The 135,315-nt window shown below is 46.7% G+C and overlaps 4 protein-coding genes across 10 annotated transcripts; 1 reads left to right on the forward strand and 3 right to left on the reverse strand.

Moving 5' to 3' along the window:
• Nucleotides 1-1,314: 1,314 nt before the first annotated feature.
• On the reverse strand, nt 1,315-7,605 carry OCSTAMP (osteoclast stimulatory transmembrane protein). 3 transcript variants are annotated; one of them, XM_075438662.1, is made up of 3 exons: nt 7,342-7,605; nt 5,383-6,427; nt 1,315-4,282 (listed from the first exon to the last, which is right to left on the reverse strand). In XM_075438662.1, the coding sequence occupies exons 1-3, from the start codon at nt 7,464-7,466 to the stop codon at nt 3,980-3,982; spliced, it is 1,473 nt and encodes a 490-aa protein (XP_075294777.1). In that variant the 5' UTR covers nt 7,467-7,605; the 3' UTR covers nt 1,315-3,979. The 3 variants fall into 3 exon arrangements, with proteins under 3 accessions (XP_075294777.1, XP_075294776.1, XP_075294778.1); XM_075438661.1 differs by having other exon boundaries at nt 3,977-4,404; XM_075438663.1 differs by lacking the exon at nt 7,342-7,605 and adding an exon at nt 6,747-6,807 and having other exon boundaries at nt 3,977-4,404.
• Nucleotides 7,606-12,289: 4,684 nt separating this feature from the next.
• Nucleotides 12,290-46,407, reverse strand: SLC13A3 (solute carrier family 13 member 3). Of its 2 annotated transcripts, none has more exons than XM_075438433.1 (13): nt 45,436-46,407; nt 30,051-30,316; nt 29,524-29,687; nt 24,315-24,381; nt 23,408-23,593; nt 22,391-22,516; nt 19,944-20,039; nt 18,043-18,147; nt 16,931-17,028; nt 15,545-15,657; nt 15,015-15,176; nt 14,535-14,672; nt 12,290-13,937 (listed from the first exon to the last, which is right to left on the reverse strand). In XM_075438433.1, exons 2-13 carry the CDS (start codon nt 30,284-30,286, stop codon nt 13,752-13,754), a joined length of 1,677 nt encoding a protein of 558 aa, XP_075294548.1. In that variant the 5' UTR covers nt 30,287-30,316; nt 45,436-46,407; the 3' UTR covers nt 12,290-13,751. The 2 variants fall into 2 exon arrangements, with proteins under 2 accessions (XP_075294548.1, XP_075294547.1); XM_075438432.1 differs by lacking the exon at nt 45,436-46,407 and adding an exon at nt 40,543-40,693.
• A 1,207-nt stretch (nt 46,408-47,614) lies between these two features.
• TP53RK (TP53 regulating kinase) lies at nt 47,615-49,252 on the reverse strand. Its single transcript, XM_075438434.1, has 2 exons — nt 48,744-49,252; nt 47,615-48,230 (listed from the first exon to the last, which is right to left on the reverse strand). The coding sequence occupies exons 1-2, from the start codon at nt 49,240-49,242 to the stop codon at nt 47,752-47,754; spliced, it is 978 nt and encodes a 325-aa protein (XP_075294549.1). The 5' UTR covers nt 49,243-49,252; the 3' UTR covers nt 47,615-47,751.
• Nucleotides 49,253-54,966: 5,714 nt separating this feature from the next.
• SLC2A10 (solute carrier family 2 member 10) lies at nt 54,967-61,268 on the forward strand. 4 transcript variants are annotated; one of them, XM_075438895.1, is made up of 5 exons: nt 54,967-55,034; nt 56,992-58,368; nt 59,403-59,525; nt 60,113-60,248; nt 60,885-61,268. In XM_075438895.1, the coding sequence occupies exons 1-5, from the start codon at nt 55,031-55,033 to the stop codon at nt 60,982-60,984; spliced, it is 1,740 nt and encodes a 579-aa protein (XP_075295010.1). In that variant the 5' UTR covers nt 54,967-55,030; the 3' UTR covers nt 60,985-61,268. The 4 variants fall into 4 exon arrangements, with proteins under 4 accessions (XP_075295010.1, XP_075295011.1, XP_075295008.1 ...); XM_075438893.1 differs by lacking the exon at nt 54,967-55,034 and adding an exon at nt 55,062-55,426; XM_075438894.1 differs by lacking the exon at nt 54,967-55,034 and adding an exon at nt 55,066-55,426 and having other exon boundaries at nt 60,888-61,268.
• Nucleotides 61,269-135,315: the final 74,047 nt, after the last annotated feature.

The raw sequence follows: 135,315 nt of genomic DNA on the forward strand, positions 1-135,315 counted from the left end.
CACTAGAAGCCAGATGTGATGAAACGCTTCTCTGCAGAGAGCAGTTAGCGACAGTAAACAAGGCACTGTGCTGGCGTAGGAGCAGCGCTGCCCGGCAGGGATCTCCCCATGGCGGAGAGGACACGCAGGCCCTGCCCCGTGGGCTCCGGGCACAGCTCCGGGGCTCGCGGGTGGAAGCGACACAGGGCAAACCTCGCTCCCCGCTTCCTTCTGCCTGCCAGATGGAGGGTGCTGCCGAGCGAAAAAGAAGGCAGCGAGAGCCACGGCGAGCAGAAGTGAGGGTGGGAGTACAGAGGAGCTCTGAGGGATGCAAATCCCTTAGCAAATAACGAGGCTTGTAAGTTAGTCCTACTTAATAAAAATATGTGAATAAATTAACTTTGCCTGCTAGTTGAATCTGTTCAGTATTTCTCTGTTGCACCATTAAGCAAACTCTGGCAAGGCATCTTGCTTCTCAAGCACATAATACGACTCTGTAATGGGTAACATTTTCGATTTTGTCATGTCTTTATCTTGCTGAGGAAGACCTCGCAGGAGAGCAAAGCCGTTTCCAGCAGCTCTGCCTCCCACCAGCCCCCCAGCCCCGGGAAAGCATCGCAGCCCAATTCGGCACCGGGGACGACGTGCCTGATGTGCTGTACAAGTTGTTCCTGCCAAAGCAGGGATCGTTGGAGCATCCTCCAGTCCTCAGGGCCTCCCTTCCCGTTTCTGTTCCTGGGGTCCTGCTGACCTCCAGGGAGGTGAAAACGCAAGTTACTGCAGGGATGAACGTCCTTCCAGCCATGTTGGCAGGTCCCCTCTTCTCACCCCGTGCAGGCTGCCCCAGGTCTCACCTCTGCCACACCCTTCAGGTGTATCTGCTTACCTGTGGTTTCCCCATGACTCTCCTTGCCGGTCCCTCAGGCTGGAAACCCCTCAGAGCTCTTCTTCCTCGAGTTTCCCGCTCCAGTGTCACGTTTGCCACAGTTCCCCGGGTTTAGTCTCTCACACAAAAATCTGGCTTCTGGGTTAAGTGGCATAATCGCAAAGAGCCAGCTCTCAACATCCCCTTTCTTCTCAGAACAGATTCATCACTTAACTACATATGATACATATCTATATTTGATGACATCAACTCAAGCAACAGTACTCTTGTGTTGACACCTTTTCATGGGCATTGATTCAGTGATATTGAAGCATATCAGCCTTCAGCATACAGGTATTAACATCAATACCTTAATAGGTATCAAAGTGACTTTTTCCTTCCTACATTTTAAAAAAACCCTTCTGACACTCGTGAGATGACACTTCACAGCAGAGTGTAACACTTCGCAACATTTATTATCCTCTTTTCTAAGCAACAAACCTCAGCATCACCAGGACAAAAGCCAGTTTTTCAGCTACCACCCAACCCTCACCTCCTCACCAGCACTTCACAAGGTGTTCAGCTTCCAAATGCAAGTTCTTCCCTTGCTGATTTCTACACAGCTATTAAAGCAAAAAAACATGTGTGAGGGTCATGAGGCCATGGAGACGGATGGCACATGAGGCACAATCCATTGCCTTCTGCGCAGATGTCCAAATGAGGGCAGGAGAACCCTAGATGCAGGCAAGCAACAGGGGCTCTGCTGCCCGTGGTTCCCTGTCACTGAACCCACTGAAACAGGTACGATGTCCACCAAAGAACTTTATAAAAATCTCATCCTTCGTCTCTTCTGCAAAGTGGAAATGGGAGCACATCTCTGCCTCATGAAGGGTTTATGAAGGCTGCGACTCTGGAGGCAGAGGCAGAGCGGCAGTACCTCACACTGATTATTATCCTTTCAAGCAGATGTAATTACGCTAATGAAGGCTTGTCTGATGTTGAATTTTACAATCTAGAAGTGCAAAGTTCCCAGGATTAGTCTTTAGTGGTTAAAATTCAGTGGCAGCTGAAGGAGACTCTAGCAAAGATGGAAAAAATACTCTGGACTGGGGTCAGTTTTTCCTCCAGGAGATGCTTCACACACTGCTCAGCTGCCTGACTGGGAGCTGGGCAGTGTCTGTCTGAAGGATGCAGTGGGACACTCAGGGTGGTACTTAGTCCTCTTAGTCCACCTCTGCAGTCTCATCTGCTCCAAGCCCCCATTTGAACCTGGAGGGCCCATCTCCAAAGGAAAACCAGTCCCATGCTTGTCTCCAGCACTTCACCATTTCAGCCTCCTCTCCCCACGCCCCCATCTCCTCTGAAGACCTCCCTCGGAAGGCAGCGAGGGGAATGGGATGTTGCTCAGGGGGATGCCCAAACAGTTACTGGCATGAAAAAAAATTTTGACCCCTGGCCTCATATAATTTGGGCTACTTAACAGGCATGTGGAAATCTTTTTGCTTTCCCCAAACAGAACAGTACCGGGCATTTTCTACAGAAACTTCATGACAAAACCCCCTTAGCTGCTGTAGAGGCAGAAAGGTTCTTGAATTAATCATCAGAACAGCAGGGAATTAAGAAACCTGAGGAGAGTAATGTACCAGAGTTTTGTTAGATAGAAGCTTTAGAAAAAAAAAAAATCCAGACTTACTTTGTTTCAAGCACCTCAGAAGCTGAGAGAATTCGGTACATCTGGCTGCAGCTGTCACTTCACTTTGTAATTTAATCTCATTGAGGTGCATTATGTCAAATAATTATCTTAATGAAGACTCTAATGGGAGAAGGGAGGAAAATAATAGAAATTCTTTGAAGAAACAAAGCTGCGAAGTTGCTTTGTTTTTAACCTGGCACTGATGTGGCTCCCCCTCCTTTGGCTCTTGCCCTTACAGAGCTGTCCTGTCTGCCTCTCTTTCAAAAGTAGCATGTTTCAGATGCTGCCCCAGTGATGGATTTTTGCATCTTAGATACAACACCACATTTGCTGAGTTTTAAACAACCCAACATGTATAACCAGCTCTCAGTTCAAGCAAGACCAGCCCTCCAAGTCCTGCTGCTTCCCTGTTACCTGCAGAGCACTGACTCCAATGTCAAGTTTCTGAGCGCACCAGTTTTGAAGTCCTCCAGGATGTTGGCCAAATTTAGAATCATAGAATCATTCAGGTTGGGAAAGACCTTTAAGATCATTGAGTCCAACCGTAAACCTAGGACTGCCAAGTCCACCACTAAACCATGTCCTTAAGTGCCACATCTTTAAAATACCTCCAGGGATCGTAGCTCAACCACTTCCCTGGGCAGGCTGTTCCAGTGCTTGGTAACCCTTTCAATGAAGACATTTTTCCTAATATCCAATCTAAACCTCCCCTGGCGCAACTTGAGGCTGTTTCCTCTCGTCCTGTCACTTGTTACTTGGGAAAAGAGACCAACAACAAAACTGGCCTTTATTGGCTGGTGTCCTCCTCTTCTGAGGCCCTTCAGCTACCTTATTTATATTTTATTTTGAAAAGCCATTGTGAAGTGATTTCATAAAGTCCTCATGTGATGATTTCCACCACCACCCATGCCCAGGATGTGTATCTCATGGTCATATTTGTCTTGAATTTAATTCAGGGGCCTGAAATTACACTTTCTTAGGTGAATAAACTATCTTCTATAGGCTAAGATTTATCCAACCTACCCAGGTTTCTGTGCATGAAACCTGAAAGAAAAACTCCCTGAAAATTAAATTAATCAAGTCAAATGAGTTTCCTTTCTTGCTGCCTGAAGGGATAACTTGAGAAAGAAAGGAAGTGTGTACTTCTTCCAGCATGGATGTGGTGGCAGAGGTAAATGAGCTCTTCCCCCAACTCAGCTCCACAGGTTTCCCAGTTAGCCTTGCCTAATGCTGCGGATACTCTCCAACTCATATGAGCTATCGCCCACCATTCCTGGAACAGCTGATTCCAGAGCTTCTAGAGTGAGAAAAAAAAAAAAAAGGAAGTAAATTTAGCCCATTTTTCGCAAATTAATGCAAAATGTGACATTTCACCTTTTTTTTAAAAAAAAAAAAAAAAGTATTTTTCCCCAGACTCCAAACACTTCTCTGACTCTGGAATATCAAATGTGTGATCCCACTGCAGAAACCTGTGTCCAGCCACTGCCACGGGTCTCGGGCATCCCCTGTTTTTCCAAAAGCACCCTTAGTTTCTCACAGAGTTTTGCTCCTCCTTGTGCTTTCTGGACAGCTTCCTGTAGAGGTAAAGTGCTCGCTCCTCCTCCCAGCTCTCGAAGAAGGTGCCGGCGATCTTTCTGCACAGGCGGTGTGCGTAGGTTTCCAGGAACACAGTGGTGTAGAGGATGCAGAAGAGCAGCCCCATGACGAGCAGCACGGAGGGGTTGGGAGGCTTCGGGGGGCTGATCCTGCAGTGGGCAGAGCTGAAGATCAGATAGTGGTGGTAGCTTTTTTCAAAGTCCTGAACTGGCAATTCTTCGTAAGGAAGCTGTAAAAGGTTCAAAAGATAGGGCAGGATCCCTATTTTAGCCTGAAATAAACAGAGTTAAAGTTAAATGGGGTAAGAACAAACCAAAATCAACAGGTTACTACAAAAACATCAGACTGGGGGTGTGTAATCACCATTACAGCTTGTTTGGGTGCATCAAGAGAAAGGCACTGAAGTACCTACACACTTCAGGTGCAGCGAGAATAACAGCATGATGTGTAGCTGCTGAGTATGCAGCACGGTGATACACGGTCCTGTCATCCTTACCTGCTGTTACAGAGATTGTAACATGTATTTGCTATGTGAGATTTACGATGAAAGACATAATCCAGACAGCAGTATTAGTGGCAGTATATTTGAACATTAGAGTTTTTTTCTAAGCCCTGATTATTTTACTGTAAATTAATCATAAGCAGGTATCTGGGCTAAGGAACCCCTGGGGCTGGGGAGGGAGGGAGGGAGGCTGCATGGTAGAAGAGAAAATCTAAAACACTAAATCAGAACCAGTCCAGATAAGGGGTATTAAAATAGATAGAAACTGGGGAGGTTTGTGAAAAGGATTGCACAGGGTGACAACAAAGCCAGTGAGCAGGACTTGCTCCCTAAAGGACAGCCAGTGTATTCACCTGCTTCCCCCTTCCTTTTGTGCTTGCGCCCACTCTGTGCTGCTGGGATGCCTGTTCCTCCACCCTGCCTAGGGAAGGGACCTGGAGATACGGGGATGTCTGACTGCCACGCGCTAGCAGCGTCTTTGCAGTGTGAGGCACTGTTTGCTCCCCTCCTCGCTCCCAAGGGGCTGTAACTTGGAGCGCGTACGTGCTGCTGTTTGGTGCGTTGGAGGGAGCAACTGAGGCTGTGCCTCTACCTCCTCCCCCCCAAGCTTGTTACGTTGCTGCTGCGGAAGGAAGTAAGGATTGTGTAAATAAGGCTACAAAGTCCGCAGTCCCCAGCGCTGCCTCCCGTGACATGATACGCTGCGGGGTCCCCACGCAGGGAAGGAGAGGGGACCCCAGTACTTACACTGTATTTGATGCTGAGAGTGACAGGCACCACGGAGAACTGAGCCGCCTTTCTCACCGCAGTGTCTGCCACGCTGAATGCGAAGTGGTCCATCGCCACGACCACCAGCATCAGCATCAGGGCCACAGTGAGGAGCATGGCTTGCACGAGGCACAACATCACTTCTTCCCGGGAAAACTTCAAGCCTGTTGGTCGAATGAAGTTTTTGGATGAGCCCACCAGCAGATGAGCTGCTTTTCTGTCCACAGCTAAGCGCTCCAGCTTCTTGGTGATGTAAAAATTGTCAAAGCAGAGGCTGGTGAGATAATTTTTCAAATACCAGGTGGACTCAAAACAGAGATAGAGCATGGAGAAGCCAGCGACCAGCTTGTTGCCTACTCGTACAGAGTCTTTGACCAGTACCTCAGCAGCCAAAAAGTCCCTCCCAATTTTCTCACCAGCAAGGTGCAGTTGTTGGTAAATCAAGGAGCTGTTCTTTAGCAATGAAAACTGAAAATGTCCATTCATAGGCTTATAAATATTAATGGAATGAGCAGTCTCTTGGATTGCATCCCCAAACTCCCAGGAAGCTGTGTCTAGCAGAGCAGTTGAGTTCAGAAGACTCTCAGCGGAATTCTTGCAGATGCACTTAATAACCTGCAGTATGGTTTTAATGTTGCTTATGATGTTGGGTGTTATGTTAACCACTACTATCATGCTGCAGGTCGACAAGAGAAGCTTCCGGCCTTGTTTGGTACCTAATGTTGGCATGATCATACTGAAGACACAACGGGCTGGATGCACCAAGAAAAGGGTCAGGAGAAGGAGCAGACTGAAGGGGATGGCCATTGCAACAGAGAAATGCCAGGAGTACTCCAGGGAAGCAAACATCCAGTTGTAAAAGAGGCCACCTGTCACCGCTGTAATGCAGGAACACTGCAGAAACAAGGTCCACAGCTCTCTGCCATTTGCTGGGACTGGCTTGGAGTAAACCGACCATAGGTCTGCTGTGGTCCTGCACACCTTTGGGAACAGAAAGTCTTCACAGTAGACACGGGCTCTCATCCTGTGAAAACAACAAGTACCAGGATGTTAGCAGGGGAAGTATGGAAAAGCACTACTAAGGGGGCTTGCTTGAGATGCTCGCCCATGGGTCTTTACAATGTCCTTCTCTGAGTGCCTCTGGTCTCGCTTCTCAACTGCTCTGCTAACCTAAGAGGCTGGGACTGAGATCTTCCCTAGAAGCATGCAGGACAGGAAAGTTCAAGGCATTTCTTGAAAGATCAAATAACAACTACAGTGCAACTGCTCCTCCTCTAATGCAAGCACAGGAAAGCATTGTATTATTCTACAAAAATCATAATGAAGTCATTCAGAGGGCTGACCTCATTGACAGTGGCTGAGCGTGTCTTTAGTGGTTATTCAGAGGATGCTGGAAGAAGGAGGAGGCGGCTCCTGTGGAAATCATTAGACCGGCTCTGTAATTAAAAGGTGTTCAATGGATAAGAGGCAGTAGAGTGGGAGGTTCTTCTCTCCCTGCCTCTGCAGAGGAGACCAAACAAAAATCTGCAGGTTTAAGAGTGACAAACACAGAACCGATCAGAGAAAACAGTCCCACGCTGAGACTCCAGTGCCAGAGGAAATCTCCAAGGACAAGAATTTGGCCATTGCAGACAGGATGAAATGTCCCATAAAGCTATTTAAATATCCAGTGAAAACAAACATATGGGAAGGAATATAATTTCTCAGGCCTCACATCTGGAGTGACTCTCCAGAGACCAGAAAACCTGGTGGGGAGAAGCAGCCTCTCCCCAGGATTAAACCCAGTCAGGCCATCCCCATCTCCCCCGCCCAACAGAAGCCTCAGTTATCCTTTGAGGGAGAATTTTGATTAGCGAAGGAGGTTTCTGAATGGAAAAAGGCCATGTAACAGCTATCAAGACAGAGGGAAGGAGAGGGATTAAAGCAGACATTACATACCCAGTGGCAAAGAGGTGACCCAGTCTTGCTCGAAAGCTCTCCATGCTCCAGTGCCTTATTGCTGAGAGAGAATCCTGGATGCAGGTGCTGGGAGACGCAGGATGGGAAACCAAGGCAGCTGGCATCAGAGAGCCAGCACTCAAAAAAAAAAAAAAAAAAAAAGACCTTTTAAGGCAATTCAGATCAGCAATGCTGGCAATTCCTGAAGCGTGTAGGCAAACCTGGTGTGTGAAGCTCAAGGAATAACTGTGCTACAGGGCACAGCCAGGATGCACAGCACTGCTTGGGCATTACACTTCTTCTGATCTTACTGTTGTTGCGGAGGCTTATTTTCATGACACATAGCTGAAAAAAAATGAGTCAATGGCATATGGACTGACAAAGATGGAACAAGCATCACATGGAACGTGGGGTGTCACCACCCGTTGTGGGGAAATCAGCTGTCTCATTCCAGCTGACTTGTCGTCCCACTGCCCACTAGCGAGCAGCAAGGTTGAGATTTCTGCCAGAGAGAAGGGAAGCTTTTCCTCTTTCAGATATTACTCATGGCACAAAGGGCATGGTAGGATCCAGCAAACCATGTTCTGAGAATTGTTCACCTTTTCTGGCAGGCTGCTGTTCCCTGCTGAAACAGTGAGCTCATGTGCCGGATACACAAACTGCTTAACGGCTCGTCTCATAGTCCTAGCAGAGGAAGATTTAGCTTCAAGCTTGAACCTTTCCCAATTCCCTATAGCCAGAAAATCCACTAAAAAGCAGGCCCTGCCACAGGCAGGATTCCCAAAGCGCTGAGAAGCTCCCAGAAGTGCAAGCCAGGACATGTGGTCCCCATGGGACCAGCTCGCCTGAACCCTGGGATCTGCAGGGCCCAGATCTTCAGCCACTAAACTCACTTGCCAGGAGACAAGGACCAGCCTGTGGGGTTTGCTCCTCAGCTGTGCTTCCAACAAAGAGGATTCCCCCTCCTCCGATCAGCTGGCAGACAAGAAACACGTACCACCGCTGCCTACCCTCTCGCACTGAGCTCCCGCTTTACAGGAGCCTTCCCTGGCTCCCACCAAACCCACTCCCTTGCCAGACACTCTCACACTAAGCCACGGCTTGTGGGCAAAGGCGACACAGCTCATCCAGCCGCCGATGAGCCCTCGCCTTATGGCGACCCGCTGTCCTGTGCTGAGCCGAGCCCTCCTGCCGGATGGGAACCGCCGGGCCCCCGGGATGTTCTCATGCTTCCCTGGGCGGGAGAGGGCAAAGGGCTGGAGGTCAGCCCTGTCCTGGCTGCCCCCGGGGATGGAGCACATGGGGGTCTGCTCTTTAGCGAGCGGTGGGAGAGCAGCACCTTCCCCAGGGGACATGGCCAGACCCCACAGCAGTGGCAGTGGTTTGAGGACGAGCAATCATGAGCACAGGCAGGCAGAGCAAACCTCTGCCAGCTTTCTGCCCGCTTCCTCAGCCCTGCCTGAAGGTACCAGACAAGGTCCTTTCCACCCTTGCTGCTTCACGCAACAACTCTGCTTTGTTGCTAGAGTTTTTCTTTTTCTCACATGGCTGGTAGAGCAAAAGTTTCTTCCTGGTGCCTTGGAGCACAGACACCGAACGGGAAACTCTGACTGGCTCCAGCTGGGAAGAGGCACCAGCCAGGCGGGCGTGAAAGAAGTGCCATTTGTTTGGAGCATCCATAGCAATTGCTTGCACAGGCCATGAATTAGGTCTTAAATTCAATTTGCAGACTATAAAAGGCCACCCCAAAAGGCCCATTGCTGTATATGGAAAACGCATCAGGATTTCCTTAATCAGTGTTCTGAGACTAAACTTCTTTCTCGCTGTATTTCTGAGCTAACTGATTTCACCAGCCCCTGGGACCCCATCCAGGCTAAGCAGGTAGCTTTCTGGGCAGAAAAAAATACGTTAGCAATGAAGAACAAAAAAAACTCAAGTCCACAACATAGTGATGATGTTTTCCGAGCCTGCCGCATCATCTGGCAAAGGAGAGCCGGAGGGGCGAGGGCTGGGGAGCAGGACCCGGGCAGGACCGCGCATCTCGGCGAAGCAACTGTGACATCTTGCGGCCACATCCTGCTGAAGTGCCTCAAGGTCTGTCTGCTTTTCAGCTCAGAAACCAAAGTCTGTGAGTGGGAGACTTCTAAGGAAAACTCAGAAAGCGAAGGAGAAACGGGAGGCTGGAGAGCCGGTGATGGGGATGCGTACGCTGCATCCCCCGGGATGGTCTGAGGTGCCTTTTCCCACCTCGTGTCCCTGGGGATCTTGTGGCCCAGCTCCCAGGTGGTATAAAGGGGCTTTGCTTTCTTCACAAGCTCCAGTCTCTATAGAGCTCAAGCTACAAAATTTTTTAACATCCCTGATTTAGACTTTTTAACATTACAGTAGGAGACCAAGAGACCCACACTCCTGCACCTAGCTTGCTGTAATATAACACAGCGACAGAGGGTTTCGTTTGTATCGCAGCCAGAGAGCATAGCCTGGCTGTGCTCCGATTAGGGGTGGTGACTGAGTTGTATCGGCCAGGACACAGATTTTAAATCCCTTTCCCCTTTGTCAACTGTCGTGCTCACAGAGCTGGTCTCAGGGCAGTCGGAGCAGGAGCCTCTTGCCAAGACACCTGCCAGTTCAGCCTGCAGTGAAGGGTAACCCCGCGGCGGCGGTGATGACGGGAGGGGGTGCCACGTAATGGAGCAGCTGCATCACGGGTAGAGCAGGGGGTACGTGAACTCTACAGCTTAAGATAATGACTGGGTAAAGAAGATGAACAGGAGGTGAAAAACAGGGTGATTTAAGGCTGAAGACATTTCTCCATCGCAATATCATCAGCACCTGCTGATCATGTTATTCTACCAATTCAAGAAATTGAGGGTGTGGGGAAGATTAGCCCATTAGTGGTGATTCTTTGCTTATTAAATCACATGCAAATGAACAATTTATGGTGATACAGAGCCAGGTCATGTCTTCGGTTTCTGCTATAAAAATACAGAAAAATCCCAGCAACATCCTTTCAGTGACTGACGAGGGATAAATCTGATATGGGAACCAAGGCTATCTAACCTGCAATAGCTGAATTTCCCCTATCATGCTGGGCTTTCATTTGTTTCTGGAATATTTCCCTTTCTCTCCTGAACTGCCAGCATTGCTGCCGAGTGCAAACCAGCTGAGCGCAGCCCCAGGATCACTCACCGCCTTAAAGCTCTTCTGTGTGAACAGTTTGTAAAGCAACTTGAATGCTTCGGGGATAAAAGACACTAGAAACGCTTTCCTACTGTAAATAAACCAGGATGATTTTCCTCCAAGCGTCTCAGGAGAATATGTGGCTGTTGGTCCAGGATTGGATGGGGAACATCAAAGGAGTAAAGCAGAGATATTCTGGATGTTGAATTCCAATGAGAGTGGCATTTCCTGTTAATTAAAATTCACAAACAGGCTGCTAATGTGAATAGCATTTGTGGTGGTTGTTGGATTTTTACATTCCTGAAGAAATGATGCATAGGCAGGCAAAGTTCCTTTAAAATAACATAGCTGAAGTCACAGAAGGTTAGTACAGCACTTGAAATGCTCTTTCCTGGGAATTTTCCTATCTGTACTCACATCACAGACCGTTGAAGAATAACAGTGTTGACTTACCGTGAAGAGCTTCTTTTGGCAAATTTTAGTACTAGCAGCAGCAAATGGAGTTAGAAATTACTCACAGGCCAGTTCACCCTTAAACCCCAGAAACATCAAATCTTAAAATCTCCATCTGAAAAAACATTTTAAAAAAATCAAGCATGCCAGAGTAGTCCTGCTCTCACAGATACCTGGATATGAAAAAGCAGAATAAGGTAATGCTGTTATCCACATACCTTAAATCAGGTCCCAGGGCTGAGAAGCCCTGGGAAATGCAGAGGCTGCTGATAGAGCTGGCAGAAGTCAGGTCCTTGACTAAAGTGGATGCTTAGGATCCAGGTGCTCCTCACACCTTTCCCAGGTCTGCCCAGGCCCCATTGTGTGACTGTGGGTAAGTCACCGATCTGCTCTCCGCCTCATTTTCCCGTGTCCAGCGTGGAGATAATAAACCTTCCCTGGCTGTGTTTGTGAAATACCTTCCAAACTCTGGACAGAAAGTGCCAAAGAAGTGCCAGGACACTGGGAGCGATTTTTGGGGACTTCTATACAACCTCTGTGGTCTTAGTTCTGCTTTCACGCCCAAGTAACTGGATTCAACTAGGACACACCGGGCAAGAGCTGAGACCTTAAATCCATGACCCCCTACATCTGCAGCAGAGCCGTACTGGATGTTACCCTTTGAGCCTCGAAATTAGATGATCCAAAGGCTCTCACTGCCTGTCCTCCAGGCTGCAGGGATGGAGGCAGACCTGTGCCAGTGACCGATTCCGATCCCCGGCAGCTCTAGCCATGGCAGGGCAGCGGGATAGCACGGCTCCTTCCTGCGGCTCCCTGCCACGCAGGGCACAGCCCGTTCCCTGGCCCCGGGACAGCGACACCATCCCGGTCACGGGACAGCTGGCTAGGAAAGCAAACTGCTGTGAGCGATTTTCCCTCTGCCATTCAGCCCATCTTCACTAAGGTATGATGAGGAGCATCCATGCAGAACGACAGTGCCCAAACCCACCGTGCAGCCGGCACGGAGCTGCCCTGGGGAAGCGGGACATTGATACTGGGTATCCCCAGCAAAGGCAGCTGCCGGTGCTGCACCTCTTTAGCACAGTAGCCCTGAGATGCTGGGCTAGGAGCCTTCCCAGGCTAGTTGCTCCTCTGCTTAACAGGGCTCCATTTTTGGCTCAGACTGGAAAGGAAACCTCACTGCCCTCCTGCTCCTCCTGGGGATCCACTGCCCAAATCAGGGGGGTAAGCTAGGGGAGGGGGAGGCTAAGGCTTTGCTTTTCTTCTCTCCATCTACAGAGCAAAGAGGACAATGTGATGTGCTAACAAATGTGCTTTATTGTACATTTTCCACAATCATTACGGGCTTTCTTGAACTTATGGATTTTCTTGAACATTAAAAATTTTCTTGAACATTAAGGATTTTTTTTTTTTTTTTTTTTTTAACTTGACTGATCAAAGTTCCCCATTCAACTGGTTTTGGCGGTTTTTGGTTCAACCTCCCCAAGTCCCTACCTACCATGTGACCCCCCTAGGGTAATCCCCTGCAGCAGCAGCTGTGGCTGGTGAGCATCTCCCAGCCAGCTCTCTCACCAAGCCCCAGAGTTTATCAGCAGCATAGAAGTAGAGGGTGTGCGCTGGATCCCTACCCTGGGCCAGTCTGCCTTGCCCGCTCCACCAGTTTAGACCATCAGAGAAAACTGTCTCAGCACAGGGATCCAGTTACTCACCTTCCCTAAACCAAGAATCAGATCCTTCATGTTTCACTCCATCTATTTCAATGATTGATCTTTTAAATTAAATATTTTAGGTTTTTACAGAAAAAAAAATCGGATAAAATGGTGATTAAAATCACAGTCAATTTGCAATGCTTTCATTGAAAGTACCCAAGCAACCTGATCTAAAAAGATGTTAAGAATCAAAGCCTGTTTTTCAGAAATGTCAGTAATATTCCAATGCAACTTGCCCACTGACCTGTGACTCAGCGGGTCGCTCATGAGTGAGTCAATCTCACAAACCTAAGACTGGCCACATTCACCAACGGTGAAACACCACCGATGTCCAAAGTTATGTCAGAAATTAATTTGGTCCCAAGCTCCCATCTGTGTACTCAGTGCAAAGAACCAGGCAGCAATTACTGTCCCAGGTTTTCAAAACACTGAATGTTTGGAAACAAACTCTTGCCTTCCTGTTTCCAAAGCATGGAGTAACGCACCGAGTCCTGCCGACACATTTCCTGAATCATCCCTTCACGCACAAACCTGAAGAAATAGTCTTCATCCTCCATGAGAGAATTACTCATGAGATGGTAATGAGACCCTGTCCTTCACATCCCGCTAGAAGCACCTGGCCACGCCGCCTCCCCTGGGTCAGATTCTGATACGCTCACTCACATTGGGTTGCACGTAAATAATCCAGTTGCCTCCACCCTGTTCCCAGGGCTACTCTCCAAAATGAGGTAGGGTATCAGAAGCTAGAGCAGCAAAGCTCGCTAGCTTTCATGAGGGGAGAGGCAGCTACCCTAAGATTCTTGATGCCTACAGGGATGTCCAGTTAACAACCACCTACGACAGATGGACTCTGGGAGAGTCTGATTGGTAACTGTGGAAGGTGGGGAACGATCATCAGAAAAAGTAACAAATGGATGTTGCGACACTGACCAGTATTTTTAAAAATAAAATTAAACCAGAGGGGCCCACACAGTGTGAGCAGCCATGTGGCTTTCTTCCTGCGCATACTCTGACGATTCCAGTGCCCAAGGCCTAAGCGAGAGAGTCCTTCTCCAGGGGTGGCTTTGTTCATATTTTATTTAGTGCACTTAAAGTGACATTCTCTACAGCTGTCAAGAGTGAGGTTGCATTTTCCACATGGATGTTGGCCCATGCAGGGAAGGTCCCCAGCTGGAAGATGCTCTTGGCCCATGTGTTCATAGCCAAGCTAAGAAGCAGAACTCCCATAAGATTCATGAGCAACCCAGTTCTTGCCTACAAAAGAAATACAAAGACAACTGTTGAGTTTAGACTGGACATCTACAGCATGTGAAGCATGAAGCTATTTGAATATAAACATTACAAAAATGGAAATTAATTGCCATTAATATTAGCAACATCTTAAGCAGGCTTTCTTAAGCCACAAAGGCCATTCTGCAGATGCTTACCAAGCTTTGATCCATCAAAAACATTAACATCTGCCTAGCCTCAGGAATGTGAGCAGAAACTGGGACTGAGCCTAATTTCACTCGTACACTTTATTTCTCTGCGCTGGGGAACTTATCCTGCACCCAGAAACCTATAAAAGTTGAGCTGTTGACACTGGCAGGAACAGGAGCAGAGTCTGGGAGATGCTGAGCACATTCAAGACCAGCTTTGTCACCATTTGGAGCCACAGTGGCTCCAAATTTCACAGCGCCAGATTTTATACAGGTTCCTTCTGTGCCTTCAAACACTGCTGAGAACAGCACTAGACTTCTGCCTTTTCACTTTAGTACATTTTGAACTAGTAACACTCCTGAACATTCATTTTTTAAACACTCTGCTTCGGACTGACTTTTTTCAGCATTTTCTGCATCTAAAAGAACTTACCATGTCCTTGACCATCAAGTGTCCAGAAGAAAACGCAATTGAGTTAGGAGGTGTTGAGACTGGCAGCATGAAGGCGTAGGAGCATCCTATAGTTCCTGGTATCATTAAATAGAGGGGATTTACTTTCAGACGAATGGCCTTGAAAAACAGAAAGCAACAGAAATTGCACCTTGGGGATTCAGACTCATAGGTAGATATATCAAAAACCGCAAATATCAAGTGCACTCTGCAGAGCCCTATCCCACACTTCATGATAAACAATCACATATCTCGCCAACAACATCTGAAGGATTATTATCCTTCAGCATCCACATTATGCTGCAGGCACTTGCTTTGTTTCTTCCAAGGATTTCAAAGTGCCTGCAGCCCAGGAGCAGGAGAACCGTACAGTGCCTGTCCCAGCACAGACACAGCACAAACCTGCCCATCCAAGAGCAAGGGAGCAGAGGAGCAGCTGGTCTTGCCATGGGACTACCTTACCAGCTCTGCCAAGACAGGCAGAAAGATGATAATAGTGGCTGTGTTGCTGGCAAACTCCGTGAATAAGGCGATGACAATCGTGACGAGGATGACAGCCACGGGTGGAGGGACGCTCTCCAAGGGATGCAGACGGCCTCCTATCCAGACAGACAAACCAGACTCCTGCAGAAGGAGGAGCAAACAAGCTGGAGAGCAGAGCTCCTACATCCCTGCACGTGAACTGATTCTTTCCTACAACAACCTTCACTGACCCACACAAGCACCTCTGTGCCATGTCCTCAGGGTATTTAACAGCAAGCAGTTTGAAAGGAGATGCAAAATCTCTTAACCTCCTTAGTTAACTGCTGCACATTAGGAGTTGAGGAACATGTTCTTCATGTCTCTAGGAGCTGAGGAACATGTCCTTCAAGTGTTGTGACTCCACAGACACAAACTTCCCAGAGCCAAATGAGAACCCCAGGTGACACCCTCATAAAATCCAACTCTGTTGGGCAGGATGACTGCAACATAGCATCTGCAGCGGGCCTCACCTCGCAGCCCTTCGCCATAGCAAAGCCTCCTCCAAGCAACAAGATGATGTTCCAGGGCACCGTCTCTTGGGCCTTCCTCCAAGTCAGCAAGGGCTGCGTCTCAGTGTTTGGTGCTAGATGAGAGAGAACCGCTGTGTCAAACACCCACCCAACGAGGAGCACATCAGTCATCACCTGACAGAGTGATGTCATGAGCCTGACATCAGTGCTGAAGCTCACTAACCATAAGTTGCTGGTGGTTAAAATATATATATGAGTCTCTTAAGGTAGAAAATTAAAAGATCATTTAACTGAATATCAGATCTTAAAAAAAAAAGGAAAAGAAAAGAAATTCTAGCACTTGAAGATTTCTTTGAGGTTTTCTTGAGGGAACATTTAATATCAGGCTCATTTTCTCTCTGTAACAGATATAAACATTGTCCTCAACAGATGGGAGTCCATGGAAGGAGGAAATTTTCTACCATTTGAATTATGATGTTACTAATTTTCCACTTGCCATTCAACAGCCGGTGAATTTTATAGCAAAGAGCTCATCTCCCCTAAAGGCCATCTCTTAATACATGATGAAGTGAGCTCTGTCATATGGAAGGATGCACTAATGGGACTGTAATTTTCTGTTGAACAAGGACACGCATATTTTATCCAGAGGAGGCCTGATTAAACGTCTTCCTGCATATGGACAACACAACAAATGTGCCTGACTCAGAGCAGCCGGCATTTTGTGCCCACAGACCCCATGCAGTGCTGCACCATCCACAAAGGGCCTTCAGCAGCTGTATCTCCACATTAAGACCATCTCTTTTTCCAAGTGACTTATGAATTAAAATTTATATCTCATTGCTACTCAAGGGGACAGACCCAAGATCTCAAAAGACACCTGTTACCAAAACCTGCTGGAGCATTTGGGCTTTAGGAGTTTAAGTTCTAAATCATTCTGGGAACTGAGGAAGGGCCCCTATTTTTGAGTATGGACAACCCGCCCAGCTCTGCCCTTTCAGAGGTTCATGTTTCCCTCTGAGGGACAGGACCTGTTTGGGAGTCCGCAACCAAACCCCTGTTTCACAATCAGTCTGCTATGGTAAACCAGCACTGATTTCAGTTCACTTCAACCTTCTAGGGCATCATCTCTCACAGCTACATGAGCAACTGAGTCATTCCTGCAATCGGCAGTAGGGCAGTGACTGCTGAACCTCTACTGGCACTTCAGAAAAAAAAACACTCTACATGATCAAATTGCACCTTCAAACCACGCTGCTCCAGACTGCCAGCGCAGCTGCTGTGGGCTGGTGCAGGTCCAAGGTGGGATAGTCTTGGCTTTTGCTCCATGCCTGTGCTGTTAGAGCACAGGCAAGCGCAGAGTCCCTGCCCGGAGGGTCTCCTACTCACCTTTCAAGTCAAACCACCACCTGAAGGAAGGTTTTTGCGAAGGGAAGAAGAACAGTATAATCACAATGGTGATTCCTGTAACCGCATCCGAGATAAACCTGTCCAAAAGCAGCAGAAACACTGATAAGAAGAAAAAGCCCACAGAATTACACAGTTTATGAGAACAGGGATTTACCAAAGAAGATTACAAGTTTCCATCAGGTCTGAACAATGTTCCTTGTTCACATTTCTTTTCTTTTTAATTCCCTGTTGAGCTACATTTCTAAGACGGGCTTTGAATCCCCTAGAAAAACTGCCCTGCAAAGGTAAAAACCAAGATCTAATCCCCACCACACTGAAGCTCTGGCTGTTCTGCTTGTGGAGTCATGGTCAGTCCATGAGGGGTTATGAGGACAACCTTCCCCAGCTCGTTGCAGGGAGGAAGAGAGGCAGAGCCCAGACCATCTTATTTATATGGGCTCTTTGCAAAATGCTCAGGTTCTAAGGTGAAAGGCAGGCTTCATCCAACAGAGAGCTTAAACATGTTTTTGATTGTAAGGAGCTATTAACTGCTGAGGGAAAAGTCCATAACTGTTTTGTTGTATTCAGGAATCATTTATTAAGCTAGGGCTTTATGAAAAAAGAACAACAAACTATCAAGATATCTTCTGTTAAGAAATAACACCCTCTCTGAGCTTTAGCATTCCCCAACAGCTATATCCATTCGTCTTCCTGAGGTATGGATGTCACAGGAGACAGTAACTTGCCAAACAGACAGGATAGCACAAGGGGTGAGCTCCTGCCATCTCTCTTCAGTCTCCAGACCTCAAGTGAAATCAGTCAATTGCATGAAGAACTCAGTATTTCACTGTAAATGTACCTATAAACAGCGTTCCAAACATTCAAACCCTATGGATGGCCTCAGATAGACACATGCCAACTTCTCACCGGGCTTCATGTACCTCCTCTGGGAGACAGAAACAATAAAGCTGGCTCTGCTACTTGAAGCTCAGTTTAATTTATTCCAGAAAACCTGAGTAATAGAGTCATCACTGCAACCAGAAACCTAGGAATCTCCATGTCTTGAAAATGCTATTGAAAAATTTGACAGTGGAATGAAAATAAAATCTTACCCTGGTGCAAACAAGCTTGCCCAACCTGGAATGAATTTGGGATCCCTGGAGAAAAGCATGATTGCAAACACACAGAAGAAGAAGAAAATTGCCTGTTCTGCAAACCTAAAATGAAAAGAATTGTGGTTAAAAAGCTGACGTGCTAAAGGGGTGGATCCAAGCTAGGACAAGTACTGAGCTCAGGCTGCAGCAGCTTGGGTGAGAAGTTAGACTGGTTTTCTAAAAATAACTACAGTGAAACATTGGAATAGATTGTAAATCTATTTGCAAATATTGATATTCGCCAGCAATTATCTCTCACTGAAAGACATTACGGAGAGCAGATGGGCATCAGGAATGCCAGACCAGATGTCACAACAGGTGTATGCAAGGTTGACCCTCTGGCTGTGGCAGAGAGGAAGGGCCAAGCAGCTTCTCATGGTCATTCCTCTCACCGCTGCCCTTGGGGATGTCCCTAAGGCATGGTCAGCTGGGATGGCTTTGCTCCTGTTCAAGCAATGTAAAAGGATGGCTGAGACTCAAAGTGTATGGAGACAGCAGGAACAAACTTGAAGGTCAAAACCTAAGCAGTATCCCTTAGATATACGACAAACAGCAGGGTAAATGGCAATACCATTTGCTAAGTATCAGGCTTGACTCTAGTGAAGTCAAGATTTAACCAAGACAATGCCTCAAAACACTGTTTAAAATCTCTCTGAGCACAGGGAAGGGCATTTAAACCATTGGGCAGAGGCTTCTTGCATTGATTTTAAGTTATGGGGTTACTAATCAAATTGGTAGAGTACAGCTTAATGGACTTCCTCACTTCTAGACCTCAAAGTGGGACTTTGATTCTTTCAGAGACATTTTGCAGGCTGCTCGATAATGTACCGAATGGAACAACTAAACCAATTTCTCTCATTTACAGCACAGGCACAGACAAGTGTCTTTGAAGAACCACTCCACTTTCCACACAACAGCAATAATTACAATGTCGACAGCGTGACACAAACATCGTTGAATCTTCACAGCATTGCCATGAGTATGAAAATCTTATTTTACAGATGGAAAAACACAGACCATTTAAGGTTAAGACCTACACTTTCAAAAATCTTCACTAGCCCTGGTTGCCCAGAATATCAGTGACTGGTTGGCTGTACCTAGGGTCTGATTCTTGGAAACACTCAGTTTTTCCTGCTTCCTCCTTTTTTGGTATTTCTTGTAAGTCTAAAACTCATGCTTCTTTCTGCTGGTTCCTTTCTCCAAAATATGATCCCCATCCTTGCAATCTGCACCAAGCTTTTTCCAGAAGACAAGACCTTTGGGAAACTACAATAAGAAGCTAAAAGAGTCTTGTTCTTTCTTCAACTAATACATTTGGAGGAATTATTCAGAAAAAAATCTTGTATTCCATGACATGGATCAGACTTCTTTTCATACTCTTTCTTTGAGCAGCTATTAGGCTTTCTTAAAGTCTATCTACAATCCATGTCATTCATATCTATCATACGATTCATCAGCCTTCTCAGCAAATGCTTCCTGCTCCGCACAACAGGTACACACAAACCTTTAAAATTCAGCCTGTGTTGGTTAGTACATAACACACACATGATTGTTTTTGTCCCTGGAGCAGAAAAATTACAAACAGTAACTAAAAAAACCAGCATGAATTCACTCTATAATATGAATTTTGCTCTTGAGAAGATTTGAGTACAAGCTGCTATTTGCAATTATTGCTGTTAGTGAAGGTGGAGAGGCTGGAGCACTCAAAAAGCAAACTTCAGCAGGTTAGAAACACTCTGAGTGGAAACATCTATTCCATTTTCTTCTAAAAAACTCTATTCCCCCCAGTTGTCCACTCTTAAGGCAGGACATTCCCAACCCACTTGATTTTTCATATCCGTCCCAACTTTATGACTCACTGTATTGGACCCAGTTTCTGATAGTCCTCCTTTATCACTTCTCTGGCTCGGGCTTCTGCATCCACTCTTATATTTGACTTTTTTGATCTCCAGCCCCTGCCAAGAAACACGGTTATATCTTTACATGCCTCTAACATAACTGACACATAACAAATACTGCATTTACTACTGCAACACAGGCACACAATGCACTCCTCCAGTGCCTGCTCTGCAGATTTCAAAGAGCTGCACATCTCTGCTGGCTCAGTTTGCATTATCTTCAGATCATGAAGACTGATGACGAAGGTTTCTGGTGCAGATATAGCCAATAAGGCCCTATTTTATATATCCTTTCTCTCTGCATTCATACAAAGGAGACCCTGCAGATGTTGGGAAGTTTCCTCTTGTTTATACTCTGAACTGTCTCCTCCAGCATGGGCTGTGATTGCCAAAAGAAAGTCCCAGCATTGCAGGATTCCCTCATCTCTAGCAGATATCTACTTGGGCAGAGCAACTAGAAAGAGAGTTACATGGAAAGTGAATATCTCCCTTCACTTCTCAAGTCATTTGCAATTTCCTGGGTGATCCCAGGATGCTCCTGAGGATCAATAAAAATGTGAGGAATTTCTAACGGGCCAGGAATGTTAATGTGCTCCTGGCTAAGCCTCTTAGCCCGGCCATGCTGACCACACACACTTTGATCCTTTGTAGTATGTGCATACACATAATATATTCATATCCTGCACTTCATCTCCCATCACATCCCATGCTGCTGAACCTGGTTTCTAACCCTGCCTGTGACCTTGATTAAACCTAAAAACCCCAACTTTCTGCATCAGATGCATTCATCCAGCCCTGCGGCACCTGTGCTTTCTTAGTTCACCATCGCAAAGGGATATCGTGGCTGGATCTTCTACGTGGATGAATGGTTGATCATTCAGAAATTCCTGAATCTCAGATATACTTGGGCCTTTAATTTCTCATTTTTTAGGGTAGGTGTTCTCAATGGCAGCATCATCTCAGCTCTGCCAGCCTATACGTAAGCCTTTTAATGTCTTTTGGATTCAAGCAAAGCCAACTTGCAATTGCAGCAAAGTCCAACTGCCTGCACTATGCTGCAGACACCAAGGACTTCCCCACATAGAAAGTCCAGCCATTATCCCTGAGCCGTGACAGCCCAAGCAGCCCAACAGACCCCTGCAGACACTCGGCTGTACTTGTGCGGCTTTGCTACGCCTCTTCCGAGGCACCTCGCCACTGGGGAATACTGGTATCCACACTGGCCCAGCTATCCCAATAAAGCCCAGCTTTGTGCTGACAGAGATGAGCCAAACAAAACAAGAAGCATCACGTTCTCCAAGCACAAGAGCAATTCTGCATTTTGCCAGGGGCTTTGGCCAGCACAGCTACCTCTTCCCTCACCTGATCATCCAGGGCTGTGCCCCAACCCTCACTGTAGGACACAGGAATTCAGGGCATCGCACAGGCCCCGGGCATGCGATGCAGAGCAGTGCAGGTCTCAGTGGTGGTGAGCCGGCAGAGCATCCCACGGCAGCACGTGGAGCCTTCCGCCAAGCCCCACGAGCAATTCAAGGACCAGCGTTTGGCATTTTCTGGACTGAAACTTTCCCATTGATTTTTTCCTGTCTCTGAGACAATGTAAATATTTGGACACCTGTTCTCTTCCCCCTGCCCCCCTCTGTTTGTATTTTAAACTCAAAATAACAATTAAAGACTTTTCTAAATATTAGAAATTCTGTATGGTCCCTGGAGGAAGCAAGACTGTGAGTTTGTTACTGTCACATACGGAGGGGGAAAAAAAGGCTCCAAAAGAACCAGCACGGCAACGCTGCAATCGTTTTAAGCAGTATACACTAAGGGTTGCATGTATCCAGCAAAGATTTACCAGAGAACCATGTTATTCTCAGTTACAGATTAACACATTGTTGTAAAATGAAGCCCTGTTGCTAAGTAATCTGTTCCAAACCCAAGTTTCTACCCCAGGAACAAATCCTGGCTCTTTCACGTTGTAGGAGATTTTTGCTACCAATTCCAAGGGAACGAAGATTTCATGCTGGTCTTCGAAGTTTGATCCAGCTTTCCCTTCTGTCAGGGAAAATCTGTCATTGACCTCCACAGGCCCAGGTCAGGCAGTGAAACAACCTTTAAAAACTGTACATTTAACTGAATGAATATGTAATATGCTTTCTCTGCGGGAATGTATTTCAGTTAGATAAAGCATATGTAGCTATGAGATATCTTTAAAACCCTCCTGCTGCATATCAGCTTCTTAAAAATAGATGACTTGTTATAGCATGAGCATCCTGAAGATGGTTAGGAAACCCTGCACCATCCATGAGATGATCCTGGGTGATATCAGTAGATTTAGGAAGGGAACTGTGATGAATGTGTATTTCACAATGCTGGTATAACTAGACTACATATATGTATAGTGAATGTAAACGTACCTCAGGTTAATTCCTCCATACAGGATGGAGATCCATAGCCATCCCAGGACAAGGAAAATCAGCATTAAAGGAAATGCAAACATAAACCAAGAACCGAAGTTCACCACATCACATTCTGGAAAATAACTAAGCAAATGGGAAGAATCAAGTTAATGCAAGAAGAGAAAAAAAGCCTTCAAATTAAGGATAAACAAACATCTGAAATCAGCAGCAAAATGTCCCACAAACTTGCCAGTGTGCATTTAAAAATTATTCCTCTGTGTGCATTTGGAGTTATCTTGGCACAAGAAGATTTGGGGAGTGTTGTGCTGGGACAACCCCCCCAGCCACCCTGCCACCCACAGCCCACCCAGCCCAGCCTCCATGGGGAGAGCTGAACATCTCTCTCCAGGCGGCTGATGCTTTCAAGCAATGATGCTCCTGAACACCCACCTTTAAACCCTGCCACAATACCTGCTGGGGAGTCTGAACACGAACCTCGTAGGGATGCTGCATACGCCTACGAGAGCCTGAACACATGACTTGTAGAGGCCAGCAAAGAAATGCCTGTGGGCACTTAGGATGGCATAAACCTCTGCTCCTATGCACACAGGAGCCACCTTTTATGACTAAGAAAACAGGCCAGAAGTAGTGGGCTCCTTATTTTCTCTTCTGCCATACAGCAGTAGATATAATTGGTCACAAAACACTACACAGCTTGTTTCATCAAAACAGTTACTGGATTAATTGTAACTGTGTGGTCAAGTCCCATTAAATTCAATGGAATTAAGAGCAGCAGTAAGATGAAGCACACATGCATCGGTTTGGCTGACAGCCTGGCTGGGTATGCTGGAAACTTCTTATTACAGCTAAGGCTGATGCAACCATTCTGCTTTCATCTGCTCACAAAGATTCCCAAAATTTTCTGTGAGGGCATGAATTTTCCAAACTAATTCTCAGCACAGAGGGCAATTTCCCACTGGGACAGAGTCTCTGTTTTCCAGGATTTACAGGGTTCTCCAGGACGGCCTCCCATACCTCTTCAGCTGTCCCAGAAGGATGAGGTTTGGTGCAGTTCCCGTCAGCGTTGCGGTACCTCCAATGCTGGCCGCATAAGGGATTGAGATGAGGAAACCTTTCCATATATTTGTTTTGTATTCCTCCTCCTTCTTTAAGTCTGAGAGAGCATCGCTGGTAACCTCCTTCTCCTCCGTCAGGTCTTTGCTTTAAAATAGTCCAAAAGAGAATCCGGTGAAAGCCCTGGTTTGAATACAGCGCAACCACTTCAGAGCCTTGACAGAAGGAAAATTCCCAGTTTTTAAAATCCAAGCTAACACTGCCCTCAAGGATGCCTAAGCAGCTCAGTGCAACAGAGGGGTCTGCTCAGTTAACTGCCACACAGGACCAGCAGCCTTGCAGAGGGCAGAGCACCCTCAGCTCCTATGGATGGGTGCTGAGGGTGCACATGCCTTGCCCAGCGCCTCAGCAACTTGCAATGCTTAGTACTAAGTCCAGAGGACTGTTAAAAGAAAAAAAAAAAAAATTGATAGCACCGAGGGGAAAGAAACACTCATTCCTGAAAAGATGCTTCCTTCCCATCATTGTTATCAAAGCAGAACCATCACCAGGGTGTAAGTCCTGGTGGGTTTTACATCACTGGCTTCACATGTTTGATGCTCCTGAGAAACCCAAGGCACGGTTCCCCAGCAGGAGACACCTCTGGCTACCATTTCAGAGTGGCTGGAAAATCTCTGCAATGATTCAGACATGCAGCCGGATGCTGGACACACAGAGAAGGGTTTCTATCATCAAACTGCTAGTGACTGGGATGTTCAGTATAATCAAAACATTTTAATGATTGAATTTCAAATTCCTAAAACTTGGTCTAGCTCAGGGGATGATTCTCTCTCTCAACTCTCTAATATGAACTTTATAGTTAACTTACTCCTCAGTACTTGCCAGAAACTGCATCTCAGTTGGTACAGTGTAAAGTTTATTCTGCTGTAAAGATGCTGAAAAAGAAAGATTAGGACTTTAAAACAGTTTAAAGCATCTAGAAAATTCTCCTTGAACCAAACAGAGGGATGGAGGAAACAACTGCCATTTACAGAAGAGGGCCTGTGCAAATGAAGACTGAGCTCACACCACGGGGACAGGAGCGCCCAGCAGGGATGAACGAGCCGGTCTCCTGCGACCGCTCCGGTCCCATCACAGCATCCAGCATCTCCTCCAACACCCAGAGGTGCTTGGTCATTTTACTACTGCCACTGGCTGGATGCTGGGATCCTCTAATATGACCAAGAGTTTCAGGTTGTCCCTTATCAAGTCATGGGTTTGGGGTGGGGTTTTCTGGGGGGTAACCGTAGCTTATTCATAGGAAGAAAAACTGTTGGACCTGATGCATCTGTAAGGCATGTTCCCCAAGGCACAGCAGGAGCACTCCCTGCCACAGAACTCTGTTCCCAAGGGATGACAATTTTACCCCCTGCAGACACCTAGCACAAAGTCACCATAAAGCTGTAATTCACTCTTTAAAGACCAGAATGGGGCACGTTTGGGAATTTGGCTTCGTACCAGGTCCTCTGAAATCCACCCCAACCACGAGGACCATTCTCAAGCCTATCATCCCCTCTACAAATGACATACCTCGCAGGCTGAGAAACCAATCCCCAGCACAAGTTCAGGGCCACCCCACTGGGGAATCTGTTGCATACCCAATTCCCAGGGACCCTCCGGCATATTTCACAAAGGCTCTGCCTCACTGTCCTCCTTCACCACACAGGGAACACAAGCAGGACTCGGGAGCACTTGGGGAAAGGTATATTTTGACTAGAACGACCAGTGTTGTCTTTGGCAGTAAACTGAGAGGTGCACAACACCCTACCACACGCATACATATGGGAGAAATCACAAGATAGAAACACAATATAATTGCTCTTTTTTAATAGATCTCATACTATGGCTTGTGGTAGTTGTAGTTCTGGCTCATGGCTTGACCTGCTGAGGTTGGGAGTAGAGGTGTACCATTAAACCCTATTTTCCCTAGTCCTCCTCAGGACTGGAGCACTTCGGATTTCTATCCACCTTCAGCCCAGGTGGCCGTTCCCCATCACTGCTGGCTCTGCTGCCTTTCCTAGGGCTCTTTGTACTTTTTCAGGTCCAGAAGCCGGTGTCCCTGCACCTCCCTAGGCTCTGCAGACCACAGCATGCAGAACCCATTTGCTGCCACTGCCACCCCATCAGTCCCCAAATTTCCTTGGACCTGTCCTCAGTCTGAACCATGATCTTCTCCTACCCATACACACACACTGGAGACTAAGCGCAGTGCATGGAGAAAGGCCAGTGGTCAAAGTCTCAGGACTCACGCACGTGCTGGACATGGAGCTCATTCCAGCTCAGTGAACCAACGAATTTTGCAAAGTCATGTTTTACACATCGCTAATTTACCGAATTGGAGTTAATTGGTTTGGACACACACATGCTGAGCTTTCATCCCAACGATGCCGTGATGGAGGGATGTAATTAGAAGGACGAACATTAACTCATAGTTGACTCTTAATCCCCCAACACATTTAGCCCAAAGCCTCTTACCACTGCTGTCCCACTCAGGCCTAGTGCTGGCTCTGCAAAGAGACATATTTCATTCCACCTCTTAACATTTTTCAAATTTTTTCCCTGCTAAGCCCAAACTCCCACCCCATCTTGCCAGGACTGCCTGTGAGTTACCTCTCAAAGAAGACCTGCAAAAGGCAACTATGCAAAGGAAAGCCAGAGTTGCTGCAGAGCAAACTTTTCCTATGAAACTTGTGAAAAGGAGTTTAAAATTGTTTAAGGTCCTAAGTCAGAAGAGGCCAAAGTCCACTGAGGTAGGATCTGGCTGCACACGGCTCTCATGGAGCAGTATGAGAAGGATTCAGTCGCCATTTCACCCAAATACATTGTATATCTTAGAGGCAGAAAGGTTTGTCCTAGAAAAGTTTGGCTTTAATGACATTTTTATTGTTTCTAAGAAGTTGAAAAGGCCTGAGAAGCAGTATTTCCACCCACCAAGGGGTGCAGGCAGCATGGCTGGGGTTAGGCCACCAAACCAGGCAGCAGTGTCCAAAAACACACATTTCCCACCTGCCCCTTTAGACACATCCCTTCCAGGTCTGCGATCCAATGAAACACCTCAAGCACTGAGTGCAGTTTATCTTGAATTTGCAGAAGATATCCTCTATGTAGGAAAAAAAAAAAGGATAGAAATATTTCCTCATGGTTTTTACCTGGAGATACTGAAGCAGCTAAGAGAAATGAAATATTGCCAGTAATGGGTTAGTAAGCAGAGAGCAGGAGAGATGGTCAGGCTCACTAGCACAGTGGTTTCCAGGTTGTCATACACCTATCACTGGAGATGTCAGACAGAATTGTAGGGAATTTATAATCCACTTCCAAAAGAAAAATTCTGGAAGCTGAAAAAGGCCTGTTGGTGTTCAGTTTATAACCCTGCTTTGATCACCCAGAGCCAGCTGGGACCTCAGCCACCAAAGCTCATCTAACTACATTCTTACATCAGTAGCCAATGACGTCAAAACGAATAAAACACTACAGCAAACTGCAGCTATCAACGACACAAGCATGGTCATTATATGTAACGTGCTGCCCACATGGTTCCGCATGGACATAAGTGATTGCACCCTTGAGGGTCTCTGATCAGCAAAAAGCGCGACCAACTGAGCAGAGACATCACTGTATTTCTGGCCCTGCGTGTGTAAGCAAAGCCCTTCACAAAGCTGCTCTCATACACTTGTCGAGATTTCTTCAGAAAATCAAATGCTTTTACGTGCTGCATGTTCTTTAATATATTTTTAATTTTTTTTAGCCACCCAAGTATTTTTTAGCCTCCTGGACACTACTACAGTGTTATTGAAGCATATCCAAGCAGATTTGCAAACTGAGCTTATTGAATCATAGAATGGTTTGGGTTGGAAGGGACCTTAAAGCTCATCTGGTTCCAACCCCCCTGCCATGAGCAGGGACACCTTTCACTAAACCAGGGTGCTCAGAGCTCCATCCAACCTGGCCTTGAACACTTCCAGGGAGGGGGCATCCACAGCTTCTCTGGGCAACCTGTTCCAGTGTTTCATCACCCTCACGGTGAAGAATTTCTTCCTAATATCTAATCTAAATCTGCCCTCTTTTAGTTTTCAGCCATTCCCCCTTGTCCTATCACTACACAATTTTGTGGAAAGTCCCTCTCCATCCTTCCTGCAGGCCCCTTCAGGCACTGGCAGGCTGCTCTAAGGTCACCCCCGAGCCTTCTCCAGGCTGAATATCATAAACCATTGTAAAAGTTTGCTTCCACATACAGTGCCCTTCACAAATAAATCTGCCTGTCTTTTTTGGCATACAGATTCTACTTCATTTAGACCAGAAAAACAAAGTAAACTATGATATGAGTATACCTTTTTCTGAAAAACTAGCTGCAACCACCCCATCGGAGATGTGCAACCATCCCTGACTGCAGGTAACACCCGACAGACAGGAACACCCTGCAGAAAGCTCACCTTCACATCTCTGCTCCTAGCTGTAACATCAGATTCATCGCTTTTGACTGACTTCAGGTTTAGGGCTTCCTTCAAGGAACTCAGTTATTCTCAGCCATTCAGAGGGATTACAGAAAAGGATGACATTACCTTGGGACATTAAAGTTCAAATAAGAAGTCTACAAGAAAACCTGTATTTTGATGTTGTACATTTTACAGATAACTCCACCTTTGCTTGTATTTGTTACTTTTATAAGTCTCTACCTCAAAAGAAAAACAGATCATCACACCACACATGATACTTGCAAAGCACCACTTTGTTCATTCTTCTACTTGCATGCCTCTCCCTTTGCCTTTTCTGGCTTCTCTCACCACTGCAAGCGTTGTGAGCCAAGAACGCTAATTTTGTGCTTGCCAATGTCTAGGACAACGAGGGTCTTGATTTTACGTGTTCCCAAATGCTACTGTATTTACAGTCACAACTACACAGTCAAATCATTTCAGAAGGTTAAAAGCACACTGACAAAACACAATGCTTCTATAGAATAAGAAATTACAGCAAGAAGGTCAGTGGGTTTTTTTTTAATAGATGTGAACAGTCAAAAATTCATGAAGCAAATGTGATAAAGCAACCTGGAGTGAAATTAACTTATGACTGTTAGACATTAATGATGAATGATTAATTATATTTTCATTAGATTATGCACATGCTTGAGTCTTCTTATGGGGACTCATTGGGAACCAAAAAGCCATTGCCTTTAAATCACAGGGGCAGAAGAATTACTAATTATCACAAGAAAGAGAAGCTGTGGCTACTGCTCCAACTATCAGCAGTAGCTGCGAAGGGGACTTCATGACTTCCTTTCTCTTTTGCTGTTTCTCGCCACTGTCTGCCAGAAGCCCAAACTCCTGGCAAATGACCTGTGAAGCTGGAGGAAGACCTCTGACTGCACACCCCTGGCCCAGCCTGCCCACGACCTGCTCAGGAACAACACCGAGCAGCAGCATCAAGCTGGGAAACCACAGAGAACTTTATAAATTGGTGTTTAACCTGCCAGCCCTCCTTTTCTCACCTAGCTCAGTCTCCAGCTTCATGGGAGAAGCAACAGCAAAACACAGATGAGAACCCACCTGTCCCCAAGCACATAGCAGCTCTGCACGCTGCCACGGAGGGGCCGCTGCCCCGGCCCTGCTCTCGCTGCCTGGCCGGTCCCTGGCCTGTCCCTGCAGCAACGCCCCATCACATAGCACTCCGGGGCCCTCCCTGGCTCCGGCTACCCTGCAGCGAGGCATCCCTACGCATCCCACCACCACCATGCCCACACAGTTGGGCTTTCACCTCTGCCAGCAGCAGGTTTATGGAACAGGTTGGCTCGGTATCACTTCTTGGTTTTTCCAACTCATAAGCATTGCCTCCTGCATGAGATGAGGGGCAGGATACGAGGGAGTTTTATGCCAATACTTTTCTACCGCGGTAATCGAGTATATATTAAAATGGGACCAGCACTGAGACCAAGTCGCAGCTAAGAAACCTGGTACTTGTGGCAGTGAAGTCAATAAAAATGGGGCATATTTGATGTCAACAGGACAGACCTCAGCTGGCTTATACTACTGTCTTGTCTCAATTACCTTGGTTTTCTTCATTTTCCCTGTTCATATCCTTAGATGTGTCTTTCTCCCCAAAGAGGCTTTTTAAAATTGCATTTGCAATTGGCAGCATCATAGCAGTGGAGGCAGTATTACTTAACCACATGGACAGGAAAGACGTTGTCAACATCATCCCTAAAATTAGTCTGGAAGAGAGAAAAAAGGAAAAGCTGAATATCTTCAGATTGCAAAGCTCTCTGATATATTATAGCTATAGGAAGAAAAGCTCATGTTCAGGGATAACAAAACTAATAGCAAAAAGGACTTCTGTGACTATTCTGTAATGGGATGAAGCGCAAAAAAGGCACTGAACCAAACCATTCTCCTCACACTCTGCTGGCCTCCAAGCAAAGGCAAACAGCTGAATAAACTCAGTAAGCTGGAGAAAAGGGGATGTGGGCAGCTCCCTGGTGTGGGAGACATTTGCATCACAGCCCACCACAGCAGAGCCGGTTCCCAAGCGCCTGCAGCTCACGTCCCCCATGGAGATCCCCTGCTCCCGTAGTCACCTGGCTGGCTGGACTCCCACCAATATGAGGACCCGGAGCGCAATCCTGCGGTGTAAATTCCACTCCTCAATGGCCGAGGCCATGATTAAACCACTGAGGAAGAGGAAATTGGTGTCTAAAAAGTATTGTGGGCAAACTTTGTTAGATGGGAGGATCCCCAGGAAGGGAAAGAGTACGATGGGCAGCAGAGCCGTCACAGCCAAGGGCAGAGCCTCCGTGCACCAATACAGGGCCATCAGCAGGATCACATAGAGACATCTTCCTTCCTGCAAAGGAGGAAAGAGGAAAGGTAAGGCATGTGGCATTACAGAGATGTCTTTTCATCTGGAGCCATGTAGACAAGAAAGTGCACAAATTACTCCTTCAAGGATACCGTATTTCTCCCAGATCATGTCCATCAAGTGCAACACCTTCCTCCCTATATTGTGTAGGCATTCAGGACTTACACTGATCCTCTGACACCACAGCAAAACCCAAATTCTCCTTGACTGTCTGAGCTCCCTATGTGCGGCAGGGCAGCAGTGCCCTAGGGTATCAACCACAGCTCTGGAGAGGAGGAAGTGTCCATCCCCATTGAATTAGGGTGCTAATCCTCAGCGAGCATTGCTGCTAGAGCAATGCCACTAACAGCCTTCAGCGTACCAACAGCTGATGCTGCTACACTTAATGTTTGTGCTTTCTCTCCGACTTCCACAGATCATGCTTTGCATATCTATGGAAAACCAGCTTTGAGACTGATGTATCCAGACCCCACATTTGCAATAGGAGGCACACAGAAAGGTTTCTTTTCTTGGATCAGAGTTCTCCGAGAGATCTGTGAGAAACCACTCGACAGTAACCCATCCCAGCCCCTACGGAAACCAGTAAATCAAGCGCCCTGGTGTCACGCCGCTTCCTGAGGGCAGGGCACTTGCCCATGTCCAGCATCGCCCCGGCCTCAGCCAAGGCTGGCAGAAACCCAGTGCCCCCGCGCCATGAATTCATTCATCCGCCCAGGAGGCGCAAACTAGACCAAAGCCATTTGTCATGACAGCCCTGGCCAAAATAACAAGCGACGGAAAGAAGTCAGGAGAATGGCTCCAAGCTCAGGAGGGGAGAGCCCCGGGGAGGCAGCGGGGAGCCCAGTGTGGAGCTGGGTTTGGGCACAGCCAGGCTGAACAGGGATATTGTCAGAAACTGTGGGGCAGAGTGCCCGCAGCGCTATAAATAACAGCCAGGAGTCATTTGGAAGCCACAGAGCTATTTATTTTACCACTCTTTTCCAGCTTGTTGAACAGGTTGAATTGTTACTCAAAGGCACCTCTATCCCTCCGCATAGACCTTCCTCCCTGGCACCCGGGGCTGGGCTTGCTGGGGATTTTGCGAGAGAGATGACGGCTCTGCTCCCTGGCATGGGGGGTTCGGGAATAGCGTGGGCTGGGAACTCTGTAGAGACATGTTTTGGAGATGACACGCTCTCAGCTCAACGTTTGAGCATGCAGCAAGGCACCAGAGCAGGTACGGCAGAGCCACAACTTGCCCGGCCACCTGCGAAAAATTTCCTCCAGGCCTGAGCTGAGTGTGGTCATCCCCAAGCTCCCAGAGCAGACACCAGCCCAGCAGCACATCCACAAACTGAGGATAAAAAAATAACCACGGTTATTGAGAAAGCCACAGAGCAGAATCTACCCCAACACCCTGCAAGGTGCATAAAGCTGAGTGAATTGAAGCTAATACGGACTTATCATTCAATACATCTGTCGTGAGTGTTTGAAAAGTGGCAGGAATGACAGAATTTCCGATTTGCTTTTAGCACTCAAGCTTTGTGTTTCCCAAGCAGTTCTGCTAGTAAAGCTCCAGTGTTTCGGTGCATGTGGAAACACAAATATTGCAGAACTGAGAGGAATTTGCTTTGATTTTTTTAATACATTAACCACAGTGGAGCCAACACCTCATGTAAAGTTCCCAAGATCTGAATTTAAAGAGCATTTGCAGTCCTAATTTTAGATCCTAGTACAACGAAATACAAGATTCTGTAAAGTAAACCCTTTACGTTCCCAGGGCTCAGCCCTGGCACCTGGCAGCTCCCAGGACCTCCCCATGGCTTCACCCCCTCCAAACCAGAAGGACCAGAGCAACAAACCTGACAGTGCTAAATTCTGCAAAAATAAAGAATCATGTTTTAAAATGCTTGCGCACTAGGTGAGTGATTTCATTCCTGTGGCAACTGATAAATTCTCTCTACTCTGGATCTTTTTATACACCAAATAAATAGCTTTGCTCTCATTAAGCCCTTTTCCATTTGATCTCTAAAGGCCATATAAATACTTTTTTTTCTCCTACTGGCAAAATATTCTTCAGTTTTCCGCAAGGAAAGTTGCACAAAAGTCAACTTCAAAATAAAGACACTTTGCCTCTTACAGGGGTAGAGTAACCGAAAACATTTAACAACACCTTGATAAAAGAGCGTATCAGTGAAGGCTTTAATTGACTTGATGAAACAGATGAAGTACAATTTAGAAAACTGATTATAAGTAAGGGATATTTATTCTCTGGTGTATGGAAAACGTTCTGGAAAACACTGCAATGAAACACAGCACGAATCTAATAACTTGTCTTCATTGCAAGATCAAAAGCCAAAGGGTAAAACTGAAACAGGGCAGAAAGAACTGCTGTATGGAAGGTTTTCCAAAATTTTGAAACCTATATGGGTCAACAGCAAACCACCTGAAAAAGAAAGCTGTAGTATTGTTTGTCTAAATTATTCTATCCCAAAAATTGCACCTATATTAAATAAGTTTTTCACTTAAGATAGGACCATTCTTGAACAAAAAAGGAACAAGACCACTTCAGAACAGCTTAGATTTGGAGCAAGCACACCCCAGAATAAAAAAAAATTTAAAGCCATTAATGGAACTGAACCAAATTCTGTATAAAACTGAAATGTTTTTCATTTCAAGATATATTGCAAATGTTAGTTAATTAATTAATGCTCCCAGTACCCAGCAAGTTTGGTTAGTATGCGAACAATAAATGCTAACAAATGTCAGAAGAACAGTCTTTGAGGGAGATGCCCACGCAGTTGCATGCAGCACCATCACCCCCACATGACCCTTATCCTTCGATCCCTCTGCTGTGTCACTGTTGGACTCCTTTCTACTTCTCTCACCTCCTGGCAGCTTTGTTTTTATTTTTCTTCAAAATTAATCTATCAAAGTTCAGGGGGGAAAAATGGTAGCGCATAAAAACTTTAAAATGGGTCTTGTGATTGGGTTAATTTTATAACCATTTAATGATTTCCAGGGAAGTGCTCGGTGGCTCTGGACTGCAGCTGCTCGCCTTCCTGTTGCTCAAGAGCCTTGGGAATGACCTCTGCCCCTCCAGACACAGACCCTGTCTTTGCTGCACTGAAAGCACCAGGGATTTTCCACAGTGGGGGACCTGCTGAGCTACGGCAGAGGAAGGCAAGCCATAGGGTAGTCTCCCATGGGCAAGAGGGAGCAGGAGGTCTCCTGGTAGGGCAGATGAGGTGTCCCAGGGAACGGAGGTGCTGGCAGGAAACATGGGTCAGATAAGGCAAACCAGTTGCCCAGGCATAACACCAAGGCACAGGCATGGACTAACCACCAGTCCTCAGTGCCAACCTGAAAGGGGACATCAGAGGCTTCAGCTGGACCTTGTTCTCTATCAGCCCAGAGCTGCCTGCCCCGTGCATACAGCTTCCCCACCAGACAGACCCAGCACTCGTACCCAAAGGTGCCAAAGGCACCACCAAGCTTTGGCTTTTGTCCATCAACCTTTGCACCTTACATGATCATCCCAGCCTCGCCACCTCATCACAGGCTCTCCCCATCACCCTTCCGTCCTATGACCAGGCAAACGAGTGGCAGACAGCTGAGAGCGCTCCTCCAGGACCTCAATCCCAATACCAAGAGATATTTTAGCTGGAACTGGAGCTTTCCAAGCTCTTTTATCCTACTACCATCACAAAGGAACATCCTATCTGCAACACTCAGAACTACTCAGTACAAAAAAGTACCAGTGGCTTTTAGTATCTCGCTCACAAACTGTTCTCACATTGACTGTGCTACTGGCCATCCCACTCCCACTGCCTGTTCACCAGGGTGATGGATATGAGAATCGGATTTCTACTAACCCAGCTCCTGCAAACATTATGTAATCTGGACATAACCCAAGCCCTGTTTACCAGCCTTCCTGCCAGCAGAGTTGTTTTGCTCCCACTGGGTATTTGCAGAGTGGATAGAAAAGGGCCAGTAACACAGGGGCACAAGGTGGAAGAGCTTCAGGGAAGATATTTTGCTCTGGAGTTACGCTAGAAAGATATAAAGATTATTAAACACTCTTATTTAAACTTCTTGAAGTATTTTGTAGTTGGTAGAAAAACAGAATCATTTTCTCTAGTTTGGAAAGCTCAGATAAAGTGGGTAAATTGACCAAGATCACATAGGAAACTAACGACAAAAATGAAATGAGCACCTTGGAGACAATCTTCCCTGGCTCAGAGGTCTGAGGCTCACACCTTCTCTTGGAGGCAGCAAGAGATCCTACATCTTCAAACCTTCATGGACCATGAAGCTAAAACAGCACAGTGTGATGATTTGACACCCTGTGTGATGTTTACAGGACTCCCCTTTTGAATCTTCAGTTTGGCATCAGGGTTTGGTTTTATTTTCAAGACAGATCCACCACATTTGATAAGAAAAAGAAACATTTTCAGTGATGATGAACCCACCACAAGTTTAATAAGCTGCTCCTATTATTAACCTCACTGTAAAAATTATGTTGTGATAATCTGAACCTGCCAGCTTCAACCCTCTGTATCTTCTTATATGCTCCTCCTTTACACCTTAGCCTGCACTACCCTTACCCAAACTCCGCTTGTGACGGATGCACCTTCAAGGTAGTGATCAAGTTACTCCTTGCCTTTTTATTCTTTGAAAGAAATAGTTTAAGCTCCCACAGCCTTTCATCACACGGCCTGTTTTCCAGTCCTTTAGTCATTCTGAGACTTTGCCAACTTGCCAAAGCCATTTCTGAGCTGTGGAAGCCAGACTGGAAGGACGCTCAGCAAATAGCAGCCAGACAGATCCTCACTGCTTTTGCTCAACTTTAACACGTCCATACACATAAATGTCACATTAACCCTCTTGGCTGTGGGTAGCCAGTTTAGTAGCAGTGTTCAGCTAATTATATTGCATCTCAAGCCCTTTTTTGGAACCTGCTCTCCAAGAGGGACTCCAGATCATCCTGACCTGTGGCTAACGTTCCTGGTGACCCCCGTCTGCCCTGGGGCTTGCAGAAATGCACCCAGTTCATTGGTTCACAAAACTTCTCAGGCAGCTTTTATAACATTTTTGTACAGAAGTTGCCTAAACCTATAGATTTTAAAGTAGCCAGGGTTGGGTGCAAGGATTTTAATTTCCTTTTAGTTACTGTCACAATAAAAATATTTCATTATCAGACAGCTTCTTATGATACAGGACTGTACTACTAGAGCTTTCCGGAGTACAGAACAAAACTGGCTCATTGAATACAGCTTTTTCTGTGTTGTCCATCTGGCAACAGAATACCATGGGTCAGGTTCCTTTTGTGCCACCCACTTGAAACACCACTCATCACCCTCAACACCGTGCCCACAGGGATTTCTTCCTCAGTTCTTTCACATTCCTTTTCATGTTTTCGACGGTTCTTAGCTACAAATCAATATTGACTCTTGTCAGCTTCTCTCTTCCCCCCAAGTATTGCTGCTTTTACATCCTCCTGCGCCAGCCTTCTCTTCACCAGGCATGTTCTCTCTCCAGACTGAAGCTCACAGTGCATATGGTAGAGTAGTCACCCTACTTCCAGTTATCACCCGTCTTTCCCCACAGAAGTTCTTCCTCTCATCTCTTTGAACTGACCATTGCTTCCAGTTTTGTGAAACTGGCCTTTCTAAATCACCAAGAACATACACAGCAGGGATGGTCTTTGTGCATGAAATGTGTAATCAGGCTACAATCACTTATTTCACCTGCCAGGTTGCTCTCCTCACTGCTACCTCTTTGCCCGCCCATGCCCCTGCCATGCTCTCTAGCCAAGGATCCAGCTCCCCGGACACCCTGCTCCCAGCCCACCACCCCACTTGCCTACATATGCATCACCCCCTTTCCCTGCAATGCCTTTGTTCATGTTCTTTGTTTTCAAGTACAGGCAATGTCATTTTTCTTCTGGAAGTTCTTGAAATCTCCTTGTTCTAATCAGGAGGACTCATTACATCCAAGTTAATTTTAAATTGCTCTATGGCCACTGAGGAAGTCAAGTCTGTTTTCTGAAGGCACCGGGCCCTATTTGCCTGCTCAGAGCTCCTTTGAGCAGATTTGGCTGTCTCAGCTGTTATGAAGCCAAGCGGCCGTAGACATTGAGTTCATTAGGAGCTGTTGGAACAAGCTCTTTGCACAGCTCATTAAAAGTGTCCCCCATGCCCCTTCCAGCAGAACAGTTCCTCCAGCCCCTCCTGCCCTGCCCGGGCTCTTTGCAATCATTCACAGCCTTCTGAGCAGGGGGGTCGCAGGCACTTCCACTCATGGCACAAATATTCAGCCGTTTCAGCAGCACCCGGAGCAGGAGGTGACACGCAGACCCCTGTGCGGAGAACTGGCTCCTGGGAAGCGGCTCCACACAGAACATTTCCTTCTGCTGTTTTGTGTGATGGACACAAGTCGCTGTTCCAGCCACGGTTTGGGGAGCACACCCTGAGGTCTCAGCAAACCCACCCACAAGCAGAAATTTCATTTCTCTGTTTAAGAGAACAGAGATTGCAAACAAAACCACTGATGCAAGTCTCCCTCTCCACAACTGCAACCTACACAGGGCACCAAATAAGAACAAAGGGTATCGATGCAATGTCAGCACCAGTGCCAGCCCTGATGTTGTCCCTCTGAAGGGACACACACAGAGATTGGGAGAAGAACCACCACAGGGTGACAGCTGATGAGAGCTTTAATAGCAACTTGCAGGTATGGATGCTGGAATTCATCAGCAACAAGGAAGGCCAGACTTGATGGATGACTTTTCTCACATGGAAATGTGAGAAAATTCTCCAGGGAGATGTCACCTAGGTGCAGGTTTCACTGGAAAACCCATTGCACCTGGACCACAGGGTGTCACTCAGAAGTACACATTAATCTAAGAAGACACATCCTATTTGTGGTTCTCTGTTCCATCAACTTTAGGTCATGACTCCTTGGTCTCCAGATGCAAGTGAAATGCTGCCCTTGAAGCCAAAGCTCAGGTGGCTCTTTATGGCTCCCGTCCCTTGGGAGATTAAAATTGCTGAGCATCCCAGTGGGGAGAAGGTAAATGCTGAGATGATGCGGGAACAGATTTTAGCATCCCCAGAGCAGGAAAGCACTGCAGAGGTGCCTGTAAGACACCTTCTTACAAGGCAAACCTCATCCTTAGCCTAGCGAGGGCTGAGCCTTACTGCTTCTCATCTCCTACCAGTTCCTGTAACACCCTGCAGGGTAGCACACCAACCATCCCAGCAGGAACACCAGGCTCTCCAGCCCATCCAGCTCTCCCATGCTCCAGATGGGCAAATACTCGGTAGCATCAAGGTCGCTACAATGACTGCAGCACATGCAGCAGCTCCTGCTGTCCCAGCCTGCTCTCCATCGGTGCCCTGCCTGCGACAACCTCCCAGTAACACCGGCAGCAGCCCAGTCAGTTGAATTCCTTCCGAGATGGAGCTTGCTGAATGCTCGAGGCAGCTCTTGTGACCTGGCTGCCCAGGGGAGCGCGAGGCTGGACTCAAGTCCCTTTTTAGGATAAACTATCCAACCCAAGCAGTGCAGCTGAGGGCACACATTTTCCATCACCCACCAGGATAACTTCCAAACTCCACCACCACCATCAGATCCCCTGCCTGCTGAGCCCTCATCTCTTCCCCCCCTTAGTGTTTTACACCACAGTTAAAAGGACAACCTGCTGCCTCCCACTCCTGCAGCCCCCTGCGGCTCGGGCTGCAGAGGGCAGTTCAAGCAAGCTCCACACGTCAGAACTTAATCCCTTGTTGATGGAACAGCAAGTTTCCTTTCCTGCTGAACAAGTGAGAGAATTTTATGTTGAAACCATAGATGAATCACTGACCCCTGAACATGAACAGATATAATTTTGTATGGTAGCTCACAGCTACAGGTTCAGCCCTACGCCAGACCCAGGGAGAACTTGGTGAAGCAACAGTTGGGAATGCTTGAAACCCTGCACTGGTTAACAGCCACAGGAGCATCAGAGTTTTGACAGCAACCAGTGCAGGTACTGGTCAGTCTCACTGCCACCAACTGTAACGCATTTAGCACCCATGGAACACGAAGAACAGATCGCTACGGCGAGCAGGCAGTCAACTCTGCCAGGGCCTCTCCTTCCCCACCCACAGGTGTCCCTTCGCCCTCCCTGCTGCAAACACTTCCACTTTCCCATCACTACTTTTTCTTAAATACAACAGCGTTGATGAGACCAGACTGTGCACGAGGTCCTCCGAGGGTGGCACCCAGGAGCATGCTGCCAGCACACTGCAAGAGTGGAGTGGGTGTGAACAGCACCGTTAGGCAAGCAGAAACTTTTTTTCCCCTTCTGTACATGTGGAGAAAATCCCTTTCCTGAACACCCAAATCTTTACCCAGCCTGTGTCACAGTATGCACTTCTACGAGGACATAGAGCATCTGGATCGAAGGCTTTCCCACAGTGCAGCTCCAGGTTCATCTGTGATTTAGTCCCATAATTAACCACTGCACGCTTCAGGCGCAAGCTTGAGCTGAGCATACAGTGAGTCTCCTCACCCTCTAACCATATCTCGTGATTTTACAAGTACCAAAGTCAAACAAGATACTATTAGAAGTAATTTAAGTCACTTGTTCAGCTACCATAAGTGAATGTACAAATATAATCATCTACTTACAAATCTGCAACAGAATTAAGTACCTGTTGTGCAATGTGCTTTCTGCTCTTCAAGGCAGACATGCAGTATATTCCTATTAAGAACTCACCCAATAATGCAAAATGGAAAAAAAGAAGATTAAATCCAATGAATTTTCTCTTTTAACATATGGGGTCATTAAATAAAGCAATGGTCACTATTTTTATTTTTATTAAGAGATTTATTTTGCTACCTTGAACATGAACATTGCACCTGACGGGCACTATATAGGCAGAGGTAAACGCACTTTCGTGTCCTTACAGTATCTGAATCATTCTGTAATCCTTAAGTACTGAACATCACTTATTTTCTGATGTAAACAAAGTCATTCTCAAATGAGTCTGAGTCAGAATGTAAGAGTGAAATCCTGCCCATACTGAAGTCAATGGCACAAAATTTCTCAGTGACTTCACTCTCCCACGGACTTCCACACGAGGCTCAGCGGCTCCTGGTGCTCAAGAGCTGTGTACATGGGACAGTTGCAAAAATCCGCCAGTCTCCAAAGTTTTCCCACAGATTGCTTAACGTGCAGCCTAACGCACACGGCAAAGCCCAGACCTTACCAGGAGACCAGTCTGTTCCACGTCTACAGTACGCCACAAATAGCTCACTCGCAAAGCCTTTTCAGACAGAGCCCCAAAGGTCCCCCCCGAGAATTGCCCGCAGCGGCACAGGTGGCCCCTGCATTTCGCAGCCCCGCAGCGCGCACCCCGCTGCACAGCCACCTCCAGCTCCGCAGCATCCCTCTCTCCTTGCCTGCACCTCTACCCAGTGCGATTCCCTCAGCAAAGGAGATGGGGCAGCAACCCCAGGCAGTCTGAGCCCTGGGCACTTGCCTTCCACCCCAGCTCTACAAACACCTCGCTGGGTGATCCTGGCCATGGGTGATGCTGGCTATGGACCTGCCTTGCCTCAGCTTCCCCAGCTACCTTTAGAGCGCCACAGACACAAACTGCAATGAGGCAGGCAGGTATCAGTGAGAAGTACTGGTTAGTGCTGCTTAGTTCAAGCTGATTCTGAACCTGAAGGTTCCTTACACCTCCCAATTTCTACGTAAGCAATGTAAATACTTTTCACGCTATCTATTCCTTCTTCTCCCTAAAAAATTCAGATAACTCCAGCATGCCCCCTCCATTCCCACTCATGTGGCCACGGAAGGGCGACGAGCTGTGGCAGACTGCAGGCTTTAGCGGTCCCCTCCCTCGGGGGGAAACCCTGGCAGGTAGCAGGGTGACTCTGGTGAGGGTCAGATACTGCTGGGGCTGAGGCAAGGCGTGAGCCCCAAGGCGGGACAGAGCAGCGGGGCTACGGCCCGGGCGCACGCCCCCAGCCCGGGACGCGGACCCACACACTCGGTCCACGCCCCGAGCCAGCGTCCTCACTTCGTGCTCCCGGCCCACGGCCCCAGCTGGTGCCTCCGCTCAGTGTGCGCTCCTCGGTGCCCCCGCCCCGTGTCCCCAGCCTGCGACCCCGGGTGGCAGCCCCGGCCGGTGGCCGCCACCCACGCCCCCGCTGCGTGCCCCCCCGGGCGCGGGTACCTTGGGGGGCAGGCTGAGCAGCACGGGCACCAGCGCCAGCGGCGCGCACAGCAGCACCACGAACCGCCGCACGCTCCACGCCTTCTTCACCAGCGCCCCCAGCGCCGCCATCCCGCGCCGCCATCCCGCGCCCGCCCCGCGGCCCCGTTTTATCCCGCCGCGCAGGAGCGGGGCGGGGCTGGCCCGAGCCGCCCGCTGGGAGGGGCCCCGCTACATCACTCCGCCCCCTGGGCGGGGCCCCGCTGTATCGCCCCGCCCCTCAGCCCCTCGGACCCCCGTGCTGCGGCCGCCCCCTCTCCCGTCTCCCCGTTTTCCTGCAGCTGCGGCCGCTCGTCTCGGGCCGCCGGAGGGGTTCGGCAGCGGAGACGTTTCGAAACCGGTTCGGAAAGCAAGAGCTGTTCGGGTTTGGCCGCCTGTACGCTGCAGGCCGTAAGACCGCGGCTGGCTGCGCCAGGAACTCCGGTTCAACACCTCCAGCCTCACGGACATGGTGGGGACAAGCGACTGCCAGAGGAAACCCCCCAAACCCAGCAGTTTAAATATCTGGTTTAGCTCTCAAACATTTCCCCTCCACGGGCAGAAACAGTACACAAATGCACATCATTAAAGACTCAAAAGCATGAGAACAACAGGGAGCTGTGATTGCTTTTGACAATCCAGTTTAACCAGTGACCTAGAGGTTTGACCAGTTGTTTGCAATGCCACGTGAAACACTTTTTTTTCGTTGAAAATAAGCGAACACAACCAAACAAAAGCCCAGCGGTGCGGAGCGGGACAGAGCCATGGGAAATACCAGTAAAGCAGGAGGCAAAGCCTTGGCTCGCACAAGCGTGAGCCCCAGCAAGCGAGAAGCATATGACTCTGCCCTGGCTGCCCTCAACACAGTCAGGCCAGACCCACACAGCTGGGTGTGCCCACGCTGCCATCATGAGTCAAAAGAACACACAAAAGCTGCCCAGTTCCAGCTCTGAGGGCAGATTTTCCTGCCAGCTCTGCCCCGCACTAGGGACATCAGAAAGACAACGGTAGAGCACGCAGGGCAGCACAGGATCCCCTCGCCCGGACCAAGGCAAATCCCAGCGAGCGCTGTGGAGGTTGCCGGTCTCCGTCGACTGCAGGGAGACCAAGCGAGAGGCACACATCACAGGAGACGGAGCACACATCACAGGAGACCAAGCTGATGCGCTATCAAGTTGAGCAAGAGATCAAAGTCAAGGGGGCTGGATTTTCTCTGCTTTTTGCATCGCCTGGATTCTTGCAATCAGAGGTTAAATGCAGCTGAGTAGTGAGGGGAAAAAAGGGAAAGCAAAATAACACCCTGACTTAGTACTTCACCAGCATCCTTTGAGTGCCTTAAAACATATTAAAAACCTGGGTGAGTTGACCCCATATATATGTAAGACGTATAAAAACACATTCAGCAGAGAAACCTTTCCCTTTTCACAACTAGACAGCTCTCTGAAGAATTACTACCTCCAGCCAAGTCGCTCCTAGAGCATCAAAGAAGTTAGGGTCAAATGCATTGGATAAAAAAGCAGACCCCACTGAGGAGAGCTCTCTCCAGCTTTTAAAAACCATGAATCACTGGCACAGAGGGAACAAGAAATTAGAGAAGAACGTGGTGATGCAGTCAGCATTAGAGACCAGACTGTATCGCTGTCTGAATGGACTCTGCTCCGGGTCTGGATCCACCTCCTCTGCTCCCCTCCCTCTCCTTAACAGCATATATATAATTTTGCATAAATAGTAACAAATCAGTTGATCGTCACAGCTATCCCAGGCAGGGGCTAAAGCGTGATGGCATCACCACCGCAGCTCTTTTCAAATCACGGAACGGACACAAAAGCTTTTGCCGGGCACTGCTGGGAGCTGCTGGCAAAGCGAGGATCCGGCATCCGCCTGGCGCTGGGCCTCATGGCCACCCACCCCCGCTGGCAAATGCACCTTCTCTTGGGGCCCAAAAGCAAGCACAGAGCTGACTGAAAGCCACGGGGATTTTTATCTTGCTTTTCTCTAACTGCTCAACAAAATGAATAAAAAGTTATCACGATAAAAAAATGGAATAGGAGATGTCTGTGCTACCTTAATGCCACTACGGTAGGCTGTGGTAGCACAAGGTGCTTTACCACTCATGTAGTGGTGCGTGATAGAGAGAACAGGCAGACGGATAGCTGAAGACCTGAAAGCAAAATTCAGGCCATCAAAACAACGCAACTGCTTAGAACAGGTTCAGCTTACCCAGCATACCCATCAGCCAGAGACTGGGTGCACATGTATGAGTGTGTGCCACGTGCTGGACCAAAGGAGCTCTACTAAGCTTTTTCTCTCAAAATCAGCCTTGCAAGTTAAAAAAAGCTTCAAAAGAATAATAAGCTGTCAATGCCACAGTCTGTTCTTTCTCTTCTGAAGATACAGACTACTGCCAGTGCAGAGGGCGAGGGGAGACTCCCCCTCCAAGACACGAGTCACGTCCCTGCCTGGACAGCCCCTTCTCCGATCCCACCCGGCCCCTCTCAGCTCGGCAGGGCGGATGCTGGGCTCAGCCTCCAGCGCTTCCCAGCCGAGCACATCGTGTGGGGGCTACACACTGGTTCACTCGGCCTTCCAGGACTTCAGCTGGGAATTAACATCTAATTAATTTGTTTCCTTGTAAACTCTGTCTCTACTGCCCGTTTCTCGTGCCAGCAGCAGCCGCAGCTGCCCTCACTGTGCCCTCCCTGTGCTCCACGGCCATCTCTGGGCTCAGACCTCGCTCCACTCCTGGGCCATTACTCTCCATTACTTACCGAGTCAGTTTAGTTTTTTGCAAAAGAAAGCGGTGCTGTGTAGTGCCCAAAAGGACTGCTGCAGGACCCAGCTTGTGCTTGGGCCAGGGAGAGGATTTATTTATCTGCAGTGACCATCACAAAGTGAACTCTGGGTTACAAATGAGCTTTTATGCTTTTATTGCACTGACTTGGTTTCCTATCAGCACTGATGGGAGAGGAGGGTTGCAAAAGGTTATCAGTGTTTTGCATCTTGCAAAACTGGAAAATATCAATTTCCTGCAGACATCAAGGCCTAGACTAAAAAAAGTTCCCTTAAAAAAACTACACCATATAGCTTGTATGCACAGTTTTTACATATACACACAGTGACCGCCAGCACAGAGCAGCCACTGTCCAAAAGTCATGGTAACAGCATACCCAGATTATGCAACTGTATTTTCATTCCTGTTTCTTGCCATACTTGTGTTTTCTTTCATGTCTGTTTTTCTTCTTCGTGCTCCTATAGGTCTACAACTCACATCTATCTCCAAAAATCCCCTTCAGTTCTGTACTTACGACATCAGCAGGCAAAACAGAACTTGTCATTGCTGCAAACTGAAGTCAGGCTGGGAACCCCGAGCTCGCAAGCTGGCTCCCCACTCCCACGAGAGAAATCACTGACGATGGTCAGACACCAAAATAAACAAAAAAGGCCACTCCACCACTAACTAGTGATTGCCTGGGAAATCCTAACACCGCACATTCTGCTAATGAAATGCCTCTATTTCCACTTCATTTGTCTTTCCCTCTTTCCTTTTATTGCTCTTTTCACAGCTTATTTGCAGACTCCTCATGGCCATGGTACTTTGGGTGATACCCAGGTGTTGAGCAAGATGGAGCAAGTGTCAGGAAGCCCGTGGAAATGAAGCTGTTCCTGGCAGGCCTGGAGCTGGCCCTCTGAGACAACAATTCATTCTTAACAGCAGGAAGATTCAAGCAGTAGAAAGACCCAAAGCGATCAACTGTTCACCCAGAACACAGTTATAAATGTTTCCTGTTGAAAGAATGTTTTTGCCAAATACGAAGCTTTTTTGGGTGCCAGCGATGGCGGCAGAGAGACCCAAACTGGCTGGGGCAACTGCAGCGACCACCCCTCCTGTCCCCACCGCCTCTGGGGCCCCCAGCAGGCGGGTGGGAGGGCTGGGGGGACGCAGACCAACGCAGCATTCGGGTCCGGTGCGAACAACTCCTCTGGTCAATCCAGGGCAGGACATCACCGCTTCTCCCGGTGTCACACCGAGCTGCGACTGTCCTCAGTATCCAGACCTGGAGGCTGAAGAGCGTGGCACTGGCTGCTGGGCTGCTTCGGTCAGCGGTGGAAATACAGAACAAGACAGAGAGTTGCTCTGAGTTAAAAAGAAGTTTGGGGTTCTAGCCATAAAGTTAATTTACCTCTTTCCAAAGACAATTTTTTTCCATTTCACTTCAAAGAGTAGGGGTATTTTATTGTTTGTTTTTTTTTTCTAAACTCAATTGTGCTAAACTTGGTTGCAAAATATTTTCAGGACTTTGTAAAAAGTCAGACCAAACTTTGAAAGCATATTGGTGGCTTGAAACTGTATTTGCAGGGGATAAACTATTCATGTAAAAACCAAAACAAAACAAGAGTCCTCTTGTCCTTATGAGAATGCATGCACACTGGAGTGTCACTGGACACTAAGGGGACAGATAAAGCCTGAGTATTAATAATGCAATGGGAAATTCTATCAATAATAATAATTCAGTGTTGCTTATGACCATGCCAACGCACTGATAGCTAACACAGCAGCAAGCCAAGCTATCCTCAGTCAAATCAAGCCTGAAAACTCCCACCTGCCTTGCGAACCAGACGGAATCAGTGGTTTTCATCCAAGGAGCTGCTGCCACAGCCACAACCAGTGCCACAGCTGAGGCTGCAGGAAGATGTGGGGTGGGTACTTTGCAGGTCCAGAGTGTCCCCTTTGCTGGACAAGCACCTGCTGTGATTTTTCCACCGTCAAACAGCAATTGCTCAGCATTCACTACAGCAACCCACACGGACACCTAAGGCTAATAAAGAGGAAATATCAACAAGCCGTAACACAGATGTGCAAAAGGTAACACTTACATAACGCGGAGGAGTTTTATCATGCAGTGAAAAAGCAAAACATTTTGCTTTTCATTCTCAGCAATGTTCTGCTTTGTTTTGAAGCTCCATCGCAGAACAGATTTCAGCAGAGGCCAATTCAGGAGTCCCTGCTAGCAGGCCAGTCCCACGCACCAGCATGCTGCGAGAGAGGGCTGGCCTCACCACAGGCTGCTGACCCCAGCTCCGCTGCGGGGCTTCATCTCAGAGCACTGTGCCGGCTATAAAAAACTTGCATTTCATCAGCTTTGTTTCTAGTCCGCTGTCCTGCAGGGAGAGCTGTATTTTAACAAACATAATGATAGTTAGAAACAGACTTCTTCAAAGGGCTTTACAAACATAACTCAATCCTGGCATCACCAGGAGACAGCAGAAGCGGTGTTTGTACAGATGGGGGATGGCGGGCAGGGAGATTAGGCGTGCTGCCTCCCCTCAGTGGGTCTGGGATTCTGGGCTCAGACCAGGACTCGTTAGGGGACTCATTAACTCACATCCACCTGCTCCCACCACACCACCAGGCCCCGCTCCAGCAGCCCACGGGCCACTCAGGGAGCAGCGTTTAAGTGACTATGCGCCGCCTGAGCTGCCACATTCGCTCTCCAACCAGGTAGGAGAGTGTGCAGCAGCATCTCCTTAAAGCCCCGCTGCTCCCTCCATGGACATACGGCCGCTTTTCTTGCCCCCAGCCCGGGCTGCGGCACGCTCCGTGCGGGGCAAGCAAGGCTGGGGCACCCAAGTAGTAAAACCGAAGCACGCAGCCGGGCTATGTGGGGCAGGGAGCGGGGGTCCTCCGGCCCCGCAGCCAAAGCTGTGGCTGGGCGGTGGAACCCGGGGCCCCACATCGGGGCCGGGCACTCGCCCAGGCGGCTCCTCTGGCAAGAGGTGAATGCGCGCCGGGCACGGGCAGCCCGCAGCGCTAGGACACTTGCGCAGCCGCGAACCGGCCGCCTCGCGATCCGTGGGCGGCAGCGCTGCCGCGGCGCCACCACACGGCGCGCGCTCCCCGCCGCAGCGCCGCCGCACGGAGCGAGCCCGCCCGCCCCGCCGCCCCGGGCCCCGCTCCCCGGTGCCCAGCGAGAGGGCTCCCCCTAGCCCCGTCCCCTCCGGGCGCGTCCCCAGGCAGGTCTGCTCGGGCGGCTGCGCTGTACGCGGGGAGGAAGCACCCGCCCGCCAAGCAGAGCCGTGCCCACCACGGCCCCCGCGCCGCAGCCGCTCTCCCCTCATGGCCGCGGGCAGGCTCGGTGCCGTGCGGGAAGGGGGTCCTGCAGGATTTTGCCCCCTCTCCCGCGCAAGCGCTTCCAGCCAGAGCAGCAGAGTCAGCACCGGGGAGCAGGGGATCTGCCCTGGCAGGGGCTGCCTTCCGCGGCAAGATCACGGCTTCTTAGCAGTCGTAATCTGGAGTCAGCGGCAGAGCCGACACTCCCCCAGCACACAGCCGGCAGCCCCTTCGCCTCACAACGCAGGGGACTGATCATCTCCGAACCCATCTGCTCCCTGGTAATCCAGAAAACCAATTAACGCAGAGAAAAAGTTACTAAAAAGTATTACTGTAGGCAGTACTGCCAATCGCCCACCTCAGTGGGCCACCACAACACAAGCAGTCCCTGCCATGAAGCTCAAAAAAAAATGGAAATTTACTGCAGACTTCTTGAAGTGGAAGTTTCTCATCAGAAAATGGTTCTTGATCAACAATTTCTGTATTTGCTTCAGGAAATACTATCAACTGAAAGTCAGAAAAAGCCAAATTTCTACTGGAAGAAAATGAACCTGTCTTAGATCAGCGCCCCATTTCAGCATTACCGTGTCCTGGAATTCAGTCCTCCTACGTATTTCCAGGATGTGTAGAGCCATTTATAACGGATTTAAACACTCTGTTGTAAAGTCTTCTGAGAAAAACAGCACACTTGTTTTTTTAAATTACCTTTCGTAGCTGCTCTGGTATCCCCAGGTCCCTCTCACCTCCCACGAATCCATGGTCCATAGGCTGAGGAAGGTTTCTCGGTATGGTTCAAACCACTGGAAGAAGACGGCGAGGGGAATGACACTGTAAACTACTTTTTAGAAGAAATATTTAACATTTAGGAAAGAAGTGACCTTCAGTTGTTCCTCTCTTGTCTGTGCTCCCATCTCACAATTACCTTGGTTACTTTATGACACAAACTCATTCAAATTTATTTATTTGAAGAAGACACAGTTATCAAAATAGTGATCTGTAAAATAAAACCAACTGGAAGTATAAATAACCATATTTGCAGAACCCAAGTAGTAATATTTCTCCATCCCTAAGCCTGCTGTCTTCTACCCAATCATGGATCTCTTCCTGCCCCTGAGTCGTACTTCATCCAGCCTTTTGATGACAGGTCCAGATTTTTTCGATGTAGCCGCGTAGGTCTTTAGCAGAGCTTTAAACATAGTTTCAGTATCCGGATGAGTACTGAGGAAGGCTTTTTCTAGAACATACAAATCTACTCCTTTGTCTTCTGGAAGACCTGAAATAAAACTGAGTCCAAAGTCTATCAGCACCAGGTCCAGCTTCTCCGTGGGTGGCCGCAGAAGTATATTGGAAGTTGTGAGATCCCCATGTATAATATCTTCATCGTGCATTCTTGCTAACAGCTCACCCATCTTCTCTGCTAAGATAAGGAGGCTACTGGTATCATTTCCACTCCGTTGTACAGAATTAATATGATCTTGAACCGTAACTGAGCCTACAATATCTTCAAGGTATATGGAGTTGGTGACATAATCCACAAAGTAGACCACTGGAGCTGAAATCCCTATTTAAAAGAAGAATAAATGAAATGCTAGCTATTGATTTACAGGATTTCTCAACTTTATTTTAACAACAAAACACAGCCTTAAGCAGAAATGCCAGCTGAGATCACCCCCGGCCGACAGCCCGCACTGAGGAATGCCCCCCATGCACCCCCACTTCCCAACCCACGCTGCATGAGCATCCAGCCTTAAATTTAGATTTGGCAGCTCGAGCTTGGTAACAGGACCAGCCCCTCCTGGGGCGAGACCCCCCCTGCAAAACACACACAGGAGCTTCCCGGCCGAGGACAAGCTGTGGTTCCGGAGGGCACCCTGCGAAAGCAGAGCGGGTCACCCCACGACGAGGAGAAACCGCCCGCATCCTTCAGGAGGGCGTGGGGAGCCCAAGGGCCCGCGGCTTGCTCCGAAGGACGCGCAGAGCCAGGCGGTGCCGGTGAGCACGGAGCACCCGGGGCGCCTCCCCCCCCGGGCAGCCCGGCCTCCCGTCGCCCCGGCCCCGCCGCCCCCGGGCCCACCTGCCCGCCGGCACCGCAGCAGCGACCGCGCCTCCTGCGCCATGCGCCGCCGGCTCAGCCGCTCCTCCAGCGCCGGGTGCCGGTACCGCTTCGGGACACGGAGCTTGGCCACCGCCGCCCGCCCGAGGAAGAGCCCCCGGTAGACGCGGGCCTCGGCGCCTTGCTGCACCAGCTGCAGCCCCGGCAGCGGCGGCGGCGGCGCCTCGGCCTCCGCCTCGGCCATCGCACGGCCCGCGGCTCCCGCCTCGTCCGTCGCAGGGCCCGCAGGACCGGCCTCGCCCCTCGCAGGGCCCGCGGCTCCCGCCTCGTCCGTCGCAGGCCCCGCAGGCCCGGCTTCGTCCGTCGCAGGCCCCGCAGGCCCGGCTTCGTCCGTCGCAGGGCCCGCAGGACCGGCCTCGCCCGTCGCAGGGCCCGCAGGACCGGCCTCGCCCATCGCAGGGCCCGCGGCCCCGGCCATGCCAGAGCGCGCTCCTCCCGCCTCCGCCTGGGCCGCCGCCATCACAGGGCCCCGCCGCCACACGGCGCATGCGCGCCGCCCCATCCGCTTCGGCGATCTTCGGTGGCCCCTGCCGGAAAGCTACGAACGGCCCAAGCCCCGCCTTCCCTGCCCCGCCTGTACCTCTGCCCGGCGCCCCCGCTATAGCGCCGCACCTCCCCGCTCTTGCTGCTGCTGCTTCTGCTCAAGCTTTGTTTGTGCTTCCCCGCAGAAGTCCTGCTGCCCTCTGCCTACCTCTGCCCTCCTGGGGACACTGGGTAGCTGCAGGATGGTAGGACTTGTGCCTGAGCCTTCCCCAGCCGGCACGTTTTCCTGTGTTTTAGCCAGTGCAAGAGTGAGACCCAGGGCCTGCGAGCGAGCTGCTGGATGTGCATATTCCCAAGACAGCAAGTGTGGTCTTGTGGTCCCCCTGAGGTGCTCCAGCACTGCCTCGAAGCCACCTGCCAGGGCATCACCCCTGGGACTCCACCGCCGCAGCATCACCACCGGCGCAGTACCACTGGGGCATCGCCATGGGATCACCACCAGGACACTCCACACCAGGGCATCACCACCAGGACTTCACCACGGGGACTCCTGTCACTGGGGCGTCACCACAAGGATGCTCCACCAGAGCTCCTCCACTGGCTCTTGGCGTTTCATGTGCCCAAAGCCTTCACTGGAACCCGTGCAGATCCGCTGCAGCTGCCCAGTTTGTGGCTGGGGAGGAGAATGGATTTGCCCACAGGCTGCAGGGGATCGTCAGCCTGCAACAGGGCATGCATGGTGTGACCTCAGGTCCCTGCGCTGGGCAGCACCAAAGCTTCCACCCCTGATGCTGACACAGGCTGCTCGCACGGTGACGCAAGTGTCCCCAGTTCCTCGAGCAGCCCAGCCCCACATCTCCACGTTAGTAAGGATGGACAGACCTCATTATCTTGGGAGCAGTGTTTGGGTTTTTATGGAACACCAAAACCCACTACTCTGCTGGGTGATCAGCACATCCTGCAATTTATGTTCCTCAGAAGACACAAGAGACTTCAGCCCAGTCCATGTAAATATGTTTTCAATTGTTGCCTTTGGAGGTCCCACAAGTCCGTTTTGTCCTTGTTTTCTCATCCGCAACATTTGTTTCCTTTATGGAACATTTATATTTTATTAACACATTCCATACAGCTTACTTGTCATTGCATGGTGGGATCATGCCTGGCAAATATTTATCTTGCTTCAGCAACAACTTTTAAACAACTTTCCCAAGTTTTCAACGATACGGGTAATCCATCCCGCAATTCTGCCCACTCGTGGCATTCTCCTTCGGCTGCCCTCGCCGTGGCAGGGCTGCAGGAGCCCGACAGCTTGGCCAGGGGAAGAGATGCATTCCTGGGTTCCATGGCTGGAATTTGTAAATGCCACAAACAATCATATAAACAAAGAGGTTTTCCCCTGTTGTGGGCAGATTTTATCTAAGCAGCCGCACACAGCCCCCACAGACATACATATATAACCTATGAGCAAGTGCACACAGATGCCCTCGGTTCGTTATTCTGGTAACTATGATAGTCTTCTCTCATGCTGGCCAAAAACATCCTCCAGAGCTTTCAAAATACAAAAGAAAATATTTTTGCTTTATTTTTCCCATTATTTTATTTATTTAAATTTTATCTTCCCTGTGATTTCACTTATTCTTTTCCCTTTGAATGCAATAAAGAGTTGATTTAGCCCTTGGATACCATCTAGAGCCATTTACAATATTTATGGTATCGCCCAGTATTTTTATTGGAATATTTAATCACCCCAGAGAATTGCACTGAAGCCACAGACTCTCTCTCTGGTAAATTGTTTAATTATGTAACTTTGTTCTCCTGATGACAAGCATTTATAAACTCTCCTTTTACAAACAAAGTAATTGAGTTAAAAATTGCAGTGCAGCAAACCAAGCTAACAGAAACCAAGGCAGATCCCATGGTTTCCTCCCTGCTGTCCTGCCGATCCCTCGGCATCGGGCAGGCTGCAGCGCTGCGGGCAGCTCTCCCCTCACCCCTCGGCTCATACAAGGATGGAGGCCACCACCCTCAGAGCTGAATAAAAGGCTGAATTTGGGCTACATCAGGGCTCAGGTGGCTCCTCACGCCCAGCTAAGGCACTTGTTGGCCCTGCAGTTATGTCCTCAACCTGCAAAGTGTGGGCACAGGGATAAACCCTCCTCTGTGTGAACTCACAGTGCTGACTCCCATCACAGCTCGGAATTACGGATCTTGGCCGACTCCCCCAGCAAGAGGATGCTACGGGCAGTGTGGGCGGTAGGGTCCAGCCACCCAAGAGAGGGGCGCGGGGATGCAGGGGAGCAGCCTGGGCCACCGCAGGCTGCTACGCTGGAGGCATCCCTAAAACTTGCAGGAAAGGGGATCCATGGGGCCACCACCAGCACTGACCGGCATTGCCAGCGAACCCCCGCAGGGGTGGGATAACATAAAAGAACACGCGTGCAGCCTGGCATCGTAAGGAGAAAGCTCTCTGGGCTGTAAATGAGCACGCATTAAATGCAGGTGCCCAGCGAGCTGGCTGCATCCCAGTCAGCTGTAACACTGGCGCCTGCTCATGGATTGTAATTTTCATCGATAACTGAGCTGAGCTGGGTCAGTTTGGTCCCCTGAATCCCTTCCTAAGGGTCAATTGTAATTACAGAACATGTGCTTGACTACGTGCTGAGTGTTGCCAAGGGCAGTGTCTTCCTTTTTTCCAGGATGGACTTCTCTCTCCTCTTGTATTTTTATTTTAATTTGTGATTTTAAAGACTCTTTTAGCTGCTCCATCCCAGAGGTGGAGAGTAAGATTTCAGCAATCACAGCCGGGTTGTGTTACCAGACACGGGCTGCTGTTTCCAACACTGAGCTCTTCAGGAAGCGCATTCCTGCGGCTCAGCCCTGGAGACGTGTTCTTCATCTGTGGAGCAGGAACGTGCCCTCATGCCAAGAGCAAGATAAGGATCAGATGGGGAAATGGCACTGCCGAGACACACAGTCTCGAGAGGAGGAGGAAAGCATCGCAGGAAGGAGCAAGGCTACAAACATGCTGGCAGACATGAAGCATGAGCCAGTCCTGGTGGATCCAGCCCCTCCAGATCTTCTCAAGCGGAGCTTAGGGACAAAGCTACTGACTTCAGCAGGCCCAGAATACCCATTAGCTACAAATGGTATGATAAGAAAGATGTGCTTTAAAGTACATTTTGTGTACTCCACAAGGGGAGATTTTTCCCCCAAATTATCCCTGCTGTACATCATAGCAGGTTTTCATCTTTTTTGCAGAGGACCATAACCCCCAGCCAGGTGCGGTGCCAGCGTGGCGGCTGCATTTCTGTGCATACTGATGCCATCTCTTTGGCCGCCTTTCGTAAACATATCATAGAGTTCTGCCTACACTCCCCAGGACCTCGCCTCCTTGCTGTCAGTGCTAATAATGCTTATTGCCCTGCCAGAGAACAGGAAGCCTCCAGAAAATGGCAGGGTGGCAGAAAAACGAATACTGAGTGACCATAGAAAAAAATATTTCTTCCTTCTCACATGGAAATGTTTTGAGAAGGAAGGAATTGTTCAGGCGAATTGCAGATCATGTAGCCAAGAGCGGGTTTGCCCAGCGGCTGCAGAGGACGGTAGGTCCCCTCCATCTCCCTGCCTGGCGCGGTGGGGAATCATGCATGGGCGACATCTCCCCCGGTTCATAACACAACACACCCAAAATGTACGGGCTTGAGCTACAGGGAGAAGCTGTGGGGTCCAGAGATCACGGGCAGGATCACACTGCATCCCCAGCACTCCCCTGTGTTCCCAAAACTTGGAATATGAGCCCAGACACAAGGCTGTAGTGCCTGCTGCCCACCGTGAGCTAGCCTCATATGCAGGGTCTTGGGAAAGAGAGAAAATTGCAGTCTTTTCTCCTTCCGAGCGTCATAAGAGCCGGCTGTGATTTCAGAGCTAACTGCACTACGTTAATATGAGCTGTGAATCCATTGAAAAGCTCCTTTCATGAGCACCATTGGTTCCTGTTGGCTGGTGTTTGTGTCTGAAACCCTTCTTCCCTGAGTGTGTGTGATCCCTGTGCGGCCGTCTGTTTGTATCAGATACAAGGTTTTAGAAGATGTAGTTTTAAATACTGCATTTCCATTGAAATTAAAGCATATTAATAAGAAGCATTTATTTAATCTACAAACCAGGTAGATGATTTGAAACACTTTTAATATTCACTATGAATTTGAGAAGAAACAAAACCAAAAGCTTTGATCAACTGCTGCTCATGTTGCAGGCCAGACATCCAACAGACTAAGGCTGAAAAGAAAGGTATTTCCCATCTCAAGCATCCCAAAACTCTGTGTTGGAGTAAAAAAAGAGTTGGCACCACTGGTCTCAAGGGCAGAGACATGACATGTATCCCCCTACTTAGAAGAATGATTCTTTAAATATTTATCTTAAATGTCCCGTTAACATGTGGAGTAGCTGAAAAAGCTCTTTCAAAAAAATACCACGGGTTCCTCACTCTCCACCCAGCCTCTTTCCCCTTGCCTGTGCCTGCACCACAGGCAGGGTGGTCACTGATGCAGACCTTCCTCAACTTCACCCTGTACCGTAGCAAAAAGCTTTACCAGCACGGGCTCCACAGGGTGCTGGGCTGGAGCTTGTGTTGTTGTAACCATGTGATGAGATGAGCTATTACCTGCTGTCCCGTACCAACTCATCTGAGCGTTGCGTGTACTTCACTGCACGCACACGTACTTTGCCACAGTGCAGCCCACCCAGGAACCGCAGTCTGCATGAACAGCACCGAGGGAGAATGTTTGCATTGTGTTAAAGAGTTTTGAAAGCACTTCTCGGCACATCAAGTTTTGTAAAATCCTCGTTTTGCAACACGGACTTTGGGATACATGAATCTACCCTCAGACTCAGAAAAAAATCTTGCATCCCACTGCAAGTCCCAGTGCCTTCCTGCAGCCAGGTAGTCAGCAAGAAAGTTTCTGTTCCACTGAGCAGAAACAGAACGTTAATTGCAAGGAAAGTCGAATACTGAAACGCTTTGCCTAATGGAGTCCTGTGCTAGGGGAAGGAGATAAGCTCGAGAGATTATTCCTTTCTTTCCCACACAAGAGAAAGATAAGAGTGCAAATTCAGTCACGCTGCTCTTTTTTTGGGGGGGGGCTTTGACGGTCGCTCCTTTCCCAGCAGGCTTTCTTTGCCTCTCCAGCTGAGATACCTAGAAACTATCATAAACCGTCAGTCTCCCGTGGGCTTTACAGGGGCGTGCTGGTCCGGAGGGGTGCAGCCCTGCAGGCAGCGAGGGGAGGAGATTTCCCGGTCCCGGCTGAAGTGAGAGACCGGGGACCGGGCTGTCGCTCCGGCAGCCGCAGCCGTGCCCCGCCACATCCTCGCTCCCCGACCACCCTGCAGCGCGCCCCCGGCAAACCGTCCGCAGCCCCCCGGCGCGGGCAGACCCGGGCCGCACGGAGCGGTCCCGCACCCAGCCCCACGTCCCGCTGCGGCGGAGCGGGACCCCGCCGGGCTCGTTCACCGCCCCGGCGGCAGGCTCCATCTCCCCGGCCCTTCGCACCAGTTCCCCGCGGCGGCCCCACGCAGCGCGGCCCGGCGAGGGGCGGCCCGCCCGGGACCCCCCGGCTCCCCGAGGGGCGGGCGGGGCGACTACAAGCCCCAGGCTGCCCGGCCGGGGGCAGGGCCGGAGCGACGTGGCGCTGCGCGGGCCCGCTCCGGCCGCCGGACCCCGCTCCGCCCCGCGCCGCGCCGGGCAGGGGGCTCGGCCCCACCGCGCCATGGGTGAGTGCCGGGGGCCGCGGCGGGCGGCGGGCGGCGAGCCCCTCTCGGGACTGGGCAGGCGGGCTGGGGACGGGCGCGTCCCGCCCGGGAAAAAGTTTTCCAGAAGAAAAGTTTTCAGCTTTTCCTGAAGGCTGGGACTGCAGCTCCCCCCCCGCCCTGTTGGGCCCTGCCGATGGCGGTGCCGGTGGCCGGGCTCAGCCGGGTGAGCAGCCCCGGGTGCGGCCCGGTCCCAGAGCACGGCCCGCTGCCCCCGGTTTGCCACAGCAGGGGGTCGCCCGGCGCCGCTCCCGGGGGAGCCGCCGAACTCCCTGTCCTCGGGTTCCCCAGAACCCTCAGAACAGGCTCTGTGCAGAGCTGCGTTTCAGTCGGAGTCCAGAAACCGTTACTGCTCAGTAAGTTACCAAGAAATACGGCGAAATCCGGTGTGATCAGCTGCGCTGTTTACTGCGGGGCTGTCGTTATCTCATGGAGTTTGTGTCGTGAAACTTGTGGCGTGCCCACTTCCTTTTGTTCTCAGTGAGCAAATATTTTTTCTCATTATCTGCATGACATGTGTACAAGGAGTGATAAAAGCAGTGCAGGTAGTCGCACAGAGCACGGTGGGAGGGACTGCAATGTAGCTGGGATGGCAGAAGTAGCACAAATGAAGCACAGTGGGTTACAGAATAAATACAAATATAAATATAACCATCACCGAGAAATAACCTTTGTTGCTAGCTGTAATTAAAGGCTGAATAGAGGCACTTCCTATTAAACACAGCTTGTGAGAGGAAAAAAGCCCTTAGAAAGGGCGAGGAAACTTTTTCCATGGTCTGGTGGTTGTGTCCACGTTCTTTCCACATACAGTCTACTGAAACTGTGAGAATTTCTAATTAAACAAACCCAATGTGAGAATACAGATAGTATTATGTGCTGGAAACCAGCACAAACCTCTAAGCTAACGCACTTTACCTGTGCCTTCAAAATTGCCACTGGAGGGGGGAGGTCCCTGCATCAGCACTGGCTCTCATGCCACGTGCAGTCCCCCCACCATAACATGACTAATGGTTCACACGTGGTCGCCCTTTCATCGTCTCCCCACGGCAAGAAGCGTGTGCAGCAAGCACCTTGGTTTTGTAGGGTTGTTTGAGGCAGATTTGTTTGGATTTGGTTTGCTTTTGCTGTTGTTTTTTCTAATTTTAGCTAAGCTTACATACTTCCCAAACTTGAGTGCTCAGCTATATTGGAAGGACAAGGTGAAAGAATCGCTTCTTGTACTTGGGGCGGGCAACAGGGAGCTTTTCAGCTTGTGATGACGTTTGTCCTGTGGTCCTGGACCAGCCTGAGAAGATTGTGTCTGGCTTGGGGATCCTGGACGCTGTGTGCTGTAGAAGGAGAGACGAAGAAGTCAGGGCCACCCCCACAAAGCGATGCTGAGAGTGCAGGACTAGCTAGGAGAAATAGCCTTCCGTGAGCAGCATTTTTAACAACAAGGTAGGGAGTAAGAATGCAGAGCCTGCAGTGAGAGCTGATGGTGCCACATGCACTGAAACATGAAAAAGATACTGCAGAACAATTCAGACCCAGAAAGCAGAAGTTGCATTTCCTGCCCAGAACAGGTTTTGTAATCAGAATCAAGGGAGACCGTGGAGGATCCCCCCCATACCACTCCAGGCACTACAAATCACTGTCCTCCACTTAAATGCAAGTCTTAACTTTGTTCACAAAGTTCTGTTTTCACAGTTCTGCACCCCTAGTAAGTGTCCCTGCAGTTAGTGGAAGTGCGTGCAGGCCTGGTAGGTTGTATGAGTATCTGCAAGTGCCTTTACCCATGACCTAGTGCTGAGGAAATTCAGCATCGTGGCTTTGTAGGTGGAAAACTTCGGGTGTCCTGGGAGACTTTTTTCCAGCTTGTGCATGCTGATAGCTTGCCTGCTAGTGCCAGAAAACAACGTAGCATTGCTTGCTCATTTTCCAGGTTGTGCAGTGCTGGTCCTCCTCTTGTCTGCAACCGTCTCTCTCCTGGGTGGGCTGATATTTGGATACGAGCTGGGGATTATCTCTGGTGCATTGCTGCAGTTGCAGATAGACTTTCACCTCAGCTGCTTCAAGCAAGAAATCCTCGTGAGCGCCCTCCTTATCGGAGCTCTCCTCGCCTCTCTGGTTGGGGGCATCCTCATCGACCACCATGGGCGGAGGAGAGCAATCCTGGTCAGCAACTTGGTCCTGTTGGTTGGCAGCCTTATTCTCACATTGGCAAGGTCATTTATTGGGCTGGTCATTGGGCGCGTGATGGTGGGCTTTGCCATCTCTGTCTCATCCATGGCCTGCTGCATCTACGTCTCGGAAATGGTGGCTGCTCATCAGCGAGGGCTGCTGGTGTCTCTCTGTGAAGCAGGCATCACCGTAGGCATCCTGCTGTCCTATGCACTGAATTACATCTTTGCGGACGTGGATGAGGGTTGGAGGTACATGTTTGGGCTGGCCATTGCCCCGACAGCCATGCAGTTCCTCAGCATCCTCTTCCTCCCAGTCAACCCTGTTAAATTAAGCTCATGGAACTCAGACTGCCAGAAGGGCCTCATTCAGTTGCAGAACACTGAAAACAGAGAGATGGCAAAGAGGGAGCCCTATAGGGAGAAACATTACTCATTTCTTGACCTTTTCAGGACCAGAGACAACATGAGAAGGCGGACTCTAGTGGGCCTGGGACTGGTGCTCTTCCAGCAGTTCACTGGGCAGCCCAATGTGCTGGGCTACGCCTCCAAAATCTTCCACTCGGTGGGGTTCCAGAGCAACTCCTCGGCGATCCTGGCCTCTGTTGGGCTCGGGGCAGTAAAGGTGGTGGCCACGCTCATCGCGATGGCGTTTGCAGACAGGGCTGGCAGGAGAGTGCTACTCATGGCTGGCTGCGTGGTGATGGCCATCTCTGTCACCACCATTGGCCTCACCAGCCGCATTGCTCCGCTGGCCATGGCCAGGGACTGCAAGGCAGCCACAGACCCCAACGCATCCCACAGCCTCACCCAGCACCCTCTGACACGTACATCCTCCCAGCCTGCCGTGTCACCCATGCCACCAGCACTGGGTGCTGTCGAAAGTCAGGCAGGCCCTGGTTTTGCTGCCACAAGGAGCCTTACAAAAGTTTTTGCCAGTACTCAAAGCAGAGAAGTTGTTTCCAGTTCTTCCCTCACTCAGAAAAAGGACTTGGTAGGTCAGTCCAAAGAAGAGACAGTGGAAAGCACAGGCCCTCCTTTCAGTGGTGCTTCCTGGACAGAACATATGGCTTTAAATTGGATTACGCTGCTGAGCATGATGGCCTTCGTGAGCGCCTTCTCAATTGGATTTGGACCAAGTAAGTATGGTGTTTATATATCCTTGCACTAACCCCGAGAATAAAACTAGGGCTGATTTTTACAGTCTGCTTGAAATGTTTCTTATGCATCTGCTTTACCAAGCAGCTCAGTGCTGGGAACTGGAAATACATCCCCTTTGCTCAATTAATAATTTTCTAGCATTGCAGCTTGGTCAGCTGTAAGGCTGGTACAGCACTAGAATAACTTTCTCTTCCATGCTATCACTAGGCTTGTAATGTCTTTTTTCCGTGAAGCTCGTTGCAAAATCAGAGCATCCCACAAGCGCTACCTAATCTTCCTAGCGCCCTGGTGAGGATGAAAATAGAGGGTGGGGGGCAGAGGGACTGAGGGACTTCGCTGTGTGATAAGGTCAGTGCAGAGCTGGAAGTGGAACCTTTTTCAAAGTTTCTCAATATCAGCCGGTCTTTTTCTGAAATCATTATTTACTCATCAGATGAGAATAGAGGTTAGTTCTTGCTTCCAGGGGAGCTCTACTGTTTTCTGGCATTTGTTGCTTTAAATGCTTTGATGAGAGAAAACAGCATCTAACTGAAGAATGAAACATAAGTGAGCAAGTCTCATGGGTTTGACAGTGACCCTGTAAATTATTTCAAGCAAAATAACCCTGGAATAGGAGAGACTAAGATATACGTTGCTTTAGATCTGAATTTAGCCCAAATGCAACATCATCTCCCTAATCCTACCCCTTCCTCATTTCTTTACAAAGAGCATGTCCTGACAGCAGGTAGACTAGACCATTTCGATCATCCCTGAATGGAATGACCAACTCCCCTGCTTTGTTCATTGCTCCCTGGACCTGTTCATTGGTATTTCATTCCTCCATGCTGAGCGTGGGAGTTTTCAAGTGTTCTGCTGTGACCTGACACCGAGATCGATGAATGTTTGACACCACCAGCAGCGGGTGCTGGGTGAAGCCAGAGTTTAAGACCCCTGCTGAAACCTTCCTTGCCCATTTCCCGAATAAATTGCTTCATGCCTACAGCTGTGTTTCTGATCTCTCTAATCCGTGCAGTGACGTGGCTGGTCCTCAGTGAGATCTACCCTGCTGGGATAAGAGGAAGAGCCTTTGCCTTCTGTAACAGCTTTAACTGGGCTGCTAATTTACTGATCAGCCTCTCCTTCCTGGACCTTGTGGGTAAGCAGCCATCCCCCATCCCTCCAACTCCCACAGCCTGTTAGGGAAGGTGGCCACCACAAACCATTTGGAGATTAAGTGGCATTTTGAACACTGGTGACTTGACACTGGTATAGGTGACCCTGATGCCTCAGAGCAGAAAAACCAGGCACCAGCAACACTGCTGTGAGCCCCTCCGCCATCCATTTCACAAAATCATCCATCGCTCGCTGGGCTGCACTGCAATACTGCAGTATCAGGAAACCATGGAGTCTGCAGCTTTCACGCCGGTGGCTTTATGACCTGTCTTGCTAGCAGAGCTCTCGGTAGAGGCACTCGGCCGGCACTGCTGGGCCCTGGAGCTCTGCTGCATTTTCCTTCCCTCTGCGCTGCTGCTGGCAAAGCCTGGCATCAACCATCCTTCTCCCTTACTGATTCCCGGTCCAGGTCTTGCAGATAAGGAGGTTCCCTGCCCTTTTGGGGGCTTCTCAAAATAAGATGCCCCTGTCAGGCACCAGTGACCACCTTGCAGCAAGCAACCAGCTTTCTTTGTATCCCATGAGTGACCTACCTCTAACAACCATTCATGCACTTGAATCTCTCTGCAGATGCCATCGGTTTCTCTTGGATGTTTCTTCTGTATGGACTAACGGGATTGATGGCTCTTATATTCATTTACATTTTTGTTCCGGAAACAAAAGGACAGTCCTTAGAGGAGATAGACCAGCAGTTCTCCAGGAAACGGTATGTGTGCTGTTGTACCAGCATGAATGCTGGCTTTGGGCGCTTCCCACCAGCAGTCTCCGAGGTCTACGGCACTGGGCAGCTCAGGGCGGTTGCAGAGGCTGGTCAGTGCTGTGGAGAACATCTCAGGTTTGTGCAGGCCTATGGGACAGGGTGCGAGAGCTGCAGCGTAGTTCATCAGAAGGTCACTGCCCTGAGCCTTGGAAGGCACTAGGGAGGAAAAGGGCTAACAGCCAGGGCTTGGTGAGGGGAGGAGAGAGGACCAGAGTGTAGCAGAGGCAGGTCAGGACAGCGAGGTCTTTAGGATAGTCCTGGACTGATCATTCTGCTCTGCCGCAGAGATGTCTCTTGTTGTAACACATGCCACGGGCTCTCACCCGGTGATTTCCGTGCAAAGCCTGTCATGGGCTAGGAAAGATCAAGAGCTGTTTGTGCAGTTCTTGCTGTGAAGGAGGTGGTGGGATAAGCATCACTGGAGCAGAGGGAGGTTCTGCAGCCGCAGGGCTGCGATGCCGAGGGGAGGGAGCACACACCCCATGGTGTGTGGCTGGGGAGGGGTCACTGCTGTGAACCCCTGCCTGGCTCCTGGCTCCCTGTGAGCAGCAGCTGCTGCAGCTGACCTCTGCCATTGCCCAGCAGGGTGTGGGAAGGAGACGTGTTTAAGCAGAGACATGGAAGAGGAAGGAGCTGCACACACGCCCGGTACCAGAGAGTAGAGCACACCAGCAGCACGTGAAACCAGTGACGTGCCCGCAGCATCACCCTGAGGAGAGGAGCAGGCTGTGCCATCCGGACAGTACTTTTCCATGGCCTTTAACTGGTGACCTCCGCTCAGAGACAGTTCTCACCACAGTGCCTTGGGACATGCCGATAGCTTGCCTTTGGGTCCCTGGAGGATCATAGGTCCCAGGCAGGTAACATGTCCTTCATTTGATGTTTTATTTTTCATGGTTTGTAGCTCCTGTCATTTAAACGATTGCTGTTTTTGTGCACAGAAATTAAAGCACAACTTTTCGACAATGCTTTCCACCCGTACAGTTCATTTGTAAGCAAGGTAGTTTTTATTTTCTAGTTCTTTGAAATACTTGCTGCTTTACAGAGGGGACAGTAGTGCAGGAGGAATGTGTCAAGCACTCAGCAGCATACATTAATATTATCACCCTTTGTAACATCTACGTAGGAGTCTGGAGTCTGACATGGGAGCTAATGCAGATTAAACGCTGCATTTCAGCGAAGGCAGAACAAGTGCTAGCTCCCAGGCTGCCATTTCCCACAGCATCAAGGCCCAGCAGTGTCAAGACCCAAGGCCCATGCTAAATGAGCGTAGAAGTACATCTCACATGTATGTTTGGCTGCTTGCTTTTGTACACAGGCACTGCTTTGCATTCATGACCAGGGTTTGCATGTACAAAAAATGCATGCAATATTCTGGTACCTTCTACAAGTTTCCCACCTCTTAAAATTGTACATTGTTTGATTAATTCACCCCTCCCCCCTGACACATGCAAATTACAAAAAACCCACCCTTCTAACACCATGCTCGCTCGCCAAACCTTGTGAGAGAGGAGCTGGTACGCTGCTGAGCAGCCAGTCCTGGCTCTTTTGAGCCCGTGAAGGAACTAAGTCCTAAAGCTTGGGGTTTTCCACTGAAAATGCAGGTCCTTGGGGACCAGTGACAGCTAAGCTGAGCCATCTGATTGGCACCAACAGGGACAAACACAAAGGATGTGGCCGCGTTACTCAAACCCCTGTCCCAAAGAGAAGCCACAAAGCCACTGGAAAATGATCTGTCCTTAGCTGTAATTCAGCCCGTTGCTGTCAGGTGGCTGCCATGGAAGTGCTTTTCTCTTCCCTCTGAGCAACGGGGGTCACCCATCACCTTCCTCACCCCCCTCGGCCTCCCTACGGCACCTCTGCGACAGCTGGAATGGGGTGTTTCCGAAGTCCCTGGTGTGCTGCAGACGCTGTCACCGCAAGGCGCACAAGGACGCCTGTAAAACAAAACGGACGCGCTCTTCCTGCAAAAAAGCCCGTGAATACCGAGCTGTACCAGGAGCAACTCCGCTTTAACGGGAGGAAAACCCACCAGTGCTGTCCCAGGAGTCAAAGTCAGGCTCCGGGCTACGGCTGCAGACCGTGGCCGTTGGTGACGGGGTCGCACGTTCACCGGGGATCCCTGGCCGAGAGGGCTGGGGGGCGCTGGGGGGTGATTGCGTGCGGCCGGTTGGGGGGGACGCGACCGGGCGGCTTTGCTCGAGAGCGGTGCTTCTTCCCGGGCTGCGCCCACCTGCCGCCCGCCCCAGCAGCGCCGGGGGGCCCAGGCCCCCGTCCCCCCCCGTCCCCGGACCGCGCTGCCGGCTGCACCGCGCCAGGCCCGCCGCGAGGGGGCGCCCCGGCACCGTCCCTTCCCGGCCCCGCGGCCGGCAGCCCCGCCCCCCGCTGCCGGCCCGCCCCGGCGCTGCGCTCCCACCCCGGGGGGATGGACGGACAGACGGACGGACGGACAGACACCCACCGTCCAGCATCTCGGCCCACCTCACCCCTCGGGCACAGCGTCTAAGCCCCAGGGACCCCGCCCCGCAGAGCAGGGATGCTGCTGCCCCCCCCGCCCCACCCCGGGCTGTGCCTCTGGGCTTGATGGAGCCGGGAAAGGAGGGAGATGGGAATTCGGGGACACCCGGGGGGCGGGGGCAAGGGGGGAGGATGGAGACCCTTGGGTCTCGCGGTGGGGGGGCTGGCTGCTAGGGCCACAAGCAGGGCTGGCTGGACTGGGGGGATAAGTTAGCTCTGGGGGCAGCAACAGGGCTGCTGTCATTGCCAGGCCCTGGGGGTGATGGTGCCGAGAGCTGTCAGTTAGCTTGTGGCAAGGGGGGTTAATAAGCCCAGGGTAAGGGGGCTGTCTTTCCTGCTTGCTTCAGAAAAAACGTGATGCAACTTTCCAAACCAAACAGCTTCGGCCCGTGAGGAATCTGCAAGGGGTGCCCAGCTCATCACACCGAACGCACTGCGTTTGGGTGCAGAGACAAGAGTGCGTGGCGATGGCAGAGGAGGTGCTGGGAGAGCCTCGGCGATGCCACATGGCAGAGTCCCACCTTTGCTCCCTTGCAATGCTGGGATTCCAGGAAGGGGTTCCTGCTTGGGAAACAGCTCTGGTCCTGCCAGCTGGTGTCACGGCATCCTACACCTCCATCGCAGCAGAGCTGGGCCAGTGGCGCTGAAAAATGGAAAAGTCATCAAGGAGTGCTTAAACAAGAAGCTGAAGCAAAGTCAGCAGGTGTAGAAATTCAGACTTGTACCCCTTGTGAGGAAGATGTGGCAGTATCCAGGGAAAGAGCTGCAGGGAAAAAAATGGTACAGCTGCAAGAAAGAAGGTGAGTTTAAGCATGTATATTATCAGCAGGCCCACAGGAACCATGCATGTATTAAGCAACCAAGGGCAAAACTTAGAGATGCTTCTGTCCCTATACCAGAACCTTAAAAAAATAAGATAAGGTCAGGTTTTCTGATCACCCTGGATTACAACCCCAGTACCAGTACAGCTTTCTCACAATGGGAGATCCCAGATTCCAATAAGAAAAGCAGAGCCAGGAGTGTGTTGCTGACCCTGATCAGAATAAAGGTAATGATCAGCAAATATGAGATGAGATCGGAAAAACTAGTCGGCTCAGTGATCCATCAGGAAGAAAAAAGTGGGTTTGGGTACAATAATGAGTCTACTGGACAAAGCAGTGCTGGAAGCAGTGAGGAGGGCTGCTGCTCTGTGTTTGGTGGGGAGCAGCACACAGGACCTGCTTCACAAGGTGTTTGTGGGAGAGCTGTTCTCTGCTAGTGACCACAAAACAACCAATTTAATGCTGTAGTGGGAGAGAGCACACCAAATAAATCCAGCGTGTGGCTCTACAATTTCAAGAAAGGAACTATGAAAAAATAAGGTGATTCGTCAACAACAACAAAACAAAGTGGAACAGGCAGAAAGCAAGGAGCCTGCAAGCAGTCTGGAGGTGATTAAAAAAGGCTCTATTAAAGCCTAAGTAAAACATGTGCCACAACTCAAAAAGAACTAAGAGGTCCTGAAAAACACCCTGCCTGACTTACTGCTAAGGTTAAGGAGGTATCACAGGGAGAAGGTCAGCATTTTAAAAGTGGAAAGGTTTCCCACATGAGGAGAAAAGGAAAACCCATAAAACATAGCAAGTAAAGTGCAGACAGAAAATTATAAGAGCTAAAAAAGAGCACAAAGATCTCCTTGCAAAGATCTTTTAAAAAAAGTTTCTTTAAATATATCAGAAGTGAGAAGCTGGCTAGGGAGCCATTGCTTGCTACGAAGGTGCGATAGGGTACCGAGGAGGAGAAGGCATGACAAGGCAGCTCAGGCACAACTCTGTGTTGGCTGTTACCGCTGCAGGTCACACCCAGTTCATTCTTGTAGCCGGTAAGTTAGAGAAAGTAGATCAATGTGACTTTACAAGTGGCTACTTTACCAGAGGACTGGCAGATTACTAGTGTAGCTCCCACCTACAAACTGGGCTCTGGAAGGGGACCCTGGGAGCTAGAGGCAAGTGTCACCTCCATCCCAGCTGGAGTGGTCGGGTCTGTGCCAGCAGTGAGCACATGGGCAGGCAGGCGGGTGGGAAAGAGCCAGCAGACACGGTGCCGAAGAGGAAAAGCCTGCCTTGCCAGAGTGCTGGGACTCCAGGAAAACAGCAGTATGCACATGGATAGATAGAAATCAACAGGCAGAACAGCTGGACATTTTCAAAGAGATTCTGGTAAAATTATTTTTTAAAATTTACATTCCTGTGGGGTTGCAACAATGGTCCTTTTATGGATTGAAACCTAGTTAAAAAAAAATTCCTATCTTGTAGGTAGCAAAATGCAGGGTTGAACAGGCAGTTTTTGACGACAAATGAGATTCAGCAATGGGGTTGCTCAAGAATCTCTCTGCATCTGGTTTTATTCAAACACCTTCATTTGTGATGCTGGGAAGGGAATGGACAGCAAAATCTCCAGGTTTGTGGAAGATGCTAAGTTCTTCCAGGACATAAAATATTTTGCCAAAGACACAGGGCTCCAGAAGAACCTTGCAAAAGTGAGTGAGTGGGCAAAAAGGGCAGCTGAGATGGATGTGCCCGGGAAAGCTGCAGGCTGGTGCCAGAGGCCACTGGAAGCCATCCGGGGTTAGCATGGATTGGAGGAGTCCTCGGTCAGGTGAGCTAGCTCCCTCCGTCATTGTCCAACTGGACAAATGTGTCCCCGCTCTAAATTTGTGGCCCTTTGGTGCAACAACTGGCTGTTTCTCTTTTCTCTCCCCTGAGGCCGAGACCTCATAAGACTAGAGGATACAGAAATGCTTGAGGCAGTGATAAATCTTCTTTAGTGGGCTTTTATTTCCTTTTCTTTCACAATATTTTCTTTAGTTTCCTAGCCAAATTTTTTTCTAAGGAAAGATTTCTGACTTCCTTTGAGCCACAGCTCAACATCTGTCCACATTGGGGGCTGAAGTAATACACTGTTAAGGGGTTTTGATGTCAAGCCCAAAACCCCACCAGGGATTTATGCAGCTCTCCCCTTTCCTCCCTCCTCCTCTTCAAACAGCCTTTCATTTGCTCTCACTAATTGTGCTGTCATGCCTTTCTTCCCCCGGTTGTGCAGACAGCCTTTCATGCAGACAGGTTTCAGTGACAGATGCCTGTGCCATGAGCTTTCCGAGGAGGCGGGTTGTGCTGCAGAGCGTGCGCATCGTCTGAACGCACCGAGCCGCTCTGAAATGATCCAGGCACCCATCCAGCTCGGGGACAGATTAGGCAGTGGCTTCCCTGGCTCCCTCCATCCCCAAGGAGCTGCTGGATAATCGCTGCTGGTTAGCAGAGCCCTCCAGCCCACCCACAGACACCACTCGCTCCGCTAAGTGGGCAGGAAAAGATTAGCTGAGAACCTCTTGGAAAAATGGAAGGGGAGAGTCTTTGGGAGGATTTTAACTGGGGACAAGGACACTGCAAAGCCTGGCATCCCCAGAGAGGTGACTGTGGGTAAGAGGAGCACAGCCAGGACCAGGGGTTTTGCACAGGGTTGAACAGAGCTGTTCTGGGCTGTGTCCCCTTCCTCAGGCACACAGCAAGAGTCCTGTGGTGGGTGTGAAGACCATTGCTTTCGATGACTTGCATGAAAGTGTGAAACAAGGCTTGGCCCTGGGGACAGCGTAAATCAACCTGCTCAAATGGAAGCCCACTCTCAGGCCTTGCCAACAAAAGGAGAACAACAGTTTTCAGCAGCTACCGTATCCGTGGGCAGCTGGGACACAACTGGAACCTAACGCTGGAGAGGCTCAAAGCCTGAATTTCCTCGAAGTTGTGTCTGTGCACAGGGAAGACAGCTGTTGGCAGGAAGACTGGAATAGAGAAAATGGGGCAATGCACATCTCGAGCTCATAGATGATCCTTTTCCTGTTATCTCTTTTCCAGCTCCTTTTTGGTCAGAGGATGGGGAGGGCAGTGAGGGGATAACTCTGATTGTCAGCCAGCTCACAGAGAGCTCCTCAGAGGGGGCTGGGTGCCCGATTTGGGGAACTCTGGTACCCCTATCCCCACAGGGTGCCTGTCCCAGAAGCCCTGCACCCTGCGGCATCCCCACACCCCTCCTGGTGCTCCCTCATGTCCTCATCTCCTCCCTGCTGTGAAGGAAAGGGCTGCAAAAGCCACTGCCCTGGGGTCTGTACTGTGGGGTTGATACTATGCCAGAGCCAGAGAAGGAACTGGACTAGATGTTCATCCCTTTTTTTGTCTGTATGTAATTTTTTTCCTTTTGTTTTAAATGGCTGTCTGCAAAGATTTCCAAGAAAGATAGAGAAGCATTTTGTCTATCCCAGGGTCTGCAGACCAGCACAGGGACAAGCTGGGAGGTGGCAGGGTCAGGGGCACTTAGCACTGAATTGCAGGAGATTTAAAGTGAAGTTACGGAGCACCGTCAAAGAGTGGACTTCTAAAAAGCACTGACAAGCCCACTCCCTCCCCTTACATGTGCTCCTGTAGTGTGCCACAGTCAAAATCTGAATCATGTAAGAAATAAGTACAAACCTTGTCTTGTTATTGCTGGTCCAGACTGACTGCAGAAACCAGCTTGTACACAGGTGATGCAAAGTTTGAGGGGCAGCATGTACCATCACAGAGCCCTCGAGCTCCAGCTGCAGCAACGTGACCTAGGTGACAGACTGAAAACAGAGGAAAGTGTCAGTCCCTGCTGCAAATACTCCCACAACTCAGCAGAGAAACGTGGGATGGGTGTCCATGTCCCTCTTGTGCACGTGAAGGCAGCAAGCTCAGGGACTGGATCCCACTTAGTCTCTGCTCGAGGGGATACAGGGCTGGATGAAAGGAGCCAGGATACATGAAATACGATAACTGGAAAAAATACAAACCAGAAGATAGGCTGTTTAATGCACTACAGATCCAGCAAAACAACCAGAGACAAACATTCTTTGTATAGGAACAAAGATACCGACTCAACCCAGGGACAACCTGGAAGGAGAAGGGTGTGTTGACATGTGCTTTGTTAGCTGCTTTGTCTCCAGGCACTGTGTGGCTCAGACCCAAGCCCAGCGCGCAGCAGGGGCTTTCTCCTTTCACTGCATCTCTCCCTTCCTCTCCGAAGTGCTCCTTCCAGCACAAGCACCTCCAAGCTACCCACGTTTGGTGACTATGGCCTGTGCCCTTGGTCTTCCTGCTCTGCCTGGCCTTCTTGCTACTACTTCTGCCTCTGGTCTCAGCTGCCTCAGCCCTGAGGTCTTCCCTCTGCTTACTGAATTAGTGGAAGAAGAGTTGTTGTCACTTTTAATCAGAGGAGTAAAGCAAAGTCAGAAAGATAAGGTCTCCTCCAAGCACCAGGATACTGATGGTTTACAAAATGAGTTGCTCTGACAGGTCACCCCCCCAAAAAAGCCTGTTGTCCATTTGGAGACAAGATACCTTGGGCTGTGAGTGAGACCTCAGGTGCGGTACTGGGCAATGCAGAAACCACTGCTTTGCTCTCGGACCTTTCAGGATAAATTCAGTCTCTGGATAAGCAAGAATCACATAGTTACCTTTACTGGGGAGTTTTCCACTTGTCTCCAGGTACTTTTGAGCTGCTAAGCTGCACTCTCTCCACTGGGAATTGTTTTCTCCTTGCCATGATGGCAGGAACTGCAAGGAGCTGGCAGTTGTCAGGAGCCATTTCCCCTCAGAAAAGTCCTCGGAGAGGGTCTGGGGGAAGTCATTGTGCTTGGGTACCATGGTCCCACTGTGGCAATCCTGGCACCACACCCACGATGGCGTCTGTGCTCACTGGCAGCTCTTGGGGGTAACAACCATCCTTTTGCTCTCACTCAAACTCACAGCTGAGTCCTGGTGCATGATGTGACCTCCTGCAGCAATACAAATAAAAATGTCAGTACTATGACTATTAATAGTGTTTCTATTCCTGCTGCCATTATAATTGCTTTTGCTACTATTAATAATAATATTTACATATGCAAAACCACAGATGAAAAACAGATGGTTTGGTTGGGACCTCTGAAAAAACTTGTCTCTGCCACATATATTTATGACAAAGACAGAGGGTTAACCACAGAGAGTGCCATATAGAGAACAAATAGATGGGGAAAAAGAATGAAATAATTCCTTCCATATTCTTGACAGATGCCAAAACTTACCCATTCCCTCTCTCTGCTTCTCTCCTTTCTAGCATTTGAGACTCTTTTCCAATACCAGGTCAAGGATGGTTTCCATATTTGTTCAGACTTGTCTAATTTTATTTTCCAGTTCAGCTACTATTTTTTCAGATGAAGCTTTTCCTGATGGATGGAAAATAGAAAAGGAATCACTCATCTGCTCCCTGCAAGCTTTTTCCTGACCACTAGGAAGCTCGGGCACTATTCCAGGCCTGGAGTAAACCTTGTCTTGTGGAGAAAACTTGATCCTTGTTTGCTGAGTTCACACGTCTGGGAATAATTTAAGCTAAGGGGAAAATCAAAAGTGAGAAAGACTACCCCCATCCCTGAGCCCATCTCATTCCCATCACCATGCAGCCCTGCCAGTGAGGACAGCCGTGGCCATGCAAGAAGACGACCACATCTCCACAACTGGCCAATACTGTAAAGCAAGAGAGCAGCAGCACAGGGCAGGGCAAGACTTTCAGCAGTTTCACCCAGGCTTGTTTCACAGAAACAGAAGATAACAGAGTGTCTGCCAGCAACACGGCATCCCCCCTGCTTTCAGTGGTGGCTGCTGTAGGGCTGGGCTCTCTCAGGGACGCAGCCAGAGGCAGGGAGCTGGGGGCTTGGCTTGGGTGGCCAACTTGCTCTTTGCTCCTGGTTTTCCTGCAAGGATGAGAAGCAGAAGGACAAGGCTGATACAAGGATCTCTTTTGCCTGCATTGATAAGTAGCTTTGAACTGGAATTACACAAGAGCTCCACCCACCAGAATGAAGGGCTTCCCTGTGGGCATGTTTTGGCCTCTTGCCCATGTATTTACGGTTGTATGAGCACCAGAGGCTCCCCTGCACCCATGGGTGCCATGCTTGTGGCCAACAGGACTCCTCAGTCCTTTTCTGCTGACAAACACCCCCAGGGACACCCTGATCTCCCCAAGCAGCCCCAGGCCCAGCTGCTCCTTCCGTGAGCAGGAGGAGGAAGAAGAGGAGTAGGAGGAAGGGTCTATATGCTTTGCCACAGCACAGCAACGCTTAAATGGAGAAAGCCACTGGACAGCATGCTAACGAGTACAGCACAGCATCCCCAAGCACTAATGAGTAATAAAATGCCCCAGAAACTGAAGAGCCCCCAAGTGCTACTGAGGACTAAGTAGTCCCCGAATACTCACATCTCTCTCAGGTCAAATTCCACTCTTTAAACCAATCCCCATTACATTTTTCACGTCAGGCTGTAGAAGGCCTCGGAGGGGCTGTTAGTGTCTATTGTAGGGGAATAAAGCAAGTGTCAAAAAGACTTTTAATGCCCAGTTAAAAACGGCCAAAATACAGCCCGCAGTTACCTGATAAGCTGCAAGGTCTCTATTGGGAGAAATATTTTGGTTTTTAAATTGTCTCAGCCCTTGCATACTTTCAAGAGGCTGGGCCTAGCTCTAAACTAAAGCTTTGTCAAACAATATTAAAAGCCTGGCTTTTGTTCCATAAAGACTTTTAACATTCGTAGGTTGGTTATTTTTTTTTCTTATAATGGTTATGACCAGTAATTGCTGAACATATCAGAGCGCTGCAGATCTCTGCAGCTCTGTGTGGTTTACAGCATCAATACCACTCCCAGCGTGGTGGCTGTCCCATCACTGCCATCCCCACTGTGCAGACGTGGGAACCAAAGTGCTCAGGGAGACTAACATCTCCAGAGATGCATAACGGGGCAGTGCTAGGGCCAGAGGACAATGCCCGAGTCCCATGTCCATGGACTCTGCTCATTGCAAGAGAAAATATTCCTGGTCCTCTCAGTGCAAATTACCCTCTTACTCTTTACAGGGAAACTTGAGAGATTGCACCCCTTTACTGGTTCAATTAACCTTTTTTTGTGAACAGACACCTAATGGCTATGGACTATGGTGCCCATCACCATGGCTCTGTTGGGGTGTTTCATGTAGGTATTTGGACATCAAAAAGTTAGATATTTCAACAGCTAGAGCGTTTTTCAAAGCAGATCTGTAATTCACTCAAAGATTCAGTCTCAGAGTGTCAACAGCCAAGAAACCCAGGCTTCAAGCTGCCACAGAGTGCTGCTTATCGTTCCACATTGTTCCTCTGTGCCGTAAGGGCTCTCCGGGGCGGGCCAGCCTGGTGATGCTGTTTTGCTCCGATCTCTGTTCTTTGGGAATTGTGTTTGCATAGTAGCAAGCGAGGCCAACACGCAAAATTAATAGCATTTGAAGTTCAGTGCAAGTCTTGACTGTCAGGAATGCAGCATTAAAAACAAAACTTAAAGCTTCCATATTGCAAAACCTATTAGCTGCTTTACCGTTTTTGCAGTCATGCCAGTTCGCTCATACTGAAGCTTTTACCAAAGCATGACAGCTCATTTGTTTAGCTTGGGCCAGGCTTAAAGTTCTGATGAAGCCTAATCTTGTGACCTGTATTTACTTTGGCTGGGGATGCCTTTTGCACAGACGACTTCCTATCCTTCCTAATCTTTCCCGCAGGAAAGGAGCTGAGAGTTACAAGTCGGGGGAGGAAGGCAAAGCCAACCAGACACTCAGCGAAAGAGAAACAAGCGCTGCATATGTTGGTGAAGTGGGCCAGGTTCAGGGACCTTGTCTGTTAAGGGAAGGAATTAAAGGGGGAGTCAGCACCTCCGCTGTCATCATTTGAGATGCGTCAAATCCATCATTGTTTCTCTGGAATTTTACCCATCTGGAAATATGGCTGTCTGCAACAGTTTCACGGCTTCAGGATGGAAAAGTCTCTGCTTGGCTCAACCTTCTCAAACATCCCACTGAAACAGAAAAGAATTTTAGGTGTATAAAACCCTGGCAACCCCCTGGGATTTGTCACTGACAGGCCGCTCACTGGTCCTGGCTGTCAGACCCCTACAGAGCGAGCTGGCCCTCCGCAGAGCTGCAAAGCCCCGTGGAAGGAGCTGCTCTCTCCTGTGTGACAACAGAGGGAGCATGGACCCTGTGTCAGGCAGCCTAGCTGGATGCCAGCAGTTCGAGAACGTGAACTCCCTCGCTCCTTGCCTCCACTTCTACAGTCTAAAACTAACTCAGGAGAAGCACATCTAGATACTGGACTGGGGCATCATGCTTTTACCACCCCTCCAAAATCTACATCTTCACATTCCCTACAACCACAGGCCACTTTTAACATTGCACTTCCATTTGCTGCAAATTCTCTGAAAGAAGTCAGGGAAGCTGGAATCGGTTCCAGTCTTCACCTTCTGCTTTAACACGCAGGCAAACGCCAAGGTCTGCGGAGAAACCGTACAGGGACCCTTCTGGTGCAATTACAGCTTGAGCTACATGCAGGAAATACCCAGCCTTCCCCTTGGCCTCACCTTCAATTTATTTCACAACCCCTGAACAGTAGCTGTAAGATAGAGGGGGAGGAAAAAAAAAAAAAAAAAAGAGAGAGAGAGGAAGACCCAGCACACACACTGGTTGTTTTCTAAGAGAAAGGCAGGACCCTGCGGTGGCATTCACCCAGCTCCGGAGGCTCAACGCACCTGGGACACGACACCATCTTCCCACTGGAAGCCAGGTGCACAGGGTACCAAACCACTTTCTAAAAATGTCTTTCTTACCATGTTTTGAAGTAACGTGGTAAGCACAAGCCTACCTTTGTAATGCAGCAGCCAGACACTACGCACCGCACTGGCATTAGAAGTGCTGGTGAGCTTCATCAAATCCCTGTGTTACATTCAGAAATGGGGCTCTAAATGCAAAGCCATAACAATGGGGCAGAGGGCTTTTTCAGACGACAAAAGGCCAGTCGGGTTTGGACTCTGACACCTCAGGTTTGACCAATTCCCAGGAGCTGAAATAAAAAAAACTGAGTAGCTAGAAATATTCCCCAGTTTCATTCCCATGGAAGAAAAAGTGCTTAAAAGCATTCTAAGGTTAATGGGAACGTGATGAAAGTACCATTTCTGTAAAGCAGCATTTTGAGTAAATGCCTCCTTTAAATGTATTTTCCAAGCATTATAGCAGAGAAATTTGGGATAGCATTCAAATCTCTTAAACTTCTGGAAAGTGAGTGGTGAGGAAGCAATCTATTGCACTTCTGCAGAGATGCTCCAGTTCATGGCTCGAGGGTTTTGCAGTGGCCAAGCTGGGGCTGCTGGCAGCCAGCACCCACATGAGCAAATCACCTGTGGGAAAAAGAGCACCCTTGTTTGCTCTGATAAAAGCCCTGAAACCTAGGGCGACCACCCAAAAGGTGTATGCGCAGTGCCTGCAGGGATTTGTCCCAGAATAAGGTCTTTCCAAAGCTGACTGACACTTTTTGCCTCTGAGGGGAAAGCTGTCGTCCTAAAGCTTCCCTAATTAAGCAATTGGAGAGCATGGGAGCACACTGCACCCCTTATTCTCATCTGGCCATCAGGACAAGAACTGGGGCATGGAAATCCAGTAAATTTGATGAGTAGAGGGTACACTTTTCTCCTGGTGTAAAGCAGCTTATCCCAGGCTTGCTTTAGAAACCCAGCAGTGCACTGGAGCAGTGCGTGGTGCCCCACAGCAGCTCAGAAGCCATTAATTACTAAATGAGCAACAGCAAGGAGTCTCCCTCACCACCAGTGTGTGGTTACCTGCTCCAAAGGGGGCTGGGATTTGCAGAGGGAGTTGCAGCAGCTGCAAGTGCTCATCAGCTACCCAGACTGCACATGCAGTAGCTGTGACCACATGCAAAAGCTGGTCATGCAACTACACACACATCTTGTTGATAATAAGGTGCCACCAAATTTATTTTTTTTTTTACAAAAGAGGAAAAACTCTCTAGCATCATAAAGAGTTGAGTATTTCATTATTATTGTAATTTTTGTTGTTTATAAATACTTACATTGGACCAAAGTGGTTGCAAAGATTTTGATAAGAATGTCAAACTCACTAGCGATGTTAGGAGAAAGCCTGTAGAGGCCACTGATTTTTAAACTACTTAAAAGCAGCTTAATGTGCGCTGTGTATTGAGTTTAGTTCTATAATAACTGCCTTGCAAGGCTACCTCTCAGCAAAACTGTGATCAGTAACAATAAACCTTCAAAAGGCTGCAGTACAGATATACATTTCAAACCTGATAGCTCCTGTGCAGTGAGGGATCTGTTTTATGCAGAGCACACGCAGAAGTCTCACAGGTGATGTGCTGAATCAGGACCTTAAAGTGGGAGCTATTTTCTACCACTGCGCAGTGCTTTTGTAAGGCATTGAATTTGAAATGACCCTACCGAAAATGAATGACGATCTCACCATTGATGTGCTCTTGTCCCCTCTGCTCCAGCACAGCCCTGCCTGCCTGTGTCCGAGCCCAGAGGTGAGGGCACAGCAGATCCAATCGATTGCACACTCCCGGGCTACGGATGTTAGCGAACAAGCTCCTCCTGACCCCTCGCTTTTCTGCCATGGGAGAGTGTTGGGAGACTCATTTCGCCCTGCTTGCAGGAACAAACAGCAGCAGGTCTGTATCACTGCAAAAAGTGACATTAGTGAGCACGCTTCATGACATAAACTATACTTTGCACTGAGTTAAGCAGTTATGCAAACCACCAAGCTGCCTCAGCAAAGTTCTTGAGATTCATCAGATGACTGAGGAAATAAGACAGAAGTTTTGCATTTCTATTGACTTAGTTTCAGTGCCCCAGAAGGCACTGGGAAGAACGGATGGAAAGAAAGGCTCTGGTGATAGACTGATCGGGCTGAGTTAGTGAGAAGCAAGCAGACCAAAGCAAAGCAAATAAGAACGCTGCCTGCAGGCTGCCGCGGCTGGGAGACTGTGCTTGCCTTCCTGTTTGTGTTTACCAGGACATAGCTCCTGCCATTAACTGCATTGTGCTTGCATGGAGCAGCAGCTCCGGTGATGGATGGCTTCTGTGGAGACCCTTCGTACCTGCCAAGAGGGCTGAGCAATAAACAGCCCGAGGCAGCATCCGCTTCATTTCCTCAAGCCGTAAGCGCACTGTGCCCAGCTTTCAGGTCATGCACAGGAGCCAGCTTGCAGCTGCGAAGTGTATGTCTTCTCCAGACTATCACACACCAGCAAGTCCCTGCAGCTCCCTCCATCTTGGGAGAGAGGAGAGTTACAAAGAGCTGAAAGCGAAAAGGAGAAGGCGATGGGTGCTTTATCAATTACCTGTGGATCACCAGCCGTTTGCCTGTGCAGGGTGCATGTGGAGGAAGACAAGCCTCGTCTTGCAGCTTAGCAGTATTCCAAGCATGTGCTTGCATTTAGTTAGGAAGCTGTGTTGATATTCAGACATTGGATCACCTCTGAGAGACACCAGTCACTTATCCTGGCCCATGATGCCAGCACAGAGCACTGCTGGTGCTGGACAAGTCTCCAGGAGGCAGGCACCACCTTGCAGCTCCACATGCTTTGCAGCTCCGCAAGCCCTGTATCGGAGAAAGGGCAGGAAAAGGATTTAGATTAGCTGTGTTCAAGCATTCATTACCAAATCGTCTTAATCCAGAGAAGGGAAGAGGCAATGTACCCCTGATCCTGGTATTCACAGCCACCTCCTCTCTGAGCATCTGCCGCCAATTTGCCTGCTCTGACAAGCAGGCTCTCTTCAGCCTGTAGCCAGCATGGTTGGCTCTGTGCAGAAGCCCATGATTTTTAATTTAGCATTGACCTTGGCCTGCATAACGTCCAGCAGAGAGTATCAAGGTGTGTGACCTCAGCCCGTCCTAATTCCTCAGCCACCCCAGCCCCAGGACCCCTGCTGACGGTGGTGGGAGCGCCCTGTGCCGAGCAGCTCTAGCCTCAGCCCTGAGCGCTCCAACTTGCCAGCGTGTTTGCAGAACAGAACGTGTCATACTTCTAAAGAGTGACAAATTACCAGGAAGGGCTCCCCCCGCACCCCAGCTCCGCTGTGCACAGCCAAATTCCCCCATGCCACATTAACAGCTAATAAAACAATAGAGCTTTTAGTGGTGGACTTCAAAGGGATCTTGGGCAGATGAATGAATTTAACATTTCTTCACTTACTGTCAGCACTGAGGGAGAGAAGGGCAGGCTGAGGTCGAAGGCTTCAGCAGGCAGCGGCAAACAAATAGAGCCTGGTATTTGGGCTACTGCAGAAAAATGAGTGGTAAATCAGCTAAGCAGTTGGCAAGTAGCAGGTTTTTCTTCTCCTTTATCACTGCTCATCCACTTCAGCTGCCCTATTTTGTTTTACTGTTGTTGTTTTCTTGTGCTACATGACCACTACAAAAAACTACCATCAAAATTAAAAAGCCACCCATAGTTACACCTGAACCACAGGCCAAGTCACCAACAGCTCATTATAATGTGTAGAATCTTTACGCAGCCTTGCCCAAACTCAGGCAAATGTAATTATTTGCAGACATAGCAACACAATTATATTTGGTAAGTGTGTCTTGAGGTCCCACAGCTGATTTACAACTATGTGTCCATCTACCAAATGATTTCTGCAAACCATTAGCTCATTGTCCTGTGCAGTCACAATCAGCATCTGTATAAATTAAGCTTTGAATCACGCAACTAAGAGTAGATTGAGATTACTTAAAAGGTATCTCACTTTTAGGAGCTGGAGAAGGAAGTACAAGACAGCAGGAAAAGTGGGGAGAATACTATTTGTCTCAGATAACATAGAGCAAATCATACCTCCTTGGCCATGTAGATAATGGCACTCCAGCAGCTTACTCTCACATGGAGAGAGGGAAATGCAGAGCTGACCAACATAAATTGCACCTCAGAGATGCTTGCTGTTGGAGAACACAGTCAGAGCTTCACAGCTCCCACCAGCGAGGCTGTGCCAGCCAAATCTTCACCAGGGATGGAGGCTATGGGGCAGTTTGGAATGGATTAGAGAAGGAAGAGATCTTAAACAGATGAAGCATTATTTTGTAAAACTGCCACAGGTAATATGGTTTAGTTGCTTTCTTATATTTCTCCTCCATTTTCTGACTAGGTCTTGTTAAGTCACAGCCTTTACTCCCACACAGTATTCGAGGAAAAAAAAAAAAAAATCTGATTGTTCTGTGTGGGGGTGTTTTTATCCTTATGTAGTACATGATACCCAAAACAACAGGAATAAATTATCCTAGTTTTTAAAGTTGGCATGTTTTAGTCTCTTGAATACCATCATCTATACACTACATCATTTCCAAGTCCAGCCCAAATGGCTTGTTCTGGAAAACAACTTTAAAGGTTGCAATCATTTATGTCGCATTCACATCTGCTGCCAAATGTTCAAAGCATTCTCCATTTGGCTGTCCTACAAAACACTTCTGCAGAGGACACTTCCCAAGCATTCACCACCGCCGTGCAGTGACAGCATTTACATGCAGTCAGCTCATGGGGAGCTGTGGCGTTGCTCAAAAGCAGCGAGCTCGCAAGCGCGGAGGGAGACTGCCTCCTGATAACTGAGCTGACAACTTCTAGGTTCTCTAAAACCAGACCCTTCCAAGAATTCCCTTTGTTCAGTAGTTGCTCCATTCAGTCTCTCTCCTTGTTTGCTTGTAATTTATTCCTTCTAAATGTCTTGCCCTAGGCTAGCAGAAAATTAAAACAAGGAGCCAGATTTTCTTTTTTTTTTTCTCCTCACTTCTGCTCTTTCATCAAGAACAGCGAAAATTTGGCACAGTTGAATATTTTGTTCAGCTCTTTGCTTCAGTCTTTGAAGTCCCCTAAAGCCTTGGTAGGAGTCTAGGCTTCCACTCACATCTGCTTTCCATGAAGCCATTTACCGCGCTTTATTTGTGCCATATTAGATTTTTCAGGACAGGGACAGAACTAACGAAGCATTTACATTCCTGGAAAAGTGGCATATATACAACTACCACATTACTCTGATAGAAACAAACTACAACTGACATATTTCAAGTTCTCCAGCAAGCAGCCATGTTACGCTATGGGCAGCCAAGGGTCCAGAGCTGTTTGGATTTTTTTCCTTTTTAACACCCACTTAAAATTAAACACCCTCAGTGAACTTTTAGTTTACATATTTATCAAGTGATGCTCTAGCACCTGTAGGAAAAATGAAGAAAAATGCCTTATAAAAGGGAGAGCTTGGATGAAAGCTTAAAGAAAATAAATCATGGCTGAACAGAAGCTGCATCAGAGACAATATCGATGACACAGAGCACTGTCAACAAGATAATGGCATCATGATGCTAACTAACTACTAAGGCATTTCTTTAACAAGCAGAATACTAATCCCGTGACAACGCTCCTTTCCAAGGACTTTGTTGTTATCAGAGCAGGGAAAGGGTGTTGACTGAATCTCTTTATCAGATGGATCCTGACAAAGCGCAGGGACTATTGATTATCCTGCTGTTTTCTATTTTCTAGTTCTCCCTTTCATAACAACAAAACACCCAAAGAAATATTTATTCACTTCTCATATTGAGAGTGTTATTGAGATTGTTCTAAGTTAGAGGCGACAAAGTAGCAAAGGAGAAAAAATGCCTTGGAGGAGTCAACATCAAGAGCCCAGCACGCTCATTCTTCGCACACAGTCTCCAGTGGCCCTCTGAGCTTAAAGAGGGGGAGTTCGTTAAAAAGCCAACTGGAACTTGGGAAGTTGATCAGAGGATTGCCTATCCAAGCTCAGCAGAGCTCCAATCACTGAAGCTCACGGAAAAAAACATTCTTTGGAATCCAGCCCTTTGCCATCCAGACAAAAGACCAAATCACAACCAAATGACAAAGTGTGAAATACGTGCTTACATTCATTCAGGCTTGGGAGGAAAAGGACATCTACTGGTTGACCTTGATGACATAGACTGTGCATCAGATCGCAGGCAAAAGTCTTCATAATATTGCTTCACATTACTTAAGGCAGAAATGGCCCCATCAATGTCTTATACGCTGTTTTGAGTACCCAGATACCAGACTTAGATGTCTGAACCCATGTATAGCTATGAACAGCTGCAAGGAAGGTGACAGCACAGCCTCCTACCTCAGTTTCTCTCGCTGTTTAAAAGTGAGAGAATGTGTCTGCAGTGGATGCTATTTACTACATCCTGTCACTGAGAGGTAGGATCATGGCTAGATACAGGGGGATTGTCCTGGGCTTGATGGCAAGCGTGGAGAGAGCACATATGCCCCACGTGTAAAGCTCCATTCAGTTTCCCCCACCCCAAGATGAACACTGCTGGTTCATCATCTGGTTTCCCAGGGCCCCCCCGTCCTTTCTGATACAGCTTTCTTTTTAACAGTCTCTTTCTTCATTTCTTTCATGGAAAATGTTTTCAAAACTGGAGGGTATTGAAATAACCCGCAAGGCAACAGTTGTGGTCCCCGAAAGATGACCATCCCCATATCTCTTAGGTTACAAGAGGTATCACGTACCAATACACCACCTTCACTACTGCCATGGATTTTACTATCAAATTGCACATCCCTTACAAAAATGCTGAGGCATGAATCAGGTGTTTAAAAGCAGAGGGAATCCTGAAGCACTCCCTAACTTGGGCAGGGGATCGGGTGCCCCAACGACATTCGGGTCTCCCCTGTCCACAGGGACGCAGCTCTTGCTGGGAGGCACTTGCAGTCATATAACAGGGGCTGTGGTGGATGTCAGAAGGTAGGGGGCCTGAGAAAGGGATGCTTTTTCCTGCTGCTCAAGTGATTTGAATTATTTCACGATGGCAAAACTAGGAGAGGAAAAAACCACAGCACTATGTTAAAAAAAGAAAAACATGATTTTAAAAAAGTGCTGTGCCAGGTAAAACTCCTCTGTTTTGTTATTATGAGAGTTCCCAGTATTGATAATTTCTCCTAGTTGCTGGTTTGTAAGTTACTTCTGAGTAGAAAATTCAATTACATGGGCCAAGTCAACAATAATGTTTTTCCTGGCAATGGTTCATTTTGCCAGTGGAAACATTTTTCCCCCTTCTTTTCTGGATTCAGCTCTGCAAAGCTGCTAAATTCTTCCAGATCTCTGGTCTGATGTGATCATAAATATCCTGATTGTATTCCACTGATTGACAGACTGGGAATGGATTAAGTGGGGATTACAGCCTGGAATGATCAAAATGTGCTTTCATGGTCAATAACTCTGCAATAAGTCATAGTTCCAATGTACATTAACTATATAATCTGATTAACATGGCTGTTTATGTATTAATATTATTCTTAAAACTTTTTAATAAAAGAGGTTTTAAGGAGAATTATATGTTGTTTAAAATATAAGAACCTGTTCCTTGAATGTACAGTAGTTTGGGGTTTGCACTGTCATTAAGATGAGTAATAAAACTATCTCTTTCAATTAAAATATGATTTGAGCAGTATAACAGGCCTCATTCTGCCCTTATTCATAGGTGGGTAAACTCAGGTTTTCTCTGTTTTATTTAAAGTTACTTTGAGTTTATGTCTTAGTAATTCAGGGCAGAGTTTAGTTCATTAACATTAAAAAACTACTTCTTTAATAAACTGAGACTATTAAATCCATATAGGCACATAACTAAAAGCATCTGAGTTTTCCAAGTTCCTCAGTACTCACAGGTCTCAAGGCTGTCATTATTTACCGAGTAGGAGCAGCAGGAATTAGCCTTCTGGGTGCAAACCTTAGAGGTTTTACTGCACAGGTTCACATACACACAATACATACCTAATGATATCAAACCAAATTAAACAATTCATCAAGGCAAAACTCCAAAAAAACGCAACGTGTTCAGCAGCTGCACTTGTGAATATGAACAGAGCTTTCTCTTTGATTGAAAGGTCAAGGAATTATAGTGGAGGTGTTATGCAGTTATCCATAAAAGCTGAAGTCTGAAACAAGTAAATATTTTGCAGGACTGTGGATTCTCTGCTGTCTCCAATCCACTCGGCCTTGAAGTCAGCATCTCCGAGCTGTGACTCATACTGCTCTGCAGTGATACCTCTACTCCAAGATCATTTTTCAGATTTCAGAAGATTTTGCGTTTTTACTTGCTTTTGTGCCTGCTGGAACTGCAGCTGAGAGTCCCTGAGCCTGCAGCTCTCCCTGGGCCACGCTCCTGCAGTGGATGAGGGCATCGCAAACCATGCTGGGCACAGCTGCAGGCTGCAGCTTCTGCTGCAAGGGTTCAGGCAGGCACTCGAGCTCCATCGGGTATCTCGGAACTCTGCACTTGGTGGCCCTGATGATAGGGTTCCAAGAAAGATCAATATGGTGTGAAAGTACTATTGAGCAACACCAGCCTTTCTGCCATGCTCTCTCTCACACCCATGTTGCTGTCCCCCCTCCACCACATGGCCATCCTCTCACCTATATCCTTACAACTTTTTGATGACCTAGGACCTTTTAAAACAAAAAGGAGCTGAAAAGTTTCAGCATGTCCAGCTGTCAGCCTCTGATGTCCCTGCTGCCCTCTTGATTAGAAAATCTGCCTGAGGGACTACTTGTTCTGGTGCACGGACATCGCTAAACAAGGATCAGGACAGACACTGCCTGACTCAGACTTTGGACCTGAACTGGAGATCAGAGGAGGGTTCAGTCCTCTGCTCCCCCAACACCTGGGGTCCTGGTACACAGTTCCAGATCACAGTTCCACTGGCCTGTCACCAGAGATGGGGTGGTGATGGCTTGCCTTGAGACTGACCTTGTGCAGGAGTCAATCCATCAACCCCAGGATCATACTGCCGATCCTTCAAGCCACACAGAAAGCTCTACCCAAAGTCCCTTAAATGAAGTAGGAATGTTTCAATTTAAAGGAATTAGAAGCATCTTTAAAATGTGACGGTTCCCATCATACAAAGTCCCTGCACAGTACACTGCCCGAGAAGCTTGACTATTCCCCAGCTGACCGGGGGCTTAGAAAATATGTCGAGCACTCAAATCATTTTAGATCCTACTGCACTATACATACCGAGAATCTGAGCAGGGTTCACATTCGAGGGCTTATAAAAACTTGAATGCGCTCCAATAACTTAGATCACTCAGTGAGGTTTATAGTGATTTAAAGCCATTGGAACTCTTACGTTTGGTGCACAAGGGCTCCAGCTTGGAAGAGAATCAAGGCGTGTTCCAGCATGGCAGCTCCAGGCATATTGAATCAATTTCAGCATGTAAAAATAATTAACAATTATAAAAATACATTAATAATGCTGTAATTATAAGGCCAGACCAAAGCTTCAGCCTGAAGAAAATGGAAACAAAAAAAAAATGGCTGCAGAAATTCAGCAAGGTTTGTGAACAGCTTGAACTGGGAGTAATGAGGGATTTCAGTGACAGGAAAATAAATGGAGGCAAATCAAAGGTAAAGAGCAAAGGAAGATCACATTTGTCAGTAGTTAGAAACGTTTTACTGGCCTGAGCTGCAGGACTTGCTAAATTCTGCCCTGGAGCTGTGCCAGCACAGCATTGCTAGGCCTAGGGATCAGGAACAGCCCAAGGTCCAAGATCTTGCAAGCCATCAGGACTAGGATCAAATGCTATATGTCATGGAGCTGGCTCATAAATCTCTGCTTTCTATAGCATATAGTAGGAAGGCCAAATTTAGCACCTGTTTGGAAAGGATGCAACATCGTCTGAAGGATGATTTTCTATGGCTTCCCAGAACCAGCTCAGTCCCCGCAGGGTGATTTCAAACCCCAGGGGACAACAGGGCTTTGGCTATTTCTACACAAGCTTTCCAGCACCTGGTACACCAGCTTCCAGCCTGGCCCAGCACCAGGAAATGTCCAAGGCTGCAGGAATAAATACCAACAGGGACAACACTAAACACCACATGGTTTTGTCACATCAAACGACTCATTTGTTTGCTCAGCAGTCCAGGATGGTTCTCGTTTCATCAAGACTGATTCACCCATCTCAAGTTGTTCTGTACTGCGCCATTATGCAGGTGCCCCCTTGAGCCTTTCAATAATAGCATCCCAGCCTGCAAAAAAGTTCGTAAAATAAACTGATAGCACAAGGTCTGTCCATAGGCTGTGGGGAAAGAAAATGCCAAATATAATTTCCAGTGCACATGGTGGAGAGAAAAGAGTTGGGCATAGACTGGTGATGCCCCTTTTTGTAGGGAAGACAGTTTGAGTTTGATTCGCCTAGCAGAAGGAGGAGAGGTGTTTTCTCATTGTTCATGTTAGGGTGAGTTTCTGAGCACAGAAGATAGGGACTCTGCTTCCAGAGCTACCAACAGAAAAATAAAGCCTAATATTATGCCATTATATTCACAATTCTGCTGTGGTTTTGAAATGAACCTTTTGCTTTGGCATGAATTCCCTTCTCATTTTCTGTGAAATACAACAGAGCTCAGGACAACTGCAACCAAGAGAGATTTCCATGAAAAAAACCCTGTAAACCCTTTACTATCTTTAATCATGAAAATAATTCAGTTGCTGCAAACCTGATATTCATGGCTGGGGCCCAAGGACCTTGCAATTCACAAAAGCACTGAAGGGATCCATAAAAAGTGGCTGGCCATGAGGAATTTACACTTGTTTTTTAAAGTGAGTAAAAATGTGGCTATGGCAATTTAGAAGAGTTTATGTATTCAGGCCTTAGAGAGGTTTAAATCACTCAGTTAAGAGAGATGCGTTGGTGCATTAGTGAGCCTTCAGGCAACGCAAAGAGCCAGAAGAAATTACATGACAGAAGCATTTCTGGGCAGAGGAAAGTGTTTTGAAGCTTGCTCTGTCCACAAAAGTGGTCCTCAACTCAGCTGTGTGCTGGACACCAGCTCATCACACCCCACATTCAAAGCATCCTCCCAGCTGCCTTCACACCCCTTCCACCGCACACACCGCCAGTTGGGGGCCCTCATGACCCACACTCAGATCCCCCAGCTCCCCATGAGCAGCCTCTTGCATCACTCACCCTCTCCCAGCACCAGGGAGGTCCCTTGCCCGGCACCAGGGAGGTCCCCTGGGATGACCAGGAGCCTTCGGCCTATGGAAACGTCCAGGATGGGGAGGCCCAGGAAGAAAAATACTTTCAAAGGGCTCAAGATAAGAGGGGGTCTTTGAGAGGTAATGACGATCCCCAGCCTCACAGCATGCAAGACTAATTGCAAAGCCCATCTCCCTGACCCGGGTTTCCTACTCTAAGCCCTTCTCTGTTTCTCATATTCACTCACTAATTCTGTTCAAGCATTTTAATCCCACCTACTACTGGGACAGAAAAGTAAGAACTTACTATTTGGAAATAAAGCTAATAAAAATACAAGAACACAGTAAGGCAACCAGTGTGATCTCTGGTTTTAGAGAGTCTCAGGGCCCCCAGCCCGGACTTCCCACGTTACCCTCAGGTACCCGGGGGAGATGCTGCCCCTCTCTTCAGTGTGGGGCCAACACCACGACTGTTCAAGCTGCCTTCCAGTGTCACACCGACAATGCTCCCTGCTGACAAAGATTTGCTGGCAGACTGCAAGAATTTGGGGCGCTGCATTTCTGGGGCTTGCAAGGGCTGTCACGCCATAGCAGTGCCCCTTGATGCTGCAGCACAGGGGCCAGCTACACCGTACCTGAAGATGAGATGAACCGAGAAAAAAATGTCTGATGCCAAGACGCTGAACCAGGGACAACACAACATTGACAGAAGTAGCTGGCTCAAGTGGCACGTGCTTTGCGGCTCAAAGTGCCATAACTCTACCTCTGCCTCTCCTAACACTGCAATCCTAGGAAAAGCCCAGTTGGCTTTGCTGGCTGGTCACGCTCCCAGTCTTGGGAGCAAGTACAGGGAAAAGCACTTTTCTTGCACTAGCGTTGGGTGTGCGTTTTATTTTCCTTGCCTTGGTGCCCTCAGGGTGGTTGTTGGCTGCAGTAGATGGTGGGTTTTATTTTTCTAGCATGTTGTACACCTCGTGGGAGAAGTTGTTACAGTTGTAGTTGTATTTTTCCAGCTTTTCCAAGCTTACCAGCTCCCCAGAGTGCTGTTTGCCTGAGTGGTTTGGTACAGTTTTATTTTTACAATAACTATTACACTTTTTAATTTTATTTTTGTATGTTAATTAAATACTTTTTTAATCACAATGCAGATGCAGTTGCAGGGGCCAAGAAAAATACATAAACAAGAAGGGAATCCAAACATATATCTGCCCAGCATGGTACAGAAAAACTTTCCAAACCCAAATTCAATCTAGCCCAGTCCTGGATCTCTGCATTAAAATTTTAACACAACTCAGCCACCAGTACTACTCTTCTGTTCACTGCAAATCTTTTCCTTGGATTATCAAGTAGCAAGGTTAAATGCCCAGAGAGCAGCCAGTGTGCATATGCAAGAGAAATGCTGAGCTGGGGCACCAATGCTGCCCACCCCAGGTTCACAGCAGTCCTTGCATTAGAGAAAAATATCCTGAAGTTTTCCTAAACAGAGTTTGTCAGACCACGATGCAGACATGCAAATGCAGCTTGTTCCTCACCCCTGGAGCTGGACACCGGTCAGGTTAGCCTGTTCAGTCTACTGCCCTATAGAGTTTCTCCTACCCCAGTATTTGCAAAATCCACAGAGAATCTGATTGTCCACCTATGCACATGCGACAGAACAGAAGAAAACAGACTACAGATACCTGGAGAGACCTGTCCTTGTCTAGCGTGGTCAAAGCCACCTCTTTAAAGTGCTAGTGCTGTAAAATTCTTGCCATGCCTGAGAAATAAAATGTGAGCTTTAATTTAAAATGAGGGATATTAGAAGGGAGAGCTGCAGGTGATGAGGTGATGGCATTTCTGTGGCTCAGGGCCAGGAGGGTAGGAAAAGAAAACAAGCTAGATGCGTTATATCCTACATACCTTGGCAGCTCAACAAAGTGACACTCATGTAGGGCTCATGAACGAGGCAATTAATGACAGCAAAGTGGCATTAGCTGCAGCATAAGGAGCACCATATGAAATTAGAGCTGAAGTTCATTCAAAGCACAGGAGAGACAAGGCCAATAAAAAAATCCAGCAGCAGTGTGTATGTGAAAAGTCAACATACTAGGCATGCAATGGAAGTGGAGAAGATATTTCTTCTGAGGACTTATGCACGATCCTTGCACACCTGTCGCCTTTAATTTTTAAATGTTTGACTAAGGGCTGATTTCTTTAATACCTCCATGTACCTGAATCATGGTAGTTAAAGACTGGGAGCAATGCAGGGTGGAACAGTGAAGTATGAGGACCCCTTGTCCTCAAAAACAGGTCTTCTGCAATACTCTCAGAATTACATGATGAACTCCATTGCTGAGGTTTTATCCAGATGCACACAAAAACTAAAGAATATTGTTTCAGATATATCCCTGCCTTCCTATTGCACGCACACTGAATGAATGACCATGCCACCTCAACGATAAGTGAATTCTACTGGACAAGTACTGGGTGATTGTTCCCCCGCTTTGGCTTTGCTGGCATGAGCTGTGGCTCTGCTAGTCCCTGGGCTGTGCAGCTACAGGCCATCCTCAGCAAGAGGCTTGCAAAGGATATTTTATTGCTCGCTGTGTCTGTTGTGTGCCCAAGCATCTATTTCTGCAGTCACTTGGAGAACTTTTGGGACTGGGCCGTGTTAGAAGGATGTTTTCCTATTAAGTATTATTACCACCGAAACTACTTCTGTTGCTTATCTTGAACAGTTAATTCTAACAAACGAATCCAGTCTCTCAATTTAAAGCTGGGCAGAAAAATCAAAGCAGTTCAACTCCATAAAACATGTTTTGATTAAAATAGATTACTTCTTGGTATTATAAAGAATATTCAAAGAACATTTGAAAGACAAGATTTGTTTGGAAATGTCTATTTGTAGTGTTTTCCCACAATAAATTTTTTTCAATGTTTCAATGTGCTTATTTTCATGTTGTGGGGAAAAATACAGCTGTGCCTGCCCCTTCAGCAGAAACTCTGAAGTCTGCCTAGCACATGATGAACTTACCAAATTTGTTGTAAAAACTTTTTTCAGCAATTTATAGCAATTTGATTAGAGCATTTCTGAACAGGCAGCAGCTCTTCTGCTCTTGTAATTTGTCCAAAAAGACAACAACAAGGCTCAGCTGCTCGGCTGCCAAGCAGAAAGGTCAAATTACTGACTTCCATTTTGGAGTATCAGTTACAGCCACCTCAGCATTCCCCATCGCCTGCTGCAGTTGTCCATCTACTAAATATAGCTGCTCTTAGTTGCAGGATACTCTCTCCTTGTATACAATGGCAATATGGTTCATCACTCCCCCAAAAAAGCATATCACAAGATACTGGCAGTTTTTGTCATTAAAAGTTACAGCCTGTGTGCCATCTTATTTATTGAGTGTTGACAGAGTCTTTGATGCTGCTGGTACATCCAAGAAAAGACAGCACTGTTTGAATTGTTTAAACTTAAACAGCAAAGTGTGGCCATGTAAGTTGGCCCAAATGAAGCTGGATGAGCGGCTTGACAAAATCAAGTCATTTTGAACAGAAAAATTGGGTTCCTAGATACATGCTACACTGAAGATCGGTTTACATTTATTTCAATCGTAGGAGCACGAGCTGACCTGAAAAGCATAGTTCAGATAGACGAGGCAAAGAAATGCACGGCTGGGAAATAAGACCTAGACAAGTCCCCATGGAAGAAAACCAGCTCCCCCATGAGCCTCCCTTTCTCTCCAGTGCAGTGGATAGTGGGGACAAAGCCAGCCCTAGAGCTGCATTCTGGTTTGTTCTATTTTTAGACATAAATATATTATTCATAAGAAACTCCCAGGGTGTCTATTGGTTTGGGAAGTCACAACACAACAGCAGGATACTGATCCATCTTCCTTCAGGGAAAAGCCAGTAGTGTTTGCCAACATCCCACAGCCTGGGGCATCCAGGGTCTGAGGGACATGTTTCTTCCTGGTGGCCTCCCTTTCTCCCCTACTACAGTAACATAAATACACAAAGCTTCTGTCCTTAGAGGATCCCTATCTTTGATTAATGACTAGAAGGATGCCTTAGTACCAACAGTTATCTACAGAGCTCACCCTGCAAGAGTAAACACTAGGCGATTTCACTACCCATCTATCCGAGACTAAGGTTGGACTTGGGGGACAAAGACAAAAGTCTTTCAAAATATGCAAGGGATAAGTGAGAAAGTTTGGCTTGCACAAGGCATTTCTGACATTCCCACACATCTCAAATGTCCACAGCTTAAATACAAACAAAATGAGTGAAGATTAAAAGAACTTTGACCCTATATTCTTCTTGCCTTTCATTTCAAAAACAAGAAGCCAGAAGCCCCTTGTACACATGCTCATCCAGCACCCTGGCTCAGGCCCTCTTTCCATCTCTTCCAGGGGGATGAAACTCCCCCCCATGGAGCCCAGCCAGGCTGCCCAGGGCACGGTGTGCTTGTTCTCATATCTGCAGTCTCAGCAGAGCAGCAAATAAGTGCTGTCAGGAATGTTGAACAAACACCATGCTTGACTTTCACTGGGCTTTTATGAGCCCGGACAAAAGCCTGGATCCCAATCTTTGAAACTTTGGGGCAGTTGAAATCTGGATCCAGAACTGAAGCTTGTGGTTGGACTTCCATCTCTAGGGTTTCAGTTAGGAGTTCAGTTCATAAACACTTCTGCCACAGCTTTTTTCTTCTTTACTCCACCATGAATCAGGAGTTACTGCTATGAAATGAAGTTAGACCTGACCACAAGTGGAAATAGAACAGAGTTTACTTGCATAACCAGCCATACCTTTTTGCTTTTTCATTTCTGGGTGTAATATAAAGTTAGGGACAGTGGCTTATATATATGCACATGGTGCACACGATCCTGGGACAAAGCATGGCAGAGTAGTAGTAGGAGGAAGTGAAATTAAGAAGGACAAAGACTCAGCAGAAGCACACAAACGGAAAGTGCTCAAAAGTGGATGTGAAAATTCATCTGCCTTCTCTGCCAAATGATCGTCACCAGCACCAGTGCAGCAAGCACACAGTGCAGACTCCACTGCCTATTACAAGCCCTCTGCGCATCCACCTCGAAATGTTCTCACTCATGAGCTCCTTACTGAAAACTCAACTCCTGAGCTTTGCTTGTCACTCAGAGCAGGCAGGAGTCACATGTTTGAGATTTCAGCAGGCAAAGTGCTTCTGTGCAGTCAATGAAATAACAACCATTTTAAGGTAAATTAAGAAAAGCTGCCTATGGGCTTGTAATAGAAGATCTCCAAACCTGCACAACCCAGCTCCAAGCATATTGCTTTAAGAACTACTGTAAAGCTTTTCTGCTGCTCAGACACCATGGAGGGGAGCATCTGAACTGGAGGATGCTCCCCAATATGCCACTAAACCACTGTGAAATGGTGAACTCGGAGTACCAACACCCTGTCTCCTGGGCCATGAGGAGCCCAGAGAGCCCAATGGTGTTTTGCCAATGGTTCCACGAGGTGATGCTATGACCCTTCTTTCTCCCCCTGACTTTTTGCTGCTGCTGGTCGTATTCCTGCATTACAAATTCCTCAACCATTGAGGACTCCCTGGCAGAATGTCAAACAAGGACTTCATTACTTGCTTACCATTTTCATGGCATGATTATCTTTTTAAGGTTAAAAATGTCAGGTAGATACTTCCTACAGTTAATGAAAGCAGCTTGTGACTTTCCTCTAGGAACTAATACATTCAGTGCATGCTTCAGTATGACTGTTAATTACCACAAGTGCAGAGTATTATTTTCTGTTCACAGAAGGAAAAAAGGAATGGAGCTGATGGGAAGGGGAGCAATCAGATATAAACCATCATCCAGTTTATCAGCAAACTTTTCGCTAACCCTTTGTATATTCAGTGCTTTAGGGGTTAATAAAGTCTCTTAGAAAGCAAAAGGTTTCCATCTGTAATTGGATCCTTTGTATGTGCTTTCCGCTATAGGAATCAACTTTGCATTGACATCCTCATAAAAATTTCCATTAGATTGAGGACTGAATGCCCGCTAAGGTTCTGTGTGGTTTTGCAATTGATTCACTGAATGAAATCTTATCTAAAATCTTTTTATTTTATGCTATTATGGGCACAGGGGAAAACAGTGATGTAAAAGTTTTCACCGCTTGGTTAATGCACAGTGCCTCTTGGAAATGGCCTTCAGGTTACCTAAAAAGATTGCCATTTCTATTTCCCACTATTTTGTTTCATATTACCAGTAATTGAAAAATGTTTCATTTGTTACAAAGTTACATATTGACACTTTGAATTGAATTCAGAACCTTTATCTTTAATCTTATTAGATAGCTTCAGACAACAGTTCTTGCTGTCGGGGGGGTGGGGGTGTGGAACACAGTTCGTCAGTTTGCATTTTTTTTTTTCAAAAAGACATAATTTTCACAACACATAGGTAAATCTGTTCCTGTGCTTTAAAGATGTGAAGAGCAGTCTGGCCACATAGAAGCTACAAGTCAGACTTCCTATTGCTAGTGTCCCTGTAGTGGTGGTCCTCTCAGTGGCTCTCCAGAGAAAACACAGGGATAGGTCAGAATATCACTTACAAAAATGTCAAATCTTTTACTTCTTTGAAACAATGCCCAATCAAGAACAGGAAGAACTGAAGAGGAGGAACATTTTGGTTTTGCCTAAGATCTGCAGGCCAATTAGTAGATTAGCTACTACATGTTTTCCTTCTTTACATGCTGTGAAGAACAGTCTCCCAAACCGAATTCAGAAGTTGAAGCCAGAATGAAGGCTGAAATGAGAAATTATCAGAATACTTTGCCAATATTTTTAATGTCCTCTCAGCCATACAGATTGGACTTTCCCTTCCATCTGCTGCAGCTGCAAAAAGAACCATATACTTACACCATGTACTTACAGTGCACACAGCCATAACCTCAACCAACCACACAAACCCAGGACAGAAGCACGTGTACAACACCTGCACACTCACACCCTGCGCCCAAGCGTTCAGAGATATGCTGAATGCAAGCACATGGGTTGCACAGAAATACATGCATTCAGACACTGCACATAGACATATGGTACGCATGTGGTGTGTACCCACAAAGTATGTATTTTAACAGGTTTATTTTCTCTTTACTGGTCCTGGCCTGGGAACTTCCAATGTCCCAGCAGCAGATGCAGTGTCCCTTACTCCAAGTAGGACATTTCTGTCACTGAGTAACACCATCCTGATTTAATTAGAAGATTGTAAGGTGGCTCTTGCCATCAGTGTGAACATTTTGGCCAGCACAAGCCCGGACTGCCAGAATTGTGGGCCAGGTGCTGTCAGGGCTACAGCCTCTGCAGCCTCCTGGTTCCCTGCATCAGCTCAGGGTGAAGGCTCCAGAAGCCGGTGCTCCTCTGGCAGGGACTGCTGAGCCCAGGTCAGGCGAGCGGCAGGCGTATGAAACTTGGCATGTGACCCTGCTCCTCTGGAGTTTGGGAACAACAGCCTTCCGTTTGATTTTGACAAATCATCCCGAGACCAGGTGCTGTAGCACCTTGAGCATCCATGGACATTGGCTAAGAGCTGGGAGGCTGCAGGAGAAACCTAATATTCTGGAGAATCATCTCCCTGGTACAGACATGATACCTAAGTGGGATATCACGTGTTTAGGTCCTCCAGTTTCCAAGAAGCTAGGATATGCAGATACTCTGACTCGCTATAAGAAAATTTACTTCTAGTGACTCAAAGGCTTGGGTGCTGTTGTTTCCTAGTTAATTGCTGTGCTCCACCGTGGGTCCAAAATCCTCTGTTGTGGACTGGAGAAAGTTTGTGGCCTTGAGGATCGTTCCTGCTCTGGTGCAGCTACCTGGGTGGAGAGATTAATCTCTTGCTGCCTATCAGTACCTACTTTAGTAGGCATGGTGGTGATGGGTTGACAGTTGGACTTGATGATCTTAGAGGTCTTTTCCAACTTTAATGATTATGTATGATTCTCGTGGTCTGCTCTTGTGCACATCACAAAGCAGACAGCAATAATAATAAAGTTTGCATTTGCTTTCCTGTCTCTCTCTTCAGTTGTGGGAGGTCTTTGCAGTGCATATGAATAAAAATGATGCAAACCCTTACCCTACTGTTAGAGGGAAGGCAAGGCAGTGCTAGAGCACCCGGGAGCAGTGTTAAGACTGTGCCAGCCTGGAAAACACTGCATATCCCAGGATGCAGAACGTGCCCCATCCCTTGGGCTGGAGGCCATCAAAGGAAAGGGAACAGCCTCAAGCCGTGTTCATGGTGTCTGGATGATCTCTGCCTGCCCAAGTTTCTCCACAGGAGGAATCTCCACTGTCTATGATATATGGTTCTCTACACAACACAATGATAATTTGGAAACATCAATTCAGCTTACCCTACTGAAGTTGTACTGTCAACTTTCCAAGCATTTATTTCAAGCTGAGCTGGCTGGCAATTTTCTAAACTTTTCTGAGAAAGCCATTTTCCTAAAATTTTTTAGATAACCTAATTTTTTTTCTTTAAAAAAATAATCTCATATTTCAAAATTAAAATGTATAGCTTTTGCTCTGAGTGTGATGAGTACTCTACCCTTTCCTCTGCCTTCCCTCACCTCTTCAGTGCAAAAACATGAGAAAGTAGAAGAACAAAACACAAGAAAAGAAAGGATACAAAAACAACCAAAAGCAGAACCAAAACCTGTCATTTCAAAATAATTTTTTTCTTATTTTTATGTGTTTTCTACTGAATATGCCAAAAACAGTTCTTTTGCACAAAACAATTTTTAAATTAATATTAACGAAAATAGTAATTTTTCCTAACAACCCACATCTGGCCTGGCTAATCCTGAAGGCACCTGACATTAGACAAGCCATGGGACCAGACAAGCCATGGGACCATTGGCTCAGCAGTGATATTTGTCATTAGTCAAGGAAGAAACCTCAAACTGGCAGAATTTTCATTCTCTGCATACACGAACACACACAGTGTGACCACAGCCTGGAAACTCCTCAAGACAACGAATGAGCTGAATCCCAGATTTCATTTCAAAGTCAACCTCAGAATTTCCATGGTGCATTGAGCCCTCCAGCCTTACATTCAGAAATCAATGAGGTGACACTGGCATAGAATAAAAATAATGTAGTGACAAAACAGAGCTCTGAAGTACTTCACAATGACATTTTAAAAACAAAATACCATGTGAAAAAAAATAAAATCAAATGCCCTTTAATCTCCATGACTCTGTAGTGTCACAGTCTAAGTAAACCCTCAGCCTTCTGCCGAGTTAGAGCTACACTCACTGAAAAAGGAGGCCCTCTGATAGACATTATGAGTTGATCTCCTCCATCCCAACATCTGTATAATTGCCCTTAGCTCTAATGAGTGCAAGTGCTGGAAGAATGACAGGATTTCCTACAAGCTCAAATTCACCCTATAAACTGCAAAGCATTGCTAATGTTTCTTTCTGTCCTGCTAAAATCCTGTCCCTGGATCAGAAATGCAGGAAGAATGAGCTAGACCCCTCCACTGAAGTTCCTTGTAATTCCCTTAATTTAAATCTAATGCAGAAATAAAGACCCAGGCAGACAGAAAGCAGTGAAATAAAGCAAGTGGCCAATTTATAGCCTCAACAGTGCTTCTGAGACTGAAATTCAATTTCTGGACCCAGAGGGCAGTTTTGGGAGAGCGATACCACCTTGCACACATTCCTGCTTTGCACTGTTCCCAGCCCCAGCACGCAGACCTGCTGAGGCTCACAGTCTGAGCGCAAAACTCTTTCTCTTGGCTGTGGGCTCTTCCCCATCCACCTGAGCAAACTCATTCTGCGTATTCACAGTGGGCTGCTGCCTCCTTTACTGGGACACCAGTGACACCAGTGACAGCATAGATGGTCACCCACAAGTTGCAGGGAGGTGCTCAGGAGAGCTGCCATAGAGCAGGGTACCACACTGCTGAAATCTCTGTCCGAGGCAGCAGCTTCATCCAGTGCCATCTCTCCCGTCACTGGGTTCAGCACATCTGGTTACAACTCTGTCACACAATTTGATACCATTTCCCCTCTATCCCCATCCATGTCTCTGTGCAGCATAACAATAGCAATATTACATTTTAACAGACCAGTAACACTAATGAACTAGATGACTAGAATGGCCATCTCTCTCCCAAAGAACCCCTTGCCAGTAAGAATTAAATGCCCACCTGGTCTTACTGGGTATAATACCAATAGGAAACAACTCCACTTGTTTCAGTCAGAAAAGAGTAAGGACAGATTTGTCCTTCTCTCATGTATTTACTGTTGAACAGTTCTATGACTCTGCTTTCTTACTTCACATCCAGACCACAAATGCCCCACTTCATGCTAGACATCATTCAAATACCTTGCATAGAAACCTTAGAAAAAATAAACAATAAGAAAAGTGTATTAAAAGATAGCCCTGCTGCAATAAAGATCCATAATCACAGACCACCCCAACACAAAATCTTGCAATCCAGCCTGAGATGTTTCACAGGTCACATAGCAAGTCAAGTATGGACTAGAGAAGACTTGCCTCCTTCAAGTCAATCCTACTACAACTACTTGCCCCTCCTGAGGCCAAGCTGCCTCTCCCAGGAGGTGAATACACCCAGGCAGCCCATGTTGTTGGTAGCTGTCAAAAAGTCAGGTTTCCTGCACCTTTTTGAGGAAGATCTAGTCTGGCAGCAAGTAAAGATGGGGGCAACAAAACAGCAAAGAAGCAGCAAAGGGGAAAGCTGACTGGAGTGGCTGCACACACAGATGGGATCATTCATTGATAGGCACACCAAATGGTTTGCTATGCTAGGAATATTTTTGAGTACAGATAGATTTTCAAAGCTGTTTTGGAGGCTTGAGCTCCAAGTCTCCTATTTAAGGCGAACATCCACACCTGGGTTGGCAAAATGAATGTGTTTCACAGGTAGGTGCTCCTGGCTTCCTCCTCCGTGTGCCTCTTGGGGAAAGTGGGCAATGGGGGGCTGCAGCAGGAAACAGCAGCCCACAGTACTCAGCCAGGTTGTCTTGTTGCCAGGAGCGGGGCACTGGGACAGTGCCCTGTGGCTGGCAAGGTGGAAACCTGTATCAAGAAAGCAGCAAAGAGCAGCCACCTTCTGTGCTGGCATCACTTAAGCAAGAAGAGAACACATGTCCACAACCCACATTGCTCATGATTTACACCAACATGAAGAAGATCAGAACCAGGCCCTCGTGCTTTGTTACAACAGTAAACACAACAGGGAGCTTCGCCTCTCCTCCTCAGGGTATATGCCTTCCCTACCCCTTTGTGGTACCAGCACAATAAATAATGCGTTCCTGGAAAAGGAGATCCAAGGAGGTTTCCATAAACAATTCAGGACTTCTCCTTTAAAAAAACCTCTGAAATATTTTCTTAATGGCTGAGCCATGTAAGTCATTAGGTTTCTGTCAGTATGCTCAATACATATGTGTGTGCCAGAGACCAGAATCCTGGTGGAGTCTGTACTGCAGGACATCTATAAAAGAAAATTACAGTTTAAGTGTCCAAAACAATGATCTGTGGGTGGTCCTCTGGATAACAGATGGGTTTCTACATTGCACATATAGCTATTAGTAACAAACACCTCCTTGTTTTTGTCTTAGTAGCCTCTGTATATGAAGAAAGATCAGTGCACAGAGGATTCACTGCTTACAGATTAGCAGTTCATATTCTTTGCTGCATAAAATCTGCAATCCTACCTGTGCAGGTCTGATAGGTCTAATGGCATTTTCAGTCAAAATGGAGCTACTTGTAGAATTTATCAGTGTAAAATAACAAATAAAAACTGACACCTTCTGCTCTCACATAGCATTATGTCTTCCAGGTGAAGGCAAACCAGAACAGGGTAGGGGGGAAAAGGTGGTTAAAACACCTTTTCCTTTGATGCATGGAGACACCCATACAGCCAGTTGGATGAATTGTGTTCTACTTACCAGCTTTGACCACAAATGAAGTGCAGAGCCTCTTCAGCCTAAGGTTTCTTTCAAAAAGCCACGAAATATCACCTTGAACATCCCAGTTGCAGCTTAACCTGAACAATAGCACAATTGATTTGGAGTGTGGCCCAAGGGACAGTTGCATAAAGCACATCAAGGTAGAGAGAAGCATGAGGGATGGGGACAAGGAAAGGGCCCTCAGGAAAGTCAGAAACCTTTTAAACTAGTTTTGCATCTGCAGAAACTGCATAGTGGAACCACGCCCTGAGGGTAACTAAGGTGCCTGTGTCCTCCCACACCTGTGGGGAATCTGAAGTTTGGCTTCCCTACCTTATTCAGCAAAGTGCTAACTCAAAGCCTGCTCACAAGTGTTATAACTATCAGGAGCAGCCCAGTAATTTAAGAACACCATATACTAACTGGCTATTGGGATGAGTAGTGATGTATGCATATGCTAAGTTTAATACAGACTTTTGGAGAAACTAAAAAGTGGCAGGATATGTCACTTCTCAGCAAACGTTTGGGAGCTGTTAAGTGATAAGGTCAGGATAAGGAAAGACCTGCAGCTATGGGAGACCATCAGTTTTAAGGAAGCCACTGTGACTCTTGGTCCTAGTCTCTGAGAGGGAAGACCCACCAGCAGAGTGGTAGTAATAGAAAAACCTAAAAATTTGGGGTCCTGAGTCCAGAGCCTGCCCCATGAGTGGGAAGAAACAAACTGCACCCTTCAAAAAGAGAAAAAAGGATTCTAAGGCAATCAAGGCTGAGGGGAGGCATGCAGCCTGGCCAGAGGGAGCAGATGCACAGCTGGCACCGTGACCAGGAGCACAGTAATCTGTTACCATCAATTATTTCGCCCTTGCTCCCTCTGGCAGACACTTTGGGAACAGGAGGTGCATTGGGAGCAATTAAGATGTAAAGGTGTACTGGTAGGAGAGACTAGCTAATGTGGTCCAAGGCACACGGAGGCGGTGTCCATGCATCAGACGGCCAACGGCGCAGGGATACTTGCTCGCTTTGAGTGAGCGAGCTCAGATTTCAGCAACGGGCTGGCCATCACCAGCACTGTGCTCAGCGGGGCCTGATGGATAAACTGAAACCCAGGATAAATTAGCCTCCGCTGAGCACTCTGTTGTGCTAACTAGACCGCTACCAGCATCTGCAGGGTTAACAGCCTACATTACACTGCCAACTCTGCTGTTACTCCCTATGGACAAGTTTCCACCACAAAAACGTCACTAGACAGTGCAAGGGGTAACAAAGAGTTTGGTGCTGAAGCTCTGCTAATCCCCTGAGAAAGCACTGCTGTTTTATAGCTCTTACCTAATAGAGCGATGGCTTGAATAGATCACCATAAAGAGCCGATCGTCTCCAGGTCCAGGAGCTGGCTGTGCTGTATCACTTTTCTGACCATAATTACACATTAAAGAAAATATAATGAAAGATATTTTGGAAAAGCTTAAAAATATCAAGCAGAGCACAGGCTTCTGGAGGAAGTGGAGCTTCCTGCCTATGAAGGCTCATACCTGCTGGGGAGAGCCAGGGGGGAGGAATAAAGCTTTAACCCACACGTGCTCCCAGCTACACGGCCAGCAAATGGCCACAGCATCCCCCAAATCCACTGCATGCCTCGATATAGCCTGGACTTTTCTGTATGTGAACAGGGATCACCAATGATGAAAAGACACCACGCAGTGTTGTTCTGTGATTCCACAAAGAAATGTTGCCTTTCTCAGGGCTTTCAAAAACTCAGCTGAAATGACCAACTGGCCCCTTGAATCTCCCTTTCCTGCCTCCATGGTGCTTTGAAGTGTGAAAATTAACAGATTCTAGTGTACAGTTCACTGTATGGACTATCAGAGATTTCTCTGCCTCTCTTGGCTTTAATAATTAAGTAGGCCACAAGGACCATTGTTGGAAGGGGACATTTTGGCCAAAAATTACTGAAATTATGAATGTTCTGAAACACTCGTTCCAAAGTGAATCGGTTCATAAGCACTTCCAGGGCATGCGATGTCTCAGCCTGCAGAGCATTTCTTAAATTTTCCTTCTGGGACTAAATCCTAGAAGAAGATGTCACTAGTTAGTTCTGAGAAGTGAGGATGTCATTAACATGTTGCTTTAATTGTGTTTTAAATATTATATTAAACAATTTTTGTACATTTCCTAGGAAGAGTCTTCTTTCACGAGGTGTACCAAGTCTCACATCAGCTTATTGTGGCTCAGATGTGTACATGAAATCAAATTAGCACATTCCAAACTTCATTTCCACTGAAACACAATCAATTGTAACTTATTTTCGAATCACGCTGCTTTCTCTAATTGTTAGCTCCAGCCTCTGCTGAATAGCTGGTTAAGCAAATTATTCCATCTCACATATGAAAATTGTGCTATTTATGCTGGCAGCTTTCATGGTTACTGATGAGGTTTCTTGAGCTAATGAAATAATGAAAACACAAAACAGATTTACCTTTCTTAATAAGGAAAAAGATAATGAACTAAAATTAAAATTGGAACTCTCATTATACACAGAGTTACTGTAATATCGTTTATGTTTTAAATTAATGCCTGTACTTTTTTATTTTATTTTTTACATGCCAGTAACAAAGCATCGTAAGGATGCTTTTACTTTATTGCATTTTTTGTAATAGAATTATGGGACATACAGTTTTGGTGACATTTCTCTTCCGTGTGATTCGGCACACATAAAAGTGCAACACTTCAGTTGGACTGGGGCTGTTTAGTCTGGAGAAGAGGAGGGTGAGGGGCGACCTTATCGCTCTCTACAACTACCTGACAGGAGGGTGCAGTGAGGTGGGTGTTGTCTCTTCTCCCAACTAACTAGCAATAGGACAAGAGGAAGTGGCCTCAAGTTGTGTCAGGGGAGGTTTAGATTGGATATTAGGAAAAATGTCTTTATTGAAAGAGTGGTCAGGCATTGGAACAGGCTGCCCAGGGTAGTGGTGGAGTCACCATCCCTGAAGGTGTTCAAAAAATGTGTAGACATGGCACTTCAGGACATGGTTTAGCAGGCATAGTGGTGTTGGGTTGACGGTTGAACTTGATGATCTTAGAGGTCTTTTCCAACCTTAATGATTCTATGATTCTGACTCTGTGCTGGGCTTCAAGGATATCCATCATTGAAGGGGAAAGGGGAGGATGGATGAAGGTAGCTTTGGGTCACCTTTGCATCCTTCTATCCATGACTTGATGCTTGATCCTTCCTGGTGCAAACCTGCTGGATTTGCGTTGCTGGAGCCATGCAAAGCACCCTGGCTCCTCGCTTGCCCACTGCCCTGCTCTGCTTCCCAGCTTTTGCTGGTGATACAGCTCACGAGGAAGCTTTGCCAAGCAGAAAATACAGCTACACTGTGTTTAAAAAGGCCATCCTCTCACCCCAGGGCCAAAAAGGGGAGGAAACCTCAATGTGCCTGTGTCATCTGTCTGGCAAAGCCTTCTTGCTTCCTCTAGTTTGCATATACTGAGTCTGAAATGGAGTTGCAGCTGCGCAAGATTAACAGCAGAGAACCCCATGGCATTGCTTCAGAGCTGGGAGCCTACAAGTATGCAGTCCCACTGTTTTTTAAATATGTATTTCCAGAGCTGAGAGACATCATTTTGCAGCGTAGAGAGGTCTTGACTGGAAATACAAAATCTGAGAAATCCAGTATGGGGCATCAGTATTTCTGTCAAATAACCTGGACAACAGGTCCGGGAGATGCTGCACAGGTCTATGCCATGCATGTTCAGGTTTTGCAGGGTTACTAGCTGGATCCTGAAGTTGTTCCTCAAACTGCTCTCAAAGTCAGTGAAGTTTTCTGAAGCAAGGACAGTGAAGAAGAATAATAGTCAAGCCCAGTGCGAGTGCTCCTAGGATTCCCAGCGCTGGCACATCATGCAGTACCTCTGATCTGCTGTATTATGAAATTGCTGTAAAAGCCCTTCAGGGTCCCCTTCTCTCACTGAGCTCCCAGCTCACTCATCCCTTCCCCATGCCACAGCACCCACAGTTTTCTCCTCAGTGTAAAACGATTATACATTTCTGTCAATAAATACCATGCCATAAATTAGCGGGCTTGCTGGCTCTCTGCCTGCCACTGGGGGAGGAAATGGCCCCATAAATATTTGTGCAAGACATCAATAAATTTGAAGTGTTGACTCGAGTACTCAGCTTCCCTATCTGAGACCTGGAGCAGAGCTTCCGGAGTTCACGTGTTTCTGCCGCGAGAGGCCAGTGCGGAGGCTAGCGATATCCCCAAGATGCTGAAACTGGAGATGGAGAGAGAAAACCCTTATAAACCCCTTTGCAAGGTCCCTTCATGTTACTGATCCAGGTGGAAAAGGTTCTTGCAATTCAGACAGGAACAGTTTTAGGAAGGAAAGCATTCCTCTGGCCCATTGCTGCTCTTCTTTTTACTGACTCTTTTGATTTCTCAGTTTGTACTGGTCCTTACTACAAAAACACCATTGCTGTAGTGCTTCATGTGGCTGGACAGCTGGACAACCCCGTCCTGCAAAGCTGCTTTACGGGAAGCTCAGTCAATGTGATCCTGCCCCGTGCCACAGGGACTTCAGCATCAGAAGCCCCCCATGTGCTTCTGTGATTAGTGCAATTTAACCTGGGTTAAAAATATTATTTTGAACTGGCTCTACTTTCATAATGTTTGAATGGCACTGCTTCAAACTGGAGGCTGTTTTGCTAGCATTGCTGTATTATTCCCTGTCTAGGCAAATTTAGAAGATTTTTGACTTCAGTACTGACTTCTCCAGGTTTGCAATCCTTCTTCTGGGAGGAATAACTCCATTCTGTAACGCTAGCACACTTCCATTAGTGCTGGATCACACACATTAACACTGAATGCTCTTCTCCAGCTGAACAGTTTTCATTTAGAGCAGAAAATGTGATCCAGTCAATACATACGTTTTATTTTTCTTGCTGCTTTGTGTCGATGCATGTACGTACACATATGGACCAATCTGGGGAGCATGCCCTGGGGAACAGCTCCACTCCATCCTCAGGAGATGGTCCAAGTGGTTTACTGAGTCTTTCACTTCTTGTAAATCAAATATTTGGGAGTCTCATCTAGAAGTGCTCTCTTGCTACTAATGTAAAATCTAAGGGAAAAAAATGAGCATGAGGATGTAAGGAGAGGAGACGAGGGTCAGGAGGTTCCCCCAGCTCTGCGTGGGACTCCTCTCTTCTACCCCAGGAGATAAGCACGAGCCAACAGCACCATTCAAATGAAGCAACATTTTTTGCAGAGACAAAAGGGATTTCTTTGTTTCTATACAGGCAACCAACTCTCCTAGATTCTCAGTCTATAAGGCCTCTGATTGTGACAACTAATTAGAAATAATTGTGAGTAAAGCACATGTGCAAAACTTGGACTACAGGGTGGAGCAGATGTACTAGGAAGGTACTCTCTCTGCCTCATTTTCTCCGGTGTTCCCAGCTCACCGTCTAGACTCAGCTCTCCCGGGAAGAAAGAAGGTGAGAAGGCTCAAAGAAAAAAAAGAAATAATGAAACTCCAGCTAGCAATTGTCAGATTTGTGATAATGCTAAATTCCATAATTATTATCCAGGCTACTCAGGAAACCATTTTACAAGGCTTAGTAGACATCTGGGATTGAAGTAAAAGATGTATTTATTAGGCCACTCAAGTTTCCAGGTTTGCTAAAACAATTGCTTTATCTCTTTATTTTGTATGTATGAAGACGTGGTTACTGAAACACAGACCGGGAGACACTCCCTGTGAGTACCGCATCGCACTGGGAACCACAGGTTAGCAGTGGCACAGCACAGACTGCACTTCAACACACCATTTGCTGGCATCCAGGGTAGTCCATGCACCAGCCCTCTCCCTTCAGTGCCATGCTGCTGGTCCAGCAGCTCACATTGGCGCTGCTCCCGGCAGCACACAGCCGCTTCTCCTGCCAACAGAAAATTCCTGTGTAACAGGGGCCCCGGGTACTCGCTGGCTCTGTGGTCAGATTGTTCACGGTTCGGCATTTTCCGCAGTCCGGCCTAGCATCCCCAGCTTCTGCACTGGAATTTGCCATTTCACTGCAGCCAGGAGCTCAACATCATGTTCCCTCTTCCCTGGTGGGACCTGGCTGCAGAATATTCTTTCCGTGCTGTTTTCAACAGAAGAAAGAGCACTTTTTTCCCACCCTGCTGCCCATAAAAGAGGAAACCAGGAAGCAGGACAAGAATTCTTCTAAGTTTTGGGGGGGTCTTTTTGTTATTTTGCGACAGGGAACAAGGGCTGGCAGGCAGCAATTGGGTTTATTCCGCAAGTTATGTTTCATGAAATGAATGTTTTAGAGAAAAGACAAAGCACTGCTAGGGAACTGAGGCCCCTGAAGAGGCTGTAGAACTGCTGCTTGTGTAGATGTGTGTATCAATTGTGTGGATGTGCGTATCAGTTGTGTCAATCAGTTGGGTTCACAGCTAAGGTTTCACCATCAGTAACCTTGTTCTCAGCATTTACCTGCCTTCATCGGCAAGAGATTCAAGCTCAACCCCACCAGGCAGTCCTCCTGGCTATTAGAACATGAATCATTATGATCCTTGCCCAGGTAAATGTTACAACAAATTGGAGAGCTACATTGAAATTACAACTATAATAAAATCAAACTAATACAACTACGGAAAAGTGGCTGCAGGGAACAGACACAAGTGAGAATTCCCCAAAAGCATTTGCCTTTAAGTCTGTAAACAGCCACTGAGCATCATCAAACTATTCAGAGAAGATGGCATTTGTTTTGTTTACTATCACATCTGCTTGTCCTAGGTACCACCTACTGCCTTCGTTACGCTGGTTTTCTTTCTCTTGATAAACATTTTTAATTTGTTGTCTTCAGAAAAGCAATGTTGGAGAACAACAAAATGAACATATAGAGGGAGAAATGCTAAGAGGCTTAATGCTGTCAGCATTATACACAGAAGCTGTTTTTCACAGCGAAAAATTTATGCCAGTCTTCCTTGGCCATCAGAGATCACTCAATTGAAAGCGAATTTTTTCAGGCAAGCTGATGGGAAAGACTCTTGCTATCAGCTGCTTAGAGGAGATACTGGCACCGCACCTGCAGCAACTTTCTGAAGTTCACAACTTGGAACCCAGCACCAGACCACAGAAAAAAACAGAAAAGGGAAAGAACAGCCAGATATTATGTCTAACCATCTTGACTCACTAGGGCTCCTATTCTCAATTTGCTGTGACCTTTAGAGTGGTAGAGCTGATACTGAGAAAACAATACAGCTCCATCCTCTTTGGGAAGGCTCCGCTCCTGCCCTCCGCCTGCCTCCGAGCGGTCTGCTCAGCGCTGCCAGCCACACGCACTGCACGGCCCGGCTGGAGGAGCGGGGATGACGCACCAAGTCATTTTGATTTGTGGCGTCTCCCTGAGTAGGATGTGCGGAATAGAGACAGCTAGTAATGGATGAACTCCAGCAACTGTGAAGCTGCCATGAGCAGTAGCTCTCACACTGTGCAGAGCGCCCTCGAATGAACTTCCCTGTGGCCCAAAGTCCCTGGGGACACACAGAGAAACTGCAGCTCATCTTTTAGTAAGAACTTCTGTGCCTTTTACTATTTGATCATCTTGTTTTGCTTTTTTAAAATTTTGATTTCAGCCTCCTGATGTTCCTCTTACAAGCCACCATTTTCTCATGGCTGCTCCTGCACCCATGCTGTCCAAGTTCATGGTGGTACCTTGGCAAAGCAGGGAGGCCTTTCACCTTCAGGGTCTACCTGGGAAACCTACTCCCAAATAAAAGCTTCAAAATGCCCTGGGAGCTGTGGTGTTTTTCATGTGTTCCTATCACAAAGCTAATTCCTTCACACCTTTTTCTCCCGGGATTTCTGCAGGGTTACCAAACCATGCTGAACCTCAGCACGACAACCCAGGTGATCATCCAGGCGCCTTTCTGCCACGAGGGCAGTTTGGCTTCTCTCTTCATTCTTCATGTTACCTCCAAGTTCAGATGCCTGAAGTCTGCAGCTGACATGCATGTTATTTCATCCAAAATAAATGCAGGCACATTAGTGTTTTATGATATCTTTTTCCTTAAATATATCAATAGAAGTTGATTGCTGGGGGTCTCTTCCAGGAATGAAAATAAGAGGCAAAAATAACCAAAAAGCAAAAACCATTCTGGGGTAGCATTTTTATGAGGCACCTCTGTGGTTCTGGAGACTATCTCCCATTTTCAAAAGTAATATTTTCCACCATGGATTCAGATCAGTTTTGAAGAAGAATCCCGTCTCGCTTACCTGCTTTTGCAATTGTTCCCTTCAATTTTCAAAGGTCAGCTGGCTCTGCATCCTGCAACGTACCGCTGTCCACAGACAGCCAGAGCCGGCTGAGAAACTGCTGGTGAACATGCACTGGGGCTTTACAAGCAGCATTTGCTGGTGGGGTCATGCTGTGAGCAAAGATGTATTTTATCTTACAGCAAATAGGTTCTCCATTCGGCAAAGTCCACACCATGTGGTAGCACAGGTACATGAGGAAAACTGTGGGATGGTTTGAAGTAAGTTATAAAATCTGAGCCTTTCAAGAAAAAAAACAATAAAATGAATGATACAATGAGCACAATAACCTTCCTGGGGTTTAGTCTGTTATTATTAACATAGAAGACATGACAAAGGAAACCCCACACATATTTTTTAAAGTCTAACTGAGAGTGAACTGGGTCTCCCCAAGTCAGCTCCCCAGTTCACCAGAGGCTCAGTTAAAGCCTCTAGTAGTCTGAACAGCAGATTTCCAAGCCACTCTGTTGAAAGCAAAGAATTTTCTCATATGTGTGAACATACCTGATGATTGGCATAATCCCAACAAACACACATTAGGTCAGTTAAATTATTCCAGTGCATTGACATTAATTCCACATCTCAGGCCCAAGATCATGTTCTCATTTGTCTGAATAACAGAGTATTTAAATATTTAGTTCAAATATAAAGACTTGTGACTTATATACAGGGGGTGGGGGGTAGGAATTCAGAGGACAAAAGTTTTCCTTGTAGTGTGCACTGTGCTGATTTCCAAACCTTGGCAGCCATGAGCACAACGCAGCAACGGCAAAAGTTTGGCCAAGACAAATCTATAAAATTTGCACTGTACGTACACCTTCTTCATGCATCAAGGTCTAATAAGCCCAGATACTTTCTGCCTCTCTGAACAGTCAAGCTACAGTGGTGTCCCCACGGATTCTAGCGGGGCCAGGAGCATGGAGACTTTATTATGTAACAACCCACATTATTCAGTGAAAATCTGGAATACGCTTTATTAGTTGGGCCATTGTTTGGTCAGGAAATACCTCCAGACAAATGTGATGACACAGGCATTTTTAATTTGCCACTTCAAGTTCATAGCAAATTTGGTGATTTTACTTGTAATTCCCTCCATTAAAAATGACAGGCTGCAAGGTTAGCAGTTTCCCTCAGAAGCTCTCGATGACATTACAGACACACATAGAAAGCACGAGCACATCAGAACGAATTAAGATCACCTCCCTTGCCCATAATCTGAAACACTCTATGTGGTCTCTCTTAGCATCAGTCCCAAATGCCAACACACTGGAACAGCATGTGCAAGTGGTTGGAGGTAGGGGAAGAGAGAGGTCAAATTCTATGTGCTCCGTATGATCAAATTTGTGGTATAAAACCAACAATTACCAGCGAAGTGGTGAGTGAAAAACAAACGTCCTATCCATTACCCAATTCCAAATGCCAATGCGATGCCCCCAGGACCCTCAGTCCTCAGTTATTTTTTTGACATACTTGGTAACGTGTCAAGCCTTAATACCTGCTCTCAAATGAAGTTGTTGGGATTTTCCATTTGTGAGCTCAAAGCAATTTTCATTTCAGAAAAGACTTAGAGAAAGGCCAGCTAGGCTGCTGCTGAAGTAGAATCTGAGGATGTATTCCTCCGTGAATTACACTTCTGCTTAGGATAAAAAGGAAAAAAATGTAGCAGAAGTGATGTTGAGTGCAAAATATTTAATCTTGACTGAATATCACTGCTCAATGCAGACCCAAAGGAAACACTGATAAAGAAAAAAAAAAAAAGAGGAAAAAAAAAGAAATCCTAGCTTTCTGTACAGTGAGGATTAGTAACTGAATTGCAGCCAGTGTAGAAACATCCACTTTTGCTGGACTTCAGTCTAGATAATATAAAAAAAAAAAATTACAGATTATGTAGGGCTGGGTAATAAAAGAGGTAGCCGTGGTGAGTCTGCAACTGCACGTTTTTTGGCTGGAGGTTTAATGAACGAGGCTGAAGTTCTGCCAAACAACGCTGAATGAGTCTGATGCGGCTCCTGGGGTTTGCTTAAAGAGGGGAAGCGTCAGCGGAGGTCTGCGGGCCGGCCGCGGCAAGTGGGTGGGAGTTTTACAGAGGGGTTGCTGCTCGAACCATTAGCAGCGTGGGACACCTCACCTGCGCACCGACGTCTTCTCGGGAAGCACCAGGCTTAGGGCTGTTTGTGTAGGCTGGCGGACACTGTGTGATCCCTCCTCAGTTGCACATAGCTATTTTATGGCCAGGCCGTGAGGTACAGCTAGGATTTTGAGGAATACCAGGTGTGTGTTGGAGAAACCAATTTCCACATCAGGAAAGCCTCCTGCACTCAGGCCCCTCAGCCTGGCCAGTTGGGTGGGCCTCTGCCTGCCACCAGCATCCCCAGGAGAGCATGAGTGCTTCCCGACCAGCCAACGGAGCCAAATGCCACCAACACACTTTGGTGTGATGGTGCAGGGAGCAAGGAGGAGGAAGAGTGCAGAGCTTCACATAGAATTTGTCTCCCAGAGCCAGGAGCTGCAGACTTCTATCTCTTCCCACCTCCTAACTGGGCTCAGAGCCCAAGTATAACCTTTTTTCCCCAAACTGCTCTGAAATTAGGCATCTAAAACTGTCAGTGAAACTCAGGCTCCAACGCATGAGGAATAATAAGGCTGCTCTCTACACACACACTCTTGAGAAATACTTCCATGGTCAGTTTTGGGTGCATTTTTGCACAATGGCTTTGTATGCTGTTATCACAAACACCCCAGCATGTGACTGGGCAGAGGTGAAAAGTCAGAGAAAGCCTTTTTCCTTCAGGTCAAGTGAATTTGGGCCATGTTTGTAATCACTACATGCAGTTTCCAGGTGCTGGATGGTCACTAGCACTAGCAAGAAAAATGTCCTTTCAGAATTCATTCGCATCCCAAAAAGATAATCCCACGATATAAGCATCACCTCGCTAGCAAGGCACGCTTCCTTGGAATCCACCTCACCGGACGAGATGTGGGCGGCTTGCAAATACATATCTTCGGCTCTCAGAGATGCATGGTCTGCAGGTCAGTGATGTGTGAGAGCAGCAGCGAGTACTTGCTCCTCTTGCTTCTGCTAAACAAGGCTGAAATGCAGGAAATCCCATTCCTTCATTTTTTTCCCAGCTTCAGATGAATAACCTGTATTTTTAAAGCAAGAAGAAGTGCCAGATGAATTTTCAGACGTATCTGCCCTGCTACCGCCATGCCTCGCCCTTGCCACCTCCGCCCTGCTGACCGGCATGCAATAAGCACTCCCTGTGGACTTTGTCTGCCCTGCAGTGTTTTAAGCCCATGTATAATTGCTGAGAAACCCTCTCTACCTAAGAGGCAGAGGAGACTATTTCTTTGTGTTTCTTTTTGCTCAGAAGGGGCTGAAGAAGCAATCCTGACTTAAAGGCTGACTCTGATTGGAAAATAAACAACTATAAAGTACAATAAATCCCATTGAAGAGTCCAGTCAAAACATCCCAATGAACAGCTAATGCTCTACTAACCAAATCCAGATGTCACTGCCTTGTCTGGCACTAATTGGTTGACTGGAGAGTAACTGAAGGAAATCTCTATTTCTTGCACTTGGGATGAGTTGCTAAGGCAGAAAATGGTTTAGTTTTGTTGTGCTGCTTAATTTCCTAACTACAGAGAAGTCACAGGCACCTGTGCTCATTAGGACCTCTGCTAACAGGCTCCCTCTGGCAGGACATGCTCCTATTTTAGGCTCCTTAAGGCAACTCACAAAGTTTCTCAAGAGCATGGAGCCTTTGACGTTCCTTCATTCCCAAATGTTTCCGGGTTTATTTGTTTAACCAAAGGACATGCCCTAGCAGATTGCAGCTAAGTTCTTAGATAAAGGTAGTTACATAGTCCAGCTGGAAGTATTTGAAACACCAAGGAAAACACCAAATATAATTAAAAAAAATAACATCAGGAGACTGGAGATGAGCTTGGAAATAGAAAGTGGATTTTAAAAAGTAAGATTAGTCTGGTGCACCCTAACTCCTACAGCCTGGAAATTCCATGTCTCCCTGCACAACTCTGCATTGGCAAAGGACACACAAAGTGATTAACCAGGATTTTCCAATTATTTTTTTAAGTATATTTGACAGGATCATATAATATATTAGTATTTTAGAAACAATTCTGTGTAATACTACAAAGCAACATGTGTGCCTGGAAGGATCTTCTTTGTTTTACCAGAATACTTCCCAGTGCCATGAATCTGCACACACTTACTGACATTGTTTACCCTCAAGAAAAGATATCTCTTTGGCTTTAGTAACTTCTATGACATTAAGAATTGCTATTCATAATTCATTATTCAGGGTCTAGTCATATGCTGAGCACATAGAAGGAGGTTCTGTGAAAGACCTTCCTAGGAAGTTAGTTAATAAGATTCTGTTAAAAAAAATACTGTTCATACTCCTTCCCATTTTAGATCAGTCAGTAATATTAATTTTACATTTAATTAACTTTAATTTTATCAAATAACTTACGAACATGAATTTTAATACAAATTTCCCTTGGCATCACTTGAATGTTGTTCATACTTTATAAGGGCATTTTAGAACTACATAAATTTGCACACCAAAATCTAATGTTGAGCTTCTGCTCACTTATCTGGAACTGATTGTTTAGTGCTTGTAAAAAAGTAAAAAGCCTATAATCTGACCCTCAAGTGTCAAAGTCATTTTTTCAGTGGAGCAGTGTACAGTGGAGCATCTGTCCAGGCACATCCAGCCATATCTTTCACTCATGATCTGCAAGTGGATAAGACAGGATTTGAAATACAGTAGACAGTTGTGCAAAGTATGAACAGTGAAAATTATATCCAGCCTTTAATCCAGGGGATTCTGCGCTGAGCTCAGCCTCCATGGGTATACATATCCACTATGCATTTAGTTCCACGTATTCAAAAGCTGGACATTCCCCTAGAAGAGTCACATGGGAGCAAAGTGGGATTAAGTAGCTTTCTCTCCATGTTTTGTTATTAGTATTACATATGTAATATGCAGTCACATAAGCAACTGTGCTGCACAATCATCAGCAAAGAAATGAAATTCTTCCAAGATACCAGAAGGTTTCACATTTCATGTATCTTCTTTATTTTGTTGTTAGCCTTGGGAGAGAAGGGACGGAAAAAAAGCGGGAGGTTATTCATACACCATGCATTTGGAATCAGAAAAATTCTGATAAACCTTCCTCCTCCAAGCCTAAATGAGGGACTATTTCCTGCCAACAGGATTCTGAATGCAAAACCATCTCCCTCACCCAGCTTCTTCTTCTATCCTTTCAAAACTGTCAGAAGCTTACCTGGCTTTGGCAATGGTTAATACAAGGGAGAACTTCTCTGCTGTGGATGCTGGACATATGTCAACATAAAAAAACCTATCATCTTGCCAGTACAAAGTGGCACCTGTTTGCAACCTCATAAAAAGGCCAAGGGCAAAGCAGGGTCCTCCAAGGATTACCATCTCTACCTGTTTTTCAATTTGCAGCTCCTTGAAGGTCTTAAGCTGGGGCGTCTCACCAGCAGGAATTAGATGTGTAGCTTGAACACCAACAGGGAATTTTTACAATGTGTAACGCATGAAAGTACCAAATTTAAGCAGACAGGTATTGAACTGCTCATAATAGGGGCAGGGGATTAAATTTTCTGTTCAATTTTATCTCAAAAATTCCTACGAAGAAATTGTGGGATATTAGGAAGAAAATGCCTATAGGAGTTGAATAGTTAAATTTCTGTTTCCATTGAGCTAATTAGATAAAATGGATAAATTCTGAAATGGGTATTTTACAGAGTGCAGAGCATCAGTTCTTACTGGCATTTAACATTAAATATCTCTCCTTATCACTAACCACTTCAGAGCACTAAAATATATCTTTAAAAAACAGTCTTTGACTTTGGCAGCAAAGCTGACTTTAAAAGAAACTGTTAACATTCAGTTGAGTGGCATGTGGAGGAAAACAGGCAAAGTAAACTCACGGGTTAATGAAAGTAAATGAGATAATCCTCATTGATCCCCCATAATCCCCACAGTCTGAGTGCAACTGTCAATCACTGGGAGAAACTTTTTTCTAATCTGTCCCTCTGTGAATAGGTCATTCCAAACTGAATATACTTTATACACAGACATGTAGACAAACATACACATACGCTGAACATAAAACAAAAATTTTAGCAGGGTAAATTCCAAAACGAAGGGGAAAGTAAAGCATAGCTAAAATATGATATGTAAATTTTAAAAATATGAACTTTCTTTTACCAGTCAAAAGATGTTCAGGGTGTCTGTTCATACTAACTCACTGCTTCCCTTGTAAGCTGGTAGCAAATAATGAATCTGTTAAACCTCTGCTCCGTAAAGGAAGAAAGACTGTTCCCTTGAAATTAAAACTTACTGTTCAACAGATTGACCTAAGCAACATATGGTCTGGAACATAAAAGAAATTACTGGCATAAGAACTGCTAGCATAAGAAATGCATTAAATCAAAGGATGGTGTATCTGAGGCTTATAGAACCCCAACATGTTGCTCTCCCTCCCAAGCACTGCACCGGATTCACAGGTGACCTGAGGCATGAGTCTCTGTCTTGAGCTCTTGTTTCACTTTGGTCCATAGCCACTTGAGCAGTGCTGTGCTCCTCCTGCACTGGCACAGCCGGGAGGGGTGCGTGTGGAGGCACCACGATCCGGGAAGGAGAACACATCTGGATTACAAGGGCACCAGCTCTATAGTCCAGATTTTATCACAGAAGCTCAGCTCTAAACCCTTGCTTGATTTTGTGAGAAGTTCATCCAAGATGCCCAGTGCATAAAGACACTGTTATTTACAACATTTATAAGTACCTGCTTATTCTGAGAAATTTCCATCTAATACCTTGCCTCTGGAATTGTTGATAGTGTAGACATGCTGTTTAGTGGCGGACTTGGCGGTGTTAGGTTTACAGTTGCACTCAATGATCTTACGGGTCTTTTCCAACCTAAATGTTTCTACGATTCTGTATTACAGCAATTGCTTACAGAGAAAGTCTACAGGATTTAAAAGAAAGACAGTCTTTCTACCTAGCATTCATACCCACTTGTAAAAATGTTATTGCACGCTGCAGCGGAAAAGGAAAATGTCTGTCAAAGGTTTGGGATAGAAATGCTTCACACCACCCAAAGGTACCTCTTGACAACACAGTGCAACAGCCATTTGCCTCCTGTAAACATTCAGAGCAAACTGCTGCCTAAGCCACCACTTCCAACCTGAGGCTGAGCTGGAAATAAGTGCCCCACTCTCAGGTTTAAAGAAAAACCAGCTTGGTAGCCATTTGGCCTGCAGCCAGGATTAAAGTGTTAACTCCATGTCTGTCAACCTGTCACTTAAATGTTTACCAAACTACTGACCACTTCTATTAAAAGACCATTAAACCAGGATTAAGCTTTTCCAGGGTTAAGCTGATGTAAAAATGCAAGGAATGTCACACCAAGGGCAGCTCATTTTATTTGTATTGTAAACAGCTAGAAGATGGAGGATAAAATGTTACATGTTTATTAAATATGGGAATATACCCCTGCTTTGCATTTTCACTTCTTTCAGCTTCCTAAACCCAAATCCCATTACTCAGTGCTCTGATAGCTGCAGAGCATCACCCAGCAAACACGGAAAGCTCCAACTCCCTTAAAACCAGCACTGGCTGCTTTACAGCAGGTCAGGGCTGCTCTGCCTGGAGGGGGGACACGATACAGAGTCCAGCCATAGTGTGGGAAAAGCCATGATTACAAACACAACATTTGCTTAATGTGTCGCGTCATAACCAGAGACTAGTTGTTAAAAAAAGGCCAGCCTCATCAAAAGCAAGAGTCTATTTTCAGCAGTCTGTGAACTTCTTTTGCGGCAGTGTTTGCAGCCAAAGACGGGAGGTGTGTGCACAGGCAGGGCATGGGTGCTGCTGCACCTTTCAGATTGTTCTGTTACCTCAGGTAAAATAAGTCTTACAGGAAAAGGCACAAAGCTCTACAAATCATCATTTCATCAACTAGGGGAGTATTACTTCTGAAAATGGTCAAAGGAAGAGAAAAATGACCCATAAATGAAGCGTATCGTCTCATTTTTCCCTTTGTCAATTCCTAGCAACTCAGTGATGTATCACCTAAGAACAAAATCCTGGAAGACACCACCCGAGCCAGTCTGTACTTACGGTCAAAACGGACTGTCCAGCCTTTCTGTCTCTGATGTATGGGCTCACACGAAGCTGTTCAACACTGTTGTAGGCTCTGGGTTACTCCATCCAGGTCAGCACACACACGCATGTATGTATGTAGTACCAGGAAGCAGCTTTTGGACTGTGCAGATCTAGTGGGTCTGTAGATGATGCTTTCTTGAGAGATACATAGATTCCTAAAAGCTATCCATGGATAACATCTGAGCTAAATAACCTGGTCTGCAGATAACTACAAGCCCAAAACCTTAACAAAGAGAATTAGGAAGTTGATATCCTAGTTATCCAGGCTGACTACTGTGAACAATGTGTCTTCCTTTTGACTTGACGCTCACTTAATGCTCTGAGTTTCATACAGTTCTAGATGTAAAAGAAACAAACAAGTCTACCAAGGGGTACCAAGCACCTCAGTGGAAGTCTTTCCAGCTTAGCTTGCCAGGTGCTGTGATGGGACTCGTGAGGTTGCTCCTGTTGTCTTACATTTACCCACTACCAGCCTTTGGTAAAGACAGGGTGCAAGGCTAGATGGCCTTACAGCCTGATCCACTTTGGGTGTTTGTATCTGCCACCTAATTAGTTCTGAATAAAAGCATGCTGGTTTGTCTGAATATTAGTGCAAAAACATGACTCACAGAACTGTTGGTCTCTACCTTTACTAACTACTATTCATTCAAATATAAGCCATTGAGAAATTCTGCCTACATCAAGACCACAGAATTTGCCATTCCCAAACAAAGGAGGTGCATATATTTAATGAGATTCCTCCCCTTCCCCTTAGCCCTCGCCCCTTCTCTAGCCCGTTATCTATATTAAATATAATTTTGCTTTCAGGAAGTATCTATGACATTTCCATCTGAAGCAGGACTTCCAGTATTTACAGATATCAAAGAAGTGGTCTTAATTTCATCTGATACTTTAAAAAGCCTTTTATTCTAAAATAAATTATTGAAATGTGGTATTGGTAAAATGGGTTGCTCCAGTAATGGATTTACTCTGATGGTGCAATCAATTTCAGAGATTGGATTTCAGGATAGAAACTATTCATCACTCTCTATGTCAATGCAAGGTTTACCTTCACACTGCGGTCGCCCACCGTAGCTTGCAGATACCAAGGGCAGAGGAGGATCTATTGGAAGAACAGTCTTTCTGTTGCTTTTTTTTCCATTGTCACTGAGGTCAAAGCCTCAGGAGTTTGCACAGTTACAGCAGCTCCACAGTATCATGGTGCTATGCAAGGAGATGCAGAGGGACTCATCCCCGTGCAATAGCAGACATGCTTAAATATCCCGCTGGTCTACTCTGCCATGATTCAAATACAGACTTTCTTATCAGTGTTTTCCCACTTCTCCATCTTATTTCAGGATCAGCAGAGACTTTTAGTAGCTAAAGGCCTTCAGGGGTAGAGACTGCAATGGTTTTCATAGGAATGATGGGGAGACACCTTGGAGAAGCACAACTTCTTCCCATCCTGTAACATAAAGCACCCAGCACATGAGTGATGCTAATGTGGGAAGAAGAGGAGCTGTGACATTAACTGTCCCTCCTTCCCCCTGCACTGACCCTTCCTTTCGGCAATTTCACATCTGAGGTTTTTCACAAGCTGGAGATCCCAATAACTGCAGGTACACCTGCCCTGCCATAACTACCAACATAGTTCCTGGACCTCTGCAGCAAAGGAGGAGGCTGAGAATGGGAGCAGTTTAGTCCTGGAGATCAACAATGACAGGATTTTACACCATTTATTTTTGCTCCATAGAGGCCCATGTGCCTCTGTTGGCATATACACATATTCACAGCCTCATTAGTCCCTCTTGCTCCTTGCTCTCTGCCTGGTGGAGCTGCTTCAGTCCTGCCAGGGCCACAGCCCATGGAGGCTCCACGAACCACCACAAAACACAGCTTGTCTGCAGTGTCCTGAACTGCCAGTGGCAGGAACAAACAGCAAAACTAAGCCCTGTGATATGAAAAACATGAAAGCTCTTTTTCCATCCTCATCTCTAATGAATCTTGTTCTTTGTTCCCCGAAAGCAAAGTCAGCTCCGTAAATCAAGTCTGTGGATTTGGGGTTTTACATTAACACCTTCATTCATGCTTTGCTGTGACCTCTTGGACTGGGGTGAACTATTCTACTGTGCTGGGAAATGGCAGCTCCAGAGCCAAATTTAGCACCTAGAAAATATCCCTTGGCTCTTAGGTGCCATAATTTTAAACCTGACTCCCTGCTTAAAGACAAAGTCATGTCTACATTTGATTTCAGGTGTTACATACAATAATTTAAGAAGTTAAGTGGGGATCTGGCAAGTCTCTGACTACGGAGGGGGTTGGAAAATATTATTTGGAGCCAGAAATGCAGCTTTCTTGGCTATGATCTGTACTCTGTCTACCAACATCAGCTCTGCATTTAGTCTTTCACTAACTTTCTCAAGTATTACAAATGGTGAAGTTTTGCTCAGCTGGAGAATCATGATAAATAAATACAGCTGGTTTGGAATACCTAATGAAGGGTGAAAAACTGGGCTTGTGATAGTTATTTTTAATGCCACTTAGGACAGTTAAAAGTGACTGAAAGGTCTCAGGAGTTTTAGAGCTTTCTTCTCACTCCACTGCTTCCACTCTTTCTTTTGCTCTTTTTTTCGTATGAAATATGGCCTATCCTGGGAATGAAATTTTAAAAATCGAAACTCTGAAGAATCTCACAAAAGGCACCTTGTAATGGTGAAGACACAGCAAGCCACAGCAAGAAAGCTACTGATGATGCCACCACAATGCCTGCAAAGGAAGGGCTCCTGGAAGGGCAAGGTCTCCCAGAGACAACTAACTTTAACTTTGGTCACAGCAAACAGGTGGTTAAGGTTCCTCTTCATGCTGCACTTAAATACACAAATCCTTCCAGTCATCCAACACAGAGTTTATGCTTTACTTACTGTCACTCCTGCCCACAGCCTCAACAAGTCTATAAGCAAGGTTCTCGCTGCCTCAGCCTCTGTTCAGAGCTTTTAATTTTGCTCAGGGACAAGATTAGGCTGCTGTATCTGTGCCAGAGACTCAATATTTTCCACCTGTGGTAACCACACTTGAAACACTATAAATGAGCTCTTGGAGTGCTTCATCTTCTGCAATCTGGTGCTGACCAGTAGATCCATATAACTTGGTGGTCACCAACACTAGCACATCTACTTTGGAGGTGCTTTTGGAAGGGGAAGTGCTGGAAGGGTTCAGAAAGAAGAGGCAATACTAAAGGGGGAATGAAACTGTACCATAAATTAGACTTTTACTCAGAATTTCTAATCTTTTAGTTTTATAATTTCAAAACAGCAGTAGTCACTCCAGTGAAGAATGAAGAATTTCTTTATTAAAGATGCAGCACTCCTCACTGCTCAGATAAGAGGTAAGCACTTCAGGTACTCTAAAAAGAAATAAAAGATCTATTCCCAAGTATGACCATCATGGTACAAAGGTCTGTTCCTGCAATTGTTTTGTGTTTCTTAACTTCGAAATATCAATGGACAGAAAATAAATTAAACCCAGAATACTCCTGCAGCCTTCTTAATCAACTGTAAAAAGAGAAAAGAAAAAATAAATTACCCGAAGATACAACCACATTCAGCAATACCGTGTAGAAATCACAGTTAATGTCAACAGGAGTGCAGGATGCTAAGAGGTTATCTGTGCTATGATATTAGACATACACGTATCTAAGCAAAATCAAGCACTTTCCATGGAATCTTTAAGAGCTGCGGATCTAAGTTTACCATCTGACTCCAGTATAGTGCCACAAACTCACTCGGGCTCTCACACACCATATACCTAGTTCATCTATAAAGAGATAAGGTCTCAGACCTCCGATCTTCCCTCAACGAGACAGCAGTGCCTCCTGCTGTACTCTGCACTGCATCTGTTCCCAGACTTCCAGCTTGGTCTGGAACCGAGTTACCAGTTCCAGTTACCAGTGAAGCTATGGTTGGCATTTTGAGAACTGAGATGAGTCATGGAAGATGTGTCTAACTGGCCTCAACACCTCTGGAAACATCAGCCTGTGTCACAGAAATACACTCTGCACAACCCAGCATGGGACAACAGTGAGCTCTGCAGAGGGTGAGGCAGTCCGAAATACCCGACAGCTATTCTGTTCACAAACCAGATTTTAATACACTTCTGAGTCTGTTCGAGTATCACAGCAAATCAGGGCTGGTCTGTGGCACCCACAGTGTTTCAGCCTACTCAGACACGCTCCCCTCCGCTTGCTTTAACACATTTCAGCGCTAGTCTGCAGGAAGCCCTGCTGCAGCACTGCGACCTTCTGCTGAACAGACTTTCACTTGCGCTGACCCATAACAAACTATCACAGTTGGGGGAATGCTGACTGTATCATAGCCCATGTGATTGCCAAGTCTGGCTTAATACAAAAACATTAGAAAAAGGAACTTGGGGTCAATCTTACTTAAGGAATGGGCCAAACTTCCTGAAGGTCACAGCAAGAGAGCAAGCCCAATGTTTTACCTCTGAAATGGAGAGACAGAGGGGGTTTAAATGCTTTTGAGTCATCAGCCTATAAAGCAGGTAGATTAGCAAAATAAGAGAGGGGCTTGTCTCTGCTCTGGGCCATAACTGGGAGCCTTTCACTGGAGAGGGCTCTTCCTGCCCCTCAGGGTGGTTGGTTCTTCCTCCCCCTTGGGGTGGTTTTCTGCATATCAGGTAGAAAATCAGCAAGTCAAATCTTTCAAAACAATCATTATGATAACAAAAAAGAATAATAATGTTAAAGACTACTCTGCCGCCACTGCTTCCACCCAAAACATTTCTGAAGGCTTTGCAGAAACTATTTATCAAACCTCAGTGCAGGGCAGCCGGCTCTGGGGAAGAACACTAACAGGCACCTCCATGACTTTATGAGCTCATTTCTCACCGCAGTCAGCAGAGCTTTGCTGGTGAGGCTGCGCGAGCCACAGGATGAGGCTCTGGGCTGTTTCTCAGAGCACACAGGCCCTAGCAGCCCACCACTCTTCCCCTTCTCAGGGCAATGCTAATTCCAGTAACAGGGCCCCAGGACTTCATGTTTAGTTCAGGTGACGGTACCGTGGAGAAGGATGTCTGTTCCACTCTCACACCATTTGAATCAATCTTGTTCACCTGACTTCCAGGTTTGGGGCTACATAGTATCTGCAAATCAGTTTGAGACCTTTGACTCAAAAGATGCCATGGGTGAAAAGGATAGTCTTTTCATTTTTAGGTAAGTTTTGGACAACCAGTAAGTTTCACAGCACATCTGGGAGACTTCTACATCTTAGGTTTGGAGGAAATGAGGCAGGAGGTTACATGGTTTCTAAAGATCACCAGAAGAAACTGCAGGAGTGCCAGGAACTACGTGTAGATAACTAGAGCTCTTCAAATGACCTGTTCCGTTAGATAAATCTCTTTTCTATTCTTGTTCCACTAAGGATTGAGAAATATCCTAATAGTCCAGCTAAGAGAAAGTAGAGAAAGGCATTTATACCTGAAACAAGTTTCATCAGTGAACAGGGTTCCTAAATAACCTTCTTCAAGCAAGTCCCAGTTCAGTGACAGGGTAGGAAGGGTTAGTGGACCTGGAAGCCATGATCCCTCCCTTGCCAGGACCACCTGCAGCCACAGTGCTCCTGCCAGCCTGGCTCTGCAGGCTCGTGCCAAGTCCAGCTCTGCTGCAGTAATCCCCTATCATCAGCACGGCCAGGAAAAATGTAGTCTGCAAGCTGTGATGCCAACATCACTGCAATGATGAAGCCTAGGAAGGAGTGCCAGGATGAGTGTTAGTTCTCCTGTAGCTAGAAGTTGCAGAATTAGTAGCCAAAGGCCCAACTGAGCTGTGGCAAAATGCCTTGCAAGGATGGCCTCAGCTGAGGAGAAGGTCAAAAAAGCAAGGAGGGACTGGTTTGGAGGCAAGACAGTCCCTGTGAATAATAGCAGAGTCACTCCAGACTTACCCCGGGATAAATAAGAGAAAAAACTTGGTCTTGTTCATGTACAGCCAAAAGTGAATGTATGCAAAACCCAAGCACCATGAGGGAAGTATTTCTCCTCACCTCTTGCCCCCTTTAACCATTTCATACTTCTTTTCTTCCTCATCCCAGAGGATACCTGATCAATCAGCTGACAGGCAATCCACACGCGATTTCAAGTTTTCTTGAAACACTCCTTAGAAAATGATCTGCTCCCTCTGCAGACCAAAGAGAGCATCATCTGCTGAGCATCTCTGCAAACCAAGCCAAACTTCTAAATCTTTGCCAATTCAAAACTCATAGCATAAAACTGGGAGATTTCAGGAGTTCTTCCTAGCTGTTACTGAATTCTTACAACAGAGCAAACACTGCATTTGGACAGTCATGCAAAAATACTAGTTTGCATTATTAAGACAGTTTTCTTCAGCTTCATTGCAGGTCTTCTTTCCAAAATTGTCCTTGAGAGTAAGTAGGAGTAATCAGAAAGGTAAGCCTTCTGTCATCAACAGGGATGTGAGCATACACCACCCTTTCTCAAATGAAATAGATGATGCTCCTTGTCAGCCAGAGGAAGGAAGATGTGACCACTGCATCTATCTGCATTCTTGTCACAGATGTTTTGTGCACAGTAGCAAGAAACGCTCCAAGTGAAAGTTTTTATAAGGAAAGGGGGGAAAAAACTTCTCTACTTCACACACCAAGATCTATCAAAGAACGTTTGCAGAAAGGGAATTTTGAATTAATTTAGGGAGAGCTTAAGAAGAAAATACAACACCAAAGATTGAGCTCTTCAGAGATTAAAGAGACTGGGCCTTTATCAACCACCTAGTACCAAACTCTGCAAGTTCACAAATGAACTATACCTGCAAGTGATGGAAGCAATGAGCACGCATCAGGCTGCTGCAAGGCAATTCAAGAGTATAACTTGGAATATGTTGATTTTGTGATCTGCTTTATCTGTTCCACTATCTTTTTGCTTAATTGATTTTCACTTTCTTATCTGTTGAGATCAAGCATCCCAGTTTTGTTTCCCCCATCACCAGCTAAAGGGACTTACCAGGCTAGGCTTCTTTGGTTTGAACAGTGAGACGGGTCCAGGTATGATTGGAGAACTTCATTTACCCTGCCCAGCCAGCAATTACATCTGACAGACTTTCTGGCTGCCACAAGTCTTTCAGAGCCTCCCCATCCTAGCAGAGCAGCAGCTTCCATGCTAACCCGAAAAGGCTGGGCCAGACAGCCAAGAACTCATGCTTTTATCATCTCCTGCATTTCTTTTAGTTGAAATAGACCAGTTTTGGTTTTCGCTGCAGAAAAACCTCTTAGGAAAGGTCTTTTCTTTCATGCATATTCACAGCTTTGTGCCAGGATCTAATGAGACTCTGAACCAAAGCTGACACAGTCGGTCTCAGACAGAATAATCTCTTCTCGCAGTGCACTCGAGTGCTTTTTGGACTGGTTTCCTTTCTCTCTATAGGTGATCTTAATGAGACAGATGTTGTCAGATTCCTCCTTTGTCTGACAGGCTTTTTTTTTTTTTCTTGGCTCTCTGTTTTCTGAACAATAATTCAAAAGTTGGCATTTCTGGGGGACTTCCCAAATTTCTGACCACACTCCCCACAGGACTGCATTCCAGCATAAAATCCCAGCCATTTCCTGTTCTTCTGCCACAACGAGTAAACAAGCCCCCTAAAAGATCAGCATTTATAGGGAGGAGCTGTGGGTAATCTGCTGGCAAATGACTGCAGTTAAGTGCAATTTTATATTTATGAGGAACTCTCTTCTCATGATAAAAGACAGGTATTTTTCCTACTTACTATACAGTTAAGAATGACATCTAGCTGAGCATTTTATTACAATCTGATAGCCAGAACTATCCTTAGAGGAATAAAATTACCTGTTACAATCCCTATGAAGAGCCTGGCAATTAGAAGCAATTAAGATCCTTGTTAGCCTTTCACAGCTTTCACCCAGCTGCGTGCTCCAGCCTCCTGACTATCTTAGTGGCCCTTCACTGCACTCCCTCCAGTTTACTACTGTCTTCAGCTGGGGAGCCCAGAACCAGCATTTGACTCCAGGAGGGGTCACACACCTGTGGAGCAGGGGGGAATTGCCATGTTCTCCAACTTGCTGGCTGTGCTTTTATTAACACAGCCTGATGTGCCTTCATCACCTTTGTGTTCATCATTCCTTACCTCTTCTTGCTTTCCCTGTGAAGAGATTCCTCCAATCAAAGACATTTTTCATATGCTTTTTATATTTGCATTGTACAAAAAAAAGGTTCATAAAATGAGGTGTTATTGCTTTTGAAACTATCATCTCACAGTTTTTGCAAAACTTCAGCCTTAATTTAGGCTACTTTGCAGATATAGTCTGGTTCTAGGAAAGCCTAAAGGAATTGAAATGGGGCCCAAAATTGAGGGCTTGAGCAAATGTTAGACAGCTGCATACATCTTTCCAAAGTAAAACAGATACTGAATGTAGCTGCTTGGAAATGAGGATTTTCTGCTTCTGCTATGCTTGTCATTTTGCAAGTTCTTATTGTTTTATTTATCAGTTTGGACGCACCTGACCTTGTCTGTTCCATCTCGAAAACCTCCTTGTGCAGAGCCAGCAGCTGGGCAACTGGCCCGCTCACAGCCCCGTGCAAAGCAATCAAAAAACCCAACAAGTCTGTAGATATGTTTGTTTCAGACACCGTTTAAGCAAAAAGATGGGGCAAAAACACTTAGTGAGGTTCACCAACCTTCACCAGAACAGTTGCTCAGCTCACTATCACTGCTGTGCTGTGGCTCTCTCTGACCTGACCACCCTGTCTCCTTCCCCCCAGTTGCCCCTTTGATGTCCTTACCTCACCAAGATGGAGCAGTAAACTCGTCTGGGTAAAAAAACACCCTGTAGGAAAAATGAAGAAAAAAGTCACTCTTTGTACAAATTTCTATCCTGGTGATGAAAATGTTAAATGAAAACATGCCTCCCCTCTGACCATGAGAAGATGCCAAACACCCAGTCTCTTTTCCCTGCCCCTGCCCTGCACAGTGCCTGCAGTGTGGTTTTGGGAGCTCTCCCCTCCACATGGCCAGCCAATGTAAGAACCCTACGGAGCTCTGCCTGTGCACCCTAACCCTGCCCCGGGAAGCCCTCTCAGGTACTCACCAGAGGACTCGGTGTCCCTTCAATCTGTCTTCAGGTATCTGGATGGTATCTTCATTCTCTTTAAATGTGGATCAAAAAAAAAGCCCCTTGGATGCAAACACACCTGAGCTGCTGAGGAGAGTTGACCTGGCTTTTCCTTCTGCTCTTGTTTTCCAGGCTGGTGACACCATCCACCTCCAAGCTACACCACGTGTGGTCTTGTCCTCTTCTTATCCACTGCCTTCCATACATACTTGGACAGTAATGTTAAGAGGGACTTTATTTCCTCTGCAAGACAAAAGGTAGGTGCCCTGGTCAGGTGCAGAGGTCAGCCAAAGGAAGCCCATGGCACTGGTGGTGCCAGCCAAACCCTGTGCCCTGCTCAGGAAGGAGATCTGGCTCTGCTCAAGGCCTCTGGCCTCATCAAGAGTGAAAATTGAGATTGGATGCCATCTTGTGCCATCCTGTCCCCTGGAGCAGGGGGGCTGGCAGGGGCTGGCGAGGGACTGACCAGGGTCACCCCAGTCCTGGCCGCACCAGAGCTCCTGGGAGTAAAGCCTGGCCTTGGATGGAGCTCTAGCCCTGCACCCTCCAGGGACCACAACCATTAATCTCATTTCTGTCACCAGTCAGGACAGCATTGCCAGGGCCAGTTCTCAGCTGCCCTGCAACAAGGACAGTCTTTTGCACTAGGGAAAAGTATCTTCAAAATGCCTTTAAACCAGAACAACAGAAGTCCACATCCACTTTGCAACTGGTAAATGAAAATGCAAGCATTGAGGAAACAGAGGATCAGTCCTCTCGTGCACAGTAAACAACTTCCCCACCCCCAGGATCATCCCTTAGCTCCTCTCTCTTTAAATCATCAGTGTCACAGTGGAAAAACCAGAAGGACTCAGTCCCTTAAAGCTCTTTCCTCTTTTTGCCTGTCGTTTAATTAAATTATCCTATAATGAAATCTTTCCCTAATGAGTCAGTGTTCAATAATTTATTAGACACTGAAGCCCTGCTTGGAGTCTCATCAATTATGTATCACAGCACCAGGCACTTTCAATCACTCTTTTTTCATTTCTCATTCACTTCATTAAAAGCCCCAGTCTTGCTGCTTCTAGGTTTCAATTCACTTGCCCAGACTTCGAGGTCACCTCATTGATACCTGTTCTGCCCAGCGCTCACCAACAGATGTGTGTGTGTGTGCCTGTGTCAGCTGGTCTAAAATTACAGGTGGCATCTGTGTACATGTCTGTGCACGCGTGTGCCAGAGCATGGCTACCTGCCTTTCTGCCTGTGAGCAAGAATGTGCATTTATCACAGATTCATACAGATTGTCACATAGGCATGTGTATGTATGTATGTTTGGAGATTTATAAAATCCATATATGTGTAGGTCTGTTTCTGTCAACACTTGCACATCTACATCTATGAGGTTATATTTGCTTATGTATCCACACAGGTGTATACCAATACTGGCATTGGTGCCCATGCCAGTGTGACGGCACACTCTTCTAACTGCAGTGAACAACTTCATCTTATTCCAGCATCTTTTTCATTTTTGTTCTCCTTAAAACAATAGTACATATAACCTGTAGGAATCAGTCAGGAAATACTATACATCAGCTGTGAAGATAATGAGTTTGTATCCACTGAAGTGATCAGGAAGGGACTACCAGGTACACATTGCTGCAGTCCTGACCGTCACCCACCGAGTAATTTGGGGAAGGAGCTGACTCTTCACAGAATCACAGAATCACAGAATGGCAGGGTTGGAAGGGACCTCCGTGGGTCATCTAGTCCAACCCCCCTGCCGAAGCAGGGTCACCTACAGCAGGCTGCACAGGACCTTGTCCAGGCGGGTCTTGAATATCTCCAGAGAAGGAGACTCCACAACCTCCCTGGGCAGCCTGAGGCTTCCCGTCCCATTCACCATCAGCCCTGTGCAGCCTGTAGAGCACTAAGCCTTTATACAGACCAAGCGCCCTTAGTTACACCGCAGTAGTTCTGGAGTCGGTAACTCCACTGACTACTTATCCTTGGGAGCATTTTTCTGTGAAGATTTGTATAAAGTACACAGCTATGAAACACTGAGTCTAGAGGAACCATTTCCCCAAAGAACTGTTGACCTTGGAAGAGTTGTTCTAAAACTACTCCCATTTGCTCCAGCTTGTTTCATGAAGTCTTCTCAGTTACCATAAAACCATAATTTGTTTAGTCTCCAGTTTGGGAGCAGAGAGTCAAGCTCATTTGTTTCTAACCCGCATGGTGCCCTTGGTAGTCCTGGTGTGCTGGTGCTCAGGAGAGCCGAGAGGTCTGGAGCAGGTGAAGTCCCTGGCTCCACACACCTGCATCAGGAGCACGGCTCAGTGTGATGACACTGGCAGTAGCAGAGCAGATCTGATGTTGAACTGATGCTGTCCTGCAGAGGTACAGAGTTACTTGAATTCTTTTCCCGAGCAAAGCCATGTTTAGTCCGTACCTGAATTTGGGCACACTGAAGCACCACCGATTTATCACAATGTTTTAAGGTCTCCTGCAATTGCTGGTAGGGATTCTCCAACCACAGCAGGTATGCTTTTTCAGTTTCAAAATTACGCTTTTTACCATAGCCAGTTGGAAAAGAAGACCAGAGAAACCATGGTGCTGGCTTTGTTTCACTAGAGTCAAGTTCTGACTTTGTACCACTTCCCAGCTATTCCAAGAGAGAAACAGAGACCCACAGCACATGCACTGGGTCCCTGCATGTTCTCAGTCACCAGTCTCAGACTGATCAGGAGGAACCTAGTGCAGAGGTAATTCCTTCTCCTCCTCTGAACAGCCAGCACAGTCTTAGCACAGCCTGGTGCTGCTCCATCTGACCACTGCCTTTGTTAGAGCGGGGCTGCTCCTGGCCCTGGTGACACGGGGTGGGGATAGTGCTGCTCCCGCTTACCAGTGTTTCCAAGGATGGGAAAATCACACTCACTCACATGTACACCCATTTGCATTTCGAATACTTAACTAGACAGCTGTACATGGGAAAGATTTTTTTGATCAATTCATGCCCCAAAGCACAAAATTTGATTTTCTTCTTAATTATCCTATCAAGCATTTCTAAAAGAGATGTTAACTGTAACAATCTCATCAGGCCTTTCAAAAAATCTATTGTGATTTTAGAGGGTCTTTCTTTACCTCAAATTGTTCCGTTCAAAGTGAACACTTGTGCACAACCACAGTAAGAGAATCTGTAAGACACCAATAAAACACATTTTACTAATTAAATGATGATTTAAAAAAAAAAAAAAAAAAAAAAGATGCAGCCTTCCAAAACAACCCTGTATTGGTGTCACTGGAACCCTGTGTTGCTCATCAATAAATATTCTGTGTCAATAGGCCATTAAGTATTAATTCCAGCACTGGCCATTTGAGAACTTTACATCAACACTCTTGTTATTTTACACATTGCTCCTCATCTTATTAAGTGACTTGCACTATGGACAAGAGCACAGTCTCACAAATGAGTTCACGTCAATAATGCACAGGACACCACCTCCGATAAGGAGGGGGGAGAATTGCAAGAAAATGAATGTGTCTGGGGCTATCGTGAGTATTTATTTACATTGAGAAGAAAGAGAATCCACTCTTGAAGAGCTTATTGTATTACCTAAGCTGAACTTCCAACATATGTTCACTCTCAACCACATTCTGGCTTCATTTTTTTTATCCTGCAAGCAAATTTGGTGTTAGTGAAAGATGCCAGACTGACGAGCAGAGTTCCCTGCTCGCTGCGCAGGCTGATGCCCAGATGAGCTCCTCTCTGGGCTCTGCTCCCTGCTGCTACCTGATGCAGGCAGATGATTTCCAGGGTGAGAACTGAGCTTGCGGATCCAGCCCTGTAGTACTATCAAAGAGTATCACCTCCAGGAATGCATCCTCCAGAATAAGAGAGACAACAAGGGGATAGTTTAGTAGTTTTGATTCTCACCCTTTTCTTCAACGGTATCTTGCAGCTAAAATGCATTAACTGCAAAAAGCAGGAGTGACATTTTATTTTAATGGTGAAAAATTGTGCATCAATAAACAGTGTTTTTTCTAGTGATTTTAACATGCTGAAAATTGTTCCTCCCAACAAATTCTCTCCAGGTGCCTAATTTATGAACTCAACTCAAACCCTGACCTGTTGATTTTAACCTGATTCTTCTGTAAGTCACCCTAGAAATATTTTGATTCCCCAACTGGCTTTACTCTTCCTTCCAAGTAACAGTTGTACAAGTCCACAGAGCTACTCCAAGCAATTACTCAACTGGACAAAGTAAGAAATACAATATCCTGTATCCAGCTACTAGAGATGTCCCTATAGAATTCCTCAGGCTGTTACAGAAGGTGACTGACAAAGTTTTGAAAAGTCCTATTAGTGACGTATATGGTGAGACTGAAGGGGAAAAATACTCACTTCTTGTTCTAACTCTACAGAGAAATAGAAGTGAGGGAGTAAGCAAAGAACAGAGATTTGCAGTAGGTGTCACAAGCATGTGGCAATGTGGCAGCCAGACAAACATGTGCACACACAGATAGAATTGAATAATAATGAAGTGGCAATTGCTACTCTGCGATTGTATGGCTCTAATTCCTGGAATTTAGTTGGCCAGAATTCAGCAGGAATTGGTGTGTCTTTGATGGACAGAAATGATGACAGTGCAACAGCTGTGCTCTCTTGCAAACTACGTAATGATATTCAGGTTTAATGGCTCTTTGGTTTGATTCCCAATAGCAACTATCCTATTATCCGTGGTCGAGACAGGTTAGCACCTGCTAAAAGCAATTTCTCATAAATTCGTTCATGTCAGCTCTTGAATGGCTGCTGCTTAAGCCCAAGGTCTGCCCGTAGCCCGCCGCAGCAGCCCTGCTGGTGCAGATGGCCATCTCCCCGCAGCTGCGCGCTGGAACGGGGCAGCCCAGCAGAACAATCGAGGCAGTGTGCGAGCTCTGTCAGGTTGTGCGGGGCGTTTGCACGGGGATCCACACCTGTGCTGCGCAGATGGTCAATGTGCTCCTTCCCTCTGGGGACTGCAGGGGAGGAGTGCGCAGTGCTCCTTTTGCATCTAAACCTGGGTATCCCAGCAGCCACACTTAGGAGAGGGGTCAGCAGGCCTGGCTCACTGCAGGAGGCAGAGCCCACACCTTGCACTAGGTCCCTGAGCAGCCCAAGGGAATTATTTGTGTCTGGCACTGGGAAATGTGTCCTCTGTCAGGGGTCAGCAGGTCCATGGCTCGGACTTGACTGATGCGTAAAGTAGAGCTCACCCAGCCATGCCAGATTCTTGCTCAACATTGGCCATTATTTTTATATAGCATATTTCTCATCCAGCACTTGGCAGAAGATCCTGGACTCTCCTTTACCAAGCATCTGAGGCCAAAGTCAGCCCTAAGTTAATGCCACTGTGAAGAGAAGGATGGTCCTTGTGTTAGGAACAAAATTTGAATCACTCAGCTGTAAAAACACAGGTCTGCCTCCAGTTGTCCCTGCCCTTTGGCTGCCAGGGATTAACACATTCTTCATGCCCTTTGCATAGACCCACGCGTGTCTATTTGTGCCCATTCCATGTGCAACTCCAGAGACAGCACCATACAACGAGACCCACGAGCAACAGCTTTGCAAGCAGAGCTGCTGGCATTGACCTTGGTGCGGACAAGCCCTTTGCAGGATGCCACACACAGATGGAACATTTCCTCGACACAGACAGACCTTATATTACACAGAGTCCAGCAGGTCACTGTAAGTGCTTTGAATCAACGAGGCATCTCACGAGAGTCCGTGCAGGCCCCTGAACTGGGATGAAACCTGATCACGGCGCTCAATGTGTTACAACAATTTTTCAACTGCATTGAAAACAAGGGGGCTACGGGGCAAGCAGTTGTCTCTCTTGAGGAAATCGACAGAAAAGAATGAGGTTTACATGAGGTTTGTTCAGGATCATCAAACTAGGATTTGAACAGACCAAAATGAAAAGTAACAGTCGTGAACAGGGGGAAGTAACAAAACTTCATGCCAGTCAGTTGGCTGACAGTGGTCAGAGCAGGAGTGATCAGCGCGACACATTTGCCAGTTGTGGAGATTTCATTGACCTGTCATCACAGAGCAGCATTTCCTGCAGATGCCACACTTACCACATTGCAGACCAGTGAGCCTGGTTTTCATGTGTGCTCCTGGGCTCCAGCCCTTCCCATCCCAGCCAGTGGCGACTGCGGGAAGCCTGTACAGCCTGCCCAAAGGAGGCACTGGGGCTACTGGGAAACAGTACCTTTTTCTCCACCTCCATTATCGCACCTATTTTTATGCATTTTATAACTCTAGACTTCCTTTTCTATTTCAGACAGTTTTGTTACTGCCTTTGTTTTCATTTCCAGAGGATAATTTTCTCTTCATTTTTTCCCCTGCATATGTTCTTCCTACACAGTGTTTCTCATTTATCTTTTCTGCTCAGTCCCATCACCTCCTCTGCTCTTGAAACCACAGATTTCCCCAGCTCCTTCTTCCTCCTTATTTGTAGACAGCTTCTATTTTTAACACAGCAATTTCTTTAGCTGTTGGACGATGTACTAAACACTGCCCAAAGCCTTAGGTTTCCACCTAAAGGGAGGCTGAGCAGACCCTTTACCCTTCCTTGGGGGTAGAGATAAGGCTACACACTTTGCAGGCAAATCATGGACGACTCACTAAGCAGTTTCAAATTCATGTCAGCTAACAACCAAACTGAACTGGCACGCCTTCATTCATAAAAGTGGCAATGACTCTCGAGAAAGACGTTACATGTCATATTTTACTGAGGAAAGAATTGACCATTGAGCAGACCTTAGAACCCGTTATGGTGGTGTGCGTACACATAGGTGCAGAGCCCCAGGCAGACATCACTCCTGCAAAACCCTGTTTTCAACAATCCAATTTCTCACCAGTTGAACCCCAGCAACAGCACATGCTAGCAAGCATACAGCATGGATGCTCAGGGGTTAAATAGTCACAGGGTTAAGTGCCCTGACCAAGCAGGACAGCACTTGCCATCCAACAGACTCAGTTGTCTGAATAACAAAAAGTAACCTGGAAAGCTGGAAAAAGGTATGAGAATCAATGGAGGAAAGTCACGGTCAGCAAGAGTATAAAGACCTCAGTGTACAGGACCAGACAGCGTGAAAAAAAACAGAAAAAACCTACCAGAGCCAACTTCATCTGTCACAGGCAAGCTGATTACAATCGATAGACACTTAATGGTCTCTCAGAATCCCATCTGGGCAATTAGCAATAGCATTAAGCAAGAGAAGATGTATTGTAAGTCTGTTTCGTCAGTGGAAGTGACAGAAAAGAGAAACAAGAAACCAAATTACATTTTTAGATCCAAATTCTTCTCTCATTAATACTGCATGAAACCTACTGCCGCTGGTAAAAATGGAACAAAATGTCAAAGTTTTACTTTTCTTTCTACAATTTTCCAAGTAATTTTTTTTGGTTTAAATTAAAAAATCTCAGTCTCAGTTTCAAATTGTAATAAAACCTATCAAAGTCAGGAGGTAAATATGAGAGCCAATGAAGGAAAGAGTGGCCTTTGCAGCATTCCTTTTACAATCAAATAAATCAAAAATAATGATTTTGAATGTCCCGAACTTCATTAAAATCAAAGACCAGTATTCACATTTTCACTTTCTCAACCCTAAAATGCAGCAGGTACCATCCCAGCTTTCTGAGGATAGAAAATTTTATATTATATAAATACAATATTCACTAAAAATAACTGAAAAGGAAAGTTTTCTGTACACCTTTTATTTTGTTCATGGGAAACACCAAAGAATATTGTGTTAATCAGGCAAAAGTACTTAATGTGCTCTCAGTTTTATTAAATATGACACTGCTGCATCATGAATGACAAAATTATATGTCTGCAAGTCATATAACTAAATTACTGTCTTCACTATGATCTCAGGACACCTTTCTTGAGAAATGGAGTAGATCCAGCATCTTGCACAACCTTAGTCTGTTTTCCTAAATTTTTCTCCTGCAATTCAGATGACCCACTGTTGTGCAAATTCTGACCTGTGATTTCATAGAAAATAAAGACTAAGGTTGTTGTTGGATTGGGATAATATTTCCTATTACAAATTGTGCTCCTTTAGTGCCTACCAATCCAGATCTTCCAAAAATAACAGAGAAAGTAAATTACGACTATGTGAAGTTCCTCTGTGAGCTGTGCTTAATTATTGTTGCACAAGCAAAATAGGAATCTGTGCACACGGCTGACAAACTGGGTGCACTCTTGCATTAAAACTAATTACCTATTTTCTGTGTCATCAGTGAACTTACATTGATGAGACAAATTATCATACAGAAGTCAAGCCTATAATATAGAAAATCAATTCTGAAGGCTTTTTTATCAGCTCAAGACTTCAGCGAGTCTGTCAGAGAGTACAGTGTTAGGCTTCATAAATTTTGTCAAGTTATTAGCACCTTTCTATATCCAAGCGGGGATACTAGGATCAAATTTGCAGCAGATGCTTTTAACTTAATCCATGGAATTCTGCAGACAAAACAGACAAATTGCACAAACATATGTCAATTTGCCAATGGAAAGCTATATCCTGTCTACACATAACTTATGTTGAGCAATTAAAAAGAACTGGTGAAATACGCATTCCTTATGCATTTGGTCCATGGCGTATCTATGGATTGGAGATTATAATCTCAAAATGATAGAGAAAGAAAACACCACAGCTCTGAGCATGCTAAACCTGTATTATGGTAACTTATTGCATCACTTGCTGGTGTAACAGAAACTCCTTTGAGCTCAGCGTTGCCCCTCTAAGAATCACATTACATTTTAAACCTGCAGTGCTACTATTTTTCTTATCTTTGATCTACTGTATGAAGCAATTTTAAATCTGTCTTGAGTAGATCTGTTTTCAACAAACTTTTTAACTATTGCACTGGTGGTGAGCTCTCAATGCCAGGAGCAGCAATTCACTTGTAAGTACTTCGTAAATCACTTTATCTGAAATAATTGTCTGTGAGATAGAGCCTGGGTTTCTTTGCAAAATCTTATCTAAGAAAGAAGTCTTTATAATGGCTTTATTAAATACTGTAGAAGACTGACAGTTCTCCAAACTGACAGCCATAACAACTGAGCCACAACCACATGCCAGGAGTCAGGCCACAGTAGCAATTATATTTGGCAGGATAGGTTGCTGAAATGCTTCTAGTCATTGAATTTCTTCTTTAAAACCCCTTCCTTTCCTCTGCCATGATGAGTTTTACAAACACATATATAAGCTGGCACTGAGACAGCTTGTAACATATTGACTGGGTTAACCAGGTCTGCCTAGAAGGGTTTTAGGTATGAAAGTGATACTGAAAGCAATCCTGAATGCTGGCTGCTCACTGCTAATTGATTTACAAAAATGTTTATGTGATTCTGATTTGATGAACATTACATGCAGTGTTAAAGGATTCATAGGACAGATTTTTACAGTTTTCCATTTGGTCTCCATTCATCAGCAGAGACAGAGATCAGACAGAAAAGGGGCAGGAGGAGAGGCAGAGAAGGACCAGGAGATCTAGCATCAGAGGCACTAAATATCAGAATAAGTTCATAATTTCCGATGGGTTAAAGGTTCCTGGGCTCCCCAGAACAACAGAGACATGGACATACTGGAGCGAGCCCAGCAAAGGGTGAGCAAGTTGATTAAGGGACTGGAGTATCTGCCATAGGAAGAGATACTGAGGTCTGGGACTGTTCAGCCTGGAGAAGAGAAGCCTCCTGGGGGACCTTATTAGTGTGTACAAATATCTGATGGGAGGCAGATGAGAAGATGGATCAGTGGTATCCAGTGACAGGGCACAAGGCAACGGGCACAAAATCAGAGAGAAAGAATTCCATTAAAACATATGAAAACCTCCTTTTTTACACTGAGTGTGGTCACACACTGGACCAGGTTGACCAGAGATGTTGTGAAGATACGCAAAACCCAACTGGACATGGCCTTGAGCAACCTGCGCTGGCCAACCCTGCTTTGAGATGAGGCTGCATTACATGATCCCCAGAGATCCCTTCTACCCTCAGCACTGCTGTGATTCTGCTATACAGATGGGGTCTGAGAAGCAATAAACAGCCACACCATCCTGACTTACACCATCTGAAACGCTGGATCTGTAGCAAGATACTGAAGGCAAAAGTGATCTTTGTTACATTCTCAATTCTGTAGATTGATTTGGTGGCACACAAAATAGTTGATAATTTATCCTTTATTACTGTCAAACACAGTGGCAGCACAGTAGAGAATTATTTTTTTTCTGAACATGGTGTGAGTGTCTCTATGCTAATGACAATATCCTACACCTGGGTATAATTGTCATTATTAATACAGATGTAAATGAAATGTTCATTCTTGCTAATAGATTAAACTATGAAATGCTTCAAGAGCAGAATTGTTACAATAAAAGCAATTGGGTTGTTTCTTTGTAATTTGATGGCCCACAGAAGTGCAGAAACATATCTTACAGCTTTACAAATCTGTGATAATTTCCTTCAACTTTTACTTTTATTGCCTTGTCATTAAATTCACATTGAGTTCTTAAAACAAAAATCTTTAAAACAGATGTGGCTGTTAAAGTTACAATATGAATTTTACAACCCTAAATTTTATGACACTGAAAGAAATTTCAGCCACCAAAGTCAGATACAGGAAAAGAAGCAGAAGGCAGGTCTAAGGGTGACAGATCTCCACACTTACCAAAATGCATACATTATATACCAATTGTGTAAGTCCGTGTTCAAAAAGAAAATTATACAAAAAATCATGAATTATCAGGACTGAATAGCAAACAAACAAGAAAAAAAGGTGAGGTAAATATTTAATGTCATAGTTCCACTTCTGTCCTTTAACATTTTCCTCTATGTATCTAATTTAAGAGACCTAAATAGTTCACTGCACAGTGATCCACACAGTGTCTTTCAAGCATTCCTAAGGCAAAGATTCATTCTAATAAAAATTGTAATTTTCAAGATATTTTGAAGAGGAAATTGAGCTCCCATTTAATCTGACTGTAAAAAAACTGATATCTGATTTCACCAGAAGTTCCACTATGGGTAGACAGACAGACAGAAATGTAGACAAATCTTAAAATAATTCACAATAAGTGTAGGAATGACCTTTTGCAGTACATTATCCCACACAATATGTTTTCTGATCTTTCATGTCAATGGCTCCATGCTAATTTCTCATTTCCTGGATTTGAGTCTGCGTGCCATAACCCTTCGCCAGTGTGTGCACGTTTCCTTCACTCCTTTTCAGCAAGAAACTTCTTCTCACGTTGAACAACCTTCTCAGGTCAGGTTCAGCAGGGTTACATCACAATTATCCCAAGTGTGGAAGGTAAAAAATTTACTTCAGCCTTACTCCTTTTTTTCTCTTTCTCTCAATTTCTATTGCCTTTCCAGTTCCAAAGCATCTCTGATGCTTTGATCCTCTTAGTGACTGTATTTCAGCTTTTTCCAAGGCAATTCATATCAGTGGTCATTTGCTAAATTTAAAGTCTACATATTTCAGATATGGACTGGCTGACTCTCTTTACAATAAAACATCCATAATTTGATTTCAAACCTGTCCTCTTGCTGTTGTTTATTAAGTTCTATACCCCTCAGCTTTGTAATTGATTTAAGCAGTTTTAGTGAGGGTTTAAATCCTATGCTTAGGGAAAGTGGAAATTCCAGGCCAAAATAATCTTTAGTGAGACTGTATCATCTCCCTGTGTGCTGCGAGAGAACACTGTGAAATTTTCCTGGTGGGTTTCAGTGCGATGTGTATTTAAATAAAGACTGGTATCACCTAATCAACCTATCCAATCAAGTTGCTACAAGATTTTTTTTTTTAATTTATATACTCTCCATTTTCAATGGCTCGATGTTGTCCTTTAACTCATCCTCTCCTAGAAGAGCATCTGAGCAGTACTTCCATCATCAGAGGCATCCCACACCATGCTGCTCCATGTTTCTTCTCTCTAACTCTTCTGCAAGCACGTTCCTGTTCTTGCTTATTATTTTGCTAAGGACCAGGCAGAGGCTTTCCAGTCTTGTGCCGGTCCTTAATTTACTGCTTTTCCTCCCGTGCACTTCACAATAACTTCCTCGTACTTGTTATTCCCATAATATCAAGCACGTCCTAGAAAATGCAGCTCTGTCAGTCAGCCACATTATGATGTACAGTTTTGGCTTCAGCAGAGAAAAAAACTTTTTCCTCCTCTCTTCCAGTCATCCTGGGCTCCAGCTCCTCTTCACCAGCGGCCACATTACTTCACGATTTCGGCAGCCCTCTCTCTGATCTCCCCCTTCCCTTGTGACTGATCTCAGCACTGGCCAGGTAACTTTCCATATTAGCAGCTAATCTCTCTGCTCCCATATGGCTGGGGTCCGTCATCATTTCCATGACTTATTTGTTTCAATATCCGTAAAAAGTGAGGAAGTCCTTGGCATCAAGTAGCTTAAAATGATGTCAGGGGTCAACTGTGTCTTTGTTCCAGGACTGTAAATGTTCCCCCATGCCTGTGCTCACCTCTGAATGCTGCCCTGTAGCGAGCAAGGGGGTAACACAGGTGCCCTTCCTTGCCATTTAATTTACTGCAGATATTATTACATCCATGGCAGTTCAGTTAAAAATAATATGATCCCTTTTCTATAGGCCAAGTTGTAGATGCCTGAGAAATGTCTAAGTTGGGAGGGTAATTTCTAGGGCTTGCAGGGAAATCTGATAAAATACTGCCTCCATTTCCCGCATCTCAATGTCAGCAAGTGTCAAGTCTCTCAAAATCTGTATCATCCATGGGAGGTGACAGAGGCAAAAGAGGGGAAAATGGATACACATAATTGTCTTTAAAAAAACCACAGTGATCTGAGTTGCCAGAAAGCAGAAGCTCCATTGCTTCAGGGAGATACGTACCTCAGTTTGACAGCTATCAGTCCATTTTACTCAGGTCTATTTAAGTTCACCCGTTTTAAAATTATTTTCTTATAATTTCTTCCCCATTGCCATGTAAGATCTACAAGTAACAATGCTTTTACAAGTAAAGCATATATATCTGCCAGCATCTTGGCTCCTTTGTCACTAAGACATGTTCTGAGTAGGATTGAATATCTCTTTGATTAATGCTAATGCTTGATTAGCGTACTAATGCTCCCATGAATGGTAGTAAGCCATCACATAGGAGAAAGCATCATATGAAACATTTAGAGACTGGTAGGAGAAGATGATCTAACAGGCCTCTTAACATTTTAATTTGTATAATTTATTTTAGCTAATTTATGTGCAACTTGCATGCAATAGTGTAGTGCTAACATTATTTGAAAAGTCAGAAATCTCTCTGACATTAAGAGACCCATACACATATATAAAGTCACATATGTACTGAAGTTCTTAAATAGAATCATAGAATCATAGGTTGGAAAAGATCTCTAAGATCATGAAGTCCAACCGTCAACCCAACGCCACCACACCTGCTAAACCATGTTCTGAAGTGCCACATCTACACAACTTTTGAACACCTCCAGGGATGGGGACTCCACCACTTCCCTGGGCAGCCAGTTCCAATGCCTCTGGACATTTACAAGTCTAGCTATTGCATGTAGCTTCAGAAAAGGTATTTCTTTGCTGAAAGTATTGCCGTCAGTTCCCATTCACAAATAGTTTGGACATGATACAATAGTGACACTGTCTCGAACCAAGCAGCCCCCAGATTTCACAGATGTGCTGTGGAACTGGCTGCCACCCAAGCGGCAATTACACTCCAGACAGAGCAGTGCAAAGAGATTTCACCCAGAGAGTCAGAGCGGCTCCTCCCTAGGACTGCGGAAAGCAGAGTATAAACTGTGTTTGTCAGCACTGACCTGCACGTTTTCGTCAGCAACAAAAATAGATAGGACAGCATCTACAAGTAATACCAGCTGGGGGGTCCTCCGGGACAGCACTGCGTTTCCTTTTGTGCTTAGGGAAAAAGGAATGCACAAAAGGAGGATGGGAATGAATTCCACCTGCTG

The sequence above is a fragment of the Opisthocomus hoazin genome, chromosome 18 (assembly GCF_030867145.1).
Source record: "Opisthocomus hoazin isolate bOpiHoa1 chromosome 18, bOpiHoa1.hap1, whole genome shotgun sequence".
NCBI lineage: Eukaryota > Metazoa > Chordata > Aves > Opisthocomiformes > Opisthocomidae > Opisthocomus > Opisthocomus hoazin.

What these genes read in the sequence shown, in the direction of transcription:
- SLC13A3 (XM_075438432.1), bottom strand. Translation starts at nt 40,653, where the DNA reads ATGGCGGCGCTGGGGGCGCTGGTGAAGAAGGCGTGGAGCGTGCGGCGG. An exon ending in GTGGTGGTTTGACTTGAAAG is followed by an intron (nt 15,658 to 16,930) that starts GTGAGTAGGAGA and finishes TCTCTCATCTAG; the next exon opens with CACCAAACACTGAGACGCAG. An exon ending in CTATGGCGAAGGGCTGCGAG is followed by an intron (nt 15,177 to 15,544) that starts GTGAGGCCCGCT and finishes CTCCTTCTGCAG; the next exon opens with GAGTCTGGTTTGTCTGTCTG.
- OCSTAMP (XM_075438661.1), bottom strand. Translation starts at nt 7,466, where the DNA reads ATGCCAGCTGCCTTGGTTTCCCATCCTGCGTCTCCCAGCACCTGCATC. An exon ending in GGTCACCTCTTTGCCACTGG is followed by an intron (nt 6,428 to 7,341) that starts GTATGTAATGTC and finishes TTGTTTTCACAG; the next exon opens with GATGAGAGCCCGTGTCTACT. An exon ending in CTCTCAGCATCAAATACAGT is followed by an intron (nt 4,405 to 5,382) that starts GTAAGTACTGGG and finishes TGTTTATTTCAG; the next exon opens with GCTAAAATAGGGATCCTGCC.
- SLC2A10 (XM_075438893.1), top strand. Translation starts at nt 55,207, where the DNA reads ATGGCGGTGCCGGTGGCCGGGCTCAGCCGGGTGAGCAGCCCCGGGTGC. An exon ending in CCAGAAACCGTTACTGCTCA is followed by an intron (nt 55,427 to 56,991) that starts GTAAGTTACCAA and finishes CTCATTTTCCAG; the next exon opens with GTTGTGCAGTGCTGGTCCTC. An exon ending in CTCAATTGGATTTGGACCAA is followed by an intron (nt 58,369 to 59,402) that starts GTAAGTATGGTG and finishes TAATCCGTGCAG; the next exon opens with TGACGTGGCTGGTCCTCAGT.
- TP53RK (XM_075438434.1), bottom strand. Translation starts at nt 49,242, where the DNA reads ATGGCGGCGGCCCAGGCGGAGGCGGGAGGAGCGCGCTCTGGCATGGCC. An exon ending in GCTGCGGTGCCGGCGGGCAG is followed by an intron (nt 48,231 to 48,743) that starts GTGGGCCCGGGG and finishes TCTTTTAAATAG; the next exon opens with GGATTTCAGCTCCAGTGGTC.